Here is a 144,179-nt window from a genome sequence, read left to right as displayed (position 1 = left end):
GTACTTTGTTTACGGTGAATAAATCTCAATCATATACAACAACATGTCTGGAAGGGACTGGAACCCTGGAGAGCAAGGACAAGGATTAGTTTGATGGTTCTTAGGCTTGAGGAAGATTTAAGAGACAGTTTATTTCTTACAGCTGGAGTAAATGGTCGAATGAATAGAGGTCCGGTGGTTCCAGTAATCATAGGAGAGAGTTCGGGGTATGCCATGTCTATTGGTGAGCAAGTGGTGGAAGGCGAGGAACGGCCGAAGAAGTCACAAGGAGTACATCCAATAATAACTTTTAGGGTGGCTGAGTGGTTAGAGCAGTCGTCCTCCAATGCAGGAGTTGGGGGTTCGAATCCACCAGCAGTCACATGTCGAAGTGTCCCTAGGCAAGACACTGAACCCCTCATTGCCTCTGATGTGTGTCCCATCGGTGTATGAATGTGATAAAGCTCTGATTGGTCTCTTTAGAATAATTTGTTCAATTAGCTTTGTATAGATCTAGTAGAGTGCTGTATGAATGGGTAAATGAGGCACAGATTGTTGTAAAGAGCTTTGAGTATCTTGATAAGATAGAAAGGCACTATATAAGTACAGACCATTTACCATTTAACTTTTCAGTGCTTTCCATTTTCCAGGAGTTTCAATAAAAATGTGTTCACTGGTTCTTGAAAGATTTTGCCACAAGACAGACAAACTTGTCTTCAATAGGTTTTTGCATAGTTGCCATCTTTGTCATCCTTTTGCCTTTGGCAGCAAGTGATAAGTTGGTACTCCATTCGATGGACTTGTTCATCTTGAAGTCGAAAGAACAAGATTAGAACTAAATTAACCCATTAAATTAAAGTAATTAACTCATGCTTTTTGTTTAGTTTTGATGTTTTTAGGCACTAGGTTAGCTCACCCACACAGACATAAAAAAACACATGAAAACAATGATGTGTAATGACAATATTTCCCCCGTCTATGTGCCAGAAGTTGGAGTTTTACAATGTCACAATGATCTGACAGAACCTCTATTTCTTGGCTTAGATGTACTGTTAAGATTCATCATCATCATCATTTACTTTATTTCATACAATATTTGATCCACATAAAAAAAAACCAACAAGAACACAGAGTTAAAAAGCTTTTCTATAAACGTCCATCAAGTAGAAAAGTATCTCACAGAGCTCAGTCCAGGGTTGGTCAGTGAAGCGATGATACAGTTTTCAGATTCAGACAACCTACACATGAGGTTACGCAGCACCGCAGGGCAGGTAGGCACACCTGCTTCAAACATTTTGCTTGCACTGCTCCACTGAGGTACCCTCAGCAGCATCCGCATGCCATCATTATGCCACATTTAGTCTATACATACTGCTCCTTTTATAACGTCTCCACAGGTGAGCGGTATACATGGGAGTGCAGTAGGCCTTGAAGAGTTGGATCTTAACGGATGTTGAGCACATTCCAAACCTACGGATCAGCGTGTTAGCTTGTCGATAGACCATACGACGTTGTCTGTAAATGTCTCTATCATCTGGCAGGTCTGCAGTCACATAGTGCCCCAAGTATTTACATTCGTCTCTGACATTCACCCTGTTGCCCGACAGAAAGAAATCAGGGAATATCAACTTGGGGTCCTCTCTGCTCCGCACGCCTTTATTTTATTTTCTTGTTTTATGTGAATTTAGGAAAGTGGTAGAAGATGGATGAAAATAAACCAGTCCAGTGTTGTCCCAACAGAGTGGCGTATACAGTAATGTCACAGTTCACACAATAAGAAATAAGTGGGTAAATTGCCTTTGAATGCTATGCTAGTGCTATAGGATGGCACTAAAACTTGGCAGTTACAGAGGTACACTTCATATAATCAGTCATTACCAGTGGTAACTGGGGCTGATTCTGTAAGTGAGGTACCCACCAGTCTGAGAGGCGATGGTTACTGATGTCGATTAGGAGCAGTTTGGTACGCCTGCCTCGCAAAAGAGAAAAAGTGAAATCTTGTTTTTTTGTAGTGGTTACAGCCTTTTAAGCGTGACCTGAAAATGAACCATTGTTCTCAGTTTGCAGTGCTGTCAACCATTCAGTAACACATTCTAGTTACAGCCAACGTGTCTGTTTAGTGTCACCTGCTGCGCCAAACAAGACACCGTTGTCATTTCCCCATCATAGTACCCCTTCCATTAATCACACAAAGCAACATCCATGCACATGTGCATGCTCGCGGCTGTGTGGAACGGCGTGGCTCTCCAGATTAATCAACTCGAGGCGAGCCAGCCAGGTGGCTTCCAAAATGTCAAGGAGGGGAGGTTAGATGTTGCCGTGCTCCTGTGAGCTCCTGCACCAGGGACCTGAAGGCAGCACAACACTTCTGCTGGTCCCAGATGGTGGAGAAAAGCTGTCAGTGTTTAGATGTGAGGAAACCCAGCATATCCACTGGAACTGGTTGTCGCCTTTAACTAAACAAGTACAAAATGCTAAACTGCAATTAAAAACAATTATTTTGTAAATGTCTGAACAGATATTGGGAAGATAATGAGCTCGGTGTCCCTCTGAGGCACGCTCTCAGCTTTCATTTTGTGGGTTCTGAGCACTTATTTAGCATCGCAATGCCTGCGATGATAAGGTGACAGTAGCCACGGTTAGAGAGGGACATTTAGACAGAAACAAAAGTGTACAGAAAATGTCAGTGGGTTTTGGATAAACCCTTGCTCCTGTCATTTCACAACTAATAAAGACAGTTTCTTTGTTTTTATTACTCCCAAGCAAGATAATATAAATCAAAATAAGGTTGAGAAAAGTCATGAACAAGTTCCACGTCCAATATACATTTCTTGGATTTAGAGAAATAGTTATTTAACAAATACATTTGTTTTGTTCTGTTGAAGACAGAAAGAATTATGAACTGTAAGCAACATTGAAATGGATGCATGAGAGAAGTGGAGCAGTGCAGTGCAGTACAATGCTTCTGATGCTAATGGTTACAAGTGCCTTTTGGAAACGGTGGTGGTCTCTTTGTGGCAAATTTATCAAATTGTGCTTCTCCTCTGTTAAAGGAAATATCTGATCATCCACTTCCATCATCAATAGAAATGATGGATCATTGATGTTGTTTTTAGACCTGGACATTAGTCAGCTGCCCATGCAGGTGTCAACATACAACTCTACATGTCTTACAGCAGTTTAAGAGCGCCCAAAGCAAAACTGAGAGGTTTTCAAGAAAAGTCATTTTTGAGAGAGAAAAATTACGCCACAACTTTTTTAACACGTTCAAAACTCATGCAACGACACTCTGCACCTTACGTGAGAAAACTTAGAACTGCCACAAATATGACGTATTGAAGATTTCCTCCAAATGCAGATGTCAACAGTCACATATAATGCATAATAATTTGCTTCCCCTGCAGCTTATACGCCGAAGCAACTTATTTATGGATTTTGTCCCATATTTATAAACCTATTTTTGGCTGAGATATGACCGTTTTCATTCATCCTGACTGAAAATATTGAACACTACCATTTTCAGCCACTAGATGGCAGCAAAAGAGTATAGCATGCCGTTGTGACGTAGTAGGTAAAAGTGGCTATAGACACAATTGGCTTGCCAATGCCATAGACTGCCATCTTCATTCAGCTCGTTGCTTGGAGCAACCGTCAAATCAGCTTCATTTCACTGTGCCGCCCCGGCGAAATGCAGCTAATTTGACCATCGAAGTGCATTTATTAAGTAAAAGTTCAACTGAGACACACCGTTGCTGTAAAGTTGAGCAAACACATAATTGTTTTTAAGTGTTAATCTTGTAAAATTCTTGTTAAAGTCCTTCCATGCACGCTCCCGTGGCCGCCATTTGGCAGCCAATTGATTTTTGGCACAACTCTGGCCTACATTTCCGGGTTGTCAGAGGTGACACGTAATAGATGCAACTTATTTATGGATTTTTCCACTCTGACATATTTGGACTGATGTGACTTATAGGGTGGTGCGATGTGTACGGCGGAAAATATGGACTCTTATATAGCACTTTTCAATCTTGTCAAGATACTCAAAGCTCTTTACAACAATCTGTGCCCTCATTTACCCATTCATACAGCTCTATACTAGATCAATTCAATTCAATTCAGTTTATTTATATAGCGCCAAATCACAACAAAGTTGTCTCAGGGCACTTTACAGGAGCATTCACATACTGTACATAGAAAAGCCAATTAGTAAAGTTCTCTATCTAAGGAAGAAGCAGGCAAGTTGAATCTTGGCTTTGTTGCAGTCTCCCATCCTGAGCAAGCACAGTGTGTGATGAGTATCACCCGCTGCAGCTTTTTCCTCTCCAAGATGGCCGCCAATCAGCACACCTGAGGACCGTCATCTTGATGAGGCTCCTGACTACTTAAGGCTGCAGCTAGATGTTACTCGTCGCCGGAGCATTTGCCACTGATGGTACACGTTGTCTCTGGCCTATGGTTATCTCTTATGCTTTAAACTAAAACCTTTTCTTGTGGTTACAGCTTACCTGCCTCCGTGGATCCCCTCATGCCTTGGTCTTCCTCTGGTTCCGTGCCTTGGTCTTCCTCTGGTTCCGCGCCTTGGTCTTCCTCTGGTTCCGTGCCTTGGTCTTCCTCTGGTTCTGCGCCTTGGGTCTCACCGTGCCTTGGTTCCCCTCTGCTCCTCTCTGTCCCTCGTGCCTTGCCTTCTCATCTGGAATCCGCCTTGGTCCCCCTTTGACCATCATCTGGACTGTAAGACAGATTCACTGGATTAACATCATCTCCTCATTTTACCCAGCCAGAAACCTCTGACCATCTCCTTCCTTCTCAGGGTCCCAGCTGGTCATCCTTTTCATTGTAAATAATAAACACTGTCAATTTGTATTCCTGAGTCTCGTCTCGTACTGCTCTAGGTTCCTCGAGTCGTAACACAGTGGAAAGGAAAAACTCCCCTTTTTTAAAAGGAAGAAACTTCCAGCAGAACCAGGCTCAGGACAAGCGGCCATCTGCTTTGACCGGCTGGTTTGGGAGGACAGGAAGGAGAGACAGACAAACACAGAATGGTAGGTCCAGATATAGGTCCAGGTGTACCCGAAAGACAAAAAAAAAAAATGTATATATGTTAAGGATAGAAAAAATAATTACAAATACAAAACAGGTTGAGCAGAGTAAGTACAGACAGTAGCAGAGTGAATAAATGTGGTCAGTTTGTCCTCTAGCAGTCTAAGCCTATAGCAGCATAACTAAGGGATAGTGCAGAAAACCCAAGCCTAACTATAGGATTTATCAAGGAAAGTCAAAGCTGAACAATGTGTCAGCCTCATGGACAGAAACTGGAAGTTGCTTCCACAAGAGAGGAGCCTGATAACTGAAAGCTCTGCCTCCCGTTCTGCTTTTGGAAACTCTAGGAACCACGAGTAAACCTGCAGCCTGAGCGCGAAGTGCTCTGTTAGGAAAATATGGAACAATAAGATCTGTAATATAAGATGGAGCTAGGTTGTTGAGAGCTTTGTAGGTTAGAAGTAAGATTTTGAATTATATTCTGGATTTGACAGGGAGCCAATGGAGAGAAGCTAAAACTGGAGAGATATGATCTCTCCCAGTAACTCCAGTTAAGACTCTGGCAGCAGCATTTTGGATCAACTGAAGACGTTTTAAAGAAGTATTTGGACACCCAGATAAACCATTGCAATAGTCCAGTCTAGACGTGACAAATGTATGAACCAGTTTTTCTGCATCATCTTTAGATCAGATGTTTCTAATGTTAGTGATATTACGCAGGTGGAAGAAGGAGGTTCTAGTAACGTTTTTAATGTGGGGGATAAAAGACATGTCCTGATCTCTACAAAGCTAATTGAACAAATCATTGTAAAGAGACTAATCAGTGTTTAATCACATTCATACACCGATGGGACACACATCGGAGGCAACGACGGGTTCAGTGTCTTGCCCAGGGACACTTCAACATTTGACTGCTGATGGAATCGAACCCCCAACTTTCGCATTGGAAGACGACTGCTCTACTCAGCCACAGCCGCCCCGGTACTTTAGACCCCGGCTTGACGTATTTTGTAAAAGTGTGTTCAGTGAATCTTGGAAAACGGTGCTTGACAAACGTCTGCTTCTTCTTCAAACATTAAATAACATTAATTTGCTTAAACACAAGGATTTAGGAATAAATTATTTGAAAATGCCATGGTTGTGATAATAGATAGAGGCAGTCAAGAGGAAAAAAAGGTAGAAGGAGACAATTTGACAGATGAGAGTGGGTTTGCTTTAGAAAGCAGTCGAGTATTTAGGTGATGTTTTAGATACAGCGTGTTGCTGTTTGGAGTAGCAGAGTTGATACATAAGTCTGTCTGCTGACCGCTAGCCTGAGGTGTAGCATAAATAAGGGATGATTATGCCAAGCAGTGCACAGCTCTCTACATGTGAAATAACCCAGGGGGGTTAGCAGTGCTGTGAATGCTGGTTTCTGTGTATCTGGTGTACATGTGTGGGCGACTGAGCTTTAGATATACAAGGCATAAACAAATGAACAAAGAAGCTCTAGCACTTGGATGCCAAGTCTCCTTGTTCAGAAGACTTTGCCTCATGCATACTGTACACGGATATCCAAACACACAAGGATAATGTCATCCCAAAACGAGAAGACAAGCAAACAGCACAGTGATGTTCTTTGGCTCGTTCGTCAGCCGTGGATATCCAGGCCCGTGCACGCACCGAAACTCCCACTTTCTGTCTCTTCTCTCCTCAGAGTCGGTCATTATCTCGGCGCGCCCTTGTTTGTGTCTGTGAAACAGTTTCATCTGCGGTGACTCATTGCTTTTGAGAGTATAGCAGCTGCCTGGTGCCCAAGTGTGTGATCACCACATAAAGAGTTCGAACGGGAGCAGTGGCTGACTGGCAAGCCACAGCGATGGATTAATTAAGCCTCTGAAACCAAAAGGCAAGAAGTTCGTGCGGCGCCTGGCGCAAGATGGAAAATTGTTACAACGCCATTCTTTTTCTTCTAATAATAGATGCACTCTGAAGCTTGCCACTCTGTATTTGAACGTCATTTCTAAATTGGACTGAGGGAGAATGGTGCGTGTGAGGATTGAACAATGCTTTGGACATTTTTCTGCAATTACCACCCAGCTACCCTTGTCTATAGCTCCCTGGTAGTATGGTACCACTCGGCTAGCCAGCGGTGGGTTTATTTGGTTGCCAACAGCAGCCTACAGGTGTAAATACATGTAGCTGAACCATTCCTCTTGAATAACCAAGATCCCTGAAATCTGTGTACGCCAATCAGAGGAGTCATTAAGTGATTAGGTTCAAATGTGCACTCACGCTGTGCTGTTGTTTGGTAGGTTCAAGGTGAAAGAACTGCAAGCTTCTCTGTTTGTTCCACTGGCTGATTAATTAATTTTATCCAACTGCTGTCTGAATCATTTGCATCCATTCAGAGATACAGTTTAGTGACCACCAACCATGACTGAATGCTTGAAACTTGGATAATTTGATTACTGGAATTCATGAAAAATATTTGCATTGCTTTATTCAATGAAATTAAAATAAACTAGTGGATGGCAGGGACTATGAGATGACAAAAAAAGATATGGTGCAGGATGCAGAATCAAGAATTATGTACACTGAGTCCCTTGAATAGTAAATATTCAAGAACAGCTCACGTTGTCTGGCAGTCTTAAACCAGACAACAAGGAACACTGTGCAGACCAGTTCACCGACCTTTCCAAGGAATTTAACACATGGGACTTACAAAAGGAAAGTTATCTGTGCTGGACTGTCAGAGCATACTGTTGGGTACGGTGGCCCTAAGGTGTAAATGAACAACATTTGGAAAAACGGAATTACATTAAGCCAAAGCGGAAGTGGCCCGAATCACATTAGAAAAAATGGAATTACATTTGAAATTATATTAAGCCAAACAGGAAGTTTTTTATTTTTATTTTACTTTATCAATAGCATAAAACCGAACAACAGAGCAATATACAGCACAAACACAATGGAGATACAGTTAGCGCTGGCTCTCCTTTTAACTGTATCTCCATTATGTGTGTACCTGGATTTTTGATCATGTATCAGGATGTACTGTATATTGTTCCATAATTCGGTTTTACGCTGGTAATAAAGTAAAAAATAAAATAAAATAAAAAACTTCCTGTTTGGCTTAATGTAATTCTGTTTTTTCAAATGTGATTCTGGCCACTTCCACTTCGGCCACTTCCGCTTTGGCCTAATGTAATTACATTTTTTCTAATATGATTCTGTTTTTTCAAATTTAATTACGTTTTTTCCAAATGTAATACCATTTTTTCTAATGTAATTCAGTTTCTTCTAATGTAATTCAGTTTTTTCTAATGTAATTCAGTTTCTTCTAATGTAATTCAGTTTTTTCAAATGTGATTTGGACCACATCCGCTTCGGCCACTTCCGCTTTGACTTAATGTGATTTCGTTTTTTCTAATATAATTCAGTGTTTTCTAATGTAATTCCATTTTGTCAATTGTGATTTGGGCCACTTCCGCTTTGGCCACTACCGCTCTGACAATGTAATTCCGTTTTTTTCAAATGTAATTCCGTTTTTTCAAATGTAATTCTGTTTTTTTTTCTAATGTGATTCCGTAATGTGATTCCGTTTTTTCTAATGTGATTCCGTTTTTTCTAATGTGATTCTGTTTTTTTCTAATGTAATTCTGTTTTGTCAAATGTCATTCCATCTTTTCTAATGTGTTTCGGGCCACTTCCGCTTCGGCCACTTCCGCTTTGGCTTAATGTAATTTCATTTTTTTTTTATGTAATTTTGTTTTTTCAAATGTAATTTTGTTTTTTCTAATGTAATTCTGTTTTTTCTAATGTAATTTCGTTTTTTCAAATGTAATTCTGTTTTTTCTAATGTAATTCCATTTTTTCAAATGTAATTCTGTTTTTTTCTAATGTAATTCTGTTTTTTCTAATGTAATTCCGTTATTTTTAAATGCAATTCCGATTTTTCAAATTATGTTATTTTGCTGTTTTTTTATGTGTTTTCGCACATGTAATTCCGTTTTTTCAAATGTTGTTCATTTACACCTTAGGGCCACCGTAGTTGAGTGGTTTGAGAAGGATCTCTCAAGCAGGATTCAGTGTTTAAAAGCAGAAAGCATAACCTCCAGCTTCATATGTGTAGCCCAAAGTATTCCCTAGGCATGAGTTATTTTGTCCACTTAACTTTTTGATCATTATTTATCAAGAAGCATCAAATATTAATATACACTTTTAAACTAATAATAATATATTGTACTGTGTTGCATTTAGATCTTATCAGGCACATTTATTAGTTATAACAATACTTTACTAATGCTGGGTGCAAAATCCAAACTACAGGTGCTGGTCATAAATTAGAATATCATGAAAAAGTTGATTTATTTCAGTATTCCCATTCAAAAAGTGAAACTTTATATTCAATGTCTTCAATATATTGAAGACACCTGGTGCCAATTCCTTTTTGTTTCTATTGTTTTTAACTTGGAGCATAAGATAATTTGTTACGCCACTGCACAGCCATTGCATTTGACACAAACCTTTTTCTTTTGCCCCAACACGTTTTAAATGGCCGTCAAATTTTCTGTGACAGTGCAGCAGGTTGTCAAAGCCAATTCAGCCCAAAGCAAAGTGGCGTCAAATCGGACCCCATTTGTCGGGTGCGCTGTAAAATGTCAAGGGAAGCACGTAGGGAAAAGAAAAGGAAAAGATTTGAAATGGCACTTGGCAAATTTGTCACACATTGAGAACAGATGTACAGATGTTCAACTTTTATGGTGGCACTACTACTACTGTCTTTAACCAAAATCTGAACTGAGATCTACTCTAGTGACTTGATCAATGATTAAATATTTATGGCATGCTTTATAGCCTATTTCAACACATGTTTTTCATAGAAGATATGAGTTATGGGGCAGCTGTGGATGAGTGGTTAGAGCAGTCATCCTCCAAAAAGAGAGTTGGGAGTTCAATTCCAATAGCAGTCACATGTTGAAGTGTCCTTGGGAAAGACACTGAACATTGTCTTGGATGTGTGTCCCATCAGTGTATGAATGTGATCTAAAGCTCTGATTAGTTTCTACAGATTCAGATTAGCTTTGTAGAGATGTAGTAGAGGGCTGTATGAATGGGTAAATGAGGACATAGTTGTATTGTAAAGAGCTTCGAGTATCTTGATAAGATAGAAAGGTACTATATAAGTACAGTCCATGTAAGAAACATACAAGTACAAATGTTGAGAAACAAAAGACGGCAAATCAACATTTCCAATCAATACATGCAAAACCTCAAGTTTCAGTTTTCTTTCCAGTAACCTGAGATAAGACACCAGTCTTCCTGCATCTGTGGTGCCTTTAAACCTATGCCCCTGTCAGTTGGAGCTAGTCCACCAAATATGTCATCTACAAGAGGATTTTCGTTTCACCCGCATTGCCTATTTTCAACATTTATTTAAAAACTCACATGGAGAACCCATTTTAAAGACTGACAACAGGAAGAGAGAAAAAACATGGTGCAGCGCGTGAGTTGAAAAGCATCTCAACCAATTCCCATTTCCAGGCTCCAGAGAATCAATGATTTATGGGTGGTATATTCAAATCTTATTGAATCTTGGAACTGCTATCTTTGTCTGACAAGCTGTAATAGCCCAATATCACTCCCCTAATGTGGAAGTCATCACCATCATGATTCCAAATCAACAAATCCACTTGTTTTTACATCACAAATATTCTGTCAGAGACGCGGGAAATAACGTTAGAGATATTGCCCAACAACAAAAAGCAGCTCCACTCATTTCCTGATTTAAAGGTTTTTAACAAAATGGGGGGAAAAAATCACATAAAACCAGTTATTCTTATTTATTATCCACGTCCACATGCTGTATCAGCTTTTATTTGTTTGTTACTTCCCTATACAAGTAGTAAAGTGGGTGTAAAAAAGCAACATTTGCCTATTTTTATTCATAGAAGACATATGTTTTCATAGAAATATGTAACTTAATTAGATTTATTTAGCACTATTTCTTTTAGGGGTGTTCAAGGATTGAAAGCTTTTTTGAGTGCAGCATAAAACACTACTCTTTACACGTCTTTGGTGTTATGTATTATATTACAGTCACTAAAAGTGAGAAGTGAAAACTATTTATGGCATTTTCAGTTAAATCATACTGGTAGTTTATTTCTGGTTTACTATGGCCATTTTACAGCCATTTAAAACCATTTTTGAAGCTGTGAACTAAACTTACCAGGAAAAGACGACCTACTGTACATTTCCAAGTAGACCTTGATGGTCATCGTTCGTTCAAGTACTTTCTCAGTTGTCTATGTAAAAATTGTGTATACCCGCTCTTTCCATTTTGGGTCACGGGGGTCACTGGTGCCTATGCCCAGCAATCACTGTACGAGGGGCGGGGTACACCCTGGACAGGTCTCCAGTCCATCACAGGGACACATAGAGACAAACGAGACAAACAACCATTTACTCTCTCTCTCTCTCACCTAGGGACAATTTAGAGTTACCAATCAGCCTAACATGCATGTTTTTGGTCTGTGAGAGAAAACCGGAGTACCTGGAGAAAACCCACGCATGCACGGAGAGAACATGCAGACTCCACCCTGAAAGGCCCCCAGCCTGGGAGTTGAACCGGGGACCTGCTCGCTGAGAGGCAGCAGCTCTACCAGTTGTGCCATACGTGCTGCCCCGCAACTGGGTCCTAGACATCTTAACCAACCGACAGAAGTCTGTGAGGATCCACAACTTCTCCTACTCCACCATAACCCTCAGCACTGGCTCCCCTCAGGGCTGTGTGTTCAGCCCCCTCCTGTTCACCCTGCTCTGACTGTGCACTGACCCATCCAGGCTGTCACATTGTAAAGTGTGGTTAGATGCTTCACAAACAACGATGAGTCCGGCTACAAGCAGGAGGTGGAACTCCTGTGGGTATATTGGTAGAAGGATGTTAGAAATGCAGCTGCCAGGAAAAAGACAAATTGGAGACATACAGATGCAGTTAGAGAGGACATGGAGGTAGTTGGAGGGAGGACAGAGGATGCAGAGGACAAAGTGAGATGAGAACAGATGACTCGTCTCGACTACTCAAGAGAGAACAGCTGAAAGAAAAAGAATAAACTATAAACCTTCAATTGTGCTGCTGTCATCTTAGCTTTTAGTCTTCCATTTTGAAATATATAAATAAAACTAAAAGCAGTCAGGAGATGGTTCTCATTTAAAGAAAAAAAAATACACAAATCCCCTCAAGTGTCCTTGAGTCATTGCCGCAACTAATGACGAGCCTTGTTGTCTGTCCATTTGTTTCCCTTGTGTCCTCCCGACACAGCAGAAAAGAGATTACAGTTGTGTTGGGTGCCGCCTGTCACTGTACAAATGCCCATCATTAATTTCACAGGCAGAAGGCAATTTTAGAGAAGTGGCCAAGTTCAGATAATACTGAGAGCTGTGTTGAGCTGTCAGGGTTGGGAGAGAAACACTGGGCCAACAACATTTCTGCTTCGTGTTCTTCCTTTTGTATAAAATGGTTTAAATACTACAAACAAGATTGTCAGACTTGAAAGTTTTTTTTTTCTTGCTTTAAATGCAACTGTGGACAAAATGTTTTTTCGTCCTATGAACCCAAAAAAACCTCATCACTCGTCACTTTTCATGCTGGACTTTTAAGCTACATCTTATAAGAATCTTCCTGCTGCCATTAGGTCAAAATTACAAAATACTGCTGAGGTAATTTTGACCCAAGGGCAGCTGGGAGGGGCGACACAGTGGCTCATTTGGTAGAGCTGTTGCCTCTCAGCAAGGTTGCCAGATCAAATCCCGGCCCAGTACCTTTCTGCATGGAGTTTGCATGTTGTCTCCGTGCATGCATAGGTTTTCTCCGGGTACACCGGTTTCCTTCCACAGACCAAAAACATGCACGTTAGGCTGATTGATAACTCTAAATTGTCCCTAGGTGAGAGAGAGAGTGAATGGTTGTTTGTCTTTATGTGTCCCTGTGATGGACTGGAGACCTGTCCAGGGTGTCCCTTGTCTCTTGTATAGGGATAGCTGGACATGGACACCAGTGACCCCACAACCCAACAAGGAAGAAGCGGGTAAAGATAATGGATACATGGCTGTTTGGTTGGATGGATGGATGGCAGGTTAAGGGACAGAGATGTAACTGTTTTGGTCACACCTCATAAATTATATGTGCTGTTTGTCATTGTATTATGAAATTCTTTATCAAAAGGGCTCGTGAAACGGTCGGCACAGATATTCAGACCAGAAGGAAAAAATAAAAGACAAAAGCTGTCACTGCTAGGATAAATTAGTGTCCTTTATTATCCTGCCACAGAGAACAACCGAGCAAAAAACAAACATGTACACTCGTACACTCTTAACACAGATTGATATGAAATAACTTCTCACCGTGACACTGGCCGGGAAGTCGTTTTCGACCCAGGTAAAGAAGAATCACATCAAAATTGGTGCATGGCATTCAGCGCGTGCTGATCCACACCGGACTTCCAACTCTCTGTTGTCTGATACATTTCTTATAAAGGCTTCCCTGATCGCGTGAGAGCAGATCAAAGCAAGTTTGATGGTTACCAGAACAACGGATCTAATTAAACCATCATCAAAAGCGATGGCTCATCCTTTAAGGAGCGCCTGTGACCGTAAAAGCGGGCCAAAGCTTCCAGGTCAAGAGCACTCCTAATGCTTATTAAAGCATTCCTAAAGAGCACTCCTCGTCCCTTCTGCAAACCATCAAAGAGTGTCTAAATATTATAAGCAACACACACACACAAAGTATATGTTTGAACACATAATACAAAATACAATCCCTAATATGTGAATAACACGTTGTATAAGTGTGTTTAAATAAGTGTAATATAGGTCTAGATTGACATAAAAGCATTAAAATAATAATTTCTATATCAGTCATCTTAAAACTAAATACAATTTTAAACCAGACCTTAGACTTCAGAAAACAAAACGAGAGACATGAGTAAAAAGGTATGTAGGTTTATTTATAAGGGGACAGGGTGACCAAGAACTGGAGGCTTGTTTTACTTGTTTCCATGCTTAGGGAATGACTGAGAAGATCCACGGTTCTGTGCACAGGGGAGGGTTACCAGGTGAGGTGGTGGCCTAGGTCTCCCTAACAAAAGAGATCTCTGATCTCAATGGGATTTGCCTGATTAAATAAATGTTAATTAATTAGATGCTGCTGGGTTTAAGGAAGGTAGACCAGCTGGGAAGACTGAGTGGAGGTAACCCTATTCATGTGTTTTATTAAGGAGAGCTGAGTTCCAATGGGAGATGGTCTTCAGGACGAGCTGACAAGTAGCACCCATGAGCCAACACGGACGCTTCAAATGCACAAGTAAAAAAAAATCTATTAGTTTCTCAGTAGAGGTCTTCTGAATGAGCAGGGGTTGCCAGCTAATCACCAGTGGCTATCAACAATCCACCGCAAAGTCATGGTTTCACTCAAAGGCCCAGCATACTCTATCTGAAACTGAACAGTTGCATGGTCACTTGGTTGCAAGATGTTTGTTTTCGTACACACCTTTCATAGTCCATGAGACACAGGCGCAAAGCTCTTGGCAAAACCCCTCCCACTGTACTATATATACATCACCAAAAGGTTTTTTTCCCACAAGAGTCTCCACTCCGTCCCTGCATCCACCGTTTGGCCGCAAATCTATCACGAAGAAAGCACCACACTTTTCAGCAGACAGACTCCTCCATACACGATGTCTGCGCAATCTCCATCCAGGAGTTTTTGGCCTTTTGACTAATTTATTGTGTTTGTAGAGTCGTACAGTTGAATGTCTAAGCACTTTCCCACATTGATGAACACGCTAAGAAACTGCAGACCAATCACACATTGGCACATAGGCCTGTGAGAAAAAGATCAGGCTGGGCCTTGTTTGAAGAAGTGCAAAGCTCACCTGAGAACAAAATGACATGATTTTCGTGACGCAGCTACGTCAATGAGAGCTGATAGCACCGCTCCTAATGGAGTATACTGGGCCCTTCAGTCTTAAGTGCTAATGTAATCAGCCATCATGAGAGACAGCTGGGATCAATCAGCACTGCCCACCAATGGCATCTGCAGAAGAAAAGGGAAACAAAGGGAGCCAGAATCCCAGATCATTACACAATTATTACATTAGAACTTGAAGTATGTGCCAAGTTTGAGGATGACTCTCAGCTACTATGGCATCAAATGCTTCTCATATTGATGCCAATAGTTATTACCAAAGTTTTAAGCAAATAAGTTTTGTAAGTATTGTTCTTAGAATGTGTGTTGGGAATGTCTCTCAGCTCCAAACAGACCAAATGGACTGAGTCATAGCTTGTTTTTGTGTTTAAGGTCTCTTAGCTGTTGTGGCAAACATGCTCAATGTTGACTAACTGTTAAGAAGATGCATCATGTATGTACATTCAATGATTCATTTTTTCAAGTGAGAGAAAAAAGACAAAAAAAAAATCACTGCTTTACTTTTGCTGGTGGCAGAAGTACCTTCAGGCAAGTTGGGCCAGTCTGACTTTGACTTTTGGGTTTCTGTATTATGTCCAGATTTCACAACAGTTGATGGTTCATACAGGTTTGTCCATGGGTCTCTAAAGACACTTGTGGATTTGGTCCTCCCATTAGGAGAGAGTCTCAGTCTGGGCACCATGATGGATTAGTGGTTAGTTTTGGGGTAGCTGTGGTTAGAGCAGTCGTACTCCAATGGGAGAGTTGGGGGTTCGATTCCACCAGCAGTCACATGCTGATTTGTCCCTTGGCAAGACACTGAATCCCTCATTGCTTCCGATGTGTGTCCCATCAGTGTATGAATGAGATAAAGCTCTGATTAGTCTTTGTAAATATCTAGTAGAGTGTTGTATGAATGGGTAAATGAGGGCACAGATTGTTGTAAAGCGCTTTGAGTATCTTGATGATAGAAAGCCGCTATATAATTGCTGTCCATTTAGCATTTAGTATTGTGGCCACACAGCAAGAAAATTCTGGGTTCAAGCCCAGATTTGGATCTGGGGTCATTCTGTGTGGAGTTTGCATGGGTTTTCTCTGGGCACTCGGGTTTCTTCCCAAAGTCTAAATCAGGCATGTTTAGGCTGCCTTCATATCCAGGCCTCCCTTAAAAATAAGATCTGTGATCTCAGTGGTATTTTCCTGGTTAAATAAAATGAAATAAGCTCTGTATTTATCTGATAAACTGCTACTTTTTCCTGGTTTTCTCCCTAACAACGCATCCCGTTCCATTGCATTAGTGTCACAACGAATGTAAAGGAAAAAAAAGGATCTTTGGTCATGTGCATAATCACATATTAGGCTAGCCTCCAGCCACTGAGCGTTACAGATGGGACCAGCAGGAGTGTGTTGTTTTCCAACTGTCTCTGTCACGCAACTGTTGTTGTCACACCAGAACCGAGGAGAGGATAGTCCAGCGAGTTCTCCTCTCGCCTCTGCCACCGACTGATGAGATCTGTGCCCACTCAGGCTCGTGGAAAATTCAGTTGTGTATGCAAAGCAGAAATTCACATGAACTGTTCTGAAAACAGCTTTGATGTCTTGTTGAACAGCCCCATTATCTCAGAAAGCATCTGTTCTGATGGATTCACAGCTAGACGGAAATATGATAAATGCTATTAGCAGACCGGACCAAAACTCAAGTTCAGTACTAAGAAACAAGACGTGCAGTCGTGTACAAATTTTCAGAATGACAAAAATAATGTCTTAAAGTTTGTTGCTACACTTTCAGAGTCAGAGAGTCAGAGTTTCTTTATTGTCATTCGCACCTCATGTGGTACATGTGGTGGAGCGAAATTATGTACACGGGGTCCCAGTTACATCCAACAATAAAATGTCTAAGAAAAACAGTAATAACGTCTAAGATATGAACTAAGAAAAACATCAACTAAATATACACTAAGCACTCATAACATAAAACATTGAACATCAGCACAAACATGAACATGAGTCTGTGTGAGCAGATGTGCACGCATGAACACATCAACATTGAAACAGATCAGCAGCAACATGAAACAGATCAGCAGCAACATGATATGGTTTTTCACAGTGATTATTCTAGTTAGAGATTCATGAGTCTAACAGCCTCAGGGTAGAAGCTGTTCCTCAGTCTAGTGGTTCTACACTTAATGCTCCTTAACCTCCTTCCTGAGGGGAGTGGGGCAAAAAGTGTGTGTGCTGGGTGGGTGGGGTCCTTCATGATGCAGGTGGCCCTCTTCCTGCATCTGGAGGTGTAGATGTCTGTGATGGTGGGGAGACTGATTCCAACAGATTTCTGTGCAGCCTTCACCACTCTCTGCAAAGCTTTTCTTTCTGCAGCTGTGCAGCCTCCATGCCACACATTGATGCTCGAGCACAGGATGCTCTCCACTGCACACCTGTAGAAGGAGGTGAGGACTGAGCTTCCCAGACCAGCTCGCCTCAGCCGTCTGAGGAAGTAGAGTCTCTGATGAGCTTTCTTGATCAGGCTGGTGGTGTTGTTGCTCCAGCTGAGGTTGTCATTCATGTGTACACCCAAGTACTTGTAGCAGGAGACCACTTCCACTGCAGATCCTCTTATGTTCAGGGGGGTGTAGGTGTTTTTGTTCCTTCTGAAGTCCACAATCATCTCCTTTGTCTTCTTCACATTGATGTGAAGGTTATTCTCTCTGCACCAGCTCTCCAGGTGTTCCACCTCTTGCCTGTAGCTGGACTCATCATTGTTTGTGATGCATCCCACCACCGCTGTATCATCTGCAAACTTTACAATGTGACAGCCTGGATGGGTAGCTGCACAATCATATGTGAGCAGAGTAAACATAAGGGGGCTCAACACACATCCCTGAGGAGAGCCAGTGCTGAGGGTTATGGTGGAGGAGGAGAGGTTGTGGATCCTCACTAACTGTGGTCTGTTTGTTAAAAAGTCTAGTACCCAGTTGCAGATGGAGGGGCTTAGTCCTAGTGTGGATAGTTTGTCCATCAGGGTTTGGGGGATCATGGTGTTGAAGGCGGATGTGAAGTCCACAAAGAGCATACGGACGTAAGAGTTTTTCTGCTCCAGGTGGTTGAGCGTAGTGTGGACCACAGAGGAGATTGCATCCTCTGTTGATCAGTTCTCACGGTATGCATACTGATGAGGGTCCTCGTTGATGTTGATGGTTGTTTTGATGTGAGTCATGACCAGTTTTTCGAAGCATTTAGCGACTATCGGGGTGAGGGCCACTGGCCGATAGTCATTCAGACCAGTCACTGTAGAGCTTTTTGGGACTGGGATGATGGTGGCAGTCTTCAGGCAGGTGGGAACTGTCTCCAGGGTAAGTGAGGTGTTAAAGATGTCTGCCAGCACCTCACAGAGCTGATCAGCACATTCCTTCAACACTTTTCCGGGGATGTTGTCTGGGCCAGTTGCTTTGTGCGGATTAATCCTCCTGAAGGTACTCCTTACTTCTGCTGAGGTCACGCTGAGATGCTCTTCATCCGGTGGCGAGGTGAGTCTGGTGCTGGGTGGTCTGTTCGGGTCTTCAAAGCGTGCAAAGAACTTGTTGAGGGCATCAGGCAGAGATGGGTCTTTGGGGCATTGTTCACTCCTTCCTTTATAATCTGTTATGCACTTAATGCCCCTCCACATGCTCCGAGGATCTTGTTAGATGAATTGACCCTCGATCCTCTTTGCATATGTGGCCTTGGCCCTCTTAATACCAGCAACCAGCTCTTTTCTTGTCCTACTCAGCTCCTCTGAGTTTCCAGACCTGAAGGCAGTGTTCCTGGCTTCCAGCAGGATACGCACCTCTGCATTCAGCCAAGGTTTTCTGTTTGGGTAGCTTTTAACATTTCTGATAGTTCTTTATAATGATATTTGCATTCACACCAGAATGTATCCTTCAAAAGATCTGACAAAAAAAAAAGAAGCTGTAAGCCGATGTTCCCTGCAGCTAAGGGATTTGAATAGGAAATATTTTTAGTTTTAGATATGTGTTGTTGCCCTTGATTTGAACAGGAAATGCAAGTAAACCTTAGTATTTTTGGTGCAATGTATTCAAGTGGGATATAGGAGTTACACTGTGAACACAACAGAGCTCTTTCTTCTTCTTCTTTTTGTTTATCCATGGTATCACAGAGTAACAGATCATGGCAAGAGAGAGTGCGCCACTATAGATTAACCCTCGGCCAACCCAATCATTTGAGGAAACTATACATTTAAGCAACATAAACAACTGGTTGTGTGGAGTGGTTTCCTCACAGCTCAATTACATATCTATATATGCAGCCACAGACCAGAATGGAAACAGGTTTGTCACTTTTTTGGGACCCAATTATTTAAGGAAACTATACTGATAAGCAATACAAGAAGTGGGAGTGGTGGTGAAGAGGTTAGAAAAGCTGAGCCTGTGATCAGAAGGTCACCGGATCTGAGCTCCACAAAGAGGGCTGTGGCAGCTCGGTGGTAGGTGATTGCAGGGTTTAAAACGCCATAAATAAATAAATAAATAAATAAATAAATAAATAAACACTAAAACAAACTACTACTTACTTACTACTACTACTACTTGTATTACTATTCCTAATTGGTGGTTTATCACATCGCAGATGACATGGCATCCCAAACCATCACTGACTGTGGAAACTTGACACTGGACCTCAAGCAACATGGATTCTGTGTCTCTCCTCTCTTCCTCCAGACTCTGGGACCTCGATTTCCAAAGGAAATGTAAAATGTACTTTCATCAGAGAACATAATTTTGGACCACACAGCAGCAGTCCCAGGCGAGACTCTTCTGATGCTGTTTCTTGTTCAAAACTGGCTTGACACAAGGAATGCAACAGTTGAACCCCTTGTCTTGCATACGTATGAGCGTGGTGGTTCTTGAAGCACTAACTCCAGCTACAGTCCACTCTTTGTGAATCTCTCTCACATTATGGAATGGGTTTTGCTTCACAATACTCTCCAGGGTGCGGTTATCCTTATTGCTTGTAAACTTTTTTTCTATCACATCGTTTCTTTCACTTGTGATGGACTTGCGACCTATGCAGGGTGTACCCCGCCTCTCAGACAGTGATTGCAGGACATGGGCACCGGTGACCCCTGTGACCCAAAAAGGAAAAAGCAGGTAAAGATAATGGATGGATGTATGGATTAGTCCCTTCCCTTTGCCTCTCTATTAATATGCGTGGACACAGAGCTCTGTGAACAGCCAGCCTCTTTAGCGAAGACCTTTTGTGTCTTGCCCTTCTTGTGCAAGGTGTCAATGGTTGTCTTTTGGACAACTGTCAAGTCAGCAGTCTTCCCCGTGATTGTGTAGCTACAGAACTAGACTAAGAGACCATTTAATGGCCTTTGCAGATGTTTTGAGTTAATTAACTGATTAGAGTGATTAGGTGTCTTCAATATTGAACCTTTTCTCTAATTTTCTGAGAGACTGAATTTGTCAGTTATAATCATCAACATTAAAAGAAATAAACTTTTGAAATGTATCAGTCTGTGTGTAACGAATGAATATAATATACAAGTTTCACTTTATGAATGGAGTTACTGAAATAAATCAACTTTTTCACGATGTTCTAATTTTATGACCAGCACCTGTATATATGGGGGGAGGGGAGCATGGCGGCAGCAATCTTAGAACTTGACGTGGCAACCCAGTTTTCAAAAGGAACATTTCTTGTGTCTAAATGCAGCCAAACACCAAAATCGAAGTCAGTACATCACTTATTTATCGTTACTCAGCTCTCAAGATGGACGGAATTGTTACTTCCACTTCCTCTGGCAGGACAAAAAAAAAAATGGCAATCAAGTTTGCAACAATATATGTGTTCTTGGTGTCATTTGGAAGCAAACTGCCAAATCACTTGTCTTTATAGAGGCGCTCACTCTGCTGTTGATTAGTTAATCAATACATTTGATCTGAGCTCCTGGCTTCTTCTTCTTCTTCTTCTTTTAAAGCACATGAAAGCAACAAGGTCAGACGTAGATTTATGTTCCATTTTGGCTTAATTTGTGTTTAATAAATGATGAAACAGTGGAATCTGTTGTGTTTCTGTACAAATTAGTAAAGATTTGGATAATTTTGGAAGCTTAGAATCACTTTTTTTTACGTCTTTATACATTAAACTGTGTGAATTCTTGGAGGGTGGACTTTTATTTCCCCTATGTCTTAGCTGGTGATGAAGGGTGTTGCTGAAGCTGTATATAGACCGTATCTTCAGGTTTATCTTAGGGAAAAGTCGTGAACAGAATGAGTCAAAAACTGTCTGGCAGGAGCTGCTGTTTGCTGTCAGATTTTTTTTTTCCACCCTCTTTCCTTTTATCTTTACCTTCCCTTTCAGAACACCGACTCCAGGCACGACGCCCATTTCTCACACACTGATGATAAATAATCCATTACATCTCTGCAGCTTTTACTGGAACAACAGAAAAACATGTCTCACCAAAACTTCGCAGAGCACTACGGACGTCAGTCCCACTTTGTTTTGCATTTTAATTGGCTCGAAAAGCCAAGAAACAACTGCAACAGTTGGAGACTAAACATTTCAACTGTCTGCCTCTGGAGCTGAGTTGCTTGCTTTCCTCCAGTGCACCACAGATCCACAAGTCTGACAAATCCTTATTAGAGACTTCTACTATACATCACTACAATGTGTGTGTGCTAGTCTATGTTTTTTTTTTATTGTTGCACTGGAGGACAGGGAAGCCAATTTGACCAATTAAACCAGTATGCATTGGCTTGGTGTGTGTGTAGATGTGTGCACACATGCCTTCTGTGTGGGTGAGAAAATATTTAGAATCCTCTTGACACCCAATTAGTGAGCAACCCGACATGACCTCCAACTTGAAGAGACACAAAAAAGCTCACTTGAAACAACCTGGAATTGCTTGACAAAATGGCCCCATTAACGAGCGCCTGTAAACAACTTCCTTCCTGCTGATTGTTGTTTAAAAAGACTTCACGACTTAAATTAGCATAAATGATAAATACATAGACTGGTCATTAGCGCCTACCTCTGAAAGGCGAGCGAGTGTACATTTACAACTGATTAACCGTGGAGTCAATTCAATTCAAGATGGTCAACACAGTCAACCGACCTTAAAAACATGAAAGTCGTCTCATTTTTTCAAGGGATCGCCATAGCAAGTGAACTTGCAGGAAAAATGTAGCAATTGTTTAACACCAGATGACCTTTCTGATTGAGGCCCTATTTACACGGACACGATGGGGGGAAACGTAAGTTTTTTCTATGTTAGAGGATAAGATCTGCGTTGACAGTCGGATTTCGTGTTTACATGCATCCGGAAGAATCTCCCCCCCCGCCCTCCCAAATCCGCTGTAGTTACCATGCCGGGTCATTAGATGGCGCTGTGAGTTTTGTACCTTCACCTAATGCACATGCGTGCTGTCTCGGCATGCTCTTTTCCTCTGGGCTAAAAGCTCAGCTAACATCTTAACAACAAGTTAAAGCTGGTTTGACGCCAGATTTGACGCCAAGCGGGACCGCTTCGTCTAACAGCTCCACACCGGTCGCTGAGTGGACCAGAACCGGGTCGACGATGTCGGACTTCACTTCGTGATAATCAGTAGCTGATTTACAGCAGGTAAATCAACGTTCTTAATAATGTTTGCTTGTGTTTACGTTGATCACACAACAACCAGCTGAGTTTTTAATTTTATTTTTTTCCTGAAAGAAGGAGAAGCTGTCCTTCCACCAGGCGGGCCGGTTCTGAACGAGGCTCGGCCCAGGTGCAGTGCAGGAGGACGTCGAAGAGAGAGATGTTGAACTTTTTATTTAAAATTCCCCTCAGTTCTTTTATTCAATCCATTGAATGTTTTAAGCTGCATTAATCAAAGGAGTGACAGACTGAACGAGCCAGTTGAACAACATGGGACCAGTATCCAGGATGAAAACAAAGTCCAGTTCATTAATGCAGTTTACAGTTAACGTGTTTTTAATAGTGTGCTCAGTTTAATTATCAGTGTTTGTGTGACATACAGTTTGCGGTGTTGAATAAATAAATAAAAATTAATAAAATAAAATCAAGCACGTTATTTTCAAGGGTTTACCAAAATGGTTACGACTCTTAATTTCTCCACATGAAATGATCTAATTTTAAAACTCTCGCATGAAAGTCGGTGGGAAATTTGCATTCCTACAAGGACTGCTGGGCTTTAATTTTTTAGTGGTATGTTTTGTAAGAGAACATAATAGAAGTCATCATTTTGTTAATGTGCCAATAAAACAAATGTAGGCAAACTTGGACACTCATTTCACCGTGGATTCCAAAAATGGATAAAACTAATGATCTAAGAAGATCCATGGCCACAATCCCATCACAAGAGGAGAAATAGAATTGTGGGAAAGCAGAAAGTGATGGGGCTGGGGGTGGAGGATGAATACAAAGCAGTCAAATAGAGATCAACTCTTCTGATGCTCCGTTTGGATCAGAATCTGTGCTGCTTCTTAATACATATGAGGACGCCACATAGACATTGGATACTGTCTGTAAATGTCCTCCTTTTACCAACACCCTCGCTTTGATTTCAACCATGTATATTATTCAGCTCGTTTTATTCTATTTTTTCCTTTTTATGCATACATGCCATCAGTCACCTTGTGTCAAATTACAACCTTGGTCTTGTTTTATTTTCCCATTGCTGATTTGTTCTGAGTGTAAATAGACAGAAATGGGGTCTTGCATGATTAAAGGACTAAAATTCCTTAAAGGCCAGTTTTCATGACAGTGTTTGAGATCAGGATCATTTTATGTTAAAAAATCATGGCATATAGCCATTTTGCTTAAATGTATTCATCCATCCTTTATTTTTACCTCCATCTTCCTTTTCGGGTTGCGGGGGTCACTGGTGCCCATTTTCCAGCTATTACTGTGCGACAGACAGGGACACCCTGGACAAGTCTCCAGACCATCACAGGGACACATAGAAACAAACGAGACACCTAGGGACAATTCAGAGTTACCAATCAGCCTAACATGTATGTTTTTGGTCTGTGGGAGGAAATGGGAGTACCTGGAGAAAACTCAGGCATGCACGGAGAGAACATGCAAACTCCACCCAGAAAGCTCCCAGGTCGGGATTTGAACCGGCAACCTTCTCTCTGAAAGGCAACAGCTTTACCAACTGAGCCACCCTTGGGTTAAACCCTTTAAATAGAATTATACACAATATCCCATGATCTGTTAGCACTTAAGAGTATGCGCTAATGACTTAGCAACTGCCATGCTAAGTTTTAACACAACGTGTAAACTTCACTCATTCATTGCCATTTGAGTGTAGGCTAAGCTAGTTTGGTTCTGGTGGCCATCCTAAATCATGTTGACTCCAAAAGTTAATCGGTTGATGATGAACTGTCAACACTTATTTTCTTAGAAATGATATAAAAATATGTCCAGTGGTGCGTTAGACATCTTACTAACAGAAAATTAGAGTTAACACCAAGAGTTATTACCAAGGTTTCAAAGATAGCTGTTGTGTAATGCGATGCAGTCATTGTTTGTTAGTGACAATATGCAACTACATACCAAATTTCAGCTCAATTAATCTTTAAAATTGGCCAAGTTGTTGTGGGAATCCTGTCATTTCTTTCATCCTTGTGTTTCCTGCAATCCCCAGTGTTTTTCTTCCGTGTTGTCCAACTTCTCTCTCACCTGTCTCCAATTCTAATCACCCCAGGTGTGCGTCATTCCAGTCATTAGTCTCTGTAAATTCAGCATCTGTGTTTTACCTTTGTCTGTGGATTGCGCTTAAAAGTCTGCGATGTGCGTTCCTCCATCGTTTCCCCAATCTTGTCATCCATGTAAGTTTTGCTGCCCCGTCAGCCTTTGGTTTGCTTTTGTTAAATAAATAGACTCGCTTTACTTTTACCTTGGAGTCTCCTGTGTCTGTGTGCAAGTGGGTTCAACATATTAAACAACAGATCATGTCTGTTGTAGCCATTTGTCTGAGGCGGTCACTTTGAATGAAGTTGAGTTCAAAATGTAACTAGTTGTGGATGTGCAGGTGCACCCAGAGTCTGAATGACAAGTGGAGAGGTCCAGAATCCATGTTGCTTGAAGTGTGGTGTGAAGTTTCCACAGTCAGTGATGGTTTGGGTCCATGTCCTCTGCTGGTACTGGTCCACTGTGTTTTCTGAAGTCCACAGTCCACGCAGCATCTACCAGGACATTTTAGAGCTACCCACGCTACTAAGGTACAAAAGCTGGCTATGTACTATTCTAATTTCCTGAGACACACTGAATCTTAGTTTTTCAATATCTTGTATACATAAATTGAACGTGCGTGGTGTCCCTTGCATGTTGTCTTGTCTTGGTTAATGCAAGTAGAAAGTCTTGCATTATATGGCTCATTATGATAACGACCATATGGCTTGTTGTGTTCTTTTATGCAGCAAAAACTCAAGAGACAAAGATGCAGTGCCTCTGGATTTAATCAAGCTTTCTGTAATTGTAATGTGCAGGATGTGTGAAGCGCATCCTGCTCTCCAAGCAAACATTTATGCAGCCCAAAAACAACATATTAGAAAGTAGAAATGTAAAATTGAACTTCTCCCGTCGGCACAGTAAAGCTGTTGCTAAGTTGATTGGGGGGGGGGGGGGGCAACACCAAATTTTATTTTTTTCTTATTTTCTGTAGTCAGCCTAGAAAACTAATCATGCATATTTAAAGAAAATAACCCAAAAAATATGCACCTAATTTAAATGTCTGGTTACTTTTTTTTATTGTTTCAAGATTAATTTCTAGAATTAAAGTGGGTTTTTGAGGAGGCAACTCACTTCTCACAAAATATGACTGCTAGCATAGATTACTTTATGTGTGAAGATCAACACTTAATCTGTATATCCATCAGTTCTCTTCTTCTTGTACTGGAATCAGGTTGAGGGGGCAGCAGACTGAGCAGGGAGGCCCAGCCATCGCTTTCCACAGCCACCTCTTCCAGCTCTTCTGGGAGGACCCAAAGGCAGTCTCAGGCCAGCCAAGAGACATTGTCTCTCCTGCATGTCCTGAGTCTTCCCTGGGGTCTCCTTCCAGTTGGATATGCATGGAAAACCTCTGTAGAGAGGCGTTCAGGGAGCATCCTTACCAGATGCCCGAACCACCTCAACTGGCTCCTCTCAATGTGGAGGAGCAGCGGCTCTACTCCTGGGTCTCTTCTGGATAACTGAACTTGGCCTATTTCTAAGGGAGAGTCCAGCTAACCTGTGGAGAAAACTAATTCCCACTGCTTGTATTCACAATCTTTTTCTTTGTATGACTACTCAAGGTTTGTGACCATAGGTGAAGGTAGGAACATAGACCAACCAGTAAACAGAGAGCTTCGCCTTGCAGCTCACTTCACTCTCCACCACAACACTGAATGGGTTTCTTGTAAATAATGTGCTTTTTAAGAATCAATTTAGCAAAACACAGGAAGCATTGACTAAGAATAAAACTGGTCAAAATTTACCAGTAAATGAAACACTCCACATAGGAGACCTAACATATACACACTCTGACAGGTTACATTACAACTTTAGCGCATATAGCAATTTATTATGATGTCATAAGCTTTAATGCTAAAATACATTAATGTAAAACTCAAGTTTTTTTTTGCCAACATCAAAGTTGAATACTGCAGTGTTTTGTGCTATAGTCTGTTACGGAATTATTGGTCAGAGTTTATGGATGTTTTAACTGCGTTAACTCTGCCCATGAACCATATGTTTAGGGTTGCAGAAAGAGCTAGATGAGGAGCTGGGTGAGGTGGCTGCGTGTAGCTGTCGCTCCAAGGTCGCCTCCAGTCTGTGAGTTCAGCTGATCTGATAAGTGTATAAAAACAAGCTTTGCACACGGCCCGTGGCAGATTCTTGTGCTTCATGAGTCTACTTCCTGTGTAACCTGTCCTGAAAATCTGTCCTTGCAAGTAAAAACCGGTTAAAAATCTTCTCCTCTCATCGAGTGTGGCTTTCATTTGAGTAAGAGAACATTTTTATCCAACATAGTCATTTCCCATTGTCTCCTCGTTGATCCGAAATCAAAAGTTTTTCGAAAGACCGTCAATTTTTAGTGAAGTAACTTTTAAAATGGGCAGAAATTGGCATCCCTACAGCCAGAGAAATGGAACAATTTAGAGTGTCTTGACTTCCGAGTCAAACTTGACACGTAAGAACTACCAAATACACGAGTCAAAAATGGTGTTCCAATTACCAAGAGAGAAAAATCTGTGCTAACAGTTAACAAGCCAACACGAGAGCACTTTAAAGCACAACGCCACTAAAGAAAAATATGAGTGATTGTATTAATTTATTGGTTTGGATGATTGTTATTCACTGAAATAAAATGTAGAATATGTATATATTCATGTAAATGAACATGAGTAGTGGGTTCATATCAAAATGCAACCTCCTTTGGCAACAGATTAGAAATTAATTCTGATCCAAGTTTTTTTCAAAGGTTTTCAAAGTCAGCCTTTGAAAGAAAATCTGCAAGAACCAAGTGGCATATCAAAGGAGGAAGTTTGGGGCGAGATCATATTGTATGCTAATAGATGACAGTTCGTGGGAGCAAAAGCTTAAATCTGGCAGATGGAGAACTAATTTTATATCTGAATGTGAATTAATCAAAATCGAGCTCATCTCCATATGATCTTGGAGGCAAAAGTGTGTCAGTGTTCATTCATCAGCACATGAAGCTGACGCAGCACAGAGGATGTTCATGGATGCAGCGTAACAAAAGAAATACAGGTTGACTTTTTAATACCCCATTAAATAATGTGTTTATGTCTCTGTAAGGCTGCGAGGGTTTGTGATGCTTTGTGCGCATCAGGGAATATGGCAGGTATCCAGGCTTCTGAGCTTGTTGAGAGTCGTAATAAAAAGTTCAGTTTTTAAAAGCTACTTAAAAGGTTTGTCTACTCAAGGCAGCTTTCATTGTTTTTTACCAGTCTTTGTTTTAATATGAGTTCCTTTTAATGTTTTTTTTTAAATGAATAGTTTATATTTTGGCGGCATGGTAGAGCAGTTAGTAGAGCTGTTGCCTCTCAGTGACAAGGTCGCCGGTCCAAACTTTGGCCCGGGACCTTTCTGGGTGGAGTTTGCATGTTCTCTCTGTGCATGTACTCCAGTTTCATCCCAAAGACCAAAAAACAAACAACAACAAAAAAACAACAACATGTATGTCAATTGGTAACGACAAATTGTCCTGAAGTGTGAGTGTGATCTAACCCTATGTGTCCCTGTGATGGACTGGAGACCTGTCCAGGGTGTACCTGGCCTCTCGCACACTACTTTGGGATATGGGCACCAGTGTAATGTTCTACGTTCATAAGGACGAGTCAGAATGATTCAGAACATCCTGTCCTCAGAGACACTGAACATGACTGTATGGTAATTAAACCCCTTTGCTCATCAACCCCTTCCTGGGTCAGACAAATGACTCCTTACAGGATTTACCTCCTTTTGGTAATCAACTCTTCTTCCTGAGAAAGATAGACTTTGCATCTCCAAAAAGTCTATATCAAAGAGAAAGTTCAGGTACTTTCTGCAAGTTAATCAACTCAGAATCTGCCTTCTGCACAGCCGTAACGCTAAACTAGCAGCTCGCAATGCAGGTGTGCTAGCTAAAAAGTTAAAAGCAGCCTCTTCCCTCATGCTGAACCCTCACACTGAACGCACCCCCACCACTTGAAAACTGTCGGTACAAACAGTGCACAGCTCAGATGTGTGTCTGTCCCCCACAAAAAAAACAAAACAACAAAACAATTGTCGGTTCAGACAGCGCGTGGCTGAGATGTGTCTCTGTCTCTCTCCTCTCACACACCCTGCTCTAAAACTGTAAAACTATCAGTGCAAACAGCGCGCGGCTGTCTCCGTGTCCCCCATCCCCACTTTAAAACTATTGGCTTAAACAGCACGTTGCGCAGCATGGGACGTGTCTCCATCTGTTTCCCCCCCCCCCACCCCCCGAGACAAAAATCATGGACGAGATGAGTGCCCCACCATGGCAAGTTATCTAGGGGAAACATTGTCTTGTAAATAAATACTTTATTTTATAATCTCCTGAGTCTGCTACTGCCTGCCTGCACCATTGGGTTTACCTGCACCAGCCCTTGTTACGACAGTATTCAAATGTCTTCATGGTGTCACCCCACAGTATCTGTCCAACCTGCTCCAGCTGTACATTCCCTCACTTCTCAGGTCAGAAGATCAGCTGCTGATTGTTGTCCCAAAGTCCAACAGGAGGCTGAGAGGTGACCGAGTGTTCTCAGGTGCTGCCACTAAACTGTGGAATGAATTACCTTTGCAAATCAGACAAGCTGACTTCCTGTTTTTAAATCTTCTCTGAAAACACTTTTTTTTCCTTCTCTTGGACTTTTAACTCAGCTTGAAATGTTGGTTTTACTGTTTTTAATTTGTTTTTACTGTTTGCTGTTTTATGATTTTAGCATTTCATTACTTCTACAGTTTCAAGTGATTTTACAGTTGTTATCCTTACTTTCATGCATTCTCAATGTACAACACTTGGGCCAACAGCATTGTTTTCAAGTTAAATAAAGTTGCATTGTATTGTTTTGTAACCATTTAGTACTCGTCATAGCTGAGGCCATTTGCAGAGTAGATGAAACGATGCAAAGTGCTCTAAAGGTTTTTTTTCCCAAAGGGGACTTATGTGATTACTTAAAGTCAAAGCAACTTGGAGAAGAGCAAGAATAAAATGGCCGACAGCTACATGATACTTACAAAATGGAGGGAATGAACTCTTAAGGAGAGATGGTGAAGCTGCATCCAAAGGCAAAATGAGTTTGCAAAGGAGATTGAGTGAGACAGATTTATAGACAGTTTGCCAAGAATCATCAATGCTAGAGATAGAAAGAAAGGATCAAGGTCTTTGCCAGGACATTTTAAGGCTTATTCAATTACTGACGGAGAAGATGGATTTGACTATACAGACAGAAAACCTAAGAATGAGGCCGTTGAAGTTTGGGTGATCCAATAATCGACAAACACAAAGTGTGCCCCAGAACGGTAAAGATCACCTGCTAAGGGTAAGGCTGTTTTATCCCCTCAGCTTGTCTCTACCCTTTGCTTTGGTTTTAGCAGAAAAGAAAAACTCTTTGCAATGAATCACTAACACGTTCTTATGACGCAGCTGAATGCCAGCTGGTCCTGTGAAATAGTCAGCACACTGAAGAAAAAGATATTTGAAAGGTCCTATTTAAAGTGTTCTCATGCTGCGCTTGTAAAATCTTTTTTGAAATACAAACCGTTTGCTTCAACTTGAGAACTTCAGCAGGTCATTTTTACCGGCTGCTGTCGTCAATGGCTTTAATGATGATGTTAAAACTTCATGCTCAGAACCTGTTCTTCATACTTATCGTAAGGTTTTCTGACCTTTATTATTAGTGTCATAAAAGTTATATCCCACTGGACTGACTGTTGGAAAACAGCTCTTTCAGCAGTTTCCTTTGCAGGGATCGCCACAGTTGGGTCATCCTCCTCCATCTCACTCTGTCCTCTGAGTTCTCTGTTCTCACTCCAAAGACCTTCATGCCCCCTAACTGCATCCATACAACTCCATTTTGCCTTTTTCCAGGCATCTGCATTTCTAAAATCCTACCACTATAACCACTGCCCTTCCTGTGATCCAATATTGATCTCCCAACCATCTCAGTCTGGCCTCTCTAACTTTGTCTTCCAGTCATTCCCCTCCTTGTGGCCTTTACACAATTTCTGCTGGCACCCTTCGTCAGCAGCACTAGTAGCTGTCATTAACCTGGGCCTCAACCAAACCCACATGGTGCCGTTTGGACAGGCATATTTTTTAGGGGCAACTGTCTTTTTCATCTGATACTCATCCTGATGCAACCCTCATCATTTATCAGGGCTTGGGACCGACAGAAGAGATACACTGACTTGTGCTTTCTAGTGGCTGGTTTGACGGATTGAAAATAGTTGGCAATCAAAATTCTGGGAAAAAAGGTGATAAAATGAATGGACAGATGTTTGATTGCACTTTCATTGAAATGGAGACCAGTGAGCCATGCAGTAGCCTTAATTGTTTTCTGTCAGAGTTTTGGTGCATGTCAAAATAAAGTTATAGATGGGGTGCAATGTTCTGTTGGCAATACAAACCAAATTCTCGCACCACTTGTATTAGGACTGAATGACCTGTAACAATGGGCCCCCAGTCCCATATTCACACCACATCCCCACAGTGTTCCTCAAGTAACATGGCCAATGGCCTTTTCCAAGTCCACAAAACACATGTAGAATGGCTGAACAAACTCCCATGGAATGCCCCCTTGAGGTCCATAGTAAGGGTAAAGAGCTAGCCCATTGTTCAGGTAGAACAGAACCCGCATTGTTCCTCCTGAATGTGAGGTTTGATCATCGACCTGACTCTTCTGTAATTCAATTACAGGTAAACTAATTTGTGATGTTAAAGCTATCAAACTGTTAGAATTGCACACTGGTTGAATATGATTATTATATGATGATAATGCACATCAGGTAGAAACAGTATGTTAAATGTTTTCTATATAAAGACTGTTTAATTTCAATTGTTGATTCTGAAAATAGTTCAGCCTACATCCATCCATTATCTTCCGCTTATTCCGAAGTCGGGTTGCGGGGGCAGCATCTTGAGCAGGGAGATCCAGACATCTCTTTCCATAGCCACCTCTTCCAGCTCTTCTGGAAGGACTCCAAGGCGTTCCCTGGCCAACCGAGTCTCTCGGTTGGCCATAGTCTCTCCAGTGTGTCCTGGGTCTTCCCCTGGGGTCTCCTCCCAGTCGGACATGCCCTAAGCCCCTCCTTAGGTAGGCGCCTAGGGAGCATCCTTATCAGATGCCCAAACCACCTTAACTGGCTCCTCTCGACGTGGAGGAGCAGCGGTTCTACTCCGACTCTTTCCGGATAACTGAACTTCTCAGCCAATCTCTAAGGGAGAGTCCATCTACCCTGCAGAAGAAACTCATTTCAACCACATGTATCCACAATCTCATTCTTTCGGTCACTACCCAGTGTTCATGACCATAGGTGAGGGTAGGAGCGTAGACCTCCCCACCAGAGAGGTAATATTCCATGTCCCAAAAGCCAGTTTTGGTAAGCCAGGGTCAGAGCGCCAAGGTCCCTGCCTTTGGCCACTGCCCATGGCATCATGCACCTGACTTTTATGGCACTTCCTGCAGGTGGTGGGTCTACAGGAAGGTTCAGGTTACAATATGAAAAAAAATGGAACTGGTAGAGAAGAAAAACTAGAAATTCTGTCACAATCTTGCAAAGTCCTTTTTATTAATCAGAATTAGCTTTAATGCTAGTGTATTGAAGTTATCCTTCGAATTAGACTAAAATACTGTAGACATTAGCCAATTAAAAAAACCTGCATACTTAAAAGTTCATAAAAAATGATAACTAAACTAATACTGTGGGGTCACAAGTTATGAAATTATGGAGACATATCAGGCTGGTGTTAATTTAAAAACTTCCAGAATGTTGGACTTCTTTCACAACACTACATGACTTCAGTGAAGCCCTTTAAGACCAAATGGGGTTATCCATGTTCAACAGGTATGACTTCAGTGGTAACTTCAGCAAGGCCAGTGATTGAGAGCAAAACCTTTAATTCAGTTTATTTCTATAGTGCCAAATCACAACAAAGTTGTCTCAGGGCACTTTACAGAAACATTCACATACATAAAAGCCAATTAGTAAAGTTCTCTATCTAAGGAATCCAGCAGAGAAGTTGAATCTTGGCTTCGTTGCAGTCTCCCATCCTGAACCTCATTTACAAACACTGATAAAGTTAACCCACTTTGATGATGGGCATGATTTCAATGGTTCTTTTGATTGTCCAATCAATCAACGATTGGATACGTTTCTCTTCCTGTAACAATTACCAGGATACCCAGAGAATAATGAATGAAGAAAACATTTTCCAAGACTCAATAAGTTTTAACAGTGTTTTTTTTTCATCCAACCTTTATTTATACAGTTTAGTTCCTACTGAGCCCCGAGGGCTCATTTACAAAAGAGACCTGTTTATTTACAAGTGCTCAATATCAAACGTGCACGGGAAGGGACTGGAACCAGAACGACTTGTCAATGAGGCAGGTGATCCAGTGGTTCCAGTTAGCAGAAGGAAGACATCTGAGTCGAGTTCCAGGCTGTGGCAGACATTTGGGAGGAGACAGCTGAGGAAGTCACGAGAGAGCTTGAGGTCTTACAGCAGGGATCCAGGTACAGGTAGGCAGCAGAAATAAATGCGGAAAACACGAAGGAACACAATGTAAGTTTATCTTTCATCAGTTTTAATTATTTAGTTGTATTTAACCTTTATTTAATCAGGCAAATCCCACTGAGATCACAGATCTCTTTTACAAAGGAGGCCTGGGCCTGAAGGCAGACTAACATGCATGTTTTTGGTCTGTGGGAGGAAACCGTAGTACCCGGAGAAAACCCACGCATGCACAAGAAGAACATGCAAGCTCCACACAGAAAAACCTCAGCTCCAACCGGGGATTGAACCCAGGACCTTTTTGCTGTGAGGCAACTGTGCTACCCACTGAGCCATCGTGCTGCCAAAGTTAATACACAAGGCAAGAAACACAGCTACCATTAGGCAGGTAATGCTCCATGACTGACTGGAAGTCTTCTGCAGCCTTTTATACTCCTGCAGCTCTTCAAGGCAATGGTCCACAGGTGCAGCTTCTTGGTGCCCTCTTGTGACTGACAGAGCAGAACTCCCACACTTCTTGGACATTTGGAAACAAGCAGAAGATTAGTGTAAATTAGGCTTTAAGGTCTGAAAAGACCACATGTAATCTCTGGTTCTAACAGCATGCTACAGCAAATCTGGAAACACACCAGACATTTTGGCTCAGGTGTCTAGTCCAGTCTCAGGAACCTTATTGTTTGAACAATTAACCTCCGTAGAACGCCATTCAAAATAGTTGTTCCAAATCTGTTTTATCCCCTAAATCTAAGGAAATCAAAACACAAATCAATACCCACTCAAGTTCTGCTTCAACAAACCTTTTCCACTGGGAATTTGCTACTATAAAACTTGTTTTAAAAACTTGGGAGCTTGTTAAACTTTGCACTCACGCTTTATGTATTTCTGACTTAGCCTGAGACTTTATATAAGAGTGCTTGGGGTTTTTTAAGCATAGATTATTATGAAACTTTATAAAACCTGAAATATAATCAGAACATTCATTTTGAGGCTGTTGGATCTTGACTGTGAAATGGTGACAGAGTTGAATCTTTTGAAACGTATCCATTTATTTTTGTGACCGTATTCATTTGTTAACGCTTTATTTAATAACCTATGGTCTATGTTTGAAGCTTTTATTTCCCCTAGTGAATTTTATTTTGTGTTTTTTTTTTTTTAAATATGTGAAATGTATATTAACCTGTTTGGTGGAACTTTTCTTTCAAAGCTCATACTGTGTTGCCATTTTGGTTCAAATACCTTTTAGAAAAATGTTTCTTTCAGACTGAACGAACGAGCTTAGTGGGGTCCACCGAGGGTCAACGCTTATTGATTATCGCAACAAAAACATGTCATGTCCACATTAGAAAACCTGCTCGATGCTTATGTTGGTTCAGGTCGCTCGCAGCTAAGCAGTTGTGATATTCTCAAAAGTTATTCATTTTCAAGTCCAGTGCTGTCGGGTTTGATTTGTATTTATCCGTAAATATGAGAGGCACTTTAGGAATAGAATAAGAACTAAACCTTTTCTTTTTCAGGACATTTCAAGAGCAAGGGCACAAATAGAGGCTTTAATTAATTAAAAACTAAAATGTTATGTTCACTGTTGAGATAAGTGCCTCTCCAGCATATTCATAAAAAAGGCCTAGAAGTGCTTGAAAGAAGACATTGCTGCATTTTATTACAGATTTTTAACTAAAACAAAAAGTCTGAGAGATTTTGCCAACATAACAGATTAGGGTAGAGAACTTATGGCCATTTCATGTTCGGTGCAATAAAAAAGTGCTTTATAAATGAACATTTATATAAACTCTTAGAGCGCAACTTCTTCTACGTGAATGTATCTATTAGCGTTGTTTTAGGCCTTACATGGTACGATAGTTTCCAACGGTCTCAGTTGTGTTGTTGAGTTCCTGTTTTTTTAAAGGTTTTCTACAAGAAGGAAAACAGTCTGCTATTCTTTCCTTTGTTGTGATCAGGACACAGTGGTGCAATGTGACGCAACGTCTCACAACCAGAAAATAATCTTAAAGCCCACAAGGGTTCTTTGACTGGGTGTCGAGACAGAAAAGAGAAAAACAACTTTTTTTTTATGTCAGCTGGATGTGGAAGTAGGTCAAGGCGATGCAGAGAACATGACTGACATTTATCTAAAAAACATACAACCTTCTTTGAAAAATACATTTTGTGTGTTTATATGAAGTTGTATTATAAAGTTGTAGCTGACAGGTGGGCGTTACTGCAGATGCCTGTGTTTGTTAGTAAAATATTTCATGAACCACTACATAGATTTTAAATAAGCTTTCAGAAAGTAATAACTGAATATACATTTATAGCTGTGTCACTGTGGGAGTTCGTTTTTCCTGCAGCCGCTTGTAAGGATTGGTCTGTTTCATGGGCTTAGCCCCATCTAGTGTTGTGTTTTTTGGTCTTATGTCTTCCTTCTCAGTTTCTGTTTTTCTATAGGGTTTGTGTTTTCCTAGTGTATGCTTCCATCTAGTGTTGTGTGTCTGTTCCTGCACTCCCTGGCTTCCTTGTTTGTCATATTCCCTGATGTGGTTCAGCTGTGTGTCCCCACAGGTGTTTTGTCTCGTTTGTCACTGTATATAAGTCTGTGTCTCTGTGTTAGTCCTTCGTCCTGGCATTGCTCCCTGTCACCTTGGTTCTTTGCGTTTCCCACGGATTATGTAAGTTTGCTGCCTTGTCAGCTGTTGTTTTGTTATTATTAATAAATTATTTTATTCATCTCCTGAGTCTTGGATTGTCTGCCTGCACCCCTGGGTTTGCTTTCACCAACCATCATTCTGACACCTCTGAAGTTCCAAAATGGCGCCAGTCAGCCACACCTGCGGTCCATTCCCCTGATGAGCACCAGGTGCATAAAATGCTGCAGAAGAGCTCTACTCCCCACTGGAGCATTACATGCCTACCTGTATTTGCGCTTCTAGCCTCTACATGTGATTTACAGAAGTACAGTAGTCCCTCGTTTATTGCGGTGGTTCGGTTCCAAACCCACCCGCAGTAATATATATATTTTAAGGCTTTATAAACCCTTTCCACACACTTGCAATGCTCTAAACTCTTACACCTATGTCATTTTAACAACATACATACATGCACTGCACAGTAGCTACTGCAACATTTTATATGGGGAATCAACAGCCTTGGTCCGGTTCTGATCGGCTCACTGCAGCCGTTGAGCACCAGACAGTTTTAGAGAGAGCCGGAACTTCGGAGAGCCAGCACAAACCTACACAATGGTCCAGATAGAGTCCTCCAGAGGAATCTGATGACAAAAGTCCGGGTGAGCGCCAGAGATGACACCGGTCCTCCAAGCAACGCCTCCCTGCTGGAGAGGCTCCCTGGGCCGGCAAACAGCACTCAGTTTGACCGAAGAGGCTGGAAGTAGTTCTGGTCCGGTTCTCTCTGCAGTCACTGAGCACTGAAGTCACTGTGAATAAGGACCAAACTTTTTAGTCAGGTTTGGATCGGATCAAAACTTTCCTTCCATTTTGGCAAAAAGCACATGGCTGGAAGCACTGTTGAATTCTGGGAAGTACACTGTTGCCTTGTGGGTAATGCATTTCTTTTGGACTGATGATACAGTGGATACAGGGGTCTGCAAACCTTTTAAATCAAAAAAGCCTTTTCTGCCCTTCATTTACTAAGTAAATTGTGTCTAGAGCCGCAGTACTTGCTACAACGGTCATTATCAACTGGTGGCTCATGGGCCACTTCAAAATTTGTACTTTTTATTTTTTTTCAGCTAGTGGGGATGACTTTATAAAACAAAAATTATATATTTTAGGGCTAAAGAAAATACCACATTCATGTAAACAAGGGAAAAAATGTATATTTCATGCCATTTTGTCCTGATTGACACATTGTCTCAATTTCACCAGCGTTGCTCGTTTTAAACAACATCTGTAATCGGAGCGACCTCCTATCCACAACGAACGACTCCATTTTTTCTCCTCGTGTGTCATCTTAATGACTGGTTTCTGTTGCCTCGTGTTGGCACCCTCTGTCCTCCCCTCCCTCTTCCTCATATCATCTCCACACCTCAGGATTAGCTTTACGACTGGTCTGATCCCGCGGAGATCCAGCTGATATTTCAATTGCACCATGGGGAGCCTCTGGTTGTTTGTATTTATTTGTCCCTGAGGTGTCGGAGTGCAATATGCTCAAATATTATTTTCAGGTAGCGCTTCCTTGTGTTACCTTCAAGTGTTTGTGTGTGTCCCTGTATGGGGGCAGTACTGCTGTACAAAGCCTGAGACTGACTTTGTTGCAAGTAATGATTAATGGGAGAGACTTTCAGCACTGATTCTATTCGGATAACAGTGGCCAGGTGAAACAAAAAGCAATCTTACTTGTCTGTATTTTCTCAGCGATTGATCCAAACTGGAGGGAAAAAGTGAAACTTGGGAAAGCTCTCAATTTTTTGAAACTTGTGCTTTGCTCTTGTTACAGTACACACATCTTGTGCTGAATTGCTAAAAAAAATCTAAAGAGGAACAAGGAAAAAAAAGCTAGAAGTAGCTTAACTTGCAGGAGCTAATTTTAAAGTCAAGACTGATTGATCTGGGCATTCAGCATCTGGCATTTCCACATTTTTCACTTTCTAATTAGCTCCTGATGCTGACATCATTAGTTACCACAGATGGACAGAGGACGTCCGTTACCATCTCAGTCACAGAGATTTGCCACGCGTTTATGACTCTTTCCCCCCCCAATTGAAATCTGTACTGCCATTACTTGCACTGGATACTGAATGAATAGTGCACTATAGCTTAATGAGTAAAATTATAAACCATTAACAAGGCCTTCATTCCCACAATTACCCACACATTTCTACATGTACCATACCATACCATTTTATTTATAGAGCACTTAAAACAGCGACAAGGCCAACCAAAGTGCTGTACAGACAGAACAACAAGTAACACACAAAGCAAAATACAAAATGAATTAAATCAGAAATAGACATAAAAACGATGCAGATGACGACTAACCAGTGTGGAGCATACAGGATCAAAACACAGATCATCTGGTGTTGAAAGCTACTGAATAGTAGTGGGTTTTTAAACGGGACTTGAAAACCAAAAGGGAGGGGGCCTGTCTGACAAGCAGAGGTAACTCGTTCCAGAGTCTTGGTCCTGCTTCAGAGAAGGCCCTGTCCCCTCTGCGCTTAAGACGAGATCCTGGATCTGTGAGGAGCAACTGGTCCACTGACCTCAGGGAACGCGGTGGGACATGGGGGGGGGGGGGGGGGACACTGTACAGTGATTTGTAGACATACATGAGTATTTTGAACTGGATTCGAAAGTGAACCGGTAACCAGTGCAGTGAGGCCAAAACTGGTGTAATGTGCTCTCTTTTGCCTGTACTGGTTAAAAATCGGGCTGCTGCATTCTGGACCAGTTGTAGTCGTGCAATGGAGGTCTGACTGATACCAAATAGGAGTGAATTGCAGTAATCAAGCCTAGATGTAATGAATGCATGTATTACTGTCTCCAGGTTATTTTTGGACAATATGGGCTTCAGTTTAGACAGCCGCCTCAGTTGGAAGAAACATGATTTAACAATCATGTTTACATGACTGTTAAGTTTCAGGGATGGGTCCATTATCACTCCCAGATTAGCGACTCTTTGTTTTTCTGACAGGGTTAGAGCGGAGAGGTCGATACAGTGGTTTGTGATTGTGTCGTTGGGAGGGAACAACATGACTTCAGACTTCTTTTCATTGAAACTCAAGACATTTAAAGCCATCCAGTCCCTGATGTCAGCCAGGCAGTCGAGCAGAGGTTGAATAGAGCATATGCCATTGTGTCTTAGGGGGAAGTAAATTTGACAGTCATCGGCATAGAAGTGGAAGGGCATGTTGTGTTTCCGGAAAATAGCACCAAGCGGCAGCAGGTATAAAGAGAGTAGGAGGGGGCCCAGGATGGACCCCTGTGGAACTCCCCATTTAAGCTCTGCCGCTGCAGATCTAAAATCCTTGATGGAGACACAAAATGATCTGTCAGCGAGGTAAGATCTGAACCATTTGAGGGCTGACCCAGTGATGCCCACCTACTGCTCCAACCTAGTGGAGCAGTGGGTGGGACTTAATGTGCAATGGGTGGGACTTAGTGTGGACTAAAATATAGGCCACTTTTTTACATCTATTGTTAATGGTTGAAATTATATGATATTGGTTAACTCATTTGAAATAAGGAAGGCAAACCCATGTTGCTCTTTCGGGCTGAGCCCGACCAGTCCCCAGGCGCTCGCCGACAAGCCCCTCTCCCAGGCCTGGCTCCAGGGTGGGGCCCTGGTAACCCACATCTGGGCATGGGACACTGAGTTCCTTGTTTTTTCCTGTCCATATAAGTCTTCTGAATCGCTAGTTGTCTGGCCTGTCACTGTTACAATTTGGGGAACCCAGATTGTTACGAGACCTGGAACGAGACAAGACTCAGGTTAGAAAAGTGAATGGTGTATTATTTACAGTGATATATATACATATGTACAGTAGGTCGTCTGGAGCCCCTGAGGAGGAAGAACAAGGTCAGGTGCGTCTGGGAGAGGAAATGGTCGTTGATATTAATTTGCTTGTATCTCCTGACAGGTTTGGATGTTGCTGCAAGGCGCAGGTATGAATCCAAGATGGACTTTAGAGATGTTGGGCCAGGCAGGGCTGGCAAGGCAGGCTAGTGGCTGGAGGGCAAGGCTGCGAGGAACGAGGAAGAGGATCAGGGCAGAACCAGGACTGAACAGGACCCGAGGAGCCAGTGTAACTGCAGACACAAAACAGGCTATCTAAAATCCGCTGTTTTCAAAGTCTGGACTTGACTTTGTGATGATTCCAGTGTGCTATACATTTCCACCCTCCTGCAGTTCCTGAGTGGAAGGCAAAGCTTATTGGTCCTAGCTGTAGCCCATACATACTGCTGATGATCACCTAGATTTTCGAAAAACTGGTCATGACCCACATCAGAACAACCATGAACATCAACGAGGACCCTCATCAGTACGCATACCACGAGAACCGATCAACAGAGGATGCCATCTCCTCTGTGGCCCACACTGCTCCCACCCACCTGGAGTAGAAGGATTCCTACATTCATATGCTCTTTGTGGATGTTACATCTGCCTTCAACACCATGATCCCCCAAACCCTGATGGACAAGCTACTCACACTAGGTCTAAGCCCCTCCATTTGCGCCTGAGTCCTAGACTTCTTAACAAACAGACCTCAGTTAGTGAGGATCCACAACTTCTCTTCCTCCACCATAATCCTCAGCACTGGCTCCCCTCAGGGCTGTGTGCTGAGCCCCCTCCTGTTTACTCTGCTCACATATGATTGTGCAGCTACCCATCCAGGCTGTCACATTGTACAGTTTGCATGATGATACAGTGGTGGTGGGATGCATCACAAACAATGATGAGTCCAGCTACAGACAGGAGGTGGAACACCTGGAGAGCTAGTGCAAAGAGAATAACCTTCACATCAATGTGAAGAAGACAAAGGAGATGATAGTGAACTTCAGACGGAATAAACACATCTACCCCCCCGAACATAGGAGGATCTGCAGTGGAAGTGGTCTCCAGCTACAAGTACTTGGGTGTGCACCTGAATGACAACTTCAACTGGAGCAACAACACCACCAGCCTGATCAAGAAAGCTCATCAGAGACTCTACTTCCTCAGACGGCTGAGACGAGCTGGTCTGGGACACTCAGTCCTCACCTCCTTCTCCAGGTGTGCAGTAGAGAGCATCCTGTGCTCCAGCATCAACGTGTGGCATGGAGGCTGCACAGCTGCAGAAAGAAAAGCTTTGCAGAGAGTGGTGAAGGCTGCACAGAAGATGTCGGAATCAGCCTCCCCACCATCACAAACATCTACACCTCCAGATGCAGGAAGAGGGCCACCTGCATCATGAAGGACCCCACTCACCCAGCATACACACTTTTTTGCCCCGCTCCTCTCAGGAAGGAGGTTGAGGAGCATTAAGTGTAGAACCACTAGACTGAGGAACAGCTTCTACCCTGAGGCTGTTAGACTCATGAATCTCTAACCAGAATAATCACTGTAATGCCACTCGATTGTTGATATGTGCTGCTGATCTCATGCTGCTGATTTAGTCATGCTGCTGTGTTCATTCGTACTCATCTGCTCACAGACTCATTTGTGCTGCTGTTCGGTGAATTGTTTTTATACTACTAGTGCTTAGTATATTCTTAGTGTAGCGTACATGTATTTCTTAGTTCATCTTTTAGATCTTATTACAGTTTTTCTTTACAATTTATACTTTTGTTGGATGTAACTGGGACCCTGTGTACACAAATTCGTTCCACCACATGTGATGAAAATGACAATAAAAACCTTGACATATAGGGTGGACTCAGACCAGAACTCACGGCTGGAACGTTGTTTGCCTAATGTTATTGTGACTATAGCTTCAGCCTCTGAATCCAATTTATCTGAGTTCCTGATTCCCTGGTGACTCTGTGTCCTCAGTCTGAATTCACTTTCTCTTCGTCTCCCAAACTGAAAACTTTTCAGAAACCAAAACCCATTGAATCAGCCTAATCACTGTTTCATACCTGCCACTCTACAACAAACCACATTCTCCTGGAATTCTTCTCCATCTTGAACCTGGAATTCTCCTGCCCTCTTCTCAAAGCCTGAAAACTAACAACATGGTAAGCCAATATTCATTCTTGCTTCCACTATCCATGAGATTAAATAATCACCATCTCCTGTCCTCTGAAGACCCTCCCGCACACTGTCCTGGCCTAAACTTTTATTGATTGTGTCTTCCAGTTATTTTGGTTTCAGCGCTCAATAATCTGCGATATAAAAAGAAATGATTGCTTCAAATAATGTCAGTTTGGATTCAGACTCAACATCAACGTCAATTTATTTATAAAGCGCATAACAAAGACACAAGCTAACCATAATGCTTTACAATTTAGTCAAATTAAAATAAACTTAGAAAAGAGAACAAGAAAACACATCTTGTGTCACTGTGGAAGCACCAGAATGATAACAATAAAATACAACACACAACGACAACAACAACAAATCAGCTCTAACTGGTTATCGGATTCTGCCTGGACTGAATGCCAAGAAGAAACATGAGTCTTGAGCAAATATTTAAAAGACTCAGCAGTCTGAATGGTCTTTAAATGTTCAGGTAGACTATTCCACAATTTTTGAGCAGCAACTGCAAAAAGACTTCATTTTGTATCTGGGGACTTCTAAGAGGAACTGGTTGGTAGACCGAAGTGCTTTTACTGGAGTGTACCTGTAGATGTTAATAAGGTCACATAAATAAGACGGGGCCAGACTTTTAAGACTTTAAATCCAAGCGATAAAATCTTTCAATCAATCCTGAAGTGAACAGGAAGCCAGGACATGGGTGATGTTCTCTCTTACATGTTCCTTTATGATTTGTCTAAACCAACATGTAAAACATTACAATAGTTCAAACAAGAAGTATTAAAAGTGGGAATCAACTTTTCAAGGTCTCTGAAATGGACTTCACCATGGCAATGAATCCTAATTGGAAGAAACTGGATTTCACAATTGCATTTATGTGTTTTTATGTGTTTTATCTAATTTAAAAACACTATCAGAAAATAACCCCCAGATTCCTGACAGTGGAATGGCAGTATGAAGCCAAGGGACCAAGAGTGTCAAGGGCATTACATTTACTTCAGTTTTATTTTCACTTAGATTCAGGAAATTAAATTTCTACCAGATTTTACTATCATTCAGACAGTTCAAGAGTGGTTCCAGTGGAGTGACCCTGTCTGACTTAATGGGCAAATACAACTGAATATCATCAGCAAAGCAATGAAAAGGGATGTTATGCTTTCTTAAAATGGACTCCAAAGGCAACATGTAAACATTAAAAAGCAGTGTAACTAAAACAGACCCTTGAGGGACCCCACATGTTAGAGGAGTTTCAGATGAAGACTGTTCTCCTAAATTAAGACAATTCATTCTGGGCCCAGCCCACATGTTATGTTGCATTGCATTAAAAAGCGTGGGTATGATGCAAGGAAGTGCGGTGCATCTCTATAATCTGTTGGAAACTAGTCAGAGATTTAGGATTGTGAGGCTAGAATATTAGTTACAATATCACCAATTGTTTAACCTCTCCGATTTCCAAAGTGTCATAGCATTTTTGTCATATAGTGGAGAGTTGTATGAATGTAAAAATTTAACTCAAAGATCCAAGAGAAACTGTCACGAGCAAAGAGGGGAAATTAGGTATACCATCCGTCCATGCATGTTAGTATGGTAACTTGAAAATTAAGTGAAGTAACAACTCCCATTTCAGTCTGTGATTACAAGTAAGCGTAAGGAAGGGTTCTTTTTGAAGTTCATGTTACAAAGGCAAAATCCAAGATGGCTGCTGCCATATTTATGTAAACCTTGTGAGCTGGATAACTTAAAATGTGCCAAATTCCATTTTGGCATAACAAATGTCCCTATCAAAAATTTGGCTGCTGCTTCAAAATCCAAGATGGCCACCACCATAAGTCATTGTAAACCAGCCACTTCCGTTATTTGAGGAAACTATGCTTTCTAGTTTTTATTGCTTAACACTATAGTTACCTCAGATTATTGGGGTGGCCTTTGTGATGGCTGAAGACTAACCTATGGTGGCCAAAGCCGACAGTAGCCACCTCCTGGCTCCGCCATTGCACCTGGTGGTCGATAACAGTACTCCCTCTACAGGCCCTTCTAAAAAAATTAGCATATTGTGATAAAGGTCATTATTTTCCATAATGTAATTATAAAAATGAAACTTTCATATATTTCAGATTCATTGCACACCAACTGAAATATTTCAGGTCTTTAATTGTTTTAATACTGATGATTATGGCATACAGCTCATGAAAACCCAAAATGCCTGTCCCAAAAAATTAGCATATCATGAAAAGGTTCTCTAAACAAGCTATTAACCTAACCATCTGAATCAACGACGTAACTCTAAACACCTGCAAAAGATACCTGAGGCTTTTAAAAACTCCCAGCCTTGTTTATTACTCAAAACTGCAATCATGGGTAAGACTGCCGACCTGACTGCTGTCCAGAAGGCCATCATTGACACCCTCAAGCAAGTGGGTAAGACAGAAATAAATTGCTGAACGAATAGGCTGTTCCCAGAGTGCTGTATCAAGGCACCTCAGTGGGAAGTCTGTGGGAAGGGAAAAGTGTGGCAGAAAACGCTGCACAATGAGAAGAGGTGACCGGACCCTGAGGAGGATTGTGGAGAAGGGCCGATTCCAGACCTTGGGGGACCTGCGGAAGCAGTGGACTGAGTCTGGAGTAGAAACATCCAGAGCCACCGTGCACAGGCGTGTGCAGGAAATGGGCTACAGGTGCCACATTCCCCAGGTCAAGCCACTTTTGAACAAGAGACTGCGTCAGAAGCATCTCGCCTGGGACTGCTGCTGAGTGGTCCAAAGTTATGTTCTCTGATTACAGTAAATTTTGCATTTCCTTTGGAAATCAAGGTCCCAGAGTCTGGAGGAAGAGAGGAGACACAGAATTCACATTGCTTGAGGTCCAGTGTCAAGTTTCCACAGTCACTGGGGTGCCATGTCATCTGCTGGTGTTGGTCCACTGTGTTTTATCAAGCGCAGGGTCAATGCAGCTAGCTATCAGGAGATTTTGGAGCACTTCATGCTTCCATCTGCTGAAAAGCTTTATGGAGATGAAGATTTCATTTTTCAGCACGACCTGGCACCTGCTCACAGTGCCAAAACCACTGGTAAATGGTTTACTGACCATGGTATTACTGTGCTCAATTGGCCTGCCAACTCTCCTGACCTGAACCCCATAGAGAACCTGTGGGATATTGTGAAGAGAAAGTTGAGAGACGCAAGACCCAACACTCTGGATGAGCTTAAGGCCGCTATCGAAGCATCCTGGGCCTCCATAACACCTCAGCAGTGTCACAGGCTGATTGCCTCCATGCCACGCCGCATTGAAGCAGTCATTCATGCAAAAGGATTCCCGACCAAGTATTGAGTGCATAACTGAACATGATTATTTGAAGGTTGGTGCTTTTTGTATTAAAAACACTTGTCTTTCATTGGTGGGATGAAATATGCTAATTTTTTGAGACAGGCATTTTGGGTTTTCATGAGCTGTATGCCATAATCATCAGTATTAAAACAATTAAAGACCTGAAATATTTCAGTTGGTGTACAATGAATCTGAAATATATGAAAGTTTCATTTTTATCATTACATTATGGAAAATAATGACCTTTATCACAATATGCTAATTTTTTGAGAAGGACCTGTACTCGCCAGGATTTGTCACACTGCGCTACTTTAGATAAACATAAGATTTTTTTTTTAATATGCAGCGTAACTTGTACCCACTTGAATATCTTGTACCAAAAACATAAAGGTTCCCAGACAAACACTCATCCCAAAAACTTCAAACGGTCACTATTCAAATCTTTCAGTGACAGGGGACAGTAACGTACCACTTGTTACCTTTTGTGTTATCAAAAAACAACAACAAACAAACACAACAAAACAGCTTTTTCTCTCTCAAAGGGATTAAAAGGTGGGTTCCAAATGACCTCGATGAAGCAGCTAGAAATCTATTAATTACCGAGTACAGTTTAATTTTCTTCAGAAGGATGTGTGGCTTTAAAATAAAAGACCCTAAAATGCTAGGCACCTTAGGCGTCACAATAATTATATGTGAAGGGGACGTGTCCCTCTTACATAAAAAAAAATAAAAAAAATTGTTTGGACCCCCCACATTTGCCATGAAACATTAGTTCACCCAGCACAGTTTCTATTTCTTTGTGAACAAATCCATTCCACTTGATTGATGGGAGAATATTCAGGCCTCTAAAAATCCACTCCAGGTTTTCCTGGTTTCCTGTTGTAGGTAACCAAGAAAACCCAGAGTGGATCTCCTGTTGTAGGTAACCAGGAAATCCACTCCGGGTTTTCCTGGTTACCTACAACAACTCACCACACCACATGCAGTGTTCCCTCTAGGTCACTTGTGGGGCTGGGGGAGACACCTCTGTTATTACGTGCTAGCTTAGCTCTATGTTGGTGCTGGCAGTTGTCGACCGGGTGGGAGGGGGGTGTTAGGCTGCACGAGAGAAATGGAGCATCTAGCATCTTAGCTAGCACATCTGTATTGTGAGCCGCTAGCTTAGCGCTGGCAGTTGTCAACCGGGGTGTGGGGGGTGTTTACTTATGTAGGTAAACAGATATTTAACAACCTGTTAAAAACACCAGAATGCAGGAAATAGCATCTACTTTATTCAAAAATTTCTGGGGGAGGAGCCAAAGAACCCCCACCAATGTGTGCCCTCCCCATTACTAATGCTTCTGATGCTAATGGTAGGCACTTCGGTATGTGATGACACTGTGTCCTTTAAAATAAAGTATATGAGAAGAATTACACATGCTTACTCAAGAGTTGCAATTGTCTAATTGTATGATGAGTTTTCAATCTTTACCAGAGTTTGAACTTCAAGGTATGTTCTAAAAAAGCCACGTTTCCCTTTTTAAACACATGTACAGTTGGTTTTAGGCCTGCTGACACTGGGAAGAAATTCTTGTGTGTCAGCTCTCTTTGAAGACTTCAAATGAGCCCCCAAATGGCTTTGATGAATTTTTAGGCTTACAGCGTAAATGCTGAATAAAGTGAAATGTCTCTTTAGTCAGTGTGGAGTTGATCCTCTGTAACTTAAAGACCTGCTATATACAATAGGCTTTGGATACTTTAAGACTGAAGTATGTTAAAAAAACAACAACAATTTGGTAGCAACTAAAAACTGCATGTTTTTTCTGCCCCAAAAATTAAGACACAGCCAAAAAGGGTTTTACTACAATTATAAAGTGTAATTTTCATTTTTCTTGGTACCCAAAAGTCTATTTGAACATATTTACTTTGATATAAAGGATTTAACATATCATTGTTATGTCAGATTTTAACAGAGAGGCTTGACTGAACTGAACTTTTACTGTAAACGTTAGGAGTTGTACCATTTATTGGCTCACGTTCTTAGTGTGTAATCTGATATTTCCTACAATTCTCTCATTGTTATAAAAACACAGGCACCTCTAAATCTTGGATTCACTTTGTTACTGGTGCGATACACAACACAGACTCTTTCCATAGGACTTCTGGACAGTTATCTGACTTGAAACATCTTGTGAGACTCAGAATATCTGTTGTGGTATTCATATTAAACAGCTTTAAGCTTTAAGCTATTGTGATGGACCATTAACCTGTTATGGATGTACTTTAGTGTAGAGTTGCATTCAGGCCCAAAAAATCCAACCCGACCTAACCCGGCCCCAGCCCATAGCCATCATTTCCTAAGCCCACACGACCCGATGAATTAACAGTAATTACAGGTCTGAACCCCCCCCCCCACCCCCCACCTGACATTTTTAATTAAGCTTTGACTGCTTATATAGTTATTAACGGTTGGCGGACAAGCGTGGCCGAGGGTGCATAAGATCATGGTCGAGGGGTGTTTGTCCTGTCATGGCCGTCAAAGCACATTAAATCCCTTCTTCTGCTGCATTCTGCATTATTCAGACATGGACCCTGCTCTGACATGTCAGATATTTTGTGATCTCACCTGTTTGGGTCTTTGGCCGTGTGCGTCCTCCGAGTGCAGCGGCTGAATGAATGTCCATTTGGGCTGATGGATTCCTGGCAGTAGTCCATCTAAAGCTTAATTAAATTTTTTTTACCTCTTTCAAGGCCAGTCAGCGCGTGGTCAAATGGCCGCGTGCGGCTGGTATGGCAAGCCATGTTGCATAAAATTGGATCGTCAGCCGCGCATGTCCGCTGATGCTATCAAAAGCCTGACACTGACCCGGCCCGCACATTAAGCACATTATTAGGCCTGGCCCGACCCTAATCCAGGTCGGGCTGGGCTGGGCTCAGGGTTTGTGTTAGAAATGACAGCTCTACTTTAGCTAGTCCTCGTTGACTGCTGAAAATAGGCACAACCCTAAACAGAATCCAGCAGGTTTAGGGTTTAGAAGAATGGACGTCATTATTGTGTTTATTTTGAACCTTTTAAGGGTTTTACCACCATCAACATTTTCTGCTCACTGACAGATTCCTTTAATGTCTAAATTGGTTCAACCTCTGTGTTACAAACTTAATTGAGACTTGCATACAATTTTCGTTCCTGAACATGATGGAAAGGCACTTGCTCTAACAGAAATCTCCCTGTTCTCCTCCTGCATTTTTGCCCTCTGTCTGTGTATCGGAGCAGCTCCTATTTTTACACATCTTCTGAAAAGAAAACTACTGTTTTGGATCTGACTGGACTTTCGACGCAAATGACAAAATCTTTTCAACAACGCGACAGGGTCCTGGAGAACCTCATCTGCTTGAACGAGACGCATGCAGTTGGATCTATCTCTGGGGGCAATGTGTCGACCTCTGCTATCGAATTAGGATGCCAAAATTGCATAGAATTGGATTTATGATAACAGGTTTCCTGTTCTTGGAATAGTCTGGATCCTGGTTTATCAACATACAAAGAAGACGGCCGCAGCTAATTTGGACCTCGTCAGACTGCTGCCTATGTGAAGGTTTGGTTTGTGCTTTGAGAACTCAAAATCAGCTGATTTACGAGCGAAACCGTAAGTTGGAAGTGATTTGAATCACAGGCCACCTGAGGCTTTGGGACTCGTCAGCATGCAAATGACCTTGAAGAGGCTCATTAGTACAGACCAGTAGAATGCACCCTAATCTGGACATTTCGGATCTTGGAAGTATCAGTATAGGCTGACAATAAAAAAACGTCTGCCTGAATAAGTCAACAATTGTGGTTATCTGAATCTGTCTCCTCAGTTGGCCTCGAAACAGGCCGACTTATCAATTTCTCCTGGGAAATGTGTAAACTAAGGAAAAACTTAGTCTATCACAACCCCACCCCCCACGAAGGCTTATCAGAACTGTGCCAGCTGACCATCATCTTATCAGGACAATGGACTATCTGTTAGTGCTTCATGGACCGCCTCGTCGTAAATGCGTATGTAATGTATTCATAAATGCGCTTGCTGGCATTGATGTCTTAAATCGTGTCCTGTTAGGACAGGGTGTGAAGAGATATTTCTTGTAATGCCACTACCCCTCTTCTCGTGGCTTTGTCCCTTTTTTCTATCTAAAATATGTTTTCTGAAAAAGATAAGAAGGCCGCGCTTTGTAGCAGCAGCTACGTGCACTCCGTCCATCTTTCGGACGACTGTACAAACATATTCTCATTGTATCTCGGTGCATTAACAATAAAGTTTATTCTGATTCTGAGAAACCTCCAGCAGAACCAGGCTCAGGACAAGTGGCTATGTGCTTCGACTGGCTGGGTTCGAGAGGACAGGAAGGAGGAACTGACACAGAATGGCAGGTCCAGGATGGAGGTGAGCAGGCCCCTCACTAGGAGGAAAGATAAAAAAAATTACAATTAAAAAAGTGCATGTTATGATATAGAATTAATTACAAATTAAAACTATTCATTTATAACTATTCATTTCAGGGGGAGTGGTGGCGCTCAGGTTAGTGAAGGTGGGCCTGTGATCGGAAGATCGCCAGTTCAACTTCGGGAACCGACAACATCAAAATGTGGATGGGATAGGTGAAGCACCCACACCTGTCTCCACCCTCACTTGCCCCACACTGGGTCCCTGAGCAAGGCACTTAACCCCCACCATCTGCTCCTCCGGGTACCCCAAATAGCAGCTCTCTGCTCCACACAGAGGGCTGCGGTAGCTCGGTGGTCTGTGGTTGCATCAGGAAGGACATCCGGCGTAAAAATAATTGCCAAGTCTTCGTGCAACTCAGTTCGCTGTGGTGACCCCTGAAGAAGGGAGCAGCCTAAAGAAGGAAAAAAATTAAAATGATTATTTTGATGAAATGAGGTCCTCTAGTAATCTAAGCCTATAGCAGCATAGGATAAGGGATAGATCAGGAAACCAAGCCAATCGTATAGATTTATCAGAAAGGAAAGTATTAAGCCCAGTCTTAAAACTGGACAAAGTGTCAGCCCCACGGACAGAAAGTGTTAGGGTTACACTATTTTTAATTGTTTACTAAGTACCAACAGTGTTTAGTTGAAAACCAATTTCTTTTTTTTAGTTTGGACTAGCTGGCAGGTTTTACCAATGCGGCGAATAAAATCAAGAGAACTGGTTGAGATGCAAGTACTGAATGTGTGAGGAAGAAAGATGCTGAAGGAAATGCACTGGGGTTCTCAGAGCCCTTTCACTGTGACCCCTTCTTCCTTTATCTTAGGAAGGTCAAAGTTGTTCTGCCTGTCTTAAGTCTGTGCAGCAAGTCTTTTTCCCTTAAAGGGATGACATGGAAAAAGAATGGAATCTCTGCAGTCTTCTGTATACCGTGGTTAGGCAGGATGTAGAGAAAGAATAGCAGCCCTGAGCACCAGTCTCCTTGCAGAGACCCTGGGGAGCCTCTTCTTCAACGTTCAAGTGCATCAAAAGTTGGTCAGCACTGAAGCAAAAAAAACAACCTGATTAAATGTATTTTAGGAACCTAACAATAACTGTGACAATAACTGAGAAGCTGAAACAATAACAATTTTATGCTGTGCTAAATTACAACAATTAGTTGTGTTGATTAGCCTCAGCAGTCACCGTTTAATGTCATGAATTTCCAGTGAATGGAAAGCAGGTACTCTGCCCTCATTTATTGCATTTAAACATTTACTGAATAATATTTGACGTGACACTGACCCTTGTGCTCTCATAGTTCATACATTTGTTTTGGTTCTCAGATTTGTTTACATGAGTATCCACAGAACATACATATTTTTTTTAAAATTAACATTTCCGTTCCTAAGTTTTATTTACTCACACCTTGTTTTTCCATTAGTTAAAAAAAAAAAAGTTGTACTGCGTTTTGAATTTTCATTCATTCATCCAACCTTTATTCAGACAGGTAAATCCCATTGAGCCTCGAGGACTCATTTACAAGAGAGACCTGATTTACGTGAATCTACGTTTGGCTTCTATACCAGTACAACTGGAAAATGTATTTTAAAAAGCCCTATTTAAACTGTGAATACATTCCTCCAACAATACTGCAGCACTAGGGAAGAGTGGTGGCGCAGAGGTTAGAGAAGAGCGGAAGGTCACCGGTTCAACTCTCCGTACAGACCACAACAATATGTGGGCGAGAAAGGTCAAACACCTCCACCTGCCTCCACCCTCATTTGCCCCACTCTGGACCCTTGAGCAAGGATCTTAATCCCCATCATCTGCTCCCCTGGGCACCCTAATGGCAGCTCTCTGCTCCACACAGAGGGCTGTGGTAGCTCGGTGGTCTGTGGTTGCACCAGACGAAATTATCATACAGCAACCACTGTCTAGTACTTTTTCAGCCTTTATCTCATGACGTGTTTCAAAGTAATGCACTCATGTGAGTGACTTCTTTTGTACTTTTTATTGTCTTTGTTAATAATAATTATTTTTGTATATCCTGCAGCATTGTTAGAGGATTTATTCAAAGGCTAACCATCATGCTTTCCTAATATGAATTAAGTATTAGTACTTTAAATGATAAAATGGGTAAAAGTTCTGGTTTTGAATGTGATCTTTTTTTTATTTGAGTCATTGAGGATTAATGATGAGCCCTGTATTCTCATCTCTTACTCCTACTGGCTAAACTTTGAGTGAATCACATGAACAGTCTTTGTGATCCAACCACTCAACACTGATACGCTCTTAATACGTAGATATATTACATACTATAAGTTTTTTCTGCAAATTTGTGTATTTTTTTGACTTGTGCTCTCACCAAACTCTATACCTTGTAACTGGCAAGACTTTCCCAGTCAGTGTCAGGAAAATGCTATGTTCTAGGTTCATCCACACCCTGGTAGTGACCATGGTTGTTGCCTGGGCATAAGGCTAGCTTAGCAAAGTCCTGCTTCAGTTTATAACAACCTAACCATGCCTTTCACAGTTAATCTCACCTGTCTGCTCAGTCCTCTACCAGATCATCTAATGTCATCTTGTCTCATCATTGTAGCCTGCAGCTCTGGTTAGACTCTTCCCCCATTTCTCCTTGAAATCTGTTGGTTTTCCCATCTAAATGACTTTGTCTATCCGGTATCTTGCACATCTCTTCCACATGCAAAATGTATATTTTTGTTTTTCACCCATTGCAATTTGTTATCACATTTTAAATGTTACATTCACAAATGCTATTCATCTGCATCCCCATGTATTTAGGTACTGACACAGATAATTTCTGCTTTAAGATATAAATCCATAGATCCAATTTCTGGAGATTTATCAGAATCAGAATAAGCTTTATTATCATTGTACTGAGATACAGTGAGAATATATATCCGTATAATCATCCGGAAGATGGGCGGAGTGCACGTAGCTGCTGCTAAGATAGCGCGGCCTCTTATCCTTTTCAGAATACATTTTTAGATAGAAAAAAGGACCAAGCCATGAGGAGAGGATAATGGCATTACATAAAAGATCTCTTCACACCTTGTCCTAACAGACTCAGATTCAGATAATCCACAATTGTTGAGTTTTTCAGGCAGACTGCTTTTTTCTTGTCAGCCTTGAGTCTTACTGATACTTCCAAGATCCAAAATGGCCAGATTATGGTGCATTCTACTGGTCCGTGCTTACGTGCCCCTCCAAGGTAATTCCAACATGCTGGCGAGACCCAAAGCCGCAGGTGGCCTGCGTTTCAAATCACTTCCAACTTACAGTTTAGCTCATAAATCTGCTGATTTTGAGTCAATAATTATTTCGCCTCAAAATACACATCTAAACATGGACTTGAGTCGAACATTATTAGTAGATGTGCCCTACATTCCAGGACAGAGATATACCGTATGTTCCATCTCCTTTAAATGACATGGAGATGCTAATCTATTGATATCCCTCCACACTTTTCCATGCTAACATGAGCCAGACAGTCATAAATGTGGTTTTTTATATGCCTTTGCTGCAATCTCACAGCTATCTCTTATGATGTGCTATATGGAATGATACTATATAGGGGTGAACTGGATTGTTTTTAACTGAGCATAAAAAAAAATTCTGGCTCTTCCATGGGTTACTTTCAATTTGGTGTTTAAATCTTACATACTGGAAAGAACAAATGGCTTTTAAGTATCTTAAAATTCTACATCATATTGTTTCACAAGTATGGTCTTAAAACGGTCAACTTAATCTTTATTTCTCTGCACAATCCTGCAGTAGGATTTCTGCCACTAGCCTCAGTTCTAAAAAAAAAAAAACCCCACATCCCTCAATTGAAAACATGTCCACAAATCCATCAGAAATTGTTGCCTGGGCTGGATATTGCTCTTATCAAGAAGTGAAGGCCGTTCAATACTGCTCCAGTGTCTCATCCAATCACTGGGAAGATTCTGTTTTGCTTCTCAGGGTGTAATGTTGCCAGTATGAGGTTTAGTGTTGTTTTAAAGAGACTGTAAAAACAAAATGTATTTTTTTACTTTCTTTAAAATTCTGGCACTGAAAAAAAAAAAAAAAAAAACTCACATGGAGTTTACGGAGACTACACGACTAAAGTATATAGATAAAATACTTTCAAGATAAATAAAAATACTTCATCACCTACCACCAAGCGTGAAAAAGCAATGAGGTTTTTATACTGTATGCGTATATGTGTGGAGTTAATACCATTCAAGATGGCCGACAAAACTACGCGTTCTTAGTAAAATCAAAAATGGTAAGAACTCAATCAGTTTTAGTTACTGGGTTACATTTGGTGTGATAGTAGCTCATTTACTCCAACTTCTAATTGAAGTGTTAATAAATCAGGTAGTTTTATTTAGAATGTTGTTTTGTTTGAGTTTATCTAGCTTGTCTGTTAAAATATCTCAGATTTATTTGGTTGTCTTTTTTGGAAACCGTCAATAAATGTACATCTACCACTGATTAGCTGTTGGAGTCAACCTAATTCAAGATGGCCTCCACAACTAATTAACCTATAAATAGGCCTGTCACGATAACAAATTTTGCTGGGCGATTAATCATATCAGAAATTATTGCGATAAACGATAATATTGTTAGAAATTTAACAATAATTAATTGCCAAATTTTAGAAGACATGTTGATTTGTTTTGAGTGTAGTACATTTTTTTGACCACTAGATGGCAGTATAAGACCGTTTGAAGCAAAGGGTGGATAGATGAGCAGCGTATCTCTTTAAGAAAAATGGGAGGGAGGGCCCTTGACGTGACATGGGCTGACATGGCGGATGCTCGGTGATTTGACCTCTTTAGCATAACATTTTTCACACAAAGCTTTTAATAAAAAAAAAATCTGGAAACAAGTTCTCAGCTTCTTTTTACAGAGAAAAAAACCTTTTTACATGAAGATATGGGTTTCAACCGTGAATGTTGTTGTAACTTCGACAAGACAGAGGTTTTTTCCCTGAGGTCGGCCTGTTAGCTTAGCTCGTAGCTTAGCTTCTCAGCTTAGCTGCTTTTAACAATCCAAAAACGCAAATTTGGACGGTTAAAACAGATTTTAAAGAGAAAAAAAAAAGGGAGGGTTCAGTGAAGAACACCGGAGTTGAGCCTTAGTAGAAAGAGAGAGACGAAGAAACGATAAAGCCGATAAATGAAAATGAGGTCAATAATTTTCCATTTATCATGCGATTAATTGATTTATTGTTTATCGCGACAGGCCTACCTACAAACAGCACAAAAATGGTACAACTTTGACAAATGTACAGATACTGAGCTACAGTTTCATGTAGCCGAAATACCTTAAGTGGCATTAGTGAGTCCTAACACGCAAAACATCAAATAGGATCTCACCATATTGCACAAGATCCAGCAAAAATACATCTCATCTTCAAATGATCTTAGTTAAGTCAGTATCTTAGTTAGGGCAGCTGTGGCTGACAGCAGTCGTCCTCCAATGGGAGAGTTGGGGGTTCAATTCCACCAGCAGTCACATGCTCAAGTGTCCCTGGGCAAGACACTGAACCCCTCATTGCCTTCGATGTGTGTCTCATCGGTGTATGAATGTGATAAAGCTCTGATTAGTCTTTGTACAGATATTGTAGAGCGCTGTATGAATGAGGGCACAGATTGTGTAGTAAAGTGCTTTGATGATCTCGATAAGATAGAAAGGTGCTATGCAGTCCATTTACCATTTAAAAATTATATTATAAAAGGCAGCATGCAATACACACATCTTTAAAACTCGTCTGGTTTCTTCTTGGTTTTAAAATACTCATTCATTTTATGGATCTCTTTTCCAGCCGTGCCAATAACTACACACTCCCCTCGCTCCCCCTTGAATCGTCACCGGAAGCCTTCACCTTCCATCCAAATGAGCCTCATTATCTCATCAACCTTGAGGTAATAACACTATTCCAGGTTGTGTGTTGATACCATTCACAGTTCAGCAGTTATCTTTAACCAACTCCAGAGACTTGTTTATCTTTTGGAGGACTTGTCCTTGCCGACTACAATTTAGCGTAGTAGTTGATGGGTTTGAGTTGTTAACCAGTGGTACTTTGTTCCAGATCTGATAGTGTTCTTAAGGAATAAGCAGCTTTCACTTTGATAAATGTCACAAATGAATATTTAAACTCCGCAGTGAATATTAATTCAAACACAAGGAAAATAGAACATGCACTTGTTCGCCACATTCTTAGCCTCTTTGACGTCTCTAAAGCTGAGTCACTGCTGCCAAGGCTGCTTGGAGGCAACTGTGAACCGAGGTATTTTCAATCAACCTTTATTTATACAGGTAAATCCCATTGAGCCTCGAGGACTCATTTACAAGAGAGACCTGATTTCAACAAAGAAAGATTTTAGTAGACCTGTACAATTTTAGGCACATAGTAATCAAAAAATACATGATTAAATTATGTATAATAAACAACTAATAAGTGCAATGATGTATTTATGCTTTTTTTAAACTCTGGGACTGTTTAGTGTTTATGTAGAGTTGAAAATTCAATGGAAATTAAAGTTGATGCAGTTTTGGTAATGGTACCATACTCGGGGCAGCACAGAAGCTCAGTTGGTCACTGGTTCAAATCCTGGCCTGGGACCTTTATGGGTGGAGTTTGTATGTTCTCTCAGTGCATGTGTGGGTTTTCACTGGGTGCTCTGGTTTCCTCCCACAGACCAAAAACATGCATGTTAGGCTGATTGGAACTCTAAATTGTACCTATGTGAAAGAGAGAGAGAGAGAGAGAGAGAATGTTTGTCTCGTTTGTCTCTATGTGGCCCTGTGAAGGACTGGAGACCTGTCCAGTGTCCCCTGCCTCTTGCCCAGTAGATGGAGATGGGCACCTGTGACCCAAAATAGGAAGAAGTGGATAAAGGTGATGCATGGATGAGTGGATGGAACCATATTCCATCCATTCATCCATCCATCCACTTCCGCTTATTCTGAAGTTGAAGTTCTGAAGGTCAACAACTCGAGCAGGGAGATCCAGACATCTTTCCACAGCCACCTCTTGCAGCTCTTCTAGGAGGATCCCAAGGTGTTCCCAGGCCAACCTAGAGACGTAGTCTCACCAGTGTGTCCTGGGTCTTCCTCTGGGTCTCCTCCCAGTTGGACATTCCCAAAGCACCTTGCTAGGGAGGTGCCCAGAAGCATCCATACCAGATACCTGGACCACCTCAACTGGCTCCTCTCAATGTGGAGGAGCAGCGGTTCTACTCAAGAGTCTCTCCTGATAACTGAACATCTCACCCTGTCTCTAAGGGAGAGTCCAGTATGTCCAGAGTCCAAGATGATACCATATCATCAATAGAAGTTAACAGAAGTTTTGTTAACAGGTCAGTATGGACACAGATTCCCTAACTAAATCAAGGCGACATGAGAAACCCATCGAGGTTCCTTTTGTGAAGGTAAGAGTGGATTATTGGAGAGTGAGGAAACGAAAGAAGGAATTTAAAGACTTTTCATTTTACTTTATTGGAGCATTTCTCAATCTCATTTAAATTAATCCTAAACCCCTTTTGTGACTTGATTTAGATTAAAGTGGACAATGAGGCATGCTAGACATTATGAGTTTAACTGCTGTAGATGATTTGTGTAAATTATTATTTTGCTGTCCCAAAGTATTTTTCAAAGATCGTTTTTTGTGAATCGAAAGTTGTTGTTTTTTTTTATTTTAATATTTGTGTTTGTTGAATGTTGTTGTGCAGAGGGGATAATGTTGGGTGAAACGCCTTTGAAGTTTATTGCCATGCGTCTCCTTGGACACAAGGGGCAGCGTAGAAAAGGCAACGTCACGATCGGGTCCCATCTGAAGGTTTTGTGTTCAAGTGAAGATTAAGCTTTTAAATTTGTTTTTGAGATCACGTCCATGTTCAGCCAACGGGGTGCGTGTGGAAGTAGACTTATTATTATTTTTTACTCGTTTATGTAGAACAACTGATGTGTTGCGATCTGTTGATGTTTATATGTTGTATGTATGTGAACAGTTCAACGGTGTCAACTAATGGCAAGGTGGTTGGTTATACAAAGAAAGAAAAGTCTGAAGAAATGAATAAAGCCGCCCATGACAGAAGAGTTGTGATTGTTGTATGGACAATGAGTCCCTATCCAATTTGTGTATAGCTTCCACAGTTTCTAACAGATCCGTTCTTTGTTCACAACTGCTGCCATAAATAGACCAAGGAAAAATGGTCACGTTTTTTACGTTTACAATGTAATTCATAAAGCATAAAGTTTAGTGGTTTGAGCTGCTGACTTACATCAAGTGGGTTACTGTGTGCATGTTGCCTTTATCTTTGAGGGTTTCTTCCAGAACTCCAAAAACATGCATGTTAGGGTGATTAGATATTAATTTGTGTCTCATGAGCCTTGTAATGGAAGGACTATCCATCCAAGGTTATTTCAAATGTTGCTTTGTGGAGCAGACAGTTACTATTAATCCCTTTCATTGCTGTCAATAGAGACATGGGTTGAAATGCAAGAGGGCAGTCCTAACCCTTTAAACAGAAGACAACTGCACTTTCTATCTAGGTTATTAAAGTAATTTAACCTCTCATTTGCAAGGCTTCCTAAATCTAATGACTAATGGGGCATTTTAGGATTATAAAGTGTGGCGCCAAATGTATTTGATCATTAAAGTCATTTTAAAGCCACTTTCCCACTTATGGGTCATTTAAGTCATTATCCCCAGTACATTTTCTGCCAAACTGATCCAGTTGTTTTAGTCACATTTTACCCGCAATAGTTTTAGAACCGTCATTAGAGTTGAGACTGCGTTGTAGGTGATGAACGTTAAGAGGCCAACTGACTTGGTTAAGGTTGGTCTTTTCAGTTTAACACTGATGGTTTGATTTATAGTGGTAACGCGGGAAAGCATCGCACTAAGCTGCAGCCGTTGGTGACCGGTTTGCAAACAGCATTTGTGAGAGAGTGTTCAAAATGTCCAGAAAAATGTGAACTTAGTTTTAGCTTGTGTTGCAGAGGCTCAAAATCTTGCGAGTCATATTCTGAAACCTGCACAGGAGCTCTTCTTCGACAGCAAACATCTGAGACTACAGCCCCAAATGTCCGTCCGTCTGTCCGTCCGTCCGTCCGTCCATCCATCCATTATCTTTACCCGTTTATTCCATTTTGGGTCACGGGGGTCGCCGGTGCCCATGTCCAGCAATCACTGTGCGAGGGGCGGGGGACACCCTGGACGAGTCGCAAGTCCATCACAGGGCCACACAGAGACAAACGAGACAAACAACCATTCACTCTCTCACTCACACCTAGGGAAAATTTAGAGTTACCAATCAGCCTAACATGGATGTTTTTGGTCTGTGGGAGGAAACCGGAGTACCCGGAGAAAACCCACGCATACATGCAAACTCCACCCAGAAAGGCCCCTGGACCGGGGTTTGAACCAAGGACCTGCTCGCTGAGAGGCAGCAGCTCTACCATTTGCGCCAGCCTCAAATGTATAGATCTAAAAACCATACCAATCTGTCTGTTTTTATTTTAGAAGTGTTCATCCATCCATAGATCTTGTGACATTGCAGAAGCTTATAGACACAATGCAACAGCAAATCTAAAGGCGGTCCAACGAAACATTAGTGTGTGGTCTTTTTTTTTTTTTTTGGTGGCAACTTTTTTTTGACCAGGCGGTGTATTTCGTTGGACCGCCTTTAGCTTTGATTACATCATGCATTTGCGTTGTTTCAATAGATCCATTTCCATCCAGTGTTGCATTCATTTTTCACCATGATCTTGCATTGATGTTGGGAGATTCTGATCACTGCGCAAAACCTTCTCCGACACGTCCCAACGATTCTCAATGGTTTGGACTCTGTGGTATCCAATCCACGTGTGAAAATGATGTCTCATGCTCCCAGAACCCCTCTTTCACAATTCGAGCCCGATGAATCCTGGCATTGTCATCTTGGAATATGACTGTGCCGTCAGGGAAGAAAAAAATCCATTGATGGAATAACCTGGTCCTTCAGTATATTCAGGTAGTCAGCTGACCTCATTCTTTGAGCACACACTGTTGCTGAACCTAGACCTGACCAACTGCAGCAACCCCACATTATAGACTGCCCCCACAGGCTTGTACAGTAGACCACATTTCTTCCTCCAAGACGATGGGTCCTTCCAGTTTTTAATAATGTGTTGGACAGTTAACCAAATTCTTAGTAGTTTCTACAATCTCCTTAGATGTTTTCTCTGCTTGATGCCAATGATTTGACCCTTCTCAAACAGACTGACATCTTTTCCACGACCACGCCATGTGTCTTTCCACATGGTTGTTTAAGAAATGAGAAGCAACTCATTGCACCAGTTGGGGTTAAATAATTTGTTGCAGCTGAAAGATAATCGCCCATGCAGTAATGATCCAATAGGAGCCTCATACCTGTTTGATTAGGGGGCCGAGATGGTGTAGAGGCAGGGCAGCCGGCTTGGGACCCGAAAGTCCCAGGTTCGATCCCCAGTCACTGCATATCACGTGGTGTCTCTGAGCAGCACACCTCATCCCTAAAATGCCCCCCGGGCGCCTTCAATAGCTGCCCACTGCACCACCTGGTGGTGGATGGGTTAAATGCAGAGAATAATTTCGCCATTGTATGGAAACATACAGTGCTGACATTGTGATGACATTATTATTATTAGTCAAATCCAGGTGGCAACTTTTCTTTTGGTCAGGCGGTATATATGGATGCAGTTAGAGAGGACATGGAGTGAGGACAGAGGACACAGTGGACAGAGTGAGATGGAAGAGGATGACTCGCTGTGGTGACCCCCAAAGAGGGAAAAGCCAAAAGAAGAAGAGAAGATCTGTACAAATAACTAATTGTTTGCTAAGGTTGATTATCTGTGGCAGCCATTTTGAATTAGGTTGACACAAAATGTTAATAAGTTGCAGATGTAATTGCAGCGATTACGTTCTGAGAGTTAAAAACAAACAAACAAAAAAAGATATATTTTGCCAACAGACCAACAGAAATGCCAAACGTTCAGGCAAAGGTGTTGTGCAGGAACTAGAGCTCGACATGTGTTGAGGACTAACATAACTAATACAAAACCAAATTTTACTACATCTGTAAAATCGACCAAGTACAGCACTGTTTGTATTTGCTAAAGTTGATTGTATGTGGTGCCACTGAACAAACTGACTCCAAACCAAATTGTAGGCATGCATCCATTACAGACTTAGTGAAAGTTTCAGTAAAATATATCCAGTGGTGCATGAGGTACTTTTACATGATCGTCCTTTCACCTTTCGGCGATTGTTGAAAACAAGTTGGTTAAAACGCTGAAGGTTTCACTTCTGCGGAGATATTTTAATGCTGAGACGGAAAGTAAAAGTTCGAGGTGAGTTAGATGAAAGAGTTTTGATATGAAAGTCAGGAGAGTCTCTCTGAACTGTATACAGACTCCGCTTTGGGGAAACAGCCTGAGCCAAAAACTGCTGAGTAATGCACCAGCTGGAGGTCCCTGTGGACAGACTCTGATTCACACGCAGGAGTGCAAGTGTGTGCACATAAACTTTTGAGTCAGCCCTGCAGTCTGCATCAGAGAGACCCTCAAGTGATGAGCTTTGGTGAGGAAAAAAAAAATAGAAGCGGAATCTGCTGCTAATCTCCTAAATGGGATTTTTCATACCGCTCCCCACAACATGCCTCTGGATTAAAAACATTCTATTAAAGAAAAGGGGCTTAACATATGGAAGAAGGAGAAAAGCCAAGCGTAGCTGGCTTTAGCCATCTGAGCTAAAGTTCAACAGGTCTGACTCTCAAAGTGCATTTGGCTCATACTGTATGTACTGAGGGATAATCCCTACAAGTAGTAAAACGCCCAGAGGGTAAGGGAAATGTTGTTTTCAGATTTACAAGGCTTCATGTCCTCCTTTACAAGGATTTTAAAATGTCGCCTCAGTGTTATACTTTTGAGCCATTTGGTTTTATATGAGAAGCCATTTTTATTCTTTTTAAGTACAGTAGAACAATAAACTTTGCAATAAAGACTTGTTTGTTCATTCAACCTTTATTTCTACAAGTTAATCCCATTGAGCCTCGAGGACTCATTTACAAGAGAGACCTGATTTCAACAAAGAGTGATGACAACAATGGACAACATCGACAACAATAGAAAATCATAAAAGAGGCATATATATATATTTACAAATTAAAATAAGATGGTAAAAAAAGTAGCAAAAACAGCTAGATTATAAGGCGAATGTAGAAAAGTAAAAACAGGAACATGTCTGCGTTGGTTTTTGCCAGGAGTCCAACAGATTCTTAGAGAGGTCAAGAGAGCTTCAGATCTTTTTGCAAGATGTTCCAGGAAACAGGAGCGGAGTAGGAGAAGGTCCTTGGGTCAAGTTCAGTCCGCACTGAGGGAACACTGCAGGTAATAATTGTTGAGGGCGTGAGAAATATAAATGACATGAAGCACATCAAGAACAGCTTTAGCAGCTATTCTTTTGCCCTTTCTTACATTATTTCCTAAATCTGCCAATGATTCAGTCCCTACTATCAGGACTGGATCGTTTTACATGTAAGGTTTCTGATTGTCTACTGTTGTCAACATCAGATCTCTCTTGTAAATGAGTCCCCGAGGCTCAATGGGACTAACCTGTCGAAATAAAGTTTGACGGAACGATAGGTTGATCAAATTTGGCAGGGATGGAGACTCCAAGAAGGAACTCAGGAGGTATCAAGTCCCATTTTAGAGAATGCCATTGAGATGATTATCTTTCTGCCATTGTCTGTTTGCACCCCCCTGTGTTTTTCTTCTCATGCTACTGCGCACACCTGTCCCCAGTCCTAATCACTACAGGTGTTTCCCCTCTCGTCCCATTAGTGCCAGTATAAAGCTTCTATCTGCTAACTCCTCTGGGTTCCCTGCATTAGCTAACTCTCCAACCCTTCCACGGTGTCTTGATCTGTTATTTTTTAATCCTCATGTCTACTTCCTCCTCATGTTTTGCTGCCCCGCCAGCATTTTTGTTTGTAAAATGAATTATTACTTGTTTTTACCCGGAGTCTCCTGCCTCAGCCTGCACTTGGGTTCAAACCTAAACAGCCAGATCGCGTCTGCCATAAAGATGCTACAAGGAATAAAAAAAGGCAGGTAAAAGAACATAACCTTGCTCAAAACTTAGAAACTGTCAGCTAAGTCATCATTTGACAACAGTCCAGCGTAGCATCCTGGTTCAACTCGGCCTTAAATATAAATGGTAACAATCAGCTCTGCCAACTCTAGGATCTGCTGGAGGTACTGTGTGGAAAAAACACTGGAGCTTCTTGGGAAGCAAATCCAAACTTTGTTTTACTGAAGTGCAATGACAATAAAGGCTTATTGTATTCTTATACATCTTCCTGCAGCTCAATATTATTAGTTTAGACGACAATGCTTCCAACTGCATTATAAGCAAAGGCAATAAAGGCTGTCTATTTCATTAAACATAAAACTTGATATAAAACAGTGTTGCTATCAATATAATTTTCAATTTACCAGGTATAATTTGTGCCAATTTAACAAAACTATTTCAAAAGATCTGAACCAAATATTTTCTTTGTTTCATTTTAAATGTTACCATGAAAAATGTATTGGATATTTAGGTGGGACGCAAATCCAAAAGATAAAATTCTGGTAACTGGTTGACATAAAATAAATCAGTTCTTAGTATAACAAGTATATTTTGGTTTTGGATGCCTCAATATAGCACCAAGATTACACCCCAAAGTTAAGCAGCACAAAGCAAGATGTATATTCAGTCCAGGCACAAAGGAGGTTGCACAAGCTTGAATCTCATTTAGATTGCTGCAGATTAAAACAGTGGTATTAAGGGCTGAGTAAGACACCCAAAGGAGTATTACTTTACAACTACCATGTACCTGCAGGCAACAAATTGTGACAGAATGCAATAAATGTGCCAGTGCTCACAGTATATTAACTGCGTCTGCTACCACTGTGTCACAGTACCCTCTCTTTGCTCTGAGGCAGAGTTTCTATGAAGGTGTAATGAAGTCCTGGTAGTTAAACTTCAGTGTGTAACGCCATAAAGTCATAGTTGCTGAGTGTACGAAAAGGATAATTCCAAGCAGGGAATCCAGATTAACATGGATTAGTTTTTATTATCGCTGTAAAACTTTTCTTTACTTGTAATTAATGTGAAAGTTTGTCATTAAGTGGAACTATTTACTGTGGTGCAGTCTGCGACTGTGGCACTGATAGTTGTACACACAATAAAAAATAAATCTTAAAACTACAACAAAACAATAGCCTCTAGCTAAATTTGGTCACCATCACCATGGTTGTGTAAAGTGCTATAGAAATAATTAAATAAATAAATAAATAAATAAATTTTTATTGCTCATCTCCATGAAAGGATGGCAATTATTGAATTGGATTTTTACCAATAACTACCAGTCGTCTGACAGTGTAGTGTGTCATAGTCGTAATGACATTCTCAAAGTAATCATTGGCTGTACATCTGCAACCATGTACATTTTGAAATCCACCCTAATTCAATAGACAAAACTTTTCCTTAGCTTACACATTTCCCAGGAGAAACTGATAAGTTCACATTGGTCACAAACATGAACCAGCTGGATAAACTATAAAACATTCCTGACGCATCCTTGCATCTCTGTGCTGACGATACAGCTGCTTATTGTCGAGCTAACGCAGCTGCCAAGGTGTTCCAACTTCTACAGTCTGCATTTGACATCATTCAGTCAGACTTATTCCACCTCAAACTGGGGCTAAATGCTGACAAAACCAAAGGGATGTTGTTTTCCAACAGGAAGTCGTTAATTTTGTTCTGCAGTGCATCTCTGATGTGACGTTGAATGACAATGTTTTGACCTACATTATTTATATACATTGTAACGAGTGGGTCCTAAAACGGAGCCTTGTGGCACACCATTAGTGACCGTCAGGTAGTTAGATGAAGTACCGTTATGTCGAACACATCGCCTCCAACTTGAGAGATACATCTTAAGAACCAACCAACAGTGTGATCTGAGAAGCTCATATCTGAGAGCTTATGGCATAAGATGTCATAATCTACAGTATCACAGTGAGACAGCGGATTTATAGTCATGATGCATGACCAGCAAACCTTCTCCTAGTTTACCTCAATGAACAGCCTTGGTTTTGTTGTAAATGGTACGACTGGTAAAGATCCTCTACCGTAAATGCTATTTCCCATTTTGCCCTGCCCTTACGCCCCTTATAAGGAATTCAAGTGAAGCAAAGTACAATTTAATTGAATGTGGGAACTTGAAAGACTCAAATCAGGACGTAATTATACAACTTGGCATGCCCGCTACTGTAAATGGTATAATTCAGAGCCGTGGGACAATTGATTGAAGAGACTGACAGGTTAATTCAGTCAGAGCAAAGGTTTGAAGGGTACGTCACCTTTTTAAACAACCTCCAAATGTTTACTGGCAATAAATTATATTGCATCTCTAAAGCATTTTAGTACAGTTGATTGGCAGTGGTCCAGGCATTTCCAACTCCTAATAGCAAGAAAACAAAGTGTGTCAGTGTGTGTGTAGCTGTAATGCTTTAACACATTATTTTCATGGCTAATTAGATTGCCTCCTACCTATATGATACACAATTAAAGATGTTCTGTACTCACTGTTAATTACTTTCTGGTAAACATGGAATATAATCATTCTTGGAATGATTGCCCAGTTTAAATAGCAAAATAATTATTCTTGCATCCACCTCTTAGAAAAAGGAGCTTGCGGATTGTGCAAAATGTTAAAATTGTTTCAATTAACCTTAAAACAGGCCTATTTTATTTCTTTTGTGCGTAACTGACTTTTCCCAGAGGTGTGTCCGATTCCATGGATTGAGGAGTTTTGCTCAGTTCTAGTTGTATTTTCAATTTAAAGACAAACCAAAACTAGAATACCAGAACCACAGGAAGATTTGAGGAACACTTAACAGAATAACGTTTTTTGTTTTCTCGAATATAAATAGTACGGACACTGACACGAGTAAATAATCTAAGGATGCACCACTTGCATGGTTGGTGACTGGTAGTTAAAAGCATGACCAGTGACCACCTGATCCAACACCGAAAACAGGTTTTTCTTTTTGATGTTGGACATAGAACAATTTAAAAAGCAGTATTTTTATATGGTCTACAATTTTAAAAAGGAGAAAATAAAGCTCTGACCAATAATCCAGCAAAAAAAAAAAAAAAAAAAAAAAATCTAACAAAGTTCAGTTAGGTCCTCTGGATGGATTATTTTTGTTGTTTCGTCTTTTATCCAAAAGACTTCGTCAGTCTAACGAGCTGCAACAAGCTCAGTCTTATAAACAGCACCTTCTCATAGCGGATCAACCAGTTTGTTGTTGACATCCAGAACCAGCTGCTCACATGATCAAGGAGGACCATCAGCCTAACGATGGATCATTAGCACCTGATGGCTGTTTACTATTCACAGGGACTGAGTGATGCTAGCAATAACAGCATTGTAAGAGGGGGACAGTTGAACCCGGAGGCTCCGCCCCTGTTTAATGATGGACGGTTTCTCTTGACAAATATGTCTTCCTTCACTCCTCTCAAACCATCGTTCCTCTCAAACAAGGATGTGAACATCTTCATCCCTGAAAAAGTGACCTCTGGCCTGCAGATGAGTGTAGACCGCAGAGTCCTGGCCTGATGATGTTGCTCCTCTGTGCTGGGCCATCCTTTTGGTTAGTAGAACAATAGATGAGCTCCAAATTCAAGGGTTGAAATCTCGCTTTCATCCAGATCAGACCTGGGTTCCTCCACGCTCTTCCATGGGCATTGGAAACAGACATTGGGGATGTCAGAAGCCATCCGTGGAGAGAGGGGTATGTGGCGATCACACCTGATTCTCATCCTCATTACTGCAGGTGTGCAGGTGTTTTCCACCCATCTCATTAGCGACTAGTATTTAGTCCGAGTGCTTTTCACCCGACGTTATTCGAGCATTGGTTTTAGTCTGCCCGACCTGGTTCTGCTTCGCCTGTCCTCCGGATTAGCACGTTTTTGCTCCCCCATCAGCATTCTTGTTATGTTTGTGCAGATATTTTAATTCTCATTTTTGTCTACCGAGCCATGCGGTCGTCCTGTAAGAGAGTTCGACATCTTCAGCCAGCCGGATCGTGACAGCGCCAAGTCAAACAGAAGTTATCTCAGGGCACTGAAGAAGTGCATTCACATAAATAAAAATTCAATTTGTAACATTATTTATCTAAACTAGCTAGGCATGTTAGACAACACAAAAATGACAGTTCAGTCAGTTTTACCTATTCTAATTTAAAACACTGAAGGCATATAACCATTTTAACTGTTTTATTCAACAAAATAATGCTTAAATATACATGTTGTATGCTGTTATTTATAGCTTTTAGTGAGACATCATATATGACCACAAGTTAAATCATCAGGAATTCTTCAGAAGAAAAAAAATGGAAAAAATAAAACGAGTGAATAGAAAAAAAAAAGGTATACAAGAAATTCTAGTTGAATTCGGACTTTTTTTTACGTTTAGTGAAAACCCAGAGGAGGAAACAAAAAAGCAGCTTTAATTGACGGTTCACACAGAGCTCATCAAAACCTGTTTAGATGACACATGCTCCTATTCCTGGCTCTGACTTTTCTCCTCTCGAGTTGTCCTCTTCCTCTGACTCTTTCCTTAAAGCAGTTTTTATTTTTATCCACATTTGCACAAAGTTCAGTGCAAAAGAGTAGATTTTATTTCTCTTTCTAGCACACCTACAAAAAAAACTGCAAAGAATTTTGATTTACTAACAGATCTTGGTCAAAATTCACGATTTGAAAATAGTTGGATCTGCTCTACAAGTCAACCTAAGCCTCGGAAGTATTAGACATCCTGTTCGGTGTGAGAGGTGGGAAATGGGTGACGTGACAAGAACATGCTAAGGCTGAGCGGTTGCTGTGGCAACAGACTTGCGTGCGATGACGATGATGGACCTTCAGTTGCCTTGGGCAACTAATGCTCACCCCCAACTTCTCATATCGTGACATATATTCAATGAGTTGTTGGGAGTCACATTTCAGCAAACAGGACATCCCCTTTAAAATCAGTTTCCCCCCAAATGGTGTAGCCATCAATAAGCGCCTTTCCTGTTTGGTGACGGACAGAGCGGTTAAGTTCAGGCTCAGCTGTAGTGGAGGATTGTGGGGGTGTGACGGGTCTGCAAGAATCTTTAGGTAGGTGGCAAGTGTCAAGAGTTTGTAAATGTCACGATGCAGCTTCTCTTTGCCGAACCACGAGTTGTAACAAGATGAGCAGAGTGACACAGCGCTGGTGTAGATTATCAGCTTGGAGCTCGACAGCTCATATGATGATTAGCCCAACCGCAGATTTCAAACTTGGAACTTCACTTCTTCCAGTTCTGAAGGGAGAAAGCCCTTTGAATAAAAAGCAAAGCTTCTTTTAGATAAAAAAAAAAAAAGCAACAAGTCCAGCTGGTTTTCTTTCAAGTGTTATACAGTGTCCCTGTGATGGACTTGCGACCCGTCCAGGGTGTACCCCGCCCCTCGCACAGTGATTGCGGGACATGGGCACCGGCGACCCCCGTGACCCAAAATGGAAGAAGCGGGTAAAAGATAATGGATGGATACAGTGTTCTTCTTCTTACTTTCCGTCTGTCGTCATAGCCGATAATTAGTCTATACAAGTGGTACTCCGATGTCCCCTGTTGCTTAATTTGATTAGTCAATGTTTGTATTTTAGGTGCGTGTATTTCCGTACTGTAATTGAACAGGGAATGCAAGTAGGCTAAACCTTAATGTTCTTGGTGAAAGTTTTTCAAGTAGGTAGGAGTTGCAGTGTGTATAAGAACGATGATTTTTGGGGTTGTCCGAGGTGGCACAGAGTGACAGGCAAAAGGAATGGAGCAGTTTTATCCACCACCAGGTACAATGTTGTAGAAAGTGGGGGGGTGACCATTGGTGGCCTTGGCACCGTAGTAGTAGTACTACCTACTCCTACTACTACACGACGATGACTAATTTAAAATCACTATCTATTTTGAAACCCAAGTAAGAAACAGTTTTCTTTACATGTGGTGCCAGAGGGCCCAGATCAACAGAGCAAGGTTCACAAGAGCCACTAGGACCAAACACCATCACTTCTGCTTTTATTTTCATTGAAATTTAAAAAGTTTAAAGACATCCAGGCTTTGATGTCTTCATGACACAACAGGTGTGGCCTAATTGAGAACACATCTTTCTTTTTTAGTGGCATATAGATCTGACTATCGTCAGCATAACAGTGAAACCAAAATATCCTGTGCTTTCTAAGGATTCCAATGGAAGCAGATAAAGGGAGAAAAGCAGGGGACCTAAGATGGAGCCCTGTGGAACCCCAAAACACAGAGGAGCAGTGGAGGACTCAGAACCAGCTATGTTGACAGACATGGTTCTGTCTGCTAGATAGGACCTAAACCAGCTCAGTGCAGTATCACAGATACCCACTTGGTGCTGTAAGCGTGTAAAATGTTATGGTCCACGGTATCAAAGGCAGCGGTTAGGTCGAGCAGGACAAGAACCACATGTTCACCAGAATCATTAGCCATAAAAATATCATTAAAAACTCTGACTAGAGCTGATTCTGTGCTGTGGCGAGGTTTGAAGCCAGACTGAAAAACCTCCAGGAGATTGTGCTCATCCAGAAAACATTTGACCTGCGAATACACTTTTTTTTTTTCTAATTTTTTTTCAAATGAACACAGCTTGGAGATGGGCCTAAAATTAGCCAAGACAGTTTGGTCTAGGCTTTTTAAGCAGGGGCTGCACCACCACATGTTTAAAACTTATTGGGACAACACCTGAGGACAGACTTGCTATTGATAACAGCAAGAATCACCTGCCTGACGCTGGAAAACACCTCTTTTAAAAGACGAGGGGGGACAAGGTCACGAGGAGAACCTGATGGCTTAATATGGCCGACCACATCCTCTAAAAGGGTCAGAGTCACTGGTTCGAATCTATCGAACACAGCCAGGCAGGGGACCAAGCAGGAGGGGTCAAAAGAAGGGGCTGAAATAAGGGCCCTTGTGGTAACGACCTTATTTATGATAAACTGCAGGAAGTCATTACAGAGTTCAGTAGAGGCTTCCAGGCCAACAGGTTGTGGGGCCTTCAGGACAGAGTCAATAGTTTTAAAATATCATGATAAAGATGGTTAAGCTGCATTTACAGACCCTCAACAATTCCTCTATTTATTTCAGAGCACACCAGAGGATTGTGAAGAAAAGCATGTAGCTAGTGATTCATGAAATGGCAAGAGGCCACAATCCAGCTCTTTGCTCATTCTGCCTACCTTTTGTGAGACAGGGCAACCCCACGCCCACATGAACGCTCACCAGTCTGGTTGGGTTTCAGTTCCAGGACAAAGGAACAAAGCTGTTGGATGAAAGGAAATTTAGAGGTGGAGAATTGTGAAAATATTCCACTCATTACCTTGTTTTCTTTGCAGAGGTGTTCTTCATGAACAGTTCTCTCAAGTTTAATGAAGGTACTCGTACGCTACACAATTTCCCACTTGGTCTCCGAGGTGTAAGCTTATACATAACTTACCTGTTACATACAGGTCCTTCTCAAAAAATTAGCATATTGTGATAAAGGTCATTATTTTCCATAATGTAATGATAAAAATGAAACTTCCATATATTTCAGATTCATTGTACACCAACTGAAATATTTCAGGTCTTTAATTGTTTTAATACTGATGATTATGGCATACAGCTCATGAAAACCCAAAATGCCTGTCCCAAAAAATTAGCATATCATGAAAAGGTTCTCTAAACAAGCTATTATCCTAACCATCTGAATCAACGACGTAACTCTAAACACCTGCAAAAGATTCCTGAGGCTTTTAAAAACTCCCAGCCTTGTTCATTACTCAACACCGCAATCATGGGTAAGACTGCCGACCTGACTGCTGTCCAGAAGGCCATCATTGACACCCTCAAGCAAGAGGGTAAGACACAGAAAGAAATTGCTGAACGAATAGTCTGTTCCCAGAGTGCTGTATCAAGGCACCTCAGTGGGAAGTCTGTGGGAAGGGAAAGGTGTGGCAGAAAACGCTGCACAACGAGAAGAGGTGACCGGACCCTGAGGAGGATTGTGGAGAAGGGCCGAGTCCAGACCTTGGGGGACCTGAGGAAGCAGTGGACTGAGTCTGGAGTAGAAACATCCAGAGCCACCGTGCACAGGCGTGTGCAGGAAATGGGCTACAGGTGCCGCATTCCCCAGGTCAAGCCACTCTTGAACAAGAGACTGCGTCAGAAGCATCTCGCCTGCGACTGCTGCTGAGTGGTCCAAAGTTATGTTCTCCGATTACAGTAAATGTTTCATTTCCTTTGGAAATCAAGGTCCCAGAGTCTGGAGGAAGAGAGGATACACAGAATTCACATTGCTTGAGGTCCAGTGTCAAGTTTCCACAGTCACTGGGGTGTCATGTCATCTGCTGGTGTTGGTCCACTGTGTTTTATCAAGCACAGGGTCAATGCAGCAGCTATCAGGAGATTTTGGAGCACTTCATGCTTCCATCTGCTGAAAAGCTTTATGGAGATGAAGATTTCATTTTTCAGCACGACCTGGCACCTGCTCACAGTGCCAAAACCACTGGTAAATGGTTTACTGACCATGGTATTACTGTGCTCAATTGGCCTGCCAACTCTCCTGACATGAACCCCATAGAGAACCTGTGGGATATTGTGAAGAGAAAGTTGAGAGACGCAAGACCCAACACTCTGGATGAGCTTAAGGCCGCTATCGAAGCATCCTGGGCCTCCATAACACCTCAGCAGTGCCACAGACTGATTGCCTCCATGCCACGCTGCATTGAAGCAGTCATTCATGCAAAAGGATTCCCAACCAAGTATTGAGTGCATAACTGAACATGATTATTTGAAGGTTGGCAGTTTTTTGTATTAAAAACACTTGTCTTTCATTGGTGGGATGAAATATGCTAATTTTTTGGGACAGGCATTTTGGGTTTTCATGAGCTGTATGCCATAATCATCAGTATTAAAACAATTAAAGACCTGAAATATTTCAGTTGGTGTGCAATGAATCTGAAATATATGAAAGTTTCATTTTTATCATTACATTATGGAAAATAATGACCTTTATCACAATATGCTAATTTTTTGAGAAGGACCTGTACCTGTAATACTTACATTGGCATACACTGAACATTTTGTGCATGTACATATTATTTGCCGTCACTGGCGTACAACAACTTTTGCCATCGTACATGAGAAAGCTGGTAATTTATTCAAAACTGGCACCTAATTTATGCCACTTATACTAGTGGGTTTGCCTTTTTTTCCATGCATCGGCTTATGTTGATATGTGCCTGGGGCATATTGGCCTTATTATTTTGTCCCTTTGGACATGTTTTGGGTTGTGGGCTTTTCTGCCCACCCATAAATAGGCTGGTTTCAGGGAGCTTGCTCTCTCAGGCTCACTCAGTTTGTGAACTCGCTCATGCTCCCACATTTTTTGGACCTCTCAGAAGCTCTCCACCGTTTGGGCCTCTTTTGTTTGGGCCTCTTTCTTGGCCACCCTTCTGGGGCTTTTGTTTTTTTGTCCTGATCCTGGAGCTGTGGCCTGCAGCCTCTGCCAAAAGGTAATTTTTTCTTAACTTTTTTTTATATGTTTTTTTTGTAGTACTTTTGGCCCGGTGGGACCGGTTGTCCTGTTTTTTCTTTACAATAGGGTCTTTTTTTGTAGCTTTTTAGTCTGGTACCCAGTGGCTTCAACGGCCATGTATAGCATTGGCCCGCTGTGGTACCTTTTTGTTCTGTTTGAACGGCTCACCAGGTCCAACTCCAAGTTGTTACTTTGGATTTTTGGGTCTTTTTTTGGTGGACACGGGAATTGGGGGGTTCTTAATAATCTTTTTTTTTAAAGCAGCAGCTCAATCAAATGAATGTTCGAACAGTCCTCCTTAATATGGTATGTTCATGGTGAACGTAACACTGATGCTATACATCTGTGTGATAGCCTGTTTAAATCATGAAGCTAAAATGACTCCTTTTGTGCGTTTTAGAAATTAACCAGAAAAAGCATAACATTTAATATAGCACAGAAATGTGACAGAACTTGCAGCGTTTTCTCCAATGAATGGTTGACACTCTATAGAAAAATTCAGATTCTCTGTTTAGGTCCTATAAACCTTGAAACTGTAGAAATTTATTTCTCTTTTCTGGGGATGCACAATATTATCGGCATGATTTTGTATCAGCCAATATTAGCGTTAAAGTTAAATATCGGACATAGGCCATTCCATCAAAATAACTCACCGATATAAAAAAAAGGCGCCGTTTTTGTATGACAGCTTAGTGACAAGGATGCATGCAGCGGCAGTACAACATGATGTCACGCGTGCCTACCTGATCTCATGGCGTTGAGGAAAATTCAAAATGATGGCAGTGTGGAATTTTTTTTTTTATTGGCGAGGATGTCAGATTACGAAGATTTTTTGGACTAAGCTGAGCCTCACTACATCATCCCCAGTCTGAGATATTTTTCCAACATAACCTTACCCAAATTACAAACCATCATTTCCCATGTCATTAAGCTAATAGCAGATAGCACATGGGTGAGTTTTACCACAGATATTTGGACGTCGTGTTAGCCCCGTTAGCACGATTAGTCTTACGGCACAATGGATAGACAAAAACTTTGAACTTAAAAAGTCTGTCCTTCATGCACAGGAGTGCAGAGAATCCCACACTGCAGCTATAGGAACCTGGAACAAGACTCCACAAGTGAGACAGCATCGCAGGTGACTAATGCTAATAAATAACATTTAACACTTTTCATTTAATATAAGTTAAAGTGCTATGCATATCATATGGCGGTTACTGAATTTCTGACAAAGGAAATGATAAAATATCAGTATCGGTTATCGGACAAATAACTTTTAACACATCGACATATCGAATATCGGCCAAAAATCCAATATCACGCATCCCTACTTTTTTCTTAATAAACACCAAATTCCTTAAATGGTAATTTAATTAGCTTTACTTTTTAGACCTTGTACATGAATTGCTTTGTTGACGTCAGCCATAAATAACGATGCATACAGCATGAAAAATATTGAAATGTCGAGTAGATTTCCCAAGTAAAACTGAAATTTTGCAGTATTTATAGTTTCTCTTTGGGTGTTTAATGCATACAGATCTCACCCTAAAATTACTTATCACAAAAGCACTCCTATTGTTTTGCTAAATGAAACACACTGGGAGTCAGCAAACACTTTCATTCATTGTTTCTTAAGTCTGACAAAGGTCTTTTTTTTCTCCAAACTTTAACATGAACAAATGCATTAATAAGTGTTTTCCAAATCATATTTTGACACTTCTTTACCAGCTTTGCCTGCCGTGAGATAATCGTTGTGTGTTGCAATGCTGTGTCCCACCGTATGTGTTTGTTGTTGTTGTTTGCTTCTCTCTCATTAAAGCTGGGTTGGGAGTAGAAGCCTGCAGTAACTCATGTTTTATTTATGGCAAGGACGTGTCGGCTCTGCTCGTCTTCAGCTCAGGCTTTTTGAACTTCTTTCATTAGAGGATGTTCAATATTTATCACTGCTGTTTCCCATTATTCGGCCCATGGATAGGTCCAACAATTTTACCACTTGAGACTTGGGTAGCCCTCACGTCTTTCTTACATATTTGCAGAAGAAATGAGGCAATCCTATTAATTTGATCTGTCTATTAGACAAGATGCTCTTACAATAATAATAAAAAAAAATCATTAGATCAGACGCCTATCATCAATAAAAATAAATTCTCAATGTTCAAGTATAGTCCGTATTTGAGAAGAAATGTTCCCAGAATTATTAATGCATTTGAAACTGTTTTGAGTCACTAAATGTAATATCTATTAGGCATACTATATAGTACATCTAGGTATAAATAATTTGACAGTTATGCATGAGCTTGGCTGTACATTGGAGCTATGCATTAAATATACCAGTGGAGAGACGTATACCTGTACAAGATGCGTGAAAGGGTTTAAGTGAGAACTCTGGCTGGGTCATTCTAGGATATTCACAAAGTTCCCTATACGCCCTTCCTGTGTATTTTTCACTGTCTTTTGGATGACCTATCTATTATCTTTACCTGCTTCTTGCTTTCCGATTTGTGGGGGTCACTGGTGCCCATGTCCAGCAGGCACTTTGTGAGAGGCGGGGTACACCCTGGACTGATCACAAGTCTGTCAGAGTCCACGTCCACCTTTTGGATGATTGTTGCGTTATAATGGGATCTATCAACCCTATCTAAAGTCCAGAGCACTTTGAAGCAAGTTTTGTTGAGGTTATCCCAGATCATCTTTGATCACGATCGGTCTCCCATCCTGCTGCTGAATATCAAATCACAGCATGATGTTGCCACTACCATGCTTCAGTGTGGTGTTGGTTTTGGGCACGTGATGAGTGGTAACTTGGTTCTTCAAGATACAAGATTTAGAAATGACGCCAAAGTGTTGACCAGATCTCATCAGTCCACGTCTTGTTTTTCCACAGTTTGTCAAGCACGCTTTCAAGTGTTCTCCACTGAGGAGAGGTGAAGGACTGTGGTCCTTCTAGAACTTGGACTCATCTTCACACAGGATAACTGAAACTCAGTGAAAGTTACCATCAGGTTCTTGGTCAGCTATTGCTGTGGTTCACCATATGTTGGGGAGACAGGGAATACCATTCATTCATTCAACCTTTATTTAGACAGGTAAATCCCATTGAGCCTCGAGGACTCTGCTGAGACCTGATTTCAACAAAGAATGATGACAACAATGCATAACAGCGACAACAATAAACAGTTATAAAAAGTCTAAGATTTTTTTTTTTTAACAAATAGGATGGCTAAAAAAAAAAAAGTAACAAAAAACAGCTAGATTCTAAGGCGAATGTAGAAAACTAAAAACAGGAACATGTCAGCATTGGTCCTTGCCAGGAGTCCAACAGATTCTTAAAGCCACTTAGAGAGGTCAAGAGCTTCAGATCTTTTTGTAAGATATTCCAGCAAACAGGAGCAGAGTAGGAGAAGGCCCTTTTGCCTAGTTCAGTCCTCACTGAGGGAACACTGCAGGTAATAATGTCCTGAGAGCGCACGCTGTAGCTGCACTCATGCAGAGACATGTAGGAGGAGATGTATGAAGGCAGCAGACCAAGTAGTGATTTAAAAAAAACCACGTAGACCAGGTTCACTCAACATAGATATAATTCAGGTCTCTCTTGTAAATGAGTCCTCGAGGCTCAATGGGATTTACCTGTCTAAATAAAGGTTGAATGAATGAATAACATCCAGAAAAAAATTAAGACACACAGTCCTTTACTCCAGCATTTTGTCTCACATGGCTGGAATGCAGTGAAGTCCACAGTCTTGCAGACCAAACATTAGGTGGTCTGTGACCCAGAGAAAGAGAGCAGAGAGAATCTGGATTCAAAACCTGGAAACGACAGAACCCAATGGGCTTAATCACAAATACCACTTTACAGCTGGCCCTCATTGTTTCTGGCCCTGGCCATTTGACTAGGACTTAAGTCCAACCCTCGGCCATAACCGTAAACTTTAACCCAAACCCTATCTTAACCTAACCCCTGACCCTAACTCAAAACCTAACCCCTAACCCTAAACCTACCTTAAACCTATTCCTTACTAACACGTACCCCAACCATTCTTTTCTCTCTCCCCCCAACTTAGTCCTCTTATTTCCATCCTTTCTATCCTAAAACTGTTCCCTAGACATATCCCCAACTCTTACTGGGTCCTTAGCACCAGTTACCAAGTCTTAATACAAACCTTAATAGGAAACTTGGACCCATCACCCCCTAAAAATATTTTCTATACTCAAAAACCGGTGTGGTATGTTAGCATGACTCTGGTCTTGGGTGGTTTGTTGGAGTTCGCGTGGGGGAACTGATGTAGTGATGGACTGTGTACAATTATAAAAAAAAAATTCCAATCCCAGCAAGAAGGTCTACAACTTCAAACTCTTTTTTTATGGGTTAGATTAGCATGACATTAGAATGTTCTACTTTTACAAGTGGGGATTTGTTCTGGGTACTCCAGTTTTCTATCACAATCTGAAAATAAACATCTATATGGAGCATTTATCCTCTTATTGACCTTTCAAAGTGTCTTTATTACAACAAACTACATTCACTCCTAAAAAAACACACACACTGACATATCAGGGGCAACTTGAGGTTAATTGCTTTATGCGAGGTTGCTCCAACATACAAAGTAGAACACTTAAAATCAGACTTCCAAGTATTCATTTTATGGACAGACAACTTGTCCTCTGGAGCCACATCCATGCTCAAGAACTGGTTCATAGCATATCTTGTGTATCTCCTATTCACTGTTGTGATAGGCTATGGAAGTGTATTTGCGACTGGCTGCAATTTAATATTTTCATTTGATTAAACCAGTATTTATTTTCTATGAGATTTTTGCTTTTATTTTTATTTTTTTGGCTAGTTCAAATATGGCAATTTTATCCTAACATTTAAACAAATAAAGTTGATATTTGCTAAAAGAAATGCCCCATTTCTTCAGACAGAGGTCAAGCTTCTTTCCTCATTGCTTACTATCAGATTTCTGGTGGCTATTTCTTTACCCCTCTATTATATTTGCACTGCTAAGAGGTCACTTATCATTGGTGGAACCTGCTACTTGTCAGATAGACTTGTTAGTGAACAGAACCAGCTGGTAGGCTGTCCTTATCCGAGGTCCAGCATTACAGTGAGTCACTGTGGCTTGAATAGAAAACTGTAGCACCACGAAGGAAAAGCTGGTACTTTTTACTATTTGTTGTGGGACATAAAAGCATATTACACACATGCAGACTAGAAAAGTACTTGTGATTTGAGCAGCAATCTGGAATGGCAATGTGCAAAATGAGAACATGTAAGTGGAAATTAAGAAATGCCCGCAAGTGTGGATTGGATGAACCTCGACATGAGCACAGAAAGGTGTGATAGTGGGATACCACAGTGACACATAAGTGATAATTTTTACGCTTGGGTGAACTATTATGTTGAACAATTTTGTTATTAAAGTGAAGGGCGTTATGTGTCCTTGAAACCACAATAAAGTGCCGCTACTCAAATGAACTTCAGCTACTGAAACGTGACACCTTTTTCAGTTAAATGGAACATGCAAGTGTGATGCTGTTAAAAAAGGATAGTATGGAGTTTTGTGGCATTCTTATTTGCATTTCCTGTATACAGGAAACAGTGGCAAGAATCCAGTTAAGATTTTACCACAAGATTATGCTAATATTTAGGATATACCAAGACCAGGAGGATTTCTGAGTTTCTTAAAGCAACTTCAACCTCAAATATTTTACCATTTTTCTTGCTTCTTCTGCTTTCGGCTTTTCCATCTTCAGGGGTCGCCACAGCGAGTCATCTTCCTCCACCTCACTCTGTCCTCTGCATCCTCACTCCAACTACCTTCATGTCCTCTCTAACTGCATCCATACACGTTTCCCTCCTTGTGGTCTTCGACTAACAGTAGCACAATTTCCTCCGGCACCCTGTTTGTCAACAGCACCGGTGGCGGTCGTTGTTAACCCGGGCCTCGACCGATCCGGTATGGTTTCGCTTTGATGAACTCGCATTACGGTTTTGGCAAAAGTGTTTTACATTGGATGCCATTCCTGACACAACCCTCACCATTTATCCGGGCTTGGAACCGGCACAAGAGATACACTGGCTTGTGCTCCCTAGTGGCTGGTTTGACCATTTTTCTTGCAAAGAGCGTTTATTTTAACCTTTACAATTATCAGGATTTGTGTTCCCTAGTGTTAGAGTCTATCTGACCGACTAGAACTGGCAGATTGTGTGCCAAAATGGAACCAAGTTGGTGCGGAACAGAGCTGCTGCTGTTCTGCTAGCTGGTGAAGAAATTTTAGTATCTACATACAAGTATGTTGTTAAAATTAGTAGGTTTAAGAGTTTAGAAGATTGCAAGAGTGTGGGAAGGGTTTTTAAGGCCTTAAAATATATAAATCCTAAAATAAATATAACTATTGTACCTACAAAAAGTTAAGCAGGTCTAGAAGAGCTGGCTGAACAGGTATCAGCTGGTATAATAACCTGGCCAAGAAGGAGATCTGAATCTTTCTAGATATGTCTATTTCAACATAATCACATCGGAAACATAACTGGATTTATAACTGAATTTTGCTTTTTGGAGTTAGTGGAAATCTGGATGGTTAAATTCGGAAACTTCAGCAGCTGTTTAAGCTATCTGGAATGTGAGTGCCGGGCTTGGCAACATTTAGACTATGTGCAAACTATCTGTGGACCTGTATCAGAGATGAGCAGGCAGGACTGTGGAACTTCTGGCAGTATTCACGGATGGTTGGAAGGAAGAGATCTTGGAGAAGTTGTAAGCCCAACTTCAGTGTAAATAATCACAATTAGGCTGTTTGGAGTCACCATGAGATGTACTAGCAAGAATGTAAAAGGCAGACGTGGAAATTAAAGAAATCGGCCTTGACCCAAAACAATGTTGAAATCTGAAACTGGCTCTGGTCTTGGAAGGCTGATTATCTAAATTTCCCCTTGGAAGTTATGGAAACAAGACGCTCTATCCTTCAGATGGCTATACGGAATAAAATTTTGCTGTACTTAACTATACAATGACAATGTTGATTCTGATTCAATCTTTCAAGAAATGGCTAAATTCTGTATATTTGGAGATAAAATAGCTAATCAGCTTTTTAAAAACTGAAAAGCCTGGCATTAGGGTGGCTGTGGCTGAGTGGTTAGAGCAGTCACCCTCCATTGCAAGAGTTGGGGGTTCAAACCCACCAGCAGTCACATGCCGAAGTGTCCCTGGGAAAGACACTGAACCCCTCGTTTCCTCTGATGTGTGTCCATCAGTGTATGAATGTGACAAAGCTCTGATTAGTCTCATTAGAATGATTTGTTCAATTAGCTTTGTAGAGATCTAGTAGAGTGCTGTATGAATGGGTAAATGAGGCTCAGATTGTAGTGTAAAGCGCTTTGAGTATCTCGATTAGGTAGAAAGGCGCTATATACAGTCCATTTACCATTAAAGATTTGTCAAGGTTCAGTAATAAAAAAGCGTCAACAAGTTTGGATGATTTGCTTTAATGCGGTTCAACGGAGGAATAAATTGGGGCCAAGTCTAGAATGTGTTCCACAACCCCATCAAGCAAATTGAAAAAGCATTTTCTGATTTTAAAGAAAAAAGAAGCGTTCCCGAAAGACATGAATCTGTCTGCGTCTCATCGCTCCCCTTTACATGTTGAAACAGAGTGGTAGCAATACAAAGGGAGGTGAGACAGAAAAATAGATCCAACGCTCAGCAGCAGTTCTCTGATGTCTTGAAAGGCTTCTCTCGGATGTTCTCGTAGTCAAGTCCCCTGCTTGGGCTGAACAGATTTGCTGATGGCCTCCAGAGATGCAGCTCTGCAGAATGCAAGGAAAATCTTCCATCTGAAACATTTTACATCAGCCTGTTTGCTTTGCAAGGTGTCCACGTGTGCTTTATGCAACTTTTGAATTTGTTCTGGAGGAATGGGAAGCAAAGCCTTTAATCAAACCATCATCTGTCAAGATTAAAACACAGTTCAAACAGCAGCGAGGCATTTTGCCTTTTAATTTTTAAAATCAACTGTGCAAATTTGTCCAGATTCTGATATCTCTACTTCATGCATTAATTACTGACGGATAGTAAAAAGGAATTAAATTGCTTTTAGTCCGGAATGCCTTTGTTTGATACTTGAAGCCGAAATAGATTTCCTTCTTTAGTGTTTGCACAGAATTGATCAAATTCTCATTGTCAGACATCCCCACATGTTGGTTTCCTCAGGCTACATCGGAACGATTAAAGGGTAATGGGGGTTCTTTGTGACCGGGGCTGCTTTAAAGTTGTCTTTTAGTAAATTCTTATTCAGGTCACAAATCGATGGACTGTTCCAAACCATTTGACATTTTCCAGATGTTGATAAATCTGACAGTTTTAGATAGATTTTTGATATTATTATAATAATTATTATTTGAAATAGACTCTAAAGCTCAGAACTCCTGAGTGTTTGGACAAAAGCTCAAGGCAGTATCTCACTTGGTTAGGGCTGTTGGGGACCAGTCGCAAACACAAAATTGCAAGAAAAGAACATACGTTTTTGCTTGGAATCACACGTTTGCTCAAATTCCTGGCAAAATCTGGGCCAAACGTTGCCAGTAGTTTGCATACACACACCAACAAGTAATGCCGACATAAAACCAACATCATCATTTAGCAAAAATACACACAAATATCTAAAACTATTTTATATTTAAAAAAATGCTCAATTAAACTAAATTTGATATTGTTTATAGTAATTTTAAATAGATTCAGTACTTTGGTTCATAGTATGAAATTTGTATAAAACCATCAAGAATGTTTGCCACCATACCACCTTCTGCAGGAGTTGATGAGTGGGCAGTACTGAGCACTCATAGCTGCTCTCCATGCAGCAGATTACTACCATACTGAAGCTGAGGTGAACCACAGGTCTTCAGTGGACCACAACGATAACAGCACCCTACAACCTCTGAGTTGTAACATGAACAATATTGTGATCATGAATCTGGCTATCTTGTGTCTCTTATCAAAGTTCATGCTCAATCATCCAGGTAAAAAAAAAAAAAAAAAAAAAAAAATCAGACAACGTCAGCTCCTCTGGATGGTTTCTTTTTGGTTGAAACACTTGTTGGATCTACAGACTCCTCTGTTTGAACCTACTAAGATCCTGTTACTACTCTCATCTGACCTCCAGTGTGAGTCTCTCCAAAACTTTACAAGGGACCAAACAACCAGCCATCCACCTGCTCTTTTACATTTGCCCTGTGTAGGGATTGGTCTGTTTCATGGATTTAGCCCCATCTTGTGTTGCGTTTTTTGTCTTATGTCCTTCTTATCAGTTTCTGTTTTTCTATAGGGTTTGTGTTTTCCTAGTGTATGCTTCCATCTAGTGTTGTGTGTCTGTTCCTGCACTCCTTGGCTTCCTGGTTTGTCATTTTCCCTGATGTGGTTCAGCTGTGTGTCCTCACAGGTGTTTTGTCTCGTTTGTCACTGTATATAAGTCTGTCTCTGTGTTAGTCCTTCGTCCTGGCATTGTTTCCTGTCACCTTGATCCCCTGCATTTCCCACAGTTTATGCAAGTTTGCTGCACTGTCAGCTGTTTTGTTGTTATTATTAATAAATTATTTTATTAATCTCCTGAGTCCTGGATTGTCTGCCTGCACCCCTAGGTTTACCCCTCACCAACCAACATTATGACACCCTGCTAAACCACTTACATCGAATGCCCTCCTTGAATCATGGAACTTGGAATCCCACTGTTTTCCTTGGACATTAAAGACAATTAAAATGCACCTGTAAATAAAAATCACTCCCCTTTCTTTAACTAGTCTCCTGAACAGTCGTTCACTTTGATCCCTGGGTTAATAAACACTCCCAAAAATGTTAGAAGTACTGACATCATGGTCTGATGCATGTAGTCAGAACAAGAATGTTAGTAAAAATTAACTCTCTTCTAGAAATGGGTAGGAATTTTTTTTCTTAATTATCCATTTGCTAATTGCTTCCACAAGAAAAAGTACAAGGTACCATCTAAAGCACTCTACCAAAAGGCAAAGCAAGAAAGGTTTGAGGTGACATACAGGGGACTGAAGACTTGTCTGGCATTTGTTTTTCTGAACCAGTACCAAACCATGACATCAAAACCAATATATAAACCTAAATCAGGATTTTGGTGCACAATGACACTTAGTCCATTGAGCATAAAATGAAGTTCAAGCAAAAGTTTTGTCTTAAATTCACAACTGGTTTTCTCCCTATGGCAGCAGGTGATAGTGTACCTTTGTGTATGCGTTCATCTCTGACGGTCTCGTTGGGGAAATATAAATATCTAATAATCCTTGGATTTACATAGATAACTGATTGACTTTTGGAATAAACCAAAGTTGAGATGATCACCGCTACCAAATCTTAGAAAGCAAATGAATGGCTAGAACTGGGTCTTGAAAATACTTAGCTGCAGTTTTAATTGATAGCTACTCATACTCAACACAACAGCATTAGCATTAATTGTTAGCATCAACCCTGTTTGTCCATTAAAATGATATTTCATAAACCACTGGATAGGTTTTGTAAACATGTCAGGATGTAACCATAGCAAGTACATCTACACATAATAATACATGGAGTCAGCCCAGTTCAAGATGGCTGTTGCAGCCAATCGATACTGCATTATTAACATTGCTCTAAACATTTTAGGTGTTTTTTTTCTTTACAAATCTCTTCTCAAATTCCCTGAAGGGAACGGGTGAAGTATGCAGTAAAATATGTAAAAAAAAATAATAAATAGCTCGAGAATTGCAGAAAGTTGCCACTTTTTAAAAGAACTTGGCATTTTTATATTATCAGTGCGAGTCAAATTCCTTTCTGAACAATTTTACTTTAGGTAATAAAGCTGCTAAATATTTATGCACAGAGTAACAGGTGTTGATTACTTTAGGCAACATTTATAGTAATTACAGTAACATACACCACCGGAGAATGGTCAGAGCTGATGACAATTTAAAGGTTTTAATTATGCAAAGAAAAAATATAAAGTAAAAAAAAGTGCTTGCTTTCCTTTCAGTAGTTTCAAACAGGATCCCATCGTCTAAATGAGATTAGAGTCTTCCTACATGCTATACCTACAGCAGTGCACACACTCAGTGCGGACTCTTGTTCAGCCAGCAAGACAAGGAGGGGTCAGTTGGAATTTAATGAAGCAGCAATTTCAAATGACAAATTGAGTCTTGATACCAAAAATTCAATTTAGGGACAAGAAGGCTACGGTAGTTGGATGTCTACATATTATTAAGTCATTTCCATAGAAACCAATGAGGCCCAGCTAATATGATTGGGTTTGAAAACGTTCTGTGCATGCTTATTCAGCCACTTTAACATCCAGTCACTTATATTTAATTCTATAATGTTGCAGATAAGTTGATTCAACATGTGGTCACATAATCCCTGCGGGTATGTAACCTGATCTAGACGTTTGGGTTTTCTTTTATCGCTTTGTTAGAAAAATATCTTGTGAATGACCAGTACAACAATTACCATTTGGAGTAATTCCTATTCAAGATGGTTACCAAAACTAATTATTGTTCAACAACAAATTGCAAACTTTTTTCATTAATTCAAACGGATAAATCACATTGAGCCTCGGAGACTCATTTACAAGCGAGATCTGTTTAGACAAAACAAAAAGTATTGAAACTGGACACGTGTAGGAAATTAAAGGCAAAAAAAAAAAAAATCCTATCAAACTCTTTTCTTGGCTGTGAAGAAAGATCCTGATAATGAAAGAAACACCCCGCACATACAAGCACATGGTGACGTAGAACATTCCACAGAGCGGAGACGACAAGAGCAGCGAGAGTGTCCAAGGACGCACCCAGAGGCGCTGTAGGAGTTCTGATAAAGAGGGAATAATCAGCAGTTCCCACCGATGAGAGGGATGTTGGGGAATGGCCAAGGACAACACCAGTGAAAATCCAAGAGTCCTGAAATAATGTTTATTCAGCTGGTTCCCTCAGGTTGATCAATGGACTCCGAGGGGGTGGGGTGGCATCAGATTACAGAGCCTCCAGGCAAGTTGAGACAAGGTGGCCTGCAAGGCCAGTCGAGGGAGACCAATTCAGATAAACAACGTTTATTTTGGAGACAGGCAGAACTTTACTGAATTTTATCTGCCTTGGGTCTTTGCTGGTCTCACGTAGATTCCGAAAGGTCCAAATAAAATTGGACACACCACTAATCCGTGCCTGAGAATATTCTGAGATTTGATCCATCTTGCCTAGGGTCCTAGGGCCACATATAGCCTGCGATTCTCCGAAATCACATCCAGTTCGCTAAGCAGTAGAGTCTGGGTGCACAAGACACGGAGCAAACCTTTACGTAGGCGGCAGCCTGACCAGATTAGCTGCAGTCTTCTTTGTATGTCGATTAAAAAAAAAGAAACCAGACAATTTTAAAAACAGGAAACTTGTCATTAAATACAGTGCTATGCATTTTTGGCGTCCTCAATCGACACGTCACATTCCACTTCCTCCAGAGACACGTCCAGCTACGTACGAGTCGTCCAGGCAGTTCAGCTCGCCTGAGGCTTGTCAAATATTTTGCTCTTTTGTCAAAACATGAATACAGTATTTTAATTTTATTTTTTCCGGTGAAGTAAAGAGTAATAACTATAATTTTATAAAACAATGGAAATTGGCTTTGCCATATTAAAATCAAGATCTGTCTCTTGATTTTCTGATTAAGCATTGTTATTAGATACAATCAAAGTGCAGATGAAAAACTCCCAAATGCGCCCTTGTGTCTTTTGATTCGTCATTAGTTTGAAATTCAAACTCATATTTGTGGTAATTGGTACAAAATAAAATACAAACTTTGGCTTATTCACATGAGATAATAGTCAGAACGTTGGTGCTGATTGCAGCCAAACATTAAACGGAATCAATGGAAAACAAGACGAACAACAAGATGATTGACGTTCAGGGAGGACTCCCTAATTTAGTCATGACGAACAAGTGGGAGACGCACAGACCAACGTGGAAGTGGCGTTTTTCGTTGCGTGCACGCATCAGCTCGGCTGTCACTTTGTGTTCACGTCAGCTCGACGGAATAAAAACCAACAGTCAAGTTGACGAAGTGAACGGGGGTTAGGAGCTGCGATTTTGGTCCCAACGTGACAAATGATACGTTCGCTCATGGTCTTTGTCTAAAATTCTAATGGCACCTCCGTGATCCATGCTAGAGGTTTAAGATTAATTTTAATGTTAGACAAATTGTTTTTTATAGCACCATTACCCACCATTGGTTAAAGATACCAGTAAGAACCAGTTCAACTGAGGAGAATTCTTTAAGTGTGCAATTAAATAAGCATCCACACTATTGTTTTCCTGTTTATATTTTTTATTATTCTGACTTCTATCCCTATTCCGTACGTTTTTCTGTGATTCTCGTCCTGCGGTTTAAGCCATTTCAGCAATTTAGGTATTAAAAAAAAACATCCAGCTCTTTCAGGAAAATCCTGCTATGACTCTTGGTATTGGTGCAACTTTAGCTTTTTGAGATATTTAGCCTTTTCTGACACTTCCCTTTCATAGGAAATGAATTGAGCTCATTTCACAGCCTTCAGATCCGTTTACAACCTTTTACTGCTTATTTTGTTCTGCTTCAGCTAATTTCAGCTTTCTTGTGCAAATATTTAAAAACTTTTTTCAGCCACTTTCAGCTGTTTTTTTATTTTTTTGCTCCATTCAGGATCATTCAGATCAGGAACATTATTGTGCTTCTTTTAACTTCTTTCCGATAATTTCAGCTTGTTATGCTCTTTTCAGCTTTTTATGCTATTTCAGTGCTTTATGATAATTTTAGCTTTTTCAGATAATTCCACTTTTTTTGCACTTATCTCAACTTGTCAGCCTAAATCAGCCAAAAAACAGAAAAACAACCCACTCTCTCCACTTGCTTCTGGTAATATACAGGTGCTGGTCATAAAATTAGAATATCATGACGAAGTTGATTTATTTCAGTAATTCCATTCAAAAAGTGAAACTTGTGGACAAGTGCCAGAGCAGTCTTCTCCATGATTGTGCAGCTACAGAACTAGACTGAGACCATTTAAAGGCCTTTACAGGTGTTTCGAGTTAATTATCTGATTAGAGTGTGGCACCAGGTGTCTTCAATATTGAACCTTTTCACAATATTCTAATTTTCTGAGATACTGAATTTGGAGTTTTCATTAGTTGTCAGTTATAATCATCAACATTAAAAGAAATAATCATTTGAAATATATCAGTGTGTGTGTAATGAATGAATATAATGTACAAGTTTCACTTTTTGAATGGAATTACTGAAATAAATCAACTTTTTCATGATATTCTAATTTTATGATTTTATCAGCTGTTTCAATGTATTTCTAAAAAGAACGGGTCAAAAACAACGGAGAGGGGTGTTGCTTCAAATCACTTTATTTCAAGGAGCTATAACATTTTAAAAAATTTTTTAATAAGTGGCGACAGCAGAAGTGTCATTATTGTATAGTATGAATAATGTGTGCAGCAAACATTACAGTCTCCAATCTTTTTTAGAACGCCTTACGCTGAAACTATTAAATTCGTCTAAAATGTCCATTTTAAGTAACGTAATTTGAAATCAAAATGTTTGATTTGTTACCGATTTTGTATTCCTTTCATTAGGCCAAATGTAAATATAAATAAATAAATAAATAAATACATATATAAATGAATGAATGGACAGAGTTTTGCTTATAAAATCTCAAGTAAATATAGCATGGTCATATGTAGCGCATGCTTAAAATTAAAAGCAATTTAAGGTGATGCTTTTACACCAGTACCCGAAGTGTTTGGATGCTGGTGGAAAAAGTGCGTATGGCTTTAAAGCAATTGTAGCAGAGCCTCTCATGCATATTTAGGAGCTGGTTAGGCAGCATAGATAAACTACTTTGCACTCTAGAAAAAGCGTATCGCTCTATGTTTGTGTTGTTCTAATTTACCCAACATAGAAAAACTGTGTGATAGCACTGACATATATTATAAGGTCAGAACAGGTTCCCTGGGACAACAGTTAAGCTCATGAAACATTGATTGAAACGTGTTGTGCAACCATTGAAAGTTCCAGTTGAGCTGTGAGAAATCCAGATATTTGACCCATTTTCGTGTCACCCATGTGGTCAAAACCTTTGCAGCGAGGAGCACCTTTATATGGCATTTCCACGCCTTCACCTCCCAAGAGAAACGCAGAGCAGTCTGTCAGAGGAAGTGAGATTAAGAGACCTGCTGCTCCCGCGGGAAAAAACCCAGGATCGAACATGGGAACGCTGGTTAACCACGTTCACTGGCATAAAACCATTGCAGCGCCAAGCAGAGGGCAGTCTTTGAGTATTTTTTTAAACACATGCATTTTTTACGTTGCCTTAAAGCTAACGGAATACTTAAAAAAACACAGAGCTATTCGTGCTGATGCTATGTGTTTGCTAATTAACATAGAAAGCACAAAATATGTGCATTTAATGAAGTGTAACGCCAAAAAATATGAAAGCAACCTTCCTCCAAAGGGGACTGTATACGTTATATTGCATGAAGCATTGGCTATTTATTGATCAAAATATAGAAAATAACACATCAGAATCAGCTTTATTGCCATTGCACCGAAGCACGGCCTTCGGGAGGCGCTGCCCTTTTCGCTTAGATGAGAAAAAGAGAAACATGAGGGGAGGTGTAAAAAAAAAAAAAAAAATCATATCTCACTGTGTCCTGGACGGGTTGCAAAAAAAGACCTCAGTACAGAAACGGCAACATACTGATGACGTAATACATTTATGCATGAGGACGCCGATGAAGGTGGTGAGTTGTCCGTGGACACTGCCAGATAGTTCCATAGTCCTGATAAGAGATGGTGCAGTGTCTATCAGCCGGCGCAGACGCAGGTCCACAGCTGTCCAGAATTCTGGCTAGGTTTTAGGAAAATAATTTGCAAGTCAATATTTAACTTTCGTGTTTTTTTTTGTTTTTTTATCTAGATTTGAGTTACTACCCTTAACCCAACCATGAAATTATGAAGCTGTTCATTTTTTTAAGTGGGTAATCTTACAAAATCAACATGGGATCCAATATTATTTCCCCCAGTGTATACTGTATAAATAACTGGCATGAAATTTACATCTCGGTTCCCTCCTTTCACGTTGCATCCTCTGCGTCTTGCTTATGTCAACCCTCCAACACATCACTGCGATGTACATAAACTACCTCATGCATATCTTATATAATTTAAGGATGTTATGCAACCTACCGTGCTCCAACACATATTATGGGGGGGATCACTGCACTCTTAATATGTGCCTAGTGACCTCACCACGACCCTTTGAAAACCATCCATGCTCTGGTTGAGTTTATTTGTAAGTTAGCAGGGCCATCAAGCAGTGTGAAGGCGTCTCACACTAAGCAGACCTGGACTATCTGAAGCAAAATCATATCTGTTCAAATATTAGGAGCACGAGTTGTTGAGAAAACACTTATAGACCACAACACTGCAATTGAAGTGTCAACAAAACAAATAAGGATGGCAAAATTTTAATATTTAATTCTTTCCTTATCTCAAACCAGTGGCGATTTTAGCCTCTTTTGGTGCTCAAGCACCATAAATTTCAACTCAGCACCCCTGAAAAATAACAAAACCATCATTAGAATTGTGTCAGGAACCTCAGATTCACCAAAATATTTAATATGGAATAAATGATGAGAGTCTTAAACGGGCCAATAAAATATATGATTTTTTTTGTTGCACTGGTCGGATCCTCGACAACATCTGTCAATCAATCCAGCAGGCTTGTCAGCAACTGACCAATCAGCAATCTCAGTTTGTCCCGAAGTGAAATGCCCCTTACCTGCTGGAGCTCCACCCCCTTTTCTTCCGACAACATTGTCACGGTTTTGCATTATGAACATTTCACCACTTGCTCTCACTGAGATCAGATGCTTCTCCCTTCCCTCTCCGCTTTGCTGCTCTGTCTGTGAAACTGCTTGTGAGACTCTCTTGCATCTTCCGAACCAAAATAGCAGGAACCAGTTATTGAAAATCCAATTAAATATGCGTCCTTAAAATCCACAGATGGCAGCAGAAATACACATCATCAAGTCTTCCAGTCCATGAGATATCCAGCTGCGTGCGTGCCAACAGGGCAAATCGGCTCACCTAAAGCCTGTCTTTTCTTCGAAGAAATGTTGTAAATTGAGTTGAGGGACCAACTGATCAAAACAGTCCATAATTATGGATTCGGCTGGAGGCTGGTTTTATCTACAATCAAGGAAGTCGTCGGCAGCAAATGTGGACCCGATCACGCTGCTTGCCTTTATGATGGCTTGGTTTGTGCCTCGAGTACCCGGACTCAAATGCTTTGGGCTGAATGGATCAGATCTTGGGGATTTTACTCAGTCACGTTCCATCGGTGTGGCCATGTTATTTTGGACATTTCGGAACCGAGTGGACCAACACAGACTCAAGGCAGATGTCATTAAGTTCTGCCTGTCCCCAAAACAACTGTGTGTTTATCTGAATTTGGCTCCCTTGGCTGGCCTTGAAGGCCATCTTATCTGAATTCGCCTGGAAAACATGTGATCTGACGCTCACCACCCCCTCCCTGAGGAATTTCCAACTGATAACCAGATGAACCAGCTGAATAAACTTTGTGTCATCATTTCAGGACTCTTGGATTCTCATAGACGTTATTCTTGGCCATTCCTCGACATCCCTCGAGAATGTTTATGGATCTCACCGGAGGACATTGACTGATTATCCATCCTTATCAGAACTCTTAGTGACCTCGAGAGCATCTATAAACATTGCTGACCGCTCTCGTCTCCTCTGTCTGCAGAATGTCTACGTCACTATGTGCTTGTTTGTGCGAGGCGTTTTTTTAATTTTTTTTTTCTTCAGGCAGGAAAAAAAAAGTCTGATAGGAATTTTTTTTTGCCTCCAACTCCTACATGTGTCCAGTTAACCACTGTTTTTGTCTGTCCAAACAGGTCTCACTTGTAAATGAGTCTTCGAGGCTCAATGTGATTTATCTGTTTAAATAAAGGTTGAATGAAAAAAAACACTTTGGGGTCAGAGGGAGTTGTTCTATCTCTGAAGCAGGGAGGAGGAGGAGCAATTGTCATCCATTTCAGATGTTTATTTTACACACATGTAAGGTACAAAGATCACCAGCCCTGGGCCATTTCCGCTTCACCATGCGGTCATAAAAAATGGCCCCGAGTGTAAACAGAAAAGATCTTCATAGCATGGCCACACCTCCCAGGAGGAGTGGCAACCATTGACGAATGGGAAGCCCCTATCCTGTCATGTGACCCAGCTCGCAACCAATAAAATCTCGCCATCTTGTGTTCTATAATTGGTGGGTGCATGAGTGTTGGGATTTGTAGGTGTGTAACTAAAACTACATTTTTTACCGGAAACAGAAATTAGATCGTGTTTGGAAAATCTAAAATATAGACAAAGCCCTGTGGCCGACCTCATGAACAGCTGAATACAAGTGATAAACAGGAAGTACCACAAGTTCATCTGTACGAAGGTAACTGCAGGTAAATCCTCCATTTTTTGTCATAATTATGTAGTATGCTTAATGGTTAAATTTAGCTTTGTTTGTTTGATGTGCTTTGTTTTGTGTGTTTTTATATGTAGATATATATGTTGTAATTTCCGGTTGCATAAGTTTAGTGTTTGTTATGATCAGTTAACTCTAAACTGATTCAGTACAAAGCGTTTATTAGGTTGTAAAGCGGAGCGCTACGTTTGTAGCATCTTAGCTAGCACGTCTGTACTGTGCTGTAGCATCTTAGCTAGCACGTTTGTATTGCGCACCACTAGCTTAGCAGTTACTTCTTGTTGTGCTTTGCTCTTTAAAACAGTTATCGAACCAATTGTTTACTAATGTAGGTAACGAGTTTTTAAACATCTACGTTTAAAATACACAAGAATGCAGGAAATGGCATCTATTTATTTGGATCCCCCCTGCATCAGTGTGTTCCCCTCACATTACAAATGCTTCTGATGCCAATGGCCACTGCGTTGTTCAAGACAAGAGCCACTGTCAGCACTGGGGGCTAAGCATCCCTAAAGGGCAGATTTTAGAACCTGCCCCGTCTGAAACTAGCTTTATTTCATACTGACTATTGAAAAATGTGTGTTTGAATGACCTAATATTGGTATGCATGTAAATGTACCTAAAGAGGAACTATAATGCACAAAATGCATGATCATCAGTTGAACCTGGCAACAACTCGAGATTATGATAACTGGCATGTAGGCAGATTGTCTAAAATGTGCTTATGCACCACTTGGCAAACGTTTTGTTCTTCAAATAACTCCAGTGAAAACTGACAAATCCCCAATGTTGACTAAGGTTCTTGTTTATTGTACTCTATTAATCCCCAATTTGAGCTGTTAAAAATAGATGAGTTGGGAAAATTTATCCATCTATTAATTCTAGCGTTCAAATATTAGCTTCAGTTAAATCGAATAAACAGTTTGTATGGGGAAGATCTATCTTTGCATTATTCAGCAACTCACTGCTTAGTCAAAGAAGAAAAGCATGCAAACTGGATAAAATTCCCTTTAGGGAACCGTGTCCTTTTCCTATTTTCTTTAGCATGGAATACTCAAAGTTATACTTCCAAAACAATACCTAGGACAAAGCACGGTCAAAGAATAGAAACCACGAAGAATTGTTTCTGCCGATCAAAGAGTAATCAGACCATTTTCAAACATTTAGTTCAATGATTTCACAATAGTAAATTAATGCCAAGTTGAAAGTATTCAAGACTGTTGCCAGTCTAAGAAGTGGACTTGCCAGTGGGGTCACCCCGAGGTCAGGCCATGCAATGCCCAGAGAAATTGCAAAAAGACCCAAAAGCTACAGTTTTGAATCTACAAGCCTGAGTTGGCATATTAAATGTTAAAGTTCATGGCAACAAATTTAGAAAATAAAAAGGCTGACTTGTTTGGAAGGCACGCCAGGAGAATGCGTCTTCTCTCTGAAAAGAACATGACAATTGCATTTGACCCAACAACAAGACTTCTGGAACAATAATCCTTGAACAGTAAAGACTAAAGTCGAGATGCTTGAGCATAATCCACAGTGTCGTGTTGGGCGAAAACGAAACGCAGCACATCAGCACAAATAACTCACCCCAACTGATCCCACACAAGCAAACCCCTACCAGAATTAATGGGAAAAAAAAAAAAAGAATCAAGGTGTTGTAACGGTAAATGAATGAAATGTGAGGTTTTAATAGAGCTGTGGATAAATGATTATGAAACCCCAACGAACTCGAGCATCGCAGCAAAAAGTTGTTCACAACTTTATAAGAAACTCATAGGGTCAATGTATGGAATTACTTCAACTCATTAATCATTCATGGTAGAAAAGCACCTACACCTGCCTCCACCCTCCATTGCCCGATTCTGGGCCCATGAGCAAGGTTAACCCTTCTTGCTGGAAAACTAAACGCATCACATTCCATGTAATACATGCGTATATTAATTATTCTTTTGTTCCCACTAAAAAGAACAACGTCAACCTGGAACAGCCTTTGACGATGAAAGGATTGACAGGCGGCCATGTCAGTCATGCCTGCAGGTATTGCGGGTTGTGGGAAGAAACAATAAATTAGCACCTGTCAGAGGTCATCGTGTGCCACTGAGCTGGGTCAACAGCTGCCGGTGATGTGATTAAAGCAGCTGCCAAGTTGACAAAAATGCCACAGAAAATAGACCGAGTTAATTAGAAACACACTACCAGCAGATCACTTCTATGACCAAACATTGTGTCGACAATTAAAGGATTTAAACCCCATTCTTGTTGGGCTACAATGCAAAACAACATTGTTTAATCTTGAAGCCAGCATTAGGAAGTTATCTACCATAATTTCTGGACTATTGAGCGCGCCCGAATATAAGCCACGCCCACATAATTAAAAAAGATTGTACAATTACAGGCCACGCTTGTCTAAAAGCTGTGGGTGTCCACGTTGTAACGTGAGATATTTATGCAGAAAGATTTCTTAAATTTTTTATGAAATACATACTGGTAACATGCACAAATATGTACAGTACTTTTTTTAATGAACTGTGCCTGTAACACGGCTGTTTAAAAAAAAAAAAAAAACAGTAGCCTACAAGGATGTTGTGCCAAAAACTGATGGGCTGCCAAATGGCACAGGAGGACTTTAACAAGATAAACTCCTCCAAACAATTATTTGTTGGCTCAAAATGATAGCAAATGTGTCTCAAAGTAACATTTGCTTAATAAATGCACGTTAATGGTCAAATCAGCTGCATTTCAAAGGCCGATACGTGGAAGTAAGGGTGTGCACGCAACGAGTCGCTGTGCAAATTTAACAAGAAAAGCACCTAAACAATTTTACAATTTTCAGTCAGGTCATCTGGACAGTTTCTATTATTGTATACCTGGATTAATGAGCATGGACTTTGTTGGTTTTGAACCAGTTTGACAAGACTGTCAACGAGGAAGAGGGCGGGCACCGGAGGAGGGGGCGTGCCAAAGAGACCATCTTAGCACCAACATAACTGGTTTGTTCCAATTTGGAGTAAGCTGTTTGGGGGAAGAATCAGTTTTGCGTTGTGTGTTTCCTTGACTGATGAAGCCTTCTGGATGGAAGGTGAAATGTTTCAGCACAAAAAGAAAAAAAATAAGAAACTGTCCAGATCTCCTGACTGAAAATTGTTGGATTGTATACCTGGATTATTGAGCATGGACTTTGTTCACCTTAACAATTATTTGTTTGTTTGAAATCATAGCAAAGGTGTGTCTCAGTGTAACGTTTGCTTAATAAATGCATTTTAATGGTCAAATTAGCTGCATTTCGCTGGGGCGGTGCAGCTGGATTGATGGTCGGTCCAAGCAGTGAGCAGAACCAAGGTGGGGGGACTATGGCAAGCCGATTGTATCATTAAAAGCTGGTGAAGATTCTCAGTCATCCAGGACATGGTAAATTCAAAAAAGTTCAAGAAAAAAAGTGTAACATATAATCTCCAGTTGTTTTTGTTTTTAACTGTTTTGAATTTGTCATTATAGCTATGTTTACCTATTACATGATACAACGGCATGCCATACCCTACTACTCTGCTGCCATCAAGTGGCTGAAAGTGGTACTGCTTACATTTTTTGCTTTTATATTTCATATCTCAACCAAAAAATGGTTAATAAATATGGGCGAAAAATCCATAAATATGTCGCTTCAGCCTATAAGTCGCAGGGCATGTTAATTATGCAAAAAAGTGCAACTTATAAAGCAGAAAATATTGTAAATATTTTGGTGGCATGAAGTTTGTTAGCCTGTCAAAAAACAATTCCATAAATTAGCCACAGCATTGTACAAGCATGCGAAAAAAGTTGTGGCTTATAGTCTAAAAATCACAGTGTTATTCAGACAGTGGTGATGTGGATAACATAACCTACCCTAGTAAAACCTACCTGTACTGGAGAATATGTCCTTGTCATCAATCACTTCTGTTTCTATCCGTATGCATATATTGTGATGGAGAGCAACTGCCATGACTTATCAGTGTTCCTGCTGAAGACAATGTTTATGGTGACTGATGTTGGGGCCCATGCTTCGCTGGTCACTTGAAGCTCTCTGCCTCCCTGTCGGTGTGCATATTTCCTCCATTCCCTCATTTCCATTTTCATTGTGATCGGAGGTCATCAGCAAACCTGTCAGCACACAATTTCACGCAGAAAGATTGCCATTCGTGGCCGTCGACAGACAAGCAAATGGAGTGTCAAGTCAATAATTCGTGCCATTGGAAGAGTCTAGACGTAACTGTTGAATGATAAAATGTGCACGTCTTTGTACTTGTGTGTCACGTTGTGTTTAAAACCTTCCACAGGAGGGTGCATGCTGTTTGAAGTCTGGTTCAGCCTCTTTCATGTTGCAACACTCCTCATATGATGATTTCAGACTTAAAGTTGGTTTTGATGCCTAATGACAGTGCAGACAAGTAAACTAAGTGTTCTAACTTAAGATCTATTTGTCAGTTATGCAACCATTAATCAATTTAGTGTTGACAACTTAGGGTTTGTCTGGTACTTTCACGTATCTTTGAAATTTTTTTTTTTTTTGACAAATGTGTTCATCCCATATCGCTCACATTGCTAAATTATGGCATCAACTGACACTGAATAGTTGCCATCCATGACTTTATACATTGACAATTTTATACTTGTATATATTCTTGTGAAAAGGTAAGGGAATAGTATTCATCTCCATCCATTAGGAGGCAAAACATGGACTACTTTAGATGAACTCCACACAAAGTTTTCAGCAAGGTCTAAAGTTGCAATTGTCATGTGGCAAATGTGGTACACATGTTGCAAAATTTGGTTCGACGTGTCAAGTACAAGCACTCCAAGGAATCTAAAGTACTCACCTGACCTTTGATGGAATCTGGTGTTATTTGAAGGATGTATCGCATTACCAAATTCACAAAAACACCACGCCACAATCGATAGGACTCCCAGGTTTTGAAGCTACACAGACAAAATTGAAATCTTTGACTGGTCTACTGTTTAATTGAAATGTATCTGTGTTTTTCACAAACCATTGTCCTATTGGTATTGATCTAGCAAATTCCATGCCCTGGCCCTTTCCAAACAGTAACAAGGAATCAACGAGGGTTATAAAGACTGGTAATCCACTATGGAGGACATATGCATTGCCAGAAGAGTGTTGTGAATGGTCAACACTTGGCCAAAGATCAGTTTTGCCACATCACTCATGTATGCCATTCCCCGACTACAGCAAGTGAAGACGCCACAGTTGGAGCTGTGCATTATGGGTATGTGGTTTAAGTTTAAAAGCAGTGAAACTAACATACAAAAGGAGTTATAGGAGCCAAGACTCATACTCATCATAGATCAGTCTTCTGTGCTCTGCACATGGTCAAAGATCATGTCATAGCAGACACCACAACTTCCTAATCTTAATAGTGTGAGTGCTTTGTGGGTGTTCTTCAGTTTGTTCAATCAACTTACATTTATAGACCAGTCACACCACTTTACATAACTCAAGAATCCCATTTGAACTAAAGAATCTTGACTAGAATTGAGCAGGCAAGTAAATGTTAATGTGTTTGGTGTGAGATATTCAAGTGGGTACTTACGATGTGTAATTGAATACAAGTGGTTTTTTTTGTTGTTGGCTTGACCGAGGTGCACAGAGAAACGGAAACTGGTGAGGGAGCAATTTTATCCTTGACCAGACACAGTGGCAAAGCCAGGAGGTGGCCATTGGTAGCCTTGGCCAAAATAGAATAATATTCAGCCACTCTAAGGGTCACCCTAATCATTTCAGGAAACTATACTATGAAGCAACATAAAAGCTAGAAAGCAGTTTTCTCAAATGATGGCGTGGTCGGTTTACATAAATTGATACATCGTCTAGATATTGCCATACACCAACAAGGAAGTAACTTCAAATCAGGTTGTCTTGCTCACAACAGTCAAGGATGGATGGATAGCAGAGGGCTTTTCCAATATCTCCATTTCGTTCTGTGATGCAGGACAGACAAACTAGCTCAAAATGTCTTACAAGTTGTAAGGTGGACAAGTGTTGTCCAAAAGTACCTATTTTCCCATTATGTTTATCGTCAAACTCGTTTCTTCTTTGTTTCCTCATATCAAGCCTATCAAGACCTCCAGTGAGTCCACATAAATAGCCAAGATCGTATGCGTTATAGAATAATCAAATAATTGTCAGGATGTGCAGCACAACTGCTGGCATAGCCATACAGAACTTCACTGACCTCCACAAGGCGAGGTCAGTGAACAAGGCCAGGCTGATTCTGGCAGATCCTGATCATCCACTCCATGGTGAATTCAGGTTGCCTCCTTCTGGACGCAGGTATCTGCTGCCCAGATGTAGAACGAACAGACTGCAAAGTCAGACATCCCTGTAGCGATCAGGCTTCTCAACGAACAATGTTGATTTCTCTACATTTTAAAACAAATTGCCCCTTGTGGATAATAAAGATTATTGAATTTGAACTTAAATGAGTTAAAGAACAAACACATACAATTTTATTATCTTGATATATTTTGTAAATTTATGTCAGTTTTATGTAAAACAGATTGAACAGAAAATCCCAACTGACCATGGTTACATTCTTTCTTCTAATCTCTGCAAAATCAATAGACACAGAAAATGAAAGTAACATGAAAGAATATCGCCAGTTTTCCATTTTCAAATAAATTGAGACCAATATTTCAGTTGATATGTTTGAGTCCCTGATGATAAGGCATCACTATACTAAGCAAAAGCTTGTGCTATGTAGAATGAACAATAAACAAAGGCATCACTTCTTTCGCCTTCTCTCCCTACACCTCCACTTTGGTTCCATTTCAAGACTTCTACTTAGGAAACATGCATACACTACGCCAAGAATATGCACATTTGCTCTGCAGTGATTCATAACAATAGAGCATGTTTAATCCTTTGTGGTGAATTAACAAAAAAAGTGCATTAGCCAACATTCATTATGCAAGGCAATGGCTCGTATGTAATGTGCAAGATTACTAGGACTTTGCAATCCATTATTGTGAGGAATTTTTCACACTGGTTGAAAAGAAAAGAGTAAAATGAAGTGAAATATGGAATAAGGCGAGACCAGACTGCGCCTGTATTTAGCATCCACACAGAGAGGCACACAAAACACTAATGCACCTTGAAGCCATCTTTCTTCGAAATGTATTTTTCTCAGCAAAAAATAAAACGCACGTCACCTTCTTGAAGTACCATTTCTTCCATGGCGTGTGATCTAATGTGGTGTGTGTCTAAAGTCGGAAAATCTCCAACTCTGTGTGTGTCTGCATCTGATTCAACATTCATGTTCACTTGCTGCCTGGTATTAGCAGAATCACACTGCAGCTTTAACCTGCTGGAAGCAACAAGACTTATAAGAGCCACGCCGTGCCTATGAATGACGCTCGGGCGAATGAGAGGAAGATGAGGTAGAGTAAGGGAAATGGAAAGAACGGGGCAAGAACTGAACTATGGGGGAAAATTGAGGATAATTTATGTAAATCAAAAGCAATAGATGCTGAATGCAAAAGCAGAATAGTGGCTGATTTTCAAAGTGATTCTAAGAAATTAAAAGCTTAGGGAACAAAGAGGATAATATGAAAATGATTGCAGGAGAGTTAGGGAGCAGGTTGTAAAAGACAGTGGTGGGCACAGCTAAGCAAAAGTTAGTTTTGATAACACGTATTTTGCCAACTACACAAATGGCTTCACTAACACTAAACAGTTTTAAAAAATAGCGTAAGCTAAACTGCTAAGACGACTGCTCTGTTTGCATCACGCATCTTCAGCTTCCTACAATTGAAGCTACATTAACTGATCACGTAGAAAACCAATATTTTGCTTTGATCTAGCCATTGTTGTCAGTATGTATATTACTGTTGTAGTACTTTCTAACGCCACACGTGGGCGCCACCTTCATTTGATATGTGATAATCATTATAGAAGTCAGTAGTGTAGCTGGGAGCTGTACAGTGTGTGCACGTTTAGCTGCTCCGAGTGGTGAAGGATATACGGACTACAGTATATTCATGTATGACTATTATAGGGGAGTGGTGGCGCAGAGGTTAGAGAAGGTAGGCCTGTGATCGGAAGCTCGCCGGTTCAAGCCCCGGTACTGACGACATTAAAAATGTGGGTGGGGTAGGTGAAGCACCCACACCTGCCCCCACCCTCATTCGTCCCACTCTGGGCCCTTGATCAAGGCCCTTAACTCCCACCGTCTGCTCCTTCGGGTGTCCTAGATAGGAGCTCTCTGCTCCACACAGAGGGCTGTGGTAGCTCGGTGGTCTGTGGTTGTGTCAGGAAGAATCAGAATAAACTTTATTGGCATTGCACCGAGATACAACGAGAATATGTACGTACAGTCGTCCGAAAGATGGGCGGAGTGCACGACGGTATAAAAAAAGATCTCTCACGCCGTGTCCTAGACAGGGCACGATTTGAGGCATCAAGAGGGCACCCAGTGTAAAAATAACTGCCAAGTCTTCGTGCGACTTAGTTCGGTGTGGCGACCCCTAACGCAGGGATCAGCCGAAAGAAAAGAAAAAATCATGTATGACTATTAGGCTTAGCGTCGTGGAAACCTGGCATTGTATGGTTTTCTAAGTAATGTAATAAAGTGCAAGTGAGAATCAACGTTCTGTCGCTCCTTTCCAAGCTACGCCGGAGCACATGTTGCTAATGCTAAGCTAGCTCTCCTGCTACTCACCACCACCATGTTGCACCGTGTCAGCGGATCACGTCTTGTCACGTGTACACGTAGCAAACCAATAGCATGCCTAAGACGTGCCCACAACAGACGGGACGTTTTGTGAATTTTGTTAGCGTACTTAAAGTTGGCGAAACCTAATTTCGTGGAAGCTAATTCCGCTAACAGATTCCAAAGTTCGCAAAAATGCTAAAACGCTAAACGAAAAATTAGTTCTGGCATTAACAGTTAGAGGATTAGCTGAACTGCGCACACCACTGGTAAAGGAAATAAAACGAGCAAGTCCATTTGTTGAATGCAAATGGAAATTGTAAGGGTCAATGCCATTTTACAGCTTGCCCTATACCTGTGTATTTCACATGTATATTGTGTTTTCAATGTTTTTCACATTGAATATGTTTCCTGCTCTTTCACTCATATTATCATGCCCACATTTATTTATTAACCTTTATTTAACCAGGCAAATCCCACTGAGATCACAGATCTCATTTGCAAGGGGGGCCTGGGCCTGAAGGCAGCCGAACATGCATGTTTTTAATTTAAGGGTTCAAACAGGCTTTTAAGGACATTGCCAGCCAGCAATAGTTCAAGTTCTTACTATTTTTGTGTCAACTTCAGCTTAAAGTACTAGTGTTCTACACTAGCCTAAGAGGTTGAAATAAGGTTTGTCAATTGTTTTGTCAAAAATAGACAATTCCTGCCAGGGCCAGATATTTTTGTTTCCTCTTGGTCCCAGAGTAATAAATGGTTCAGATGTAGATAACAGCAATTGCCTTGCAGTATTTTATCAAAACAAACTTGTTCAGTTTTCTCTGCTCTTGATTTAGCTTATTTCTTTTGCTGCCAAAATGTTTTTTACTTACCTGTATTTAAAATACGTTCAGCCTCTATGAAATCTGTTGCGAAGGTATTCCTTTAAAAATGAGTTTTGCGTTTCTTTTATAGTTCTGCCTCAATCTATAGGAGCCTTGTTAACATTCGACAACTACAGTGCACACTAATTAGGCAGCCATTAACATAACAAGCTAGTATTGTGAGATTAATTAGAAAACTGCTTCGACATACTGCTTGAACAGCCAACCAAAGGAATGTGACAAGCGCATGGTAATTTCAGAGCAACATTTACATTTATGTACATTTTAAGATGACTGTGTCTCCATTAGCCGTAACGAAAATTATACAATATGTTCAGCACATTTTCATGGACTGACAGAAGGAAATTCAATGGACTGATTCTCAGCTTCAAAAGATTACAATTAAATGTATATTTAAATTTGAATTAATCCAAATAAGTTCAATCTTTGTTGTACTTGTGTGTAACAATTGTTACTTTCAGCTATTTCTTGAATCACCAAATGTAATGAAATATGGGAGTGCCATTTGTAAAGTTACACAGTCAAAAATGAACATCAATATATTGGTTTATTTAGTCTTTAATAAGAAAAAATAGTTGCTTATTTTTTCAAAGTCATATTTTCTTTTTTTTTAATTGTTATGGAATTGTTTTGTACTTTTTAAAAATGTTTTTCACCATGTTATTCATAAATTTATAAATGTCACTATTCCAAACTAAATATTACATTTAGAAGCTAAATATTTAATTTCCAAGTTAAACATTTAATTCCTGAACTAAATATTTAACTTGCAAGTTAATTACTGTTAGTAAACTAAATATTTAGGTGTAAATTAAATATTTAATTTCCAAACTAAATATTTATTTTGCTAACTAAATATTTAGCTTTCAAGTTAAATATTTAACTGAGTTAAATATTTAGTTAGCAAATTAAATATTTTGGAAATTAAATGTTTAGTTTAGAAATTCAATATTTAGCTTGGAAATTAAATATTAAATTTACGCCTACATTTAGTTTACTAACTTAATATTTAACTTGCAAGTTAAGTATTTAGTTTGTATCTATGACATTTATAAATAATGAATAACATGGTGAAAATATGACTTTGAAAAAAAACCTTTCTTATTAAAGGCATAAACCAAAATATTGATGTTAATTTTTGACTGTGTAACTTTACAAATGTCACCCCTTAATGATACAGTTTAATATCTTTCATTTGTACAAGAACCCTTTTACAATGAACTGTAGTTAACTTAATTTAACAAATTATATCGGAAGAGATAATTCAGTGTAGGGTAAGGAAAGAAAAAAAAACGGTAGGATTCCTAGGTTTTCTGCCATAATCACTTTCCCCACAGCTGACAATCATTCTTTCATTCAACCTTTATTTAGACAGTTTAATCCCATTGAACCTCGGGGACTCATTTACAAGAGAGACCTGATTTAAACAAGGAGTGATGACAACAGTGGACAACAAAGACAACAATAGACATTCATAAAGGATGCATACAAATGTTGTTTTTTAAACAAGTGAAAATAAAATAGTAATTAAAAAGAAAAGGTTATGGTGGCCCCTAAGGTGTATATATAAAAAAAAAAAAAAACATTGTAACAAACTGAATTACATTTGAAAAAAACGCAACAAAAACACAACAACATTTGAAAAAAACTGAATCACATTAAGCCAAACCGGAAGTTTCTTCTAGTGTGATTCTGTTTTTATCATGTGATTCCATTTTTTAAAAATGTGATCCTGTTTTTTCTAATGTAATTGCGTTTTAGCTCATGTGATTCCGGTATTTTTCTAATGTTATTCTGTTTTTTCTTATGTAAATCCGTTTTTTTCTAATGTGATTTAGTTTTTTTAAAAAATGGTGTTCCGTTTTTTTCTAATGTCATTCCGGTATTTTTCTAATGTGATTGTTTTTTTTTTTCTAATGTGATTCTGTTTTTTCTAATGTAATTTCGTTTTTTCCTAATGTGATTTCGTTTTTTTCAAATGGTGTTCCGTTTTTTTCTAACGTGATTCCGGTATTTTTCTAATGTGTTTCTGTTTTTTTCCAATGCAATTCTTTTTTTTCTAATGTAATTCCGTTTTTTTTTCAAATGGTGTTCCATTTTTTTCTAATGTGATTCTGATTTTTCTAATGTCATTCCGTTTTTTTTAATATGATTCCCTTTTTTCAAATGTTGAGTTTTTGTAGTTTCTTTTTTTTTTCCAAATGTAATTCTGGTTTATCAAATGTTTTTCATTTACACCTTAGAGCCACCGTAAAAATAGCAAAAAACAGCTAGATTGTGAGGCGGTCTAGAAAACTAAAAACGGGAACATGTCCGCATTGGTTTTTGCCAGAAACTTAACAGATGTTTGAAGCCACTTAGTGAGGTCAGGTCAAGCGCTTCAGATCTTTTTGCAAGATATTCTAGGAAACAGGAGCAGAGTTGTCATTGGATCAATCCACCCTTCCACACCTGCACCTTATCCTGATGACTTCTCTACCCAGGTACTTAAGTACTTGGCAATCATTCTTCCGACGCTGGAGCATTATGTTACCTTCGGGTAACTAAGTGACAGCGGCTAAACTTATTTTACGAACAGAAAAGACTACCTTTGTATTTTCCTTGTGTTTATTCAAATCCTGCTCCTCCGTATCTTTTGAAACCTCCTTGCTTCTTATGACTACACCAGCAACCATCCTGCTAATGCAAAATCCAAACATCAGCCTGGACCAAACACTTGGCGCCACAATCCCGTCTCTCTCTCCAATGTTACTAAATCTTTATCACATCATCGCCTTGCCTTGGAACCCTGGGATCTTATCTCTCCCCTCTCTCCAACCAACGCTACTAACAAACAATCCAAAGTAAGACCTCAACAACAACTACAAACAAACTAATGTGTCGAACGCTAGTCGAACCCAAAGTGCAGGCAGACACAGGGGAACTCGAAAAGGTACAATATGGACAAATATTTATTAATGGAAAACAAAAGCTGACGTGGCAGCAAAACTTACGTAGTGGATGAGGAGACAGAGGAAGACAGGAACAGGAAGTCATACCAGACAATGCGGAGCACAGGGACGCTGACTTGCATACAGACGCTAATGAACGAACAATGACAACCACCTGGGGAAATGCAGAGAATCAATTTTGCCATTGTATGGGAACATACAATGATAGCTCATAACACATCGTTATTATTAAAGGACAATCAGGAACAGGTGGGAGCGGTAGGAGCTAGGATAGACCACATGGAGAGACAGGAAACAAATCCTCACAATCAAAAAAGGTTCAGTTATGTCATCTGGACAAGATTCTTTAAGGGAGAAACGCTTCGTCTTTCGTCCAAAAGACTCACGAGAAGTTCCTCCCTTAAAGAAACTTATCCAGATGATATAATTTAACCTGTTTTGTTTTTATCTAGCTGGATGATTGAGCATACAAACCTTTTTTTTCCTGAAAAAATACTCACAAAATCAAGTTCTGAACATACTTGCCTTCTCCACATTTTCCCTATCGGCAACGATTTCTCGTTGCGCACTTGTAAATAAAGTCACTTGGCTTTTTATATGAATCCGAGTCTTCATCAGTCTGCAAACTTTTAGAAATCAATCATCATGTTAGAAACAAAACAAAAAAAAAAAATCACAATACAAAACGGGACAAACCAAAGAATAGAGAAACGTGTGGTTAAGACTGAGTCAGTGGAAAAAAAAAATCAATCTTCCCATGGAAGGTCAAAGAATTAGTAAAGGGCCACTGATGCAGTGATGGGAAGAAACCTTTAAATTATTAAGAAATGGAGGGAAATGCTTCTAAAAGGGGGTGAAAAAACAGAACTAAAGCATTCTAGCAGGTTCAGCAAATAAAAAAAAATAGCATTGGTGATTGTATACAAAAGGTTTTGGGAAAAAATAGCAGCGGCTGTATGACTGTGCACGACCAGATTACGCCAACTTGAACACAAATACGCCAAGTGCATGTGCAAATTAATCCGAACCTCGATTAATCTCAGAGTACACTTGTATATAAAGGCCCTTTTTGTGCTTCCTGAGTGAAAAGGCTTTTAAAATACTCCCCATATTTTCTAATTGAAAGGCACACAAAGCCTCGCTCTAACATAATTAACACAACCTGAAGTCATTATTTACCGTCTAACTTAATCTATTTGCGTTTGATGATGTGAAGTACCTTTGGAACAGTAAAGTTTTTCTCCATCACGTTCTTACATTCATATCCAACTATAAAATTAGAGGCGTTAAAGGGTTATAATTATGGGCAACAAGCATCTTGAAATGTTACCAGAGAAATCTTATAACGGCTTAAAAAAAGGCTTTCATGACCAAAGCTTACGTGGAGAAACACAAAAAGACAATTGCACTTAGGCTCTTATTGTACTTATTCTGATTGCAAACAAAAACTGCATTAGTGACTGTGTTGCACAATACTTCCGGGACACCAAAAGCATACAACCTTTAAAGTTTAGATGAGCCTGCATCATCTCTTGGCTGCTTTTCTCAATTGGTTTCACGAAGTGTTGTGCACGATGACGTTTCCACCTGTATTTATGTCCTGGATCACTGAGGATGTACCAGCAAATTGTGTAGACGCTATGGGCTTGTATATGATCCCAACTTATTCTGCTACATGTGGTTTTGTTTACATGATCTCTATCATACTCTGTTGGTGACCATTCCCTCACATAAATTTAGTGAGGGACCGATCCACTGCTCATACGTTTGTCATCCACGAATGCCAGAAATTATAACAAGGATGCAACAATTGTAAAATGGCTGCCTTAGAGGAGCTGATGGAGGAGAGGCCATCTTATCACCAGCAAACTGTTTTTTATCTCCACTATGGGAGTATGCTGTTTGTGGGACCCAGTTTGTTTGGTGGCTCCTTAGACTGAAGAAGTCCTTTGTATGAAGGACGAAACGTCTCAGCAAAAAAGAAAAAGAAAAAGAAAAGAAACCGTCCAGATGACCTGATTGAACAATGTTGGATTTGTACCTGGATTACTGAGCATGACTTTTGGTGTATAATTGTAAAACTTGAGTAAAGTATAGCACAAAACTGTTCCGTACCAATTCCCCATTTTTTGGCAGAGAAAAAAGTCTCCATCCTTACCACCTCCACTGTCAATGTATAATTCACACTCTGGAATGAAATACAAGCAAAGATGAATCACCGAAGTCCTAATGGGATGTGACAAAAGACTGAATAACTTTCAGTGTCCCCAAATGACACATTGCATCTGATCTCAGCAATATTCAAGTGCTGCAAGCAGCCTGACTAAACCAGTTCAGTAATATGCTGATTGAAATGCAAAGACGAGTCAAAACAGACAGAACGGTTTCTTGGATACTTGCATGAGAAGATGGGGGAGCTCAGGGATAGGGACAGATAATTAAAAATTGTTCTTATATTAGAGCTCAGCTAGAGGAAAATAACTATACTCTCCTTTGTGCGTGCGGTTTGGTTAAAGACACTCACTTGAATGTTATTCTGACTTTTCATGTGCGTTTAACTCATGAACAATTGCTGCATAAATTCATTCATCTGCAGCGTTCTCCTGCAAAATGTACCATGGGGCTCATTTGGTTGTAATATTTTGCTCCTCATAGATAGCTACAATTTGATGACCCTATTCATGAGGCATTTTTCTTTTTAATCACATGCACAGAATAAACTGCCAACATTGTATTTTTATACATAATATGTATCTAAATTAAGAAATATCTTCATTGCTAGGAACAATGAAGTAGAGGTCCACATAGGACTTTGGTAACAATGTTGAATGTTGATTTTTGAGCCATATTAAAGAATATAATGCTAACATTTTCATTGTGTTTTTTGTTCCTAGCTTTAGCAAAATAGCTCATAACCCAGTGGACAGATTTCAGAACCTTCCAGAAAGTCATTTTTATATATACTGCACTACTGATTAACTTGTAGAGTGGACTCCATTCAAGATGGCTGCACCTTATCCAACACAAAATGTCTATACCTCATTTTTAGATATGCCGAGCTAAACTAGCTGAATGTCATTCACAACACAAACTCCAAGTTCTTTACATGGGGATGTAGACATACTGGTACTTGGTTGAGACTTACTGTTACTGTATGTTAGCAAAATATCTCGTGATCCACAGAGACATATTTTACCCAAACTTTCAGGAAGAAACACCAAAGTCCATCCTCAATAATCCAGGTACAAATCCAACAAAGTTCAGTCAAGTCATCTGGATGATTTCTTTTTTTTTGCAGAGACGTTTCATACAAAGGACTACTCCAGTTTGAGGAGCCACAAACAAACTGGAGTCCCACAAATAGCGCACTCCCAGAGTAGAAAAAACCCCCAGTCTGCTGGTGATAAGATGGTTTCTAGGGCCGCCCTCTCCCCTGTTAACTCCTCTGAGGCAGTCATGCCAAACTGGTTCAAAACACCAAAGTTCATGCGCAATAATCCAGGTACAAATCCAGCAAAGTTCAGTCAAGTCATCTGGATGATTTCTTTTTTTGTTGAGATGTTTCGTCCTTCATCCAAAGGACTTTCGGGAAGAAATACTTAGATCTTATCTACAACTCAGTAACATTTGGAGTCAACCTAATTTAGGTTAATTAATCAACTTTAGCAAACATAAAAATGACTATAATTCGACCCATTCTCTGAACGCTAACAACTCTAGAAAGATCTTATAATATGAGAATACGCCCAACTCAGCAACATGAAACATTACTGTACTACTTGTGTACAAGGTTTGACCAACACAGCTATAACTTTATAACGTCACAGGTTAATTTTAAACTGTGGCATGAAAGGCGGTAGGCCATTGGTAAACTTTTTTGATAAAAAAAAAAAATGAACATGTTTTCTTAGAATTAGTATTTTTTTCCCTGTTTGTTTATTAAATTATGTGACCACTTGCTGATTAAATGGTGCCTCACAGTCAGGATCTATTGATTTGGGGGGATCACAATGAGAACATCAGTGACTGTAATTACTGAACCGTTCTGCCACTGATGATTTAAAGCCTTTCCCTCTGAGCATATCCCTACTCACTAGGAGTCTTCAGCTTTGGAATTCAAACCCTTTGTCAAACACGTTAATGCTGAAATGTGCATCTGAAGTGCGGACAGATCCCCAGCCATTTTTGAAGATTTTAATAGCAGGGTATGTGCCTGGTAGGATGACCCTGCAGCTGGAAAGCAGCTGATTAGGCTCTATAGGAACCATATGTATAACCATTTAGTAAATGTTTAATTCATTATACATGCGTATGGAATAATGCATACTCAAAACTCGTGCATTTTTAGTCCTTTAGAGCAATTTCTCCTCGTTTGTTTCAGTTTAGTCTGAAACATGAAAATATTCATTATGCATAAGACCATTTTTAGAGCCTAAGTAGGATTTCATAATTACAGTACAACATGCAAAGTGTGACATTTGAATTTGTAATTTTTACTGGAATGCTGCACAATCTCATCTTGTTGAGAGACAAACAAACGCACTTCAGACAAATGAGTTATGCTGCACATAAACAGGAGCTACAAATATGAATGCCTAAACAATTTACAGAATGAGATTCCCCCTTCTGCTTTGAATGCCGAGCAAGTGTTTAACCATGCATTGCAAATGCAAGGGAGGCTTGTTTTTACTAATGAAATATTGTTATGAAGCACTGAAAAGCTGAGCTGACGGTGCCTTACAGGAGCGCTGAGGGACGTACTGACTGCCCAATATGAGTTCACACAAACATGGCAGCTGTGTCTTTTTTTGTCTTGCCACAAAATGTAAAAAGGGATTTGGAAAAAAACAAAAAACAAAGATATTTAATAATTGTTTTGGCTTTCCGCTTGGAACAAAAAGATTAATTACCAAGGTAGGTGGCACATGGTATCTGAAGATTTCAGAAAGATTATTTTGCATCAAAATTGGCTTGGGGTCTTCCATGAAGATATCTAAACGTCCAACATTTACATAATGTCCAAGTGCTTACCATATATGCATGTTTTCTAGAGCAGCATAAGTATATTTCCAGTCATTTATCACCAGTGGCGACTGGCCAATAGAGAGCGCCAGGGGGCCGCCCCATCACTCACCACATTACTCTGAATAAGACATTAAAAAAATTAAATAAAAATGAAATAATAAAATGAAAATATTTCAAAATATACTGTATGTTTGTTTGTTTTTTTGTTATGTAAGATAAATATTTTATAATTAATGATGAGTAGAGTTGTTTCGTTCATCGACATTATCTGATCGATGACATAGTTCCGCCTTGGGGCGCAAAAAATCTTAAAAGTCGTTAAAAGTTGTACATGCACAGTAGCGCCTCTTCAATACAAAAGAATAGGACCATTCTGGGCGCTCCTCTCCTGCGCCCCGAGTGGAATGCACGGTACGGATCGCGCTTCTGGAACAGATCGTGCGCTGACGTGCTGTGACTAGGGTTGCCACCTTTCAGAAATTAAAAATAAGGGATGTCCAGAATGGCTCCACTGGAATGGGCCTGACACGTGGGGCGGGGTGCACCCAGCAGTGGTATGTTTTATTTTGTGCCAGTGTTTTTAGTACAGAGGTGATCAAGAAAGCAAGTAGTCATATTTAAAGCTTGTCAGAGGCGTGAAATATGGCATAATTGATTATTAGGTCTGTTTCACACAGGCCAGGTTCCTGTCTATTGCTGAGGATGGAGCTAACCCTAGTTTCGAACCAGGAGATCGGTTGAATCCCCATAACTCCTTCCAGTGTGGTAGGAGGTGCTTTTAGTCTACAGCTACATTATCATTCAGCATCCCCCTGAGAAAACTCCCCCAGCCACCACTGTGTATCACATTAAAAAAGGTATTTTATGAAACAGAAGCTTCATAGCACATGATTTTAGGAAATTTCACATTTGTTTTTACTTTTTGTAACACAAACCTTTTAAGTTTTCCACCCCCTACATGACAATTTAGGCTGAGATTAGATCGTGGCAAGTTTAACTTCTTTCAGTGTGACAACTACCCTCTTAGTACTTGCAAACTCATTATTTTCAATGCCGTCTTGCACCACTGTCAGTGTATAAACTTTCTGACCCCATAAGGATAAAAATACAAGTACAGTGATCCCTCGCTTATCACGGGAGTTATGTTCCAGAGACCTCCACAGTAGGTGAAAATCCACAAAGTAGCGGCGTTATATTTATTTAGCTATTTATATACGTTTAAGGCTTTCTAAACCCTGCCCCACTCACTTATAAAACACTTGGTATGCTCTTAAACACTTTGGCGATGAAAATGACGATGACTGGTTCCTGCTTTTTGGATTCGGCTGGTTGCTGGTTTTATCAACAATCAAGGAAGTCGTCGGCAGCAAATTTGGACCCGATCACGCTGCTTGCCTTTATGATGGCTTGGTTTGTGCCTCGAGTACCCGGACTCAAATGCTTTGGGCTGAATGGATCAGATCTCGGGGATTTTACTCAGTCACGTTCCATGGGTGTGGTCATGTAATTTGTACATTTCGGAACCGAGTGGACCAACACAGACTCAAGGTAGATGTCATTAAGTTCTGCCTGTCCCCAAAACATCTGTGTTTATCTGAATTTGGCTCCCCTGGCTGGCCTTGAAGGCTATCTTATCTGAATTCACCTGGAGAACATGTGATCTGACACTCACCACCCCCTCCCTGAGGAATTTCCAACTGATAACCAGAAGAAATCAGCTGAATAAACTTTGTGTCATCATTTCAGGACTCTTGGATTCTCATAGACGTTATTCTTGGCCATTCCTCGACATGCCTCGAGAATGTTTACGGATCTCACCGGAGGAAATTGGCCGATTATTCCATCCTTATCAGAACTCTTACAGTGCCATCGAGAGCAGGAAGAGGAATTTTTTCGCCTCCAATTCCTACATGTGTCCAGTTTCACTATTTTTTCTGTCTAAACAGATTTCACTTGTAAATGAGTCTTCTAGGCTCAATGTGACGTATCTGTCTAAATAAAGGTTGAATGAATGAGACGAATAATACTGCACAGCATGTGCAGTACACACAATATTTAAAAAAACGGGTTTGAAAACCCTGCAATACATTGAAGCTGCAAGAGGTGAACCGTGATATAGCGAGGGACGACTGCACTGCACCTCTGCTAGGTTGAAGCCAATGAATTTGTCTTGATCACTCTCATAGCCATATGCATGAGACCCAGATGACCAATCATGTTTCAGATGCACAATAAACAAGCCACTTTTGTGTATGCAGGTCCAAAATTATGGATACGATATCATTGGATGCTCCTCCACCAACAACCCCTATTGTCTGGCACCACAATAATAAACTGCTATAATCTAGCTACAGACAGCTTGTGCATCTTAAAAACCATCATGGGCCTATTTCTTTCTTCCACATGTAATAGATAGCCCCCTTCCTTCTTAATACGCTCAAGAAGACCACATCAAAACCTTTCAAATGCCATCCACTTTTTTAGCATTATTAAAACGTATTGTTTTATGTTGTAACAGGGATGTCATCCAGTGTGAAAGAGTCCTTATAGATGTGCAGTAATAAAAACAAATAGCTAACACGACATGTTCTACATAAGTATTATTCAAAAGAAAACAATTGTAACAAGAAAAAGAGCTTTAATAAACCTCACTGAATTGCATCCAGCCTGTGGTGCCTACATCATAAAAGGCTTCGGTGATGATACGTTCCACAACAGACATGTGTGAATCAGAGAGCCTCATTCATGTTCACTCCAGGTTATCTGCCATTATTAGAAATGGTGACTGGGCTGACCTTTTTATTTCATATGAAAATTCTCCATGATGGCAGTGATGTCTCATCCCGGACAATAATCAGCCGAAGCAAGAGGCTCCGCAAAGGAAATACAAAGTTGCCATTTTCATCTGTGTAACCTTTCTGGAGCATCTCACGTGCACATCCAAAGGCATGCTCCAAAGCACATGATGCCCACTGTCGAAGGCCACTGACAAAACACTGCACTGTACTACTTATGTAAAGGTACTGATCCTTTGCCACTTGCCAAAATAGGTCGCCGGCAGTGAAATGCCAAATGCGTCATGTCCTTTGGAGAAATTTACCTTTCATATTTTAAATCTAGTCAGCCATGGTTAGGTGTAATGACACAACCAGAGGGAGTGCTAAAATCAATAAAAATCTAATTTAGATAAACTGACAGGTAAGCCTTCTCTTCCAGCCAGTATTGTAGAGAGCGCAACGTGCATTACTGCATGTCAATGCAGCTTTGAGCTCAATATCTGATGAGTGATGATCCACTGAGTAGTCTAAGCCAACTGGAGGCAGAGGGAAGTGATGAAAAGTCTTTGATATTACATGCTTTGCTATATTTTCTAATAAATCATTTTGCTGCGCTGCTTCTTGGCACACATTTAAATCAACTCTGTATAAATGACTCCCACAGTAAGTCTCAATATTGGGGCTTGGTAGAAGTTCTCTTTATAAATCGTGCTTTCTAAAAGTCTTGGGTCTGAGTAACCAACTGAAAAATGGTATTTTACTAATAAGTTTATCCTTTTGTAGTTCTGGCAAAGGAAGGTATTCTCCCAGTATATAGTGTTATTTTCTCCTGCTGGTTTATTTAGAGAAGTAATTTGCTTGCAGTCGTTACATAGCATTGTTGCTTTGACAAGATTTACCTGGACAGGCAGTATAAGGATCCTTCATTTGATCAAGTGAAGTAGTCCATTAAATTATCCTTTATTTCCCAGATCTGTCCCAGATAAACAACTTCTTTTATGTCAACAACAAACACAAAAGCCTGGTTTTCTTTCTCCTCATCAACAAGATATATATTCCCTGCTCCCTTGTCAAGCGGACACCGTACTCTGTATTTCAGTGCTGGAGAGGAATAACAGATAATTAGAGACCTTTCTTTTCGGTGGAGATCTTTTCTTTTTTTGTTTCCCACCCTGTAACCTCTAGTGACAGAACAATTTAGACTGAAACATTGAACACAGGCAAGACTAAATTATAGCCTCATCTCCAGAAACCAATAACCAATTTTCAACTTGTAACACAGTGGCTTTGTTCTAAATCTCATCAAATGTTAATTAAGCTTTTCCCACCAGAGTTCACAGTTTAGCTTGAGCAGGCTAGACGAGAGAAAACAAATGCATGACAGAAAATATACGTAGATCTGGAGAAATGCCTTTAAATGGACAGTTTCCTACTGGTATCATTGTTTTGCCCCGATTTTCACCGTGGAAAAGGCTCACTCGGCTGCAACGCCAGATTTTCCCAAGTTTCTATTATCCCCACCTCTGAAGTACTTAAAGTAAAGAGACGTGATGCGACTCCTGTGTGACAGACACCGTCAGAGATCCGCAAAGGCCCTCAATCTCTGGATATCAGGTTCTGACAGGGATTGAGACTTGATAAATGAAAGGAAGAAGAACAAAAGTGTGAAACGTACTTGAAGTCAGGGGCTCCTCCTCGGGAGTTCTTTTGACATGTCGACAGCTGATACTCAGGCACTAATGGGGGTTCAGCATAGGGCTGATGGGCACCCAGCCTTGAAAGGCGGAGGTAAAAGGCTGTCCCATATGTCTGCCGTAAATGTCACGGGCGGCAAATGCTGACAGGAAGCAGACTGGCTATGAAACCCCCACTGGTGCGCTGATAAATTAAACAAGCGGTAGAAATGAATGTCTCAGTGTAAGTGTTGAGTGTTGAACGTATGTGATTAAAGAAAAAAGGTATTTCAAGAAAGGTGCAAACTTCATGTATGAGAAACTAGACATGGCTTTACCCTTTTCCTTTTTGGGACCTATCTTCCATTGTCTTTTAAAAATGTCTACATTTTAACATGTCTATTTAAAATGGAAGAGCATATGGCTATTAAAGGGAAGGCTATAGTTGACCAATGGCTGCTTTGATGTCGCTTTATCCATATTGTAATTATGCTCATTGTATTAATCCATCCATTCATTATCTTGAACTGCTTCTTCCTTTCCAGGTCACGGGGGTCACTGGTGCCCATATCCAGCAGTCACTGTGCGAGAGGTGGGGTACACATGTCTCCAGTCCGTCACAAGGCTACATAGAGACAACCACTCTCTCTTTCTCTCACCTAGGTACAATTAGAGTTACCATGTAAACTCCACCCTGAATGTCCCTTGGCGGGGATTCAATCCAACAACCTGCTCACTGAAAGGCAGCAGCTCAACTAACTGCGCCAATGTGCCGCCTACTGTATTAATACTATACCAATTATAAGGTTCTAATAAAAGGCTTGAGTTTGTTCCTTGTTTAGTGCAGCAGAGTGGCCAGTCACAAGTCAGATTAACCATTGATTTTATGTGGTTGTACTGGTCAGCTTTAAGGGAAGCTGTGGCTGAGTGGGTAGAGCAGTCATCCTCCAATGGGAGAGTTGAGGGTTTGATTCCACCAGCAGTCACATGCTGGAGCGTCCCTGGGCAAGACAATGAGCTTTGAGTATCTTGACTAGATAGAAAGACCCTATATAATTACAGTCCATTTACCATTTGGTCTTTTAGAAACATCAAACAGTCTGTACACCAAATATTCAATTTGATCCACAAGGATCAGACATTTGAGCAACTTCTAATGAAAAGCCTTGAAACTGACAAAGGCAGCTTGTTGATTCGACAGTTTTTATGTATTTTAGGCCACTACACAGTAGTATACATCCAACTTGCTGTTTCTTAATATAACAAAGTACTGTGAGTCTTGTAACACCTCAAACGTCCAACTTTGCTTTCAACTTGTGACTTGTGTATCCCAGCCACATTATCTTTGGCACACAGTTTAAAAGTTTGGGATCATTTCTTTCATCTCCCAGTATTTCCCCCAATGTGCCGAGGCACAATTAGCCAGATGGAATCTAATTTATACTCAGCGGTGACAAATGGTCAGCGGATCGTGAAACGATATAATTACCTTTCAAAAAATTTGGTGGACCTCATTTAATTGACATTAATTAGTCTAAGTGTTTGAAGCTACAGCTGAAAACCATCCGACTGTGAATGGTCAAACAAGTTTTACTTATAATTAGACTCTTTGCTGTAGGAGATCTTTAAACTCAACATGTTGATAGGACATATCAAGGGATTTGCTTTAATTTTCAGTGCTGGCACAAATGTGAATATTTAATGTGAATATAACTTTAGTTTTGCTAAATATTATCCAGCCGCCAGCCATCCCTCTGCTTTGAACATATTGATTAAGAATAGGTAGACCTGGAATATTATTGATATGTATATACCTAGTGGGCTTAATTTTGCAAAAATACTTTACTCCACGATCACAACATTTTGTTTTCTCATGATATTGCCAAAATCATATCAGTCTGTGCCTTTTTTGCCTTCTGGAATAAGTACTGACGTTAATTTTAGTTGAGCTATTTGTTTCCAGTTCGTTCTCAGATTTAGTGTGGATCGTCTGTTTTTAACCCATTTTCTGTTTTAATCTTTTCTTCCATTAATTGGAACAAGTAGTTAAGCCCATTACATATTTCACCTGGACTTTTTTGTCAGGATACCAAGCAACCCTAACTATAGGATTTATCAAAAAGGAAAGACTTAAGCCTACCGTACTTTTCGCCGTATAAGTTGTCATCTCGGATACAAGCGGACGAAATGGGTTTTCTCCGCAGGGTGTCTGGGCTCTCCCTTAGAGATAGGGTGACAAGCTCGGTCATCCGGGAGGGACTCAGAGTAGAGCTGCTGCTTCTCCACGTCGAGAGGAGCCAGTTGAGGTGGCTCGGGCATCTGGTTAGGATGCCTCCTGGATGCCTCCCTGGTGAGGTGTTCCGGGCACGTCCCACTGGGAGGAGACCCAGAGGAAGACCCAGAACACGCTTGAGGGACTATGATTCTCGGCTGGCCTGGGAACGCCTCGGAATTCCCCTGGAGGCAGCAGTGAGAGGGAAGTCTGGGCCTCCCTACTTAGGCTGCTACCCTTTTTGCATAAATTAGCATGCCCTGCGACTTATATGGCAAAGCAACTTGTGTTTTTTTGCCATATATAACAATTTTTAGTTGAGATCTGAGGATTTCATTCATTCTGACATGAAAAATATTGAACACTACCATTTGGAGCCACTAGAGGGTCCTCAACTAATATGGCAAGCCAAGTGTCTCATTAATAGGTAAAAATGGCTATTAATGAGACACTTGGCTTGCCATACAAAGCCACCTTTGTCTTGCTCCTGAACTCATGGAGCAAATGTCAGATCAACCTTTACTATAATGTCAAGCAAACAAATAATTCTGTTTAGGTGGTTATCTTGGTCAATTTCAAAGAAATGCACAGCGGGTCGTCCCTCTGCGCGTTCCCGCGGCCGCAAATCGATTTTTGAAATGCAGCTGGTTTGACCGCCAAAGTGCATTTATTAAGGAAAAGTCAGCGGTGACGCATAATAGATGCGACCTATATGGCAAAGTGACTTATTTATGGATTTTTCCACTTTATTAGACATTTTTGGACCGAAGCGACTTATACGGCGGTGTACGGCAGAAAGTACGGTAATCTAAAAAGTAGACAAGGTGTCAGCCTCATGGACAGAAATTGGAAAATGTTTCCGCAAACGAGGTTCCTGATGATAGCTCTGTCTCCCATTATGCTTGAAACTCTAGGAACCACAAGTAAACCTGCAGTCTGAGAGCTACTTTGTAACAAGTAGCTGAAGTAACTTCTTCTTTGGTGCTATTTTAAAAGTTAACATGGAATTCCTTTCTTGGTGAAAAACACATCTGGATTTTTTTTTTCGTTTATTTCCATCAAAAATATAATCAAACTGACATCTGACAGTAGTTTCAAGTAGGTCTTCCATTGTAGAATAAAGAGACCACCCGTATAAGACTTTCAGAATGTCATTGATTATTCAGATGTCGTTTAGGTGATTTGCAGCTGATTCAGCCTATGCACGGATGAAGTGGGACAGGCACTTCCTTTCAACACAGACAATTCACTGGTGTAGCCCGTGGACAAGACAAGGAGACTCTGATCAGCTCAAGCGAGGTGTCAATTAAAAATTAAGAACGCCAAGTCCACTTTGAAATGACAGAGGATGCTTTGAAGATCAGGCACAGCTGACGGCTAAAAAAAAAAAAGTGTGACGGCAACTTTTGGGAATTCAGTGGCGTGTTGCTTTTAGGCTTAACGATTTAATGGGCGGGGCTTTGTAAAGTCTGGAAGTGAACCAATGAGAGGTTCAGCATTGAATGAGAGGGAAATGTCTCCCTGGTTTTAAAATGCAGTCAGGGGTAGGAGTGACCGACATAAAACCCACATATTGTAATTATTGTGTGAATGTTTATGAAGCATTCACTCTATTGTGAGCCGTTTTTCTTCCGTAGGTTTTTCAGAATCGTTCTCATTCTGCAATTTTTGTGCTATTTCAACAAATCATAAATCAAAAACGTTCAGCTCTTTCAGGACAATCCTATAACTTTTGGTATTGGTGCAGCTTTAGCTTTTTTGAAATACTTAGCCCATTTTCTTCTCATAGAAAAAGAATTGAGCTCATTTTACATCCTTCAAATCTTTAGCTCTGTTTACAACATTTTACTGCTCCTTTCACATTTTGTTCTGCTTCAGCTACTTTCAGCTTCATGCTGCAAATTTAAACTTTTTCCAGCTACGTTCAGCTAATTTCATTCCAGCTACTTTCAGCTAATTTCAGCTGTTTTTCTTTCGCTGACAAAAATTTTTGTGCTTCTTCTAACTTCTTTATTCTAATATTTGCTATGCTCCTTTCAGCTTATTTCTGCAAGTTTCAGCTTTTCCTGCTATTTCAGCTACTATTTAGCTTTTATATGCTAATTTTAGCTTTTTCAGCTATATCACATTTTTTGCGCTCATTTAAACTTTTATCAGCCTAATTCAGCTAAATGTGCTCTCTCCACTTCCGTCTGTTAAGTTAAACTTCTCTCTGCTTTTTTAGCTTATTTTCAGCTTTTAAAAAAATAATAATTTAAGCTTTTTTACAGATATTTTTCACTTGTGCACATGTCTGCTTCTTTCAGCGTACCTGGACAAACGTGTTTTCTTTTTTCTGCTAATTTAAACTTGTTATACCGTTTCAGCTAATTAAAAAAATTGCTAATTTTAGCTGTTTTCAGATAAATTCAAGTTTTTCGTCGTATTTTCTGTTACTTTCAACCGAATTAACTTTTTTCCTTCTAATTTCAGCTACTATTTAGCTGGTTGCTAATTTTTGCTTTTTCAACTAATTCCATATTTTTGGAGCTTATTTCAGCTCCTTCTGCTAATTTAAGCATCTTTCTGCCTTTTCAGCTATTTTTTTTTCTTCTAATTTCTGGCTTCTTGAGCTAATTTCTAATTTTATCCTCTTTTCTGCTTATTTAAACCTAATTCAGCAAATATGTGTTATTTCTGTGTTCTTATGCTAACTTTGGCTTCTATTTTAACTGCATTTCAGCATGTTTTTAGCTAATTTCAGCTGTTTTCAGCAAGTTAATAAGTAATAAGTATTCACAATGTGAAATGCAGTGAAGCAGAAAGATATTTGCTGAATAACGGTTTAAATAAGCAGAAATGAGGAAATTAGCTCAGAAAGTTGGAATTAGCAAAAAGTAGCTGAAAAAGTCAGAAAGAAGCTTAAATTACAAAGGAGCTGAAATAAACTTAAACATATGGAATTAGCTGAAATAGCAAAATTTAGGACAAACTGCAAAATAGTAGCTGAAATGGTATAAAAGGCTGAAACTAGCAGAAATAAGCTGAAAGGAGCATAACAAGCTGAAGTTTGTCTAGTTTTACTTGTTAAAGCCAACAGTAATTTATTACATGCTCATTTTTCTAACCAACATGCCGTTTGGCCACAATGTTCAAAAAGACCCCAGAGCTTTTACAAACCGTCTGCTGCTGTAATGTTTCGGCTCACAAAACTATCTCTTCTCTAAACCTTCTAGTGAAGCAAATAAATATGGAACCAAGATGCAGACTTAAAAAAAAAAAAAGGCAAAAAGGACCTAGTTCAGGATATTTTTCTCCATTTTTACATTTTGGAGCATTAACTCCATCGCTGAGATTACTAAAACGAGGGCGTTCTTGGCTCACTTTGCAGCCGTTTTCATATTTCACGGCCTCCCAGTACTGATGGGACTAATTTTGGTGTCTGCGATGATTACCCCTTCAGTTGGCATCCATTACAGAGTGCACAACTCTCATCCTGAGCCAAGTCATCCTTGCCTTACACCCATCTTCCCCCCCCCACCCCCATTATGGGGCGACCAACATCCATTCCCAGCACACTGCTAAATCAAAGGCTGCAGGTTTCCAAATACACTGCACCCTCACAGAGGAGGCAAGCCAGTATCCATTAGTCTGCAGCTGTAAACAGAATATTTAGTCTTCTTTTTTTGTTTGTTGAGATCTTTCCATTTTTGCTTGCTTTGTACACAGATGTGTAATACCACAGAGGGAGTTAATGAATTGGTGGTTGTGGATATTTAGCCGTCTCTGTGCGCTTTTAATGTAGAGGTCATTAAACTGTTTAACCAGCCCCTCCTTAAACCCATCAGGGTTTGGTTTAGTTGAATTAAAGCAGTGGGACGGCACTAAAAAGCCTTGAAAGAGTTAGATGGATTTAGCGAACATACAGGGGGAAATTGCAGAGGAATCGGTTTCTAAAGTACCTTTAGGTAATGAAGAAAAAAACAACTGATACGATGAATCATGCTTATGTAAATCTACTCGATAGGAGGAAAATAAAATTGCATTTCATTTTAAGTATGGAAAAACAAGCAGAACACGTGTGTGAAAGCCCCTCCGGACATGTCATCCTGTTAGCTAAAATACATTTGAAATATGCCTAAATATTGTCGCAACAAAAAAAGTTTTACGTTATTACAATCAATGTCCCGTCATAAACTAGCCTAACCCAAAGACCCTTGACTGTAAACCTAACCTCCAGACCCTTGAATGTGAACCTAACCCCCAGACCATCGACTGTAAACCTAACCTCCAGACCCATGACTCTTAACCTAACCCAAAGACCCTTGATTGTGAACCTAAACCCCAGACCCTTGACTCTTAACCTAACCCAAAGACCCTTGACTGTAAACCTAACCTCCAGCCCCTTGAATGTGAACCTAACCCCCAGACCATTGACTGTAAACCTAATCTCCAGACCCTTGACTGTGAACCTAGCCTCCAGACCCTTGAATCTTAACCTAACCCCAAGACCCTCGACTCTTAACCTGACCCCAGACCCTTGACTCTTAACTTAACCCCCAAACCCTTGATTCGTAACCTAACCCCCAGACCCTTGACTGTGAACTTAACCCCCAGACCCTTAACTTTTAACCTGACCCCCAGACCCTTGACTCTTAACCTGACCCCCAGACCATTGACTGTGAACCTAAACCCCAGACCTTTGACTTTTAACCTGACCCCCAGACCCTTGACTGTGACCCTAAACCCCAGACCTTTGACTTTTAACCTGACCCCCAGACCCTTGACTCTTAACCTAACCCCCAGACCCTTGACTCTTAACCTAACCCCCAGACCCTTGACTGTGAACCTAACCTCCAGACCTAGACTCTTAACCTAACCCCCAGACCTTGACTCTTAACCTGACCCCAGACCCTTGACTCTTAACTTAACCCCCAAACCCTTGATTCGTAACCTAACCCCCAGACCCTTGACTGTGAACCTAACCCCCAGACCCTTGACTTTTAACCTGACCCCCAGACCCTTGACTCTTAACCTAACCCCCAGACCCTTGACTTTTAACCTGACCCCCAGACCATTGACTGTGAACCTGACCCCCAGACCATTGACTGTGAACCTAACCTCCAGACCTTGACTCTTAACCTAACCCCCAGACCTTGACTCTTAACCTAACCCCCAGACCCTTGACTCTTAATCTAGTCCCGAAACCCTTGACTCTTAATCTAGTCCCCAAACCCTTGAATCTTAACCTAACCCCCAGATCCTAATAATCTGTGATATCATTGTACGTTTAAACCTACTAGGAGGTACAGGATGGACGATCTGAATGCAACCTATGGGGATGATAACAGCTAATAATGGTAATTTATCGGCTGTAAACATTCAAATTATTTCTGTACAAATTTTCTAGTTCCTGATTGCGATGTATTTATTTATTTTGGTAAATATTTTTTCCTTATGTACCTGACAAAACTCGAAGAATGGTGTGACTTGCAGCTAAAGCTTGATAACTTAAAGGCTATAATCACACAAATGTTAAAGGAGTCATTTAGCTTGTTGGTGTCCTGGCAGTGAAAAAGAAACAAAGCTTATTTCTTAGAGCGTCCGAATCAATGAGAATGCCGCCGGCATCAAAGCAAAGACATCCCAGCTGCCAGGCGGGTAGAACACAGCCGAGAATCAAAAGACAACATGTTCTGCAGCTTGTTCATCAGCGTGAGATAATTGTTCCAAGAAGCGCTGCCGTACAGGTTGCGAAGCAGATTTGTCTTATAATTACTCAAACAACTGGCAACTGAGTTCTCTATCATATAAACACACGTTCTTCCAAAAGACATGCCTTGGGGGCCGCAAGCTGATGAAAAATACATTATACATTCATACTGTTCGATAGCCTGGTTTCTTCTTTTACCAAGAGATATTTCAGATATTTGCTTGAAAATGTTCTAGTTTCAGAACTTGCTTTCTTGCAACAAAGGGAGCAACTTTGTCAGGGCGATTAGAGGAAATTATTGTGACGATTAGGAGACACTTGTGATATTTCTGACTGACAGATGGAGACAATCACAAACTGTTGGTTTGTACCCTCAAACTGGTTGCACACTATTAAATTTCCTCAGCTGGCTCTTCAGATGCTTCCTGATGCTCTGCTCTGGTGAGTGCGTTGATCGTTCAGCGGCCCGTGAAGGGAATTAAACGACCAGAGAGAAAGAAGTGAAGGAGAAAGACGTATTTCTTCTTTATTTTTGCCCTAGTCCAGGGATACTCATTGTGCGGCTCCCGAGCCACATGCGGCTCGCCATGCTTTATTGGTGGCTCTCGTGACAGGTTACAGTAGGCGTAGCGCAATAATTGCACATGTCGGCTCAGGCTTCTGTGATGCGGTTTTATGAATCATAACACAAATAAAACTAAAAAAAATGCACAATATGAAATTGTGTTAATCTACTTGTTGAGGAAGAGGCAGGTCCGACCGATCGGTAGACGTAAAAAACCCCGCCCTGTTAATCTCAGATGGATCGGCTGATCATCACCAACCGCACGCGTCTCTGCACCTGCTGTCAGATCTGCGGTGAAGGAAGTAGGAGCATCTTGCAGGGCTGGTTCTAGGCATGATTACATGAGGGGGCAGGCGGAAATGTGAAGGGGCCGTCTTTATCCGTACATATACAGTATTACAACATATTCATTGTTGAACATGGACTTTGGTATTCATTGCTATTGTTGACGTGTTTTCTTCATGGGTTTAGGGATATAGCTAAAAGCTGAATTTTTTACACAGTCAACATTTTCAACCATGAACACTTTCAAGAAAAAACGAAGAACCCGACTGACCCATGCCCATCTTGAATGTCTCACTGTGGCTGCAACAACAAATTACAACAAGAAAGTCAAGGACATGCGCCACAGCTTCCGCTCATCTCAAAGGTGCATTTTGTTTAAACAGATAATGTGTTGGCTGTTTCTTTTTTGTTCATAGGTGGGTTGTTTAATGTTTTTCTTTTATTTGAGTGACTTGGGGTGATATCGCAGCTCTCCCCTTGACTTTGATCTGTCAATATGGCTCTTTTGGAAAAAATAGTGAGTATCACTGCCCTAGTCTGATTTCTGATTGTTTGTCTGACTGTTAGCAAAATATCTAACAGACTGCATGAAGCCTGTTTAAATCTTACCTCTACATAGAGGGAAACCTTGTCTCCTTTTTAAGATACAGATTGTAATGTCATTACCAGTTATATGATTTTATTGGAGTCAGCTCATTTCAAGATGGCCGCCACCACTAAGCTATTTTTGACAACACAGGTGGATTATAATTCAATCAATTTTAGAAGTACTGAGCTAAATGTTAATGTAGTAGCGAAGAGTCATCGTCAACATACACACTGTGTGAGACTCAAAGTTTTAGGGGAAAGGCTATAATTCCTTTTTTTTTAAAGACCGGATGAAACGTTTAAATGAAGAGAAACTTCAAAAGTAATAATGCTTGACAAAAATGGATTTAGAACATCTCAAGCCACAAACGCACAAAAAAAAAAATCTTTCACATTTGTTGTCTTCTGTCGCGGACCAAAGAGGGAGAAATGGAAATAACCTCTCTCCATCCATGTGATCACGCACATTGTGAACTGGACAACTTGAAAAATAATTTAGGAACCAACTTCCATTCTTGCATGTGGCTGCATCCAGACATAAGAAAGATCACAATTGAAAATTGGGTTGCCACATCAAAATCCATGATGTCCATCACCATATGATGGACATCTTATATCATACATACAGTATATGTATCATACTGAGCAGGCAGGACTGTGGAACTTTGTGTCAGTGCTCATGGACGGTTGGAAGGAAGAGATCTTGGAGAAGTTGTAAGCCCAACTTCAGCGTAAGTAATCACAATTCGGCTGTTTGGAGTCGCCATGAGATGGACTAGCGAGAATGTAAAATGCAGACATGGAAATTAACAAGCTCATCCTGACCCAAAACAATGTTGAAATCTGAATCTGACTCTGGCCTTGGCAGGAGGACTATCTCAAATTATCCTTGGATGTTATGGAGAAAAGATGCTCTGATCCCCCCCAGAACATCTGTGGACCCATAATCAGACCGGCTGAGAGATACTGTAACATCTTTATCAGGACTATGGAAACTATCTGGAGGTGTTCATGGACAATTTCACCATCTTGTTGTGCCACCCCACCCAAAATGTATTATGTCTCTCTATGTAGCTTGCTGAGGTAGATTTTTTGCTACCTTACATAGTGCCCTGTGTCAAGGACACGGTGTGAGAGATCTTTTTTTATACCTTGTCTCCTCGTGTTTTATTCCTCTTTTCTTGTCTAAGCGATGAGGGCAGTGCTCACAGGGAGCCACAGTCCCGGTACACTTCTGTCTATCCTTCAGACGGCTGTATGGAACAAAGTTTCACTGTACTTAACTGTGCAATGACAATAAATGTGATTCTGATTCTGACCATATACCTATAGGGGGGAGTGGTGGCACAGAGGTTAGAGAAGGTGGACCTGTGATCAGAAGGCCACTGTTTAAACACCCTGGACCGACAGCATCAAAATGTGCGTGGAAAAGGTAAAACACCCATAACTATCTTCACCTTCATTTGCCCCACTCTGAGCCCTTGAGCAAGGCCCTTAACCCCCACCATCTGCTCCCCTTGGCACCCTAGAAGGCAGCTCTCTGCTCCACACAGAGGTCTGTGGTAGCATCAGGAAGGACATCCAGCTTAAAAACAAATTCCAAATCTTTGTAGTTAGTTTGCTGTGGCGACCCCTGAAGAAGGGAGCGGCTGAAACAACAACAACAATGTATGGGTGCACGTGGGTGTGTGTGTGTGTGTGTGTATGCATTTTTGTTTCAGGTTACCTCGTAGAGACCAATTTTACAAAAACTATCATGCAATGTGGGGACCAAGTTCTCTTTATGGGACCAAAACCAGGTCCCCACAAGCAGAAGTCTTGTTGGGGGATTGGGGTTAGGGTTAGGACTAAGGTGTGAATTGTGGATAAATTAGGGTTAGGGTTAGGCATGTACTAGTAATTGTTAGGTTTAGAGTAAGGGTCAGGATTAGACTGTAAAAAATGAATGGAAGTATACGCAAAGTCCCCAAAACATACATTTATACGTGAGTGTGTGTGTAAACCAGTCACCTGTCATTTGAGGAAGATGCTTTTTTCATATTATTGTTTAAAAGTAAAGTTCCCTCTAAAGAACTGGGGTGGCCGGAAATAATTCTATGGTGGGCAAGGCCTCCATAAGCCACCCCCTGGTGCACCATTGTACCTTGTGCTGGATAAAGTTGCTCCCTCCGCACACCAGGATCTGTCACTCTGAGCTGCCTCGGACAATAAAAATAAAAAATATAAAAGCACAACCTCTGTCTAACGCACTGGAATATCTTGCACCAAAAATACTTTACCAGCATTTACTGTTTAATTGTGGTCCAGACAAACACTTAAAGTATCTAAAAACATTCACTATTTAAATCTCTCAGTGACGGAGGACGTTGACGTAATGTCTATGCTCTTGGATATAAATCACACATACTGACAATATTCTGGATAACCACTGGCTCCATGTGCTCCAAACTGAAATGTCTCTAAAGCCTAAATTAAGTGTTAAACGTATATAAATGCAAATTTAAAAAGCTGTAGTAACTTAAGGTCATGATGAGTTTTGAGGTAAAAAAAAAAAAAAAGAAGCACATTTTACAAACTAAAACTTTCCATGACTGCAAACTAAAATGACGACATCACGATAATTCATTCAATGTATCTACCTAAGGAAAAGGATCGCACAGCATCCGTTTGTACTTCTTCTCTTGGCTGCTCCCTGTAGGGGCCGAGACAGCGGGTCACCTGCCTGCACGCAGCTTCTGCTCCGACTTTCAGAAAGTCATTCCCGACACATCGACGTCTTTTCAGAAAAAAACTCTGAACTGCTTCAGGCTGAAACTCCTCACGACTCTTTGATTCCAAATTTCACTTCCATCTTAAAATGTTAATGGGTAATCCACTAACTTTATTTTACCAGACATAAACGAATGTCTACAACAATGAGCGTTGCTGTGTTTTGATTTGTTTATTAAAAATCAATACCTTAGATCAGTTTTAGGAACAAACCAGCTGAGAAATGTCTTTTCAGGACACGGTGTCTTCTTTAGACATCTATGTCAACAATACGTATCTTCAAGGCCATCAGTCTTGATGAATATGGGCTTTTGGACTCGTAATTAGGGCAGCACGGTGGCACAACTGGTAGAGCTGCTGCCTCTCAGCGAGCAGGTCCTTGGTTCAAACCCCGGTCCAGGGACCTTTCTGGGTGGAGTTTGCATGGTCTCTCAGTGCATGCGTGGGTTTTCTCCGGGTACTCCAGTTTCCTCCCACAGTCCAAAAAACATGCATGTTAGGCTGATTGGTAACTCCAAAATTGTCCCTAGGTGTGCATGAGGAAGTGAATGGTTGTTTGTCTCTATGTGTCCCTGTGATGGACTTGCGACCCGTCCAGGGTGTCCCCCGCCCCTTGCACAGTGATTGCTGGACATGGGCACCAGCGACCCCCGTGACCCTAAATGGAATAAGCGGGTAAAGATAATGGATGGATGGATGGACTCGTAATTAGATTTTTGACATCAGGACAAAGGGCTAGAGCAAACGTTTAGCTCAACCAAGGAAAAATAAACATATTAGGTGTTTAATTAATACCCCAAAGGCAAAGACATAGAAAATCATCCCAGGTTTCAATTAAATTTGACTTCACTCGAAGTATATCTGGGTAAAGTTTTTAACCTATATGCCCATTACCATTGTACAATGTCAGTATTTTTAAGTTTACCAATGCACAGTACAGAAAAATTGCTTCTTGCTCTGTACTTAGTAAAATAAATAAATTAATTAATCAACATACATGCATGTTGCACTGCCTTCAGGCTCGTGCCTCCATTGAAAAAGAGATCTGTGTTCTAAATGGAATGTGCCTGGTTAAATAAAAGGTTGGAAAAATACAGTAAATGAATAATAATTTATCGTTGTTGTAGTTTAAAGTTTCCTCCTGTGGCCTTTGGATTATTTTCCCTTGCAAACTGTTCAAATTATGTCATGTTATGGTAATTTGGGGAGTGGAGGTGAAGAGGTTCGAGAAGGTGGGCATGTGATCGGAAGATTGCCGGTTCAACTCCCGGAACCGACAAAATCAAAAATGTGGGCGGGAAAGGTGAAGCACACACACTTGCCTCATTTGCCTCACGCTGGGCCCTTGAGCAAAGCCCTTAACCCCCACCATCTGCTCCCCATATCAACTTTCTCAAGTCTTCGTGCAAGTTAGCTCAATCTGACGATCCCTGAAGAAGGGAGCAGCTGAAAGAAGAAGAAAAAAGTCATGTTCTATCTCTTCTTTACCTGGACTTGTAAAGGACTAGTGACATGGACTGGGTGTTCACAGCCTCTCATCTGTTGACTGCTGGAGTAGCCACCGAAGAAAACCCAGGGGTAGCACTCAGAGCAGAGTGTCTCAGTATCTTGGAAAATTGAAGAATAGCAGGAAAACCTATAACAAGTCCTAAGCATGTGATGGCATCATGGTTGCCATTAAGACTAAAGTAGGTTTTCCAAAATTCCTTCAAACCAGCCACATGCTAATATGTAGTGTAAGGCATATGAGTGTAAAGGAATTATTATCCTATGAATGGAACCATTATTTTGGCTTTCCTCTGAATTAACACTGCTAGTTCTTTCTTGTAAGAGTTAGCTTGTCTTTACTGTACTTTTCATATTAGTTTTGATATTCTGCCTCACCCTGACAAATTGCCTAGTTTTGGATTTCTGTTTGGATTTTGAGGGGCATGGTGGCGCTTTTGCCTCTCAACGAGGAAACTTCAATATCGAATCCCTGCCGGGGGCCATTCTGTGTGGAGTTTGCATGTTCTCTCCGTGCATGCGTGGGTTTTCTCAGGGTACTCTGGTTTCCTCCCGCAGACCAAAAAAAACCATGCATGTTGTGCCTCTTTTCCATAGCTCCTCTTCAGCACGATTCGACTCGGCTCGGTACGGTTCCAAGGCTTTTTCCACTAGTAATTTTTCATGGAACCTGCTCCTTTTTCAGTCCCTTCTTCTCTAGGGTACCTAGCGAGTCGAGCCGGCACCAAAATGTAATGTCAGAACGCTGTCGGTCAGTAGTTGGTCAGGAGGCGGAGTCACTGGATCTTTGCGAAACTTTCACAACACCCTGTGACACCATTTGCAATTAATCAAACTCGGAGCAGCGGCTGGACCTATTTTTAAGACTTTAAAAACAACAATGACAACACTGTGGTCTAATGCTGAAGTCTAGGTGTTTTTTGTGCTTGGTGACCGATAGCAAAATTCAGAGCTAGTCACCACGGAGGATCATACAAGCTGTCGACCCGATCCAGGCCCCAGTCTCGCGTGCTCATAAACGCCGGACTCTGCGCCGTGGCAAACGGACGGACAGGGACTGGTCTGGGATGGAGGGAGGAAACGATTTTTAAAAACATTTTTGTATAAAAAAAGTTGTTTTATTTTTTTAATTCAAGAATTCAAGGTTCTTTATTGTCATTCACACATGTGGTGGAATTAAATTGTGTACACAGGTTCCCAGTTACATCCAACAACAGTATAAAATGTAAAAAAAAAAAAGTAATAAGATCTAAGACATGAACTAAGAAAAACGTTAACTAAAAATACACTAAGCACTAGTAGTACTAAAACAATACGCCAAACAGCAGCACAAACATGAGTCTGTGTGAGCAGATGGGTACGAATGAACACAGTTACATGAAATAATCAGCAGCATGAGATCAGCATCATAGATAGTCAGCAGCACATAAACAACCAAGTGGCATTACAGTGATTTTTTTTTTCACAGTTTATTTTCTGCAGTGATTTTTCACAGGGATTATTCTGGTTAGAGATTCATGAGTCTAACAGCCTCAGGGTAGAAGCTGTTCCTCAGTCTAGTGGTTCTACACTTAATGCTCCTCAACCTCCTTCCTGAGGGGAGCGGGGCAAAAAGTGTGTGTGCTGGGTGAGTGGGGTCCTTCATGATGCAGGAGGCCCTCTTCCTGCATCTGGAGGTGTAGATGTCTGTGATGGTGGGGAGAACGACTCTTTTCTTTCTGCAGCTGTGCAGCCTCCATGCCACACACTGATGCTGGAGCACAGGATGCTCTCCACTGCACACCTGTAGAAGGAGGTGAGGACTGAGCTTCCCAGACCAGCTCGTCTCAGCCGTCTGAGGAAGTAGAGTCTCTGATGAGCTTTCTTAATCAGGTGTTGTTGCTCCAGCTGAGGTTGTCATTCATGTGTACACCCAAGTACTTGTAGCTGGAGACCACTTCAACTGCATATCCTCTTATGTTGGGGGGGGGGGGGGTTGTTCTGTCTGAAGTCCACAACCATCTCCTTTGTCTTCTTCACATTGATCTGAAGGTTATTCTCTTTGCACCAGCTCTCCAGGTGTTCCACCTCCTGCCTGTAGCTGGACTCATCATTGTTTGTGATGCATCCCACCACCGCTGTATCATCTGCAAACTTTACAATGTGACAGCCTGGATGGGTAGCTGCACAATCATACGTGAGCAGAGTAAACAGGAGGGGGCTCAGCACACAGCCCTGAGGGGAGCCAGTGCTGAGGGTTATGGTGGAGGATGATAAGTTGTGGATCCTCACTAACTGTGGTCTGTTAAAAAGTCTAGTATCCAGTTGCAAATGGAGGGGCTTAGTCCTAGTGTGAGTAGTTTGTCCATCAGGGTTTGGGGGATCATGGTGTTGAAGGCAGATGTGAAGTCCACAAAGAGCATACGGACGTAGGAGTCCTTCTGCTCCAGGTGGGTGAGAGCAGTGTGGACCACAGAGGAGATGGCGTCCTCTGTTGATCGGTTCTCACGGTATGCGTACTGATGAGGGTCCTCATTCATGTTGATGGTTGTTTTGATGTGAGTCATGACCCGTTGTCCAAAGCATTTAGTGACTATCGTGGTGAGGGCCACTGGTCGGTAGTCATTCAGACCAGTCACTGTAGAGCTCTTTGGGACTGGGATGAAGGTGGAAGTCTTCAGGCAGGTGGGAACTGTCTCCAGGGTAAGTGAGGTGTTAAAGATATCTGCCAGCACCTCGCAGAGCTGATCGGCACATTCGTTCAGCACCTTCCCAAGGATGTTGTCTGGGCCAGCTGCTTTGTGAGGATTAATCCTCCTGAAAACACTCCTCACTTTGGCTGCGGTCACGCTGAGAAGCTCTTCATCCAGTGGTGAGGTGAGTTTGTTGCTGGGTGGTCTGTTAGGAACTTGAAAGCGTGCGTAGAACTTGAGGGCATCAGGCAGTGATGAGTCTTTAGGGCATTGTGCACTTCTGCCTTTTATAATCTGTTATGCACTTAATGCCCCTCCACATCATTGCTATAATCTTATGCAAATTAATAAACATCTTTTGGTATTAATATTGTTTAAATATAAGAACTAAAGCAGCAGAAACACCAAGAGAGTGACTCAAACAGGCTGCACTTGCACAGAAAACTCACCTCAGCTGGGTTGACTTGGAGCTTCGACGCATTAAATGTGTGACGGACGTCTTCGTATCTTTTTTAAAACACTATGAATTAGTCCGTTTTAGTGATCCTCAATTCAAATACTTTGATTTTAGACATAACACACCTCAACATTTCCCAAAATTAGTTTATGTTAAAGAAAAAACAAGCGTTATAATAAACTTTTTGTTGTTTGGTGCATCCCGAAAACAGGTTTGGGCTGCAACGAAGTATTTCAACGTTAATTCTGCCTGCAACGTGTTTTGGCATCAGAAAACAACAACAAAAAAGATAAATATTTGAGATTTATCGCTAACTTTTTTGCTGTAAACTTTCCACTTTCTGCTTGTCAAGTCTTACATTTGGGTGATCCATCATCATAGAGCAACATGGTGGAGTTGTTTTTTGTTTTCTTTTGTGATTCTTTTACAAAAATCATAAATCTATACTTTTAAACTCCTGTAAATTGAATTTTGTTGCAAACCTCTGAAGGTATTTTATTTGATCTAATAGTGGTACCCTAACCTTACGGTGGTTACTCTACTATGAGGCGCCTTCCATTAATTTGATTTACTAAAATAATAAGATAAAATCTACATTACAGGAGGAATAAAACTGACAGTTTGAATTAAACTAAATATAAATAAGTTTAAATAAATACTTTACAGGAATATGTGCCTCTGTGTACGTGCAATGCCAAATGACATCAGATATCTGTGCCGTTCGACCCTCGGCCAGCTATTTGTTCGACAAACCTACGTTTCTTTTCTCTCGAGCTCCTCTGAGATCGCGTCCTCGCTGTGTCAACATAACAGCCTGATTGAAATGAACGAGCGGGCCCCGTCAGAGCACAGCCTGGGTGGCTGCAGCGCTGCCAATGTACAGAAGTGTGATGGTTGCCTTTTTACTTGGCCAAACTTTGATGGAATGAACAATCCTTCACGCGTTGAAATCATCCCAAGTTTGCCCATCAGTGTCTCACAGTAACGTCATTTCTTTTACAACAGCGTTCAGTTTATTCTTGGCACCGACACCTTCCCTTTCTACAGGCAGCACTGCAGCTTAAAATTAGCCCAACATATACCACGTGCTTACATTGTTGCATTGCCCCAGCCTTGTTTTAGCGAATGCATTCATTTGGCTGGTTATGCGTCAACAAGTAAAACACCATCGGATGATTATAACACAGTTAAGTTACATTCAGAGTGACAAAGTTAACTAATATGTCTTTACGCTGTTAATTTCCTGTCTGCCATGCAGTTGATAAGGTCTGGACTCTGATTAAATTTCATCAAATAAAAATCCAGTAGACAGACAATGAGAGTTCTGTATTTATGGTGAATTAAATGCATTTTGAATAGACCCAGAGTTTAATTTATTCACATTGTGACCCGCTCGGTGTCTACAATTAACAAACGTGCAGTGCAGGAGTAGTCATCATCCACCATTGTGTTCTCTGGGACCGATCAGAGACCATTTGTGTTTTGTCAGATGCGATGCATGCTCTTCATAAAGCAAATTGGACTCACTAGCTCACCAAAGAGCAGGTGTGTCTTTCTAAATTGCACAAGAAATCTCAGGGAGAGAGAGAGCAAAAAAAAAAAAAAGGGACCTTGATCACCCGTCCTTTGAAAATAACAATTGATGGGCCCACCTTCTTTCTCAGGGCTTGTCTGACATCGATCACTTTCACTAAAACTGCAGAAGTTCCTCTTTAAGTCTTTGAAACTTTATGCTGTGACCAGCCACAGTGGATTGAGCTACAGTTTTGTGTAAATTATTGGGTTATTTGCATGCTCTTGTGCTGAAACAGCTAAAAGTAAAGAAAATATGACATAAATTGAAAGTTGCATTATTCTGTTTAGTAAAATAAATGCAGTTTTCATTGTACATGTACTGTAAACTTTACTTTTATACACATGCTAACACATGTAGCTATATTTACTTCCCAGTGTTTCCCATAAAGTTCCCTTGGTGAGGCGCTTGTCGTATTTTATTTTTTGTCGGTGGGGAGGATAAGGACGGGATGTGGAGTCACATCTGTGTTTCCCGCCTGCTAGCTTAGTGCTACGTTGCTGCTGCTTTCTATCGACAGGTGTGGGGGTGTCACATCTTTGTTGAAATCAGGTCTCTCTTGTAAATGAGTCTTTGAGGCTCAATGGGATTAACATTTCTAAAGGTTGAATGAAAAAACATCTGTGTGTAGCGCTACGTTGCTGCTGGTAATTGTCGACGGGATGGGGGTATGGGGACATTACATCAATAGAATTTTTGCTAGCACGTTTGTACTGCGGCTCCTTCTACATCAATACTGACAGTTGTTGATGATGGGGCGGGGCACTCGGTTCTGTTGATAAGGCAGGGTGCACCACTTGTATAATTCACCACTTGCTCTTGCCGAGGTCGGACGCTTTTCCCTTCCTCTCCGCTTTGATTCGCTGCTCTGTCTTGTCTGTGAAACTGCTTCTGAGCCTCTTTCTACATATCTTCCGAACCATAATTACAGATTTGATTTGATCAGTTGGCCCCTCAACACAATTGATAATATTTATTTGAAGAGAAGATGATCTTTAGTCGAGCTGTTGGCATGCATGCAGCTGGATATCTCATCGACTTGGAAGACTTGATGATGTGTCTATCTCTGCTGCCATTTGTGGATTTTAAGGACACAAATATAATTGGATTTATGATAACTGGTTCTTTTTGGATTCGGCTGGTTGCTGGTTTTATCTACAATCAAGGAAGTTGTCAGCAGCAAACTGGGACCCGATCACGCTGCTTGCCTTTATGATGGCTTGGTTCGTGCCTCGAGCACCCAGACTCAAATGCTTTTGGCAGAATGGATCAGATCTCAGGGATTATTCTCAGGCAGGGTCCATTGGTGTGGCCATGTAATTTGGACATTTCGGAACCAAGTGGACCAACACAGACTCAAGGTAGATGCCACTAAAGTTCTGCCTGTCCCCAAAACAACTGTGTGTTTATCTGAATTTGGCTCCATTGGATGGCCTTGCAGACCACCTTATCTGAATTTGCCTAGAGAACATGTAATCTGATGAAAAGCCCCCCCCCATCGAGAAATTCCAACTGATCAACCTGAGGGAACCAGCTGAATAAACATTGTGTCATCATTTCAGGACTCTTGGATTCCCATAGGCGTTGTCCTTGGCCATTCCCTGACATCCCTCAGAATGTTTATGGATCTCACCGAAGGGAACTGGTTGATTATTCCATCCTTATCAGAACTCTTACAGTGCCCTCAAGAGCATCCTTGGACATCTCACTGCTCTTGTCGTCTCCCCCCTCTGCGGAATGTCTACATCACCATGTGCTTGTTTGTACGATGTGTTTTTTTTCCAATATTACAGTTTTTCTTCTCAGCCAAGAAGAAAAAGTTTGATAGGAATTATTTTTTTTTGCCTCCAATTCCTACATGTGTCCACTTTCACTACTTTTGTCTGTCTAAACAGGTCTCACTTGTAAATGAGTCTTCGAGGCTCAATGTGATTTATCTGTCTAAATAAAGGTTGAACGAATGAATGGATAATAGTAGGGGAAACACTGTTTCCATAAGCACAGCTTGCTGCATGTAATGTCATGTTTTCTTCTGCATATGGGGGTCACTTCAGGGCCACAGACAAGTTGCACTGAAGTCTGAAGACGGTCGCCTTTCGAATATAATGTGAACAACCACACAAAAAAAAATCACCTGGACAAAAATTAGAAATGAGGGTTCAGATCTGTTGTGTGAACATAGCCTAAGATCCCAATGACTGTCCGGTAGGAAAGGGATAAGCTTGACCTGTATGTGAATGTCACTTACTCAATAGCACATCTCATGCAGTTTAAATCTTGAAATACCATATTCTTCAATTTTTAATGGAGAAACTCTGGTTGGGAAGCAAAATGACACATCTACAAAATAGAAGTCCAGTTGTTTTATTTATTACTTTTTAAAAAAATTGGTGGCTTTGGTATGAGTGTGCAGAATTTAAGGGTAGATCTTATTGTTAGGGGCAAAGGGTGGAATGGGAATGACCCTATGTTTCTAAAAAGGCTGTATTCGTGTAGAATCATTGATTTATTCATTATCAATCAATCAGTAAACGTTATTGTCCATAACATTCCATGAGATAGAGATTTAGTTTTGACATCTGGCTCATACATACAAAACAACACAAGTTGCAAATGCCATACAACTTTTAAAAAGCCAAATTAAAAAAAATCTAAAATACACAATACATTAAAAACATAAAAAAAACATGGTTTGTCATGTGAAGCTATGTTTCAGTAGGACCCTGTTAAGAACAATCACAGCAGAGGGAACAAATTCCTTTTTGTACCATTTTTCTTTACCGCAGGTACCACCAGTCTTCTGCCAGATGGTACACCAACCTGAATAATGGTTGCAGTGGATGAGTTCAGTCATTGAAACCTGTATTGCCTTTTCTTTCCCAGAACCTGACTGTACAGGTTTGTAAGTTTCTGTTTGTTGATGACCAATTATTCTACTACCTAATTTGACCACCCAGGACAACTTGTTGCCATCCATCCATTATCTTTGCCCGTTTCTTCCTTTTTCAGGTCGTAAGGGTGACTGGTGTCCATCATCATCAGTCATCACTGTGTGAGCAGCGGGGTATATTCAGCACAGGTTGCAAGTCCACTCTCACTCAAACCTAGGTACAATTAAGAGTTACCAATCAGCCTAACAAACATGATTTTGGTCTGCGGGAAATGTGGGAAAACCGGAGTACCCGGGGAAAACCCACGCAGCACGGAGAGAACATGCAAGGTACACATTGACACCATATTAAAAGGAAACAACACTTTCAAACAGTGACCTGGACACCAATTGCAAAGTATGTTTGCCATCATCAGAGACACGTGCAAGTGGAGGCAATGGCTGAGCAAGACGGTGCTTGTTAGGAAAGCAGAGTGCAAAAGACAAAGGGAGAGGGAGATTGGAGGGAGGTGGTTTTTGTGACATGGCACAGGGCCAGGGTCGCTGACAGCTGACTAATGACTTTCACTGAGGGTGTCAGCCTCAGAGTTATGTCCTCCCTTTGCCTGAATCCACTCTCAGTATCTTAAAGCAAGAGTTATTCATGAACTAGAGGTGCATACGCACCAAGGGAGATTCAGGGCTAGAGCGGTTTTCCGAATCAAATAACACACAGCGAGTAAATAAAATGTAGAGCAAACTGGAAATTTCAGACGGCGATCACAATAAGACATCAAGACCGCAGATACAAAAATATGCCACTTAAAGACTCAAGTATTCATTTATGCCCTTTCCCATCTTTAACAGCGTAGACGAGGTGTAGATATTACCTTGACCTTTATTTGATGGAACTGCAGAATATCGTCAGGGAATCAAAAAAAATATTATTTAAGGAAATTAAATCCTGGCAAAAGCTATATACTTATTGCACTTTAGCATATCACTAAATGTTTATTAATATATAGAGTACACTTCCTACAGAGTCATAGAGGTTTTCCAACAGAGGTTTGAGCTAAATGCCAACATTAATATTCTAACATGTTTGTAATAACAAGAGCTGCCATGCCAACAAGAATCTGATCACTTGTTCCCCCGGCATTGATTTCTCTCAAATAATGATCTTCCAGCATGAACAGGTGTTTGCAATATTTATTTAAGAAATGAGACAAGATTATCTTAAAAAACATCAATTAATTATGTGTAGCACTGATTACACAGGTGAACCAATTGCAGCTCAAATAAAGAGTGAATAAAATGCTTGTAATCATATTTGGCACACAAAAAAACAGTCTAATAACATAATAGTCATTAACAAATGTCAAAGTCACTAACTTTTTTAATTGATAACTTCATGCTTAAGGTGGTAGCTTTTAATGCTCGTCAAAAAATCTGCACATAATGCCCTAAAAGTACACCAAAGCGAGTTTTCTCCACAAAATCCACGGGTCAAAAATAACCTAAAAGATGTGATTTGCTCGTCCATATACGCATCACATTTGAACACATTTGCATAATGCTTGTCTAGTGGCTAGTTTGATTAGCTCTAATGAGCAAAGTTGGGGACTTTTGGGCCAAACTGTTCAAGGGGTTTGGTAAAAGTAGAGACAAAGGACAAAGTACCTTTTTTACATTTGTGGCTGCATTTGTAACATTAAGCATAAAGTGACTGGAATCCCAGCTGCTGTTTAGTAGATGAGCCAAAATCAGAGTACAATTTCCATGCCATGTCAAAAGGGCTCAGGAACATCTGTCTTTTTATGTCAATGCAACTCTTGTTTTTGCCACATAAAAGGCACAAATTAGCATTTTTATTGTAAGATGTTGCACAAACGTTAATGTAAACTTTGAAACTAAACAGTAACAGCAAATCTTTTTGTCTGTCTAAACAGATCTCGCTTGTAAACGAGTCTTCGTGGCTCAATGTGATTTATCTGTATAAATAAAGGTTGAATGGGAAAAAAAGGGTTCATGTTGTGACATGAACTCAGTTAGGAATATGCGTTTCTGGCGCCCCCTGTCTGTACTTTTTATCCCTGCAGCTGCTGTGAGCCGTCAAAACTGGTCGAACACAGCTGTTGGCAATGACTGCTGATGGGGGCCGAGATGGTGTAGAGGCAGGGCAGCCGGCTTGGGACCCAAAAGTCCCAGGTTCGATCCCCAGTCACTGCATATCACGTGGTGTCTCTGGGCAGCACACCTCATCCCCAAAATGCCCCCCCGGGGGCTTTCAATAGCTGCCCACTGCACCACCTGGTGGTGGATGGGTTAAATGCAGAGACTAATTTTGCCATTGTATGGAAACATACAGTGCTGACATTGTGATGACATTATTATTATTACTCTTTATAGCACCGAGTCATTCCACTACCCTTCATGGGACCGTTATTTACCAAATGGCAATTATCTGAAACCCCTTGTGCTTCCAATGTTAAATGTGAATTTAATTTACCCGTCTCCTCGTTACCATCAGCCTCTCTTGCAACAAAGAGTAAAACCTGGTTACTTTTACTCACCAGCACTTCCAACATACAGCACCTGCCTCTCCTCGCCTCTGGATATCTTTATAGCCAAAGTCCTAACAAATGCCATCTAAGCCAAGAAAATAAACACACCATGTAAAATGTTCTCCTTTGCTTCAAGACTAATTAATCCCCTGGATAACTTGCACTACCTTTTGCTGTCCTCTGCAGATTATCCTGTCCCTGATCCCATTCTACCATTGAAAATACAACAACTAACATTTTTACCTCTGCCTTCGGTCTAGTCCTTTTTAGTTGTCAGAACTCTTGGTTCTGGTTGAAATCTATAAGTCAGAGTCAGAGTTTCTTTATTGTCATTCGCACCTCATGTGGTACATGTGGTGGAGCGAAATTATGTACACAAGGTCCCAGTTACATCCAACAATAAAATGTAAAAGAAAAACAGTAATAACATCTAAGATATGAACTAAGAAAAACATCAACTAAATATACACTAAGCACTCATAACATAAAACATTGAACATCAGCACAAACATGAACATGAGTCTGTGAGCAGATGTGCACGCATGAACACATCAACATTGAAACAGATCAGCAGCAACATGAAACAGATCAGCAGCAACATGAAACAGATCAGCAGCAACATGAAACAGATCAGCAGCAACATGATATGATTTTTCACAGTGATTATTCTAGTTAGAGATTCATGAGTCTAACAGCCTCAGGGTAGAAGCTGTTCCTCAGTCTAGTGGTTCTACACTTAATGCTCCTTAACCTCCTTCCTGAGGGGAGTGGGGCAAAAAGTGTGTGTGCTGGGTGAGTGGGGTCCTTCATGATGCAGGTGGCCCTCTTCCTGCATCTGGAGGTGTAGATGTCTGTGATGGTGGGGAGGCTGATTCCGACAGATTTCTGTGCAGCCTTCACCACTCTCTGCAAAGCTTTTCTTTCTGCAGCTGTGCAGCCTCCATGCCACACGTTGATGCTGGAGCACAGGATGCTCTCCACTGCACACCTGTAGAAGGAGGTGAGGACTGAGCTTCCCAGACCAGCTTGCCTCAGCCGTCTGAGGAAGTAGAGTCTCTGATGAGCTTTCCTGATCAGGCTGGTGGTGTTGCTATAACTTGCCAAAATGACAAAATCTAGATAACGTCTAGATTCCTATTTGCTCTCGACGAAGATGGACGCTTTTACTCCCACTTCTGCCTCCCTCCTGCTTCTGCTCTCTTGTCCTGTGAATCTTTTTCAGAGCCTCTCTTTTAATCTTGTCCGAATTGTAAAATGGATCTGGTCATCTGGTCTCTAAACGCAACTGATAAAAGTTTGAGAAGACAGGACGAAGGAGAGCCCTCATGCCCATAAGGGACACTCGCAGCTGGATACATTATGGATTCCTGGGGACAGTGGAAGATGGTGTGTATGTCCGTATTGTTCGTTGAAAATTTTGAAGGCATTTACATAACTGGATTTATGATAACAGTATTTCTGCTTTTTGGAATTGGGTTAGGGTATCTGGCATATTGACAAATTCGGAAGACGTCTACAGCGGTTCTGGCAATTGTGAGGCTGTCTGCGTGTGAAGGAATGTGCCGTGCTTCGAGCACTCAGACTCGGATGCTTTGTGAGCTAAGCCGTAAGCTGGACGCGATTTCCGAGAATCGCAAGCAACTTGCGGCTCTGGAACTCACTGGCGTGAAGGAATCGACCTTGGACAAGGCTACAAGCACGGCCCAGCGGAGTGACTGACCACAAATTGTGGCCATTTGGAGTCGCCATTGAGACGTACCAGCAGAACTATGAAGGCAGATAAAAAAAAAAATCAAGCAGAGTCGGCTATCTGAATCTGGCTTGCCCACTTGGCCCTGAATAGGTCAACTATTTCAAATTTCTCTTGGAGGTTATGTGAACAAGAAGCTCTGCTCTGCTCCTCCTCCCTTCCAAGGACATCTGTGGACCTGTACCAGAGCTGAGCCGGCTGATAGACACTGTGTCATCTCTTATCAGGACTTAAGAGGAGCTTTCTGGCAGTGCTCACGGAAAACTCACCATCTTTGTCAGCCTCCGCATGCATAAATCTATTATGATGTCATCAGTATGTTGCTGTTTATGTGCAAAGTCTTTTTTTGCAACTTTCACACTGTGCCCCGGCCAGGACATACTGCGAGATACGATTTTTTTTTCACCTCCCCTCCCCTCGTGTTTTTTTTCCTTATCTACATTTGTCTGTCTGAAACAGGTCTCTCTTGTAAATGGGTCTTTTAGGCTCGATGGGAACTAACCGGCATAAATAAAGGTTGAATGAAAATCTACCCACCTTCTTCCATTTTTAGTAGCTGAAACTCATGGTGTCACATGACCTTTATTTTAATCATAAATAAACTAAAAGTAGTTAAATGAACAAGTTAGCGGCTGAATTTTTCTAATTTTAGGCATAGTCCTTTAGAATCATTACATTCTTTGTTTTGTTTATTTTAAATGAATAAAATAATAAAAAATAAATAAACATTCTGTGTGGTCCAAAAGCACAGACAAGTCAGACATGCTAAGGGATACAAATTTTACGAAGGTAGTTCAGGCAGAAAAGGTTAAGGGTAATGCAACAATGAACGATATACAGAACATTTATTCTTTTTTTATTCTGGCAAAAATATGTTCACAAGAACTTCGACAAAATAACTTCTGAACTTGTCAGCGAAGACAATATTAGTTCATAATCAAAGTTTGCAAGTTTCTATATTTCAGCCCAAACTGAGACAACTTTACACATCAGAGGACATTTTTTGTAGGCTCCTCCACAGCTACAAAACACTTTGTCTGATGTAAATGTCTAAAGAGGACATGTAGTATATCTTGTCGACTAAGGAACTGACGTTTTGACCTTTTCGAGTAAAATAAGAGCTATAAATCAAATGTACAACGATAGGTCACAAAGGCATTGTCTTACCTTTTAACACTCAATGGGGTCATTCCAACCCATCTTGTTACTCACTTGTTTTGACTTTTTCTTCCATTCTCTGAGGAAAGTATGGCAACTCTGTTTTGTAGTTTCAGCTTCAAAAAAGGGATAATGTTTGTTTTTTGTGCTAGCAAGAATATCTTCTGAACCACAGGTGTGGTAAAAACTGAGTCGTCTCTTATTTATTGATGGCTTAATATTTGTAACAACATTGCCTTTAACAATTAATCATCTCTGTCCGACTGTGACCACAAAAGGAATTGTACTGAAATTCTCATAAGTAGTAGCAATCTGCAACTTATTAACTTGTTGAGTTAACTCGATCCAAGACGACCAATGCAACCAACTATTCATTGAAAACACAAACATGGCTGCAACCCGTGTACACACACATTATAAATCTCTCAACATTATTACAATAATTATCAAGAAGTGTCTGTTTAGTTGAGCTAATCGCTCAGTTTTCCTACAGCATTGGTGCTGATCAGCGGTGTAGTCTACATTTATACCGTGGTAAAGTTAGTGTTACGTTGGACAACGCTGAAGCAACAGAACGCAAATGTCCAACGTAAAACTAACTTTACCATGGTCGGTCCGTATACTGTGCTTAGAGACCAAAGTACACTGGTTATTTATGTAATCATCAGTTTATTTTTAAGCATATTGAACATTTCCAAATTTCTCTGATGCTGAAATTTGAATAAATGAACAAACTTTGTACAACAGTTGGCTTTGTATTAAAAATCATGTAGAATTTACAAACCAGTATCAAAGCAAAAACATGTTCAAGTATTAAGTACAGAAGTATTAATTGTACAATAATTTGTTGGATAAGCAAATGTAATTAACAAGCGCTGCATACAGATTGTTACGTTTAACGTAGCAATGACACGTGCATATTGATATGTCACGCATCAATGGGCACTTTTAAGTGGGTAAACTGAAATTCTTAAACTTTTATCGTGTAGACTACACCACTGGACTGCTGATGTTGTAATGTAGCAAGATGCAAACATGCCATTGAGCATAAGTAGTGAGAAAGATTTACGTCACACATGAAGGATGCTTTCAGTCCAAATAGCTTTTCTATACAGCAGTGCAGAGTGTGAATTAGTTGGAAGAGAGGTATGGGGGGGGTGTGTGTGTTTGGAGTTGACATGATGAGTCAATTATTTGAACCGCGAGTGTGTCTACATGCTCCAAGTGTCTGGTCCACCAAGCCCTTCCTTGCCGATGGCCCCTGTTATCCTCGCAGGTTGAATGCCAAAACGGTAATTAAAATGGAACGGTCTCATCGGCAGCCTAATCCAGACTGGCACCACGGAGCAGGCAATCTAAATGTTTTCACTTGGTGATCATCAGAGGGCCTCAGACACAGACATATTTACGCTGACAGAGTCATTCATAGTTGAAGATTAAACATGAAACACGCACACACGCAAATACTCAGCCAGACAGATTTGTGGACATTTCCACACAGTGATTATCAAACACATGAGGACATTTGAGAGTAGGGAACTGGAGCGCTCAGCCAGTTAATGTTTGGCAAGCAAGGTAGGGAAACCATGATTAGAGTCTGAAAGCTATTTCGCCATCGACCCCCAGATGGCTAATTGAGACAGGTTTAATGACACTGTCTTTTGCAAAAGACTGGAAAACATCAAGCTTTTGGTCCTGAACAAAACAAATAATGCGTGCAGGTTTTCATGTCAGTCACTTTAGTCTTAGCAGTGGTGGGGAATATATTCAGATTGATTATGGAGGGTTATACAGGTTAGTCTCATTGAGTCACAAGCACTCATTTACAAGAGAGACCTGTTTTAAACGAACACAGATGAGATGCAGACGACAATAAACAGTCATAAAAAGCACATCAAATGAAAGTAAATGAAATTACTGACATAAAACGAAATAAAAACAAGCTACATTATGCAACGGTGTAAAATACTAAAAACAGGAACAGGTCTGTATTGATTTATTGCCATGAACTTAACAATTGTTTAAAATCCCTTAGAGAGGTCAAAGTCAGCAGCTTCATATCTTGTTGCAAGGTGTTCCAGAATACAGGAGCAGAGGAAGAGGAGGCCTTTGTGCCGAATTCAGTCAGCACTGAGGGGACGCTGCAGGTAATGATGTCTTGAGAGTGCACACTGTAGTTATATTAAGCATTAAAGAATATGACGGGGCCAAAATTATAAGCATGCACAAACTTTCCTTAGTGAAGTTGTGCTGTTAATTCAATGCAGTTTATTTCTATAGTGCCAAATCACAACAAAGTTGTCTCAGGGCACTTTACAGGAACATTCACATAAAAGCCAATTAGAAAAATTCTCTATCTAAGGAATCCAGCAGACAAGTTGAATCTTGGCTTCGTTGCAGTCTCCCATCCTGAGCAAGCACAGTGGCAACAGTGGAAAGAAAAACTCCCTTTTAACAGGAAGAAACCTCCAACAGAACCAGGCTCAGGACAAGAGACCATCTGCTTTGATCGGCTGGTTGAGAGGACAGGAAGGAGAGACAGACGAACACAGAATGGTAGGTCCAGGTATAGGTCCAGGTCCAGGTATAGGTCCAGGTGTACCTGAAAGACAAAACCACATGTTAAGGATAGAAAAAATAATTACAAATACAAAACAGGTTGAGCAGAGTAAGTAAAGACAGCAGCAGAGTGAAAAGTGTGGTCAGTTTGTCCTCCAGCAGTCTAAGCCTATAGCAGCATAACTAAGGGACAGCTCAGGAAACCCAAGCTGACACTAACTATAGGATTTTATCAAAAAGGAAAGTCTTAAGCCTAGTTTTAAAACTGGATAATGTGTCAGCCTCACGGACAGAAACTGGAAGTTGGTTCCACAAGAGAGGAGCCTGAGAACTGAAAGATCTTCCTCCCATTCTGTTTTTGTAAACTCTAGGAACCACAAGTAAACCTGCAGCCTGAGAGCAAAGTGCTCTGTTAGGAAAATATGGAACAATAAGATCTGCAATATAAGATGGAGCTAGGTTGTTGAGAGCTTTGTAGGTTAGAAGTAAGATTTTGAATTATATTCTGGATTTGACAGGGAGCCAATGGAGAGAAGCTAAAACTGGAGAGAGATGATCTCTCCCATTAACTCCAGTTAAGACTCTGGCAGCAGCATTTTGGATCAACTGAAGATGTTTTAAAGAAGTATTTGGACACCCAGATAATAAACCATTGCAATAGTCCAGTCTAGACGTGACAAATGCATGGACCAGTTTTTCTGCATCATCTTTAGATCAGATGTTTCTAATGTTAGTGATATTACGCAGGTGGAAGAAGGAGGTTCTAGTAATGTTTTTAATGTGGGGGATAAAATATGTCCTGATCAAAACTAACACCAAGATTTTTAACATTAGAGCTGGAGGACAGATTAATGCATCTAAGGAGGGAGAAAGACTGAAACATTCATTCCTAAGGTGCTCAGGTCCAAAAACCAAAACCTCAGTCTTGTCTGTTCAAAAGGAGAAAATTTAGGGTCATCCTGGTTTTATGTCTTTAAGACATGCTTGTAGTCTAAGTAGCTGATTGGATTCATTGGGTTTAATAGACAAATACAATTGTGTGTCATCAGCATAACAATGAAAATTTCTCCCATTTTGATTAATAACTTTACCTAATGGAAGCATATACAAGTTAAAGAGTACTGCTCCAACCACTGAGCCCTGAGGAACTCCATGACTAACTTTGGTGTATAAAGAAGATTATTTATTATACAGTAATAATTGTTAAACATTCTCACCATAATGCCAGCATGATTCAGGGTTCAGGACTTGGGATCCTTGCACAGATATAGTTTGCCCATCAAGAGTTAAATTGGCATGCTGGTATCATAGTTTGGCTATGAACAGGATATTTAGTTGTAGCTTAAATCTTAAAAAATATAACATTTGGACAATAATATTAAAGTCACATGACACTAAATAACTACTTGTAAGGTAACAGAGTTCTGCAATATCATACAAGCTATTTTGTAAGACATGCATTTCAGCTAATTAGCACAGACGCAGAAGTGAACACGAGCAGCAGGGATTCTCCTCAGCCCTTGGTTATTTCATTACCATGCTGCACATAAATAGCTAATATACTCCCACAGATTTGTCGGCGTGTATCAAGTATGTTTTCACGGGTCTATCTTGTTTGAAAACAAATTATAAACAATAAAAATGTTTACCCATTTTGGTAATATACATTGAAAACAGATCGAATCTGCAGTTGAAAAGCTACTGAAACAACAAAGTGCTGCTTCCAGCCAGTCTCCAAGAAGCTGGTTTGAATACTTTACTCAGAAACTTTACTGACTTAACTCAACTAATGAACTGGGCATGTCACACTCATGGCAATGGCAGCATAAGTTTAGTTTGTATGACCCAATACTCTAGCTAACCCAAAGGTATTTACAACATATTTCCGGTAAAACGCGCCTTTTGATTTCCATTTCCGTTATTGCATTAGTGTAGTTTTTAAGTGACAAATGCGTACA

Source organism: Nematolebias whitei, chromosome 23 (genome assembly GCF_014905685.2).
Source record: "Nematolebias whitei isolate Nwh7 chromosome 23, NemWhi1, whole genome shotgun sequence".
NCBI classification, from domain to species: Eukaryota; Metazoa; Chordata; class Actinopteri; order Cyprinodontiformes; family Rivulidae; genus Nematolebias; species Nematolebias whitei.
Note: the sequence above shows the minus strand (reverse complement) of the source record.